This window comes from Poeciliopsis prolifica, unplaced genomic scaffold, assembly GCF_027474105.1.
Source record: "Poeciliopsis prolifica strain line A6 unplaced genomic scaffold, Auburn_PproV2 SCAFFOLD015, whole genome shotgun sequence".
Lineage (NCBI taxonomy): Eukaryota > Metazoa > Chordata > Actinopteri > Cyprinodontiformes > Poeciliidae > Poeciliopsis > Poeciliopsis prolifica.
This window is the reverse complement of record NW_026562390.1, coordinates 6,398,491-6,541,478: the sequence shown is the minus strand read 5'-3', so window position 1 is coordinate 6,541,478 and position 142,988 is coordinate 6,398,491. Positions and strand designations below refer to the sequence as shown.

Genomic DNA, 142,988 nt, shown 5'->3' with positions numbered 1-142,988 from the left:
AGACAAAAGTTGACCAGAACAGGGAATGTCTGACCTTGCTCCACCAGATGACCTATAGGTCTCTGTGTGTGTCAGGAGCTTTGTTTCTTTTCAGTAATAGTATTTCAAATCCTACATTTGCAGGCAGGCAGGCATTATAAACATTTTGACTCTTTTTTTTGAGCGTGCTGGTTTTGAGCAGACATCCAGCCTGGCTGAGTTGGCTCTCTGAAAATATCTTAACCTATATATCTGAGGGTGTGTATGTGTATATGAGCACAGAGGGGGGATGCAGTGAAGGTTGATATAATTGGTTCTGAATCCTTCATATTTCTTTTTTGACCCCGACCAATGATTGATGACCCTCAGCTGAAAGACCCGTCCCCCCTCTTGTTTGCACACACGCAACAAAACCCCTATAGCCAGAGGATCCCCCCAATTTTTTTTTCCCCATTTTGCCCATTACATCAGCAGATAGATGGAACCCTGCTCCTCTCCTTCCCCCTTGCACACATCTCACATGACGGTGGTAATCACATTAAAACAGAAAAGCGAAAAATGGAGTTGAATAAAGCATGTTCGCAAAAGAAAAGGCTTTAGTATTAAATAAACATCAAAATGGCGCCTTTTTGCTCCCCTCCCCTTCTACACAGCTGTATCCCAGGGTGCACTGGGATCTTGTGACGCATGTTCTCCTCTATCATATACGTCTCTTCTCCTCTACCTGCACTGCAAAGTGTATTTGAAATTGTTCAAAGCTGAAACTCTTGCTGTTATTTCATCTCACTTTGTGACCTGTTATTAAACCTATGTGACATTTTAGAGGCGTTGATATTTCTTTTACAAAAAAGCTAACCAGATTGCAGACACTTTGTTTTTATTGTGCAAATATAATATGGTTGTCTGTGTTTCCTTAAAGAAAATACAAAAAAATAGGGAAAGCGATAATGAGATAAGAGGGGGAGTGGAACTTTCATGTCCGGAGGGGTAGTGTGTGTGGGTGTGTGTCTGCGTGTGTGAGAGATAAAATGAAAAGGTAAATGGGAGAGAGTGAGTAAGAGGTAATGGTAGAGAGAAATCCTAAGAGTCAAAGGCAGAGGGCACAAAGAAGGAGTTATGATGGGTACAGTGATTGCTTCTGTTTTTAGCCACGTAGAAGTGCAGGTCAGTAACCACCCGTTACTGTGAGTGTGTGTATGTGTGTGAGAGAAAGTGTGAGTGCGCATTGGTTGCAAAACAGGACTCTTTTATTACATGGAAGTCATTATAAACTATCATGCAGTTCTGACCGGACAGACGGCACTTTAGTTAATCTGAGTCTTATTTAGAAACCCAAATAATCTGCCGTGTGTGTTGTCCTCAAAGCTGCAGAGACCAGACAGAGGTAGGTTTTTAGAGCAAAGATTTATTTCATATGTTCAATATTTTATTTTGAATAAACAAAAATATAGAAACACAAATCTCACTTAGTCCAGAGTAAAAAAATCTGCATTAGAATAACACAAATCTTTAAACATGGGATTTTTTTGTAGATTATGTATATGTATGTGACAGCTTCCCATATCCATCCCGTCATGTACACAGCATATAAATATATATATTTGAAGTTTGTTTAGCATTTTACTAAAATGATTTCATGAAAAAATGTCTAGATATGAAGTAATCTCTGCTTGTTCTCCATCTGCGCACTAACAGCTTCCTGCTGCAGCTTTAACCTGCTCCTCACACCTGAATCCCTATCCTCCTCCTCCTACCGCTGTATTCCTCTCCTCTCTTCATTTACGCTCCCTCTTTCCACGTTTGAACCCCTCGTCTCCTCTGTTCTTTTGTATGAAGCAGTCAAGTTCAGCGATTGAATTTAATTTAATCTGAGCGTGTGTGCAGCTACCTGCAACTGTAGACCTGCGGTCGAGCGATACTTGAGTTGCAGAGTAATACACAGTTATCAAGCAAAACCCATCTGAGAATTGTGGAAATTGTCATTGTTGTCTTTCCTTGCCTGAGTATCTGTCCTCCTTCTCTTATAAAATATCGCTGAATACTGCTACGCCACGTTAAATGTTAAAGGGAATGGTTGCTGTAAGCATTATGGATTCACAGTTGCTGTTTTAGTGGGGATTTGTCCTTTAAGCCCTGCTTCCATTGCTCAGTCTGAGCGAGGTTCAGCCTTTTGTTGAGACAAGGTCAGTCTGATTGTTGACGAGGTCAGACTAATAGAAAATGCAGGCGTGGCTTATAATTAAGCTAAATGGAGAAGCCTTGCATCTAATGTGCAGCAAAAATTCAGCAAAGAGAAAATGTTATTTTATTTTTTTAATTCAAACGAAAGAAGCATGAAATTATTTAAAAATAGTCAATTAAAATTTTTTTATATATGAATTTTAACCCATTAAATTCAATATTAAGCCCCTACGTATTTACATTCATCATTGGTTTGACTTCTACATTTAAAATAAATAATATTTGTGCTGCTGTTCACAGTTTATTCTAGACAACCTTCCCCCTTGCAACTAGCATCCCCTTCTCCCCCCTCTCCTCTACTTACACTTATAAATATACATACGTGGGCGCAGAAATTTGTGCACCCCCCACCCCACCTGGTGCCTCTGTCGCGTCACATCGACCAGGAGGCTGGAACCATGCACCTTGACCCCCAACCCCTGACCTGCGACCTGCGTTGTCTGCATGTGTTTGGGTTGCGTTTGTGTGTGTGTGTGTGTGACATAAATCTGTTTCCTGCAGCCACACTGCTGGGGTCTTCCTTTTGTTCTTATGGATAAAGGAAATGGTGAAGTTTTAGAAGATGACATCTAAAGGTAAATGTTTTGGAGGGAGTGTGATGGAAATGTGTGTCTGTGGTTTACAGGGGACATGAAGCAGCTGCTGGTTTGGATCCAGCGGAACCTGCTGAAGGAACGGCCTGAGCTCTTTGTCCAGGGAGACACAGTGTGAGTGCACTTGACATACACTTGATCTGCGGGTATTGGAAGCTTAAATACTCTCCACTGAAACAAAATTTCTGGAATCTTATGTTAAAATCACACATTTTGTTGCAGGAGCTTGTATTTGTGACAATTCCTTTTTTTTTTTTTTTTTTTGCGTGATTTGGTTTTGAGTTGGAGGCCTCAGTGACGTGATGACGCCACACTCATGTTTGTGCTGGTGTGTGTGGGGTTCTCTGCAGTCTTATAGGACTGGCTGACTTTTACAGCTGCCTTTGTTCGCTACTATTTATAGCACTGCCTAACCAATGAATGGAGAAAAAGCTGGCCTACCTACAAACCTCACCGATTAGATTAAAGCTGGACATGTTGGCCGCACACATTTTCCTTTTTTTACCCAAAACCCTATCATTTAGATCTATTTTAAGTCTTGTTGGACACTTGCAATGCTTGCTTTGTCCTTGATTGTTTTCCATGTTTTGTTTTTTATATGTGTGTGTGCGTGTGTGTTTGTTTTCGGCTTTCTCTTGCTTTGCCCTTTCTTGCTGACGTCAGAGACGATCTGTGTGGTGGGTAGGAACACTATGAGAGCCATCATCAGTGTATGCGTCCAGCATTATCCCAGCATGCACGACTAACTCTCTTAAAAACATCCGTTTGGAAGAGCTTTTTTTTTTTAGCTGTGTCAGAAAATATAGTCCTCTACAACTTATTTATATGAAACTACAAATTTCCAGTCACACTCTTATTTTTTCACAAAATTCTTAAAAAGCGTATTTGTATAATTTGCTCCTCTTCGATGTCAGAATCAGCCAGCTTTTTATGTCAGCCTGCTGGGTCAGTTATGCTGTATGAAAAATGATTTATATCTATTTACAGCTGAATTAAATATAAAGAACCCAGATAAATATAAAGGAAGATTTCCTGAAAACTCTGTGTCTACATCATACATTCTGTGTCTATTATTTAGTGATTTGTTATGTAAATTACACTATTTCGTGGGGGGATTTTTGTTGCACTCTTTATTGTTATTTTGATTCCACTGTTTTACATTTCATATGATATTAAGATAAGTCTGTTTATTGTTAAGCTAAATATTTTCTGTTGTAATAATGTTTTGCCTGCCTGTTTTGAACCTCTGCAAAGCACTTTGTATTGCATTTAACTGTATGGAAATCAACAAAATGATAGAGAAAAACAGAAGACTTCTTAAATATTCATTGAATTAATATCAGAAAAACAAACAAAAAAACTTCATGTTTCTTAATACAAACATCTCTAATGTGACCTTAAAAGAGTAAAGAATTCTACTGCACATATTTATTGCATTGCAGTTAAAAAATGGCTGAAAATGTTTTGTTTAGACATGATATTGTTTCAGGGGTATTCATTGGTTTTATTTTATTTCTAAGTGAAAATGGCGAGGCTTAAATTAAAAGGACTTAATGGTAAACATTTTTGACAGAAATCAATCTAGTTGAATATTTTTTCTAGTAGATTCTCAGCGTGACTTGCAGAAGCAATTTCCAGTGAGCTATTTTTGATGTGAGCTCCTGCTCAGGGCTTGGAGGCAGTTGTCTTGGGTAACTTTAGGTATTTTCTGCGTTTCTGTGCGTTACATTTGGGACAAGCATTTGACTTAAAGCGATGCATTTTCCCACAGGAGGCCTGGGATTCTGGTGCTTATCAATGATGCAGACTGGGAGCTAATGGTGAGTCCTTGGAGTCACGTTCACTGTCAGATGATGTGGGGTGGATTTAGGTGTGTGCACGCGTGTGTTTGTGTGTGGGGGGGATGCATGACATGTGTAACATATTGTCTGTTGATCATCAAATGATCTCAGATCATGTAAGTTAAACTGTTTGTTCAAAACAGAGGAAAATTATGACTTTTTAATTTGAGGCGGGGACAACCTGCATATTTGCTGATGCAGAGAATTGAGTTTGCTCGCTTTCTCCCAGTCAGTTATGGCTTCATAAAATGTGGAAGCAGCTTGTCCTTGGGGTCTCATAGCTGAACACATATTTAGATTCGCACGTGGCCTGAACGGCACAGTTTTAAGTGAATTGATCTGATTATAACACTCGGCTCAGGGTGTAAATAAATTGAGAAGTTTGTCATTGATTGAACCCCACTGGGAGCACTGGAGGAATAGATATATTCATATTAATAAGCACAGTTATTTCTCTCTCGTCTTGAGCCTGCAATAACTATTGAATATTTTGTGTGTTTAAACGTCAGGGGGAGCTGGACTATCAACTCCTAGACCAAGACAACATTGTTTTTATTTCTACGCTTCACGGAGGATAAATAACTAAAAGGACAGACATCACGATGATGTGTATAATACATATATAACAGTTCCAGACCTCTGCACCCTTCACTCCCCTTTCTGTTCTCACATGCAAACAACAACTCACCCTATTGGACGCTGACGACGCGTCAACGCCATCATGAAGCATACAGCTGATACTGTTCAGCAGGAATGAGGGGAATTTCAGAGTTGGCTTCTGAAAACCTGGAATTTTGCCTAGTTTGATCAAACTAGGCAGGTAAAAAGTCACCCCAGAGTTTCCAGTAACGACCAGCATTGAAAACAATATATCACTATAATCTTGGACACTGAAACTCTTAAATACGTGGGAATATAATCTCATTTTTAAACTATTGACAAGAAAAATTGAAGTTAAAGACAGGTTTGTTTGATATTTTAGTGAACTGTCTTTAGAGCTATACCTTATGTTATTCATCATGCAAATACCAACATTTTCTGAATTTTTTTTTCTTACTTCTATTGAAATTGATGTAATTTTTTTAACATTTAAATGTATGTATTATTTTCCAATAAACTGAAATGAAAAGACTGAATTTATGTGGCATTTTTCCAGTCACAAAACACTTCACACCAGAACCACAAATACACACACCTTCATAAACTGATACACAGATTGCTCTATGTGAGTTGAGGGTAGTGCCTTGCCCAGGGCACAGTGACAGGTGGCAGGAGACAAGATTCACACCCACAACTTTTGGATTGCAAGATGACTGTTACACTGACTGTATTATTATTATTATTATTATTATTATTATTATTATTATTATTTCAAGGCAGGAATATCTTACAATACAACAACAAAAAAAATAAGATTGAAAAAGCAATTCTAGTAGTGCTCTATTTATATTTTTATAGCTAAATAGATTATTTTATATTATTGTATATTTAAAAATAGAATTTCTTCAACCTATGATAAATTACAAAATGAAACAAACATTTTAATTGAATTTTAGCATACATATTTGTAATTTTTGGTATTAGTTTATTATACCATTATTGCTATTGATGTTTTTTTCTTACCTAAATTGCCATAAATTATTATGTAATGTATTTCAAAAATTTGTTTCAAAAGGGGTAATTTTGTCTCTATTCTCTGTATTAACAGTATTTTTTGAAAGTTGTTTTAAAACATTAACTGCTAGTTGATTTCAATTGATCAATTTTTTTTCTATAGATATCCTTTTATATTCTAAATTCATTAACACGCCGCTCACAGAAACCTCTCCAAATGTTTTTTTTTTTTTTTTTTTTTTTTTCCCTAATTGAGACCCAAAAGCACCTTTCCATATTTGATTGCTTATAAATCGATTAAAGCGCAGATCTGTGATCCCGCCGCACTTTTATGATGATTAGACTCAACTTGGGGCTGATTGTTACCTCGCTAAAGCCACACTCAGATGGACTATTCATGCGAAGAGGTGGAGGATGGACATACAGGGCGTGTGTGTGTGTGTGTGGGTGGGTGTGTGTGTGTGTGTGTGTGCGCGCGCGCGAGATGGTGTGAACTACAGGACCACTGCGGGAGGTCGAGGTCTCGCCTCCGGGCTGCCCTCTCTTGAACGCCCGAGGCGACCTAAAAATCCTTTTTCTCGGCGGTGGAGTCCGATTTGCAACGGGAAACCGGCCCATAATGGGCAGCAGAAAGGAAATGCTAATGAGGCTTGTGAAGGGGGTTCGAGAGGAGAAAGTGTTGCACTGTGTCAGCTGCTGCAGGATCTACCGAGGCTGCATGTCTGCGAGGGACACGCTTACAAAGTGGAGGGAAATGATCCCACGCATGTATCTGCAGCTGCATGCGCGCTGACGCTGTTTAAAATGAACGTTCAGTTTCATTAAAAAAAATAATAATAATTGCATAGCCTATATATTTAGACATTTTACATATTTTAATTTTCCGTGGTTAAATCAAGATTATTCTGTCAACTTTTTATCTATTTTTTTGTATGGGATTTGCAAATTCAGAAATAGTGGATAATTATTTAAGGTCACAGCTTGCGCACCGGCTGCTCAGCGGGAGAGATGATGCTCGACCTTCCTGCCCTCAGCATCATAAAGACATGGTCAGTTCACAGCAGCTCAGTCTGAGGTAAACAGACAGACTGTAAACAACGAGGACGAATTAAGTGTGAGGCTTTGCATTTAAAGATCAAGCTGGGGGGCGGGAGGAGAGTGATGAAAACCTTTAAGGAAAACCGTGAAACCTTTTTTCTGTTATAACATTGAAATCAAAATTGTTAGAAATGGAAAAATGTTAAATGTTTCATTCTTACTGGAGAAACTTTGAATGGCACTGTTTAAGAGAATCTCACCTGTCCACTTTTTCACCTGTTTTTCTTTTCTTTTTTTTTTTTACCTTAACCAAAATATTTCCTCTTAAGCAAACTATCGCGAGAATTTCTCATTTCCAGGCGCAAATGCCTTTGAAAGCTGGGTTTGGTGCACAGGCATTTAAAAACGAATTGAAAAAATACAGATCTACTGAATTGTGGTTTAAATGAAGTCATTAATTTACTTTTTAAAAAACGAATGAAATGAAAGTCTCCTTGTATCTTCGAAAGCTTCTTTATTTTGGACAAACGAGACTGAGTCCTTCACATATAGCCTACTGTCAAATTTGCGCTGCATTTTGCGAACTAGAGCAACCGATGTGCATTAATCCTGGTATTAAAAGAGGTTAGCGTTTAATGTCCTACTACAATACACACATTGCCTAGGCATTTGTCCGTGTGTGTGTGTGTGTGTGTGTGGGTGTGTGTGTGTGTGTGTGTGTGTGTGTGTGTGTGTGTGTGTGTGGGTGTGTGTGTGTAAGAGAGAGAGAGAGAGAGTGGACAGTTGGTGTGTGTCTGTGTATATTAATTAGTCTATAAGTAACAGCAAAAAAAATAAAAATGAAATTGAAAAAGGACATTTTATAATTCTATTCTGAAAGAAATTAGCAAACGTTTTATTTTTAACAACAACAACAATAAGTTCTCAAAATGTTAGCAGTATTTTTGACTATATGCAGTTTCACTTGCTTTTTCCTCCTCAAAATGAAGCATCTGTCACAAACCGGGTCAAAAAGAGCCCCACGTAAATTATCAACTATATTTAATATCATAAGACATCAGTTCAGGATTGTTTGTGTGTTTTCCTTATTTTTAACACAAAGTATCAAAGCCTCAAATACAAATATAAAGGTGCAATAGACGTGCAATCTGCCACAAACTGGGCCAAAAAGTGTCCCACGTGAATCATCAATTTTGTTTAACATCGTAAGACATCAATTCAGGATTGTTTATATGTTAGCCTTATTATTTCTTTTTTTTTTTTTTTTTTACAGAAAGTATTGCACTTTCACATTTAATAAGATGCGTCACATTTCATAGAAAATAGCTTTAGGGTCCCTGCTGCTAAATGCGATTTAAAGATCCGGAGTGTTTATTCGTGGCACAAAAATATGTTGGTACATCCACGTTTTTTTTTTTTGAAAATACCCAAAGGTATGTTATTATTATTATTTTTCGTAAAATGACACTTTTCAACAACTAAGTTAAATTTGCGTCACACGGTTTGCCACCGTTTCCCCTCAGTCTTTGCTCGTGTCCGATGATTGGCTCATGTCACCAACAGCGTGCGCCTCCGTGCAGCGTGCAGGCCTCACGGTGAGACTGCAACCATATTTGCCAAATCCAGTCGATACATCAATGCACCCGGTCGATATTTACCGTTTAAAACACACAGTCTTGATTAGACGTTCGACAAAGTGTAAATACTAATCGGGCAAACACGCCGAAAACACAGTCTGAGGCAGAAAGAGGTTTTCCGTCACTTTATTGGCCCAGACTGGCGTTCATGTCCTCGAAATAACATGCAGATTTAGATATGCGTCTTACCTGCGAACGCTACAGTTACAAATCAAACAGAGACTCGGGGGCCTTTCTGCTGACCGTCTCGGTGACGTTGGAGGCCTGGAAGGCAGCAGTTGATGAATGTGAGCCTGCAGCAACAGATGTCCATACACAATTCTTGGGGCGGAATGGGATTTTCACTCAAGAATTGCGTTTGGACAATCAGTCGCGAAAGACCCTGTATGCATATTCTCTATCCACCGGACAAAAGGCGTGGGGGTAAATGAAGTGATAATAATTAAAATAAATAAAGAAATACATAGGAACTCACACCGACAGTGCATGCGTGTGGGGCAGGTTTTGGGCCCCCTGGTTGCACCTGCTGCCGCTGCCCTCATGCTCTTTAACAGTGACGCAGAAAGCTGTTTTCCATTTCTAAAGTGTTGCTGTTGTTATAATTCTGCTCAGCTTTGCCTCTTAGATGTGCAATTTCTTGAGAAAAGCTCAGAATTTAGTCAGACATTTCCATCTGCGAGGTGTTGCAGCAGGATGCATGCAGCACTGGAACAACCTGTGGTACAACTTCCACTCTCTTTCTGAATACCATCAAACGTTTAAAACATCCAAAGAGAAATAAATCACTTTTAAAACACCGTACAGAGGTATGTCAGCCTTTTGACTGTTTCTAAGCGTCCTTTATCTGCTTCGGTTTAGTTTTAAAGTTATCTTTGCAGTCCTTTAAAATGGCTGAATGAACATTGCAGTTTTAACCAAAATGACATTTTTAAATGTTTTTTTGTTATAGTCTCGTAAGCAATTGCTTTAAAAAAGGAGTAAAAATATCTGTCCACCAAGAGAGCGGCAGGGAGAGAATCAACGCAATTCCTGCATCCGTGTGTGCAGAAAAGAGGAAAACTCCTCACTTCTGGTGCCTCAAGGTGCAACACAATGGTTTTCCACGGCTGTTAAATTACTGAAAAAAATCCCCCTCTTGTTTGAATAGAGGGACGTCGGGCGACTGTGGTCCTTTCCTCCGCTGTTGAAACCAAAAGGGGGCTAAAAAAAATAGAGATGGAAAGCGCTCTAGTTCCTGCTGGCGCGTCCTTGGTTCTGTTCCCACATCGTGCGTTCCCCCACGGATGTCTGTGCTCCGTCCAAACCCTCACCCCCTCTCGTCAGAAGCTGCGGAGCCAGCAGGCTTCATACTCTCCGGACAGACGCTCCTGCCTCCTCTCCACCCATCCTTTACGGGCTCTGACTGACTGACAAACTGTGCGGATGCGCGTCCCTCTGCACCTCCTGCTCCAACAATAAATGCTGCGGTTGCGATGCGAAGGCGGAGAGAGGACTGGAGAAGGTCTTCGCTTGGTACTGAATTTGAATAACACCACGGGGTGATAAATGTCCATTGTACTGCTTAAGTAATGAATCTCCGCTGTCCTCTGTGTCACACACACACACACACACAAACGCGCACGCACAGACGCACGCACACACGCCGGCAGCTGCGATGAGGGACCAGCAACCCCTCTTAAAGACACAACAGCCCCATTTTCCTTCCCTAAAAAGAGATTACAATCCGGACACTGTTTACTCTCTGGCCGCGCTGCATGACGTGTTGAATGTTTCTCTTTTGGCCCCCGCTCACTTGTGTGAGCAAACTAGTGCAACGCCGTAACCGGGCACTTGGAGATAAAGCGGTGCCTTCAGCGCCATGCGCAACCATTCTGCTCCTCAAAGGGCAGTTTACTGCAGGCCTCTGAGGAAAGTGACACAAAACGAGGGGGTTATAACATACTCATGTGACAAACGAGTGATAGGGCCACATTTATTCACTGATAAAACTAAACGTTCCACATTAGCCATAAAAATATTTATTTAGAACCTCCTAATATAAATATATAGATAGATAGATAGATAGATAGATAGATAGATAGATAGATAGATAGATAGATAGATAGATAGATAGATAGATAGATAGATAGATAGATAGATAGATAGATAGATAGATAGATAGATAGATAGATAGATAGATAGATAGATAGATAGATAGATAGATAGATAGATAGATAGATAGACGAATAAGTGAGAAGGAATTTTAATAAAGTTAATGTTAATAGTTTTAACATGTAATATACTTAAATAAATTAACAAAATCCCCACGACCTCTTAAGATGTCATTATCTTACTGATATCAAGGTGTGCAGATGTTTTTAAAAGTTATGATATGAGGACTTTGGGTCCATTCCCACTGTTTGAGGTCATTTTAATGACATGTCACAGTTGGTGCTGGAATGACCACATTGGAGCATAAAGTAATGCTGTGCTGTCTCTGCCCTGCCTGTGCTGCAGACTGCTGGTCAGCTGGCTGAAAGTGGGTTTGACCACAGTTTTACAGAATGTGTAACAAAGACCAATTTTTGTTTGGACCTTGTTTTCATCCACACAGCAGACTGTAAAGATAATAATGATACGGCATACTTTATTATCAATCAAATGTCTATAAAATGTATTTATTTTTCTTCAATATCTTGCAAGAAAATACCACATAAGATGTATTTAAATATATTTCTCAAATAATAAACGTGAGAAAGAACATATCCAAAGCTGTAGTTTTAAAAGAACAATTGGCAAACTTGAAGTACTTTGTATTCTATTTTCATTATTACAATTATTTTGCTACTGATGCACACAAATTTGACCTTAACCTCAATTTAACTGTTGCCAACATGTCACCTAAAAACTTCTTTAATAATCTTTTAGATCTAATCACATCCTCTTATTCCATTCATTCATGATTATTAATATTAATGTTTTTACCACCTCAACAGAAGCACATTATGCTGAAAATAAGTTTGGCTGAATGATTCTCATTATATGTGAAATTATCTTTTATATAAATAATATCATTTTACTGATTTTGAATGTGAGAAAGTTGACATTGTTGGTCTTTCTCTTTTTCTATTGAGAAGAATGTGATAAAAAAAAAAAAGAAAAGAAATCTGTTTTTATTACTGACTGTCCAAAGTTACGTATTTCCCGCCATTATCCAAAATACAAATTTTATTGGTTTATTAGCACGTCATGTTCACGATTTATTTCTGTCGTTTGCCTTTTTTTAATGTTCATCAAATTTTTATGTCAGCTAATCAGTAACATTTGAATGACCTAGTTGTTCCGAAAACAATGACGGTTTTGAGAACCTAAATACGCCACTTGACCAGAGTAAAGCATTTTTCTGGTTCTTTCCATACCACAAGATGGAGGCTAAACAACTTCTTTTTTTAATTTTATCCTCTCTGCTTTCTGCTTTCACAATCTTCTTTAAATCTTAAAGAGAAAACTCATGACACTTGTTTAATTTTTGACTTAAGCACTCATCTAATTGTTCAGATTTTTAGAATTAGCGCTAGTGCTTTTATTTTTGTGAGTTTTCTTATTTATTTAAGTGATTAGTTGACATTGATGTGATTCATAATGAAATTCTTTCTTGATTACAATAATTACCACATATATTTAACACATAACTCATTATTTTGCATTTTCTTAATTGGTCTGGTATATACAAAAAAAGTCATACTTTGCACCAAAGTTAAATTCTGATACAAAGAAAAACTAAATAGTTTATATTTTTAAAAACAGTGAAAATGAGATAATTATGAAGCAAAATCTAGAAAAAAAAGCTTCTTCTCACCATGTCTTCAACGTAAAATACAATAAGCTCATCTAAATTGTTTTAAATGGTAAACTTAAGGGTGTCCACCTCACTGGAAGCAGAAATTTGAACCACCAGACCCGTCCGCATGTCGTGCATATCAGCACTTTTTGAGTGCTGCGTCTGCGCTGCAGGTTTTTGATGCTTGCAAACGGCACCTTCCCCTCCTGCATCTCTCCTCTCTCTCTCCTTCTCTCCCTTCTGTCTAATAAATCATCCTGACTGATCCCGCCCCGCAGGCGCAGGGGGTCCTCCTCTTTAAAAAGCTCAATCCGTTTTCCCCCCCGCTCTCTTTTCATTCCCTCTTGAAGAAGCCGAGTTAACCTCTGAAGCTCCACGCAGCCAGGGCTCCTCTCAGCTCCAGCCCGCCTCTCATTCATCCAGCCAGTCACTCATTCATTGCTCTTTTTTTTCCCTTTTTGAGTCCTGAAAAGCAAACTCCTCCATCTCCAATCCCCCCCTCTTCTGCTTTTTTCTTGACTTCTTCAGAGGCGGGAAGAAGTCAAGAGGGTGAGCTTTCACTCTCACCTCTGGGTGCACAAACGCTTACACGTTTTCTGCGGACATTTGGAGAGATTAAACCCTCCGTGTTTTGCTACACTGTGACCTGCTCCATGGCTAGTATTTTTTTGGTTGTTAATTCGAATGTAAAATTGTGCTTTCTTTACCAATTAGATAGATTCTTAAGTAATTTGGTTACACTGGGGTCTGAGAGTAAGGGGACGGTTATGTAGTCCAGCCACAACATAATGGACTGGACAACATGATGATAAGGGGACTGGCATAAAAACTATTAATCCCAGACTGCACTGCTTTCAGTTGCTGGTGGAAGAGGGCTTTCAGTGCTTGAATTTGTGACTTAGCATGTCTGCATATTTATCTCAGACATGCAGGTAGCTGAGAATGAAACTATTTGGCTATTATTTACTGATGATGATGTGTTTATTATGAGAGATAAATTACGGTGGAACCCATTTAGTTGTCAGTTTGAGCTGAGTTTGTGGCTATCAGAGTAAAGAGGGCTGAAAATAGATCCTTCTCACCATCTCTAAGAAATTGCCAAACAGCTCTCTTATACTGAGATTATATTTTTATCAGCTTCATCCACTCAGTTATGGTCTACTTTGTGTCATTCAATCAAAAAATGTTCCAAAAATGCATTAAACTCTGTGATTTCATCGTGACCCAAAATCAAAAAGTTCAATACATTGTATTATTTTTGCTTTAGACAGGCAGGCAGACACACACAGTGACAGTTGCCTCAGTGCCTTTCATGCTGGATGTTTGTCTTGGTGGTGTATTGTCATGATGTGTGTGCGCACACCCACACACACAGAGACAGTAGGAGGCTGGTGCACTCTGTTGCTGCTGTGCTTCCCTTCCCATTCACAAATCAATGTTTAACCTGCTGGCTAAAAGGCCTTACTGGGGGAGAGGGAGGCACAGAGACTGAGGTGGGCTGTGAAGCAGTCCTGTTGAGAGATGAAGGAGGGAGAGAAAAGTCGGGAGCAAACAGGGGAATCCTTAAAATAAACCGCCTTTGGTGAAGGCATCTCCTCCCTGCTGCTTCCGAGGATGAAGGGGAGAGTTAGGCGACAGCGTGCCAGGCGGTGGCATTGAAATTTATAGTGGGACGGCTGTTTAGGCGAGCCAGCACACAGAGTCAAATCTACAAAGAAGTAAATTAGGAGAAGAGTCTCTGAAAGGGGTCAGTGGACAGACACAAACTCATGATCTATAAATCTACCTGGTGTGGTGTTGTTAAAGGATCATTATGAAGGAGAAACGAATTTCACCGCGCAACACAGACAGATTACTGAGCAAGGCATGCTCAGGGCCATGGGAATTCACCAGACATCCTTTTTATGAAGCATAATAACATCATAGGTAACGTGACACAGGAACAAAATTACCAAAATATGAAAATAAAACTTCCACTAACACATGCTACAAATGAACAAAAATATGGCATTAAGGAACTCTGAATGAAAACAAAATGACCACAAAATATGACATGTAATAAATGTGTTGTCTAGCGCTGCTGATATTTTTATTCAGCTCCAGTTCAGTTTGCCTGTCAGTATCACGGTCTTTTCCGGAGGAGTTGCATTAGTTTCATGCCACATGGAATGAGATTTACACTTTCCAGACAGTTCAGACATGTTTCATTCTGCTTGTTGTTGTCAAACAGGTTCTATTACGCTTCTTGATTCAACCGACCAGCCAGTATCCAAGAATGAAATTGAACTACAATTTTTCAACCAATTCAGGATTTAACAAGGAGCGGGATTCCTAATCAGATAGGCTGATTTGAATAGCCCTTTTTCACTATGTATGCTTTTATTAAATTTGTTTAATATTGGACAACAAACTGAGATTTGACTGGGAACTTCTGACTTTCACAGACCTCAGATTAATTTTAGTTGTAGTGACACAAAAATCGACTGAGAAACAACAACATATCTGTAGTGTCTAAAAACCTGAAATTGTGTCATTTTACTCTGTTCTCTTTTTCAACCCTAGATCTTCTCATTGCGACACCCATAAAGTTTAAAACAACTTCCAATGCTTTTTGACACTTCTCTCCATAAAACTTGATAAAAAAAAAACACTTTATCCCCAACCATAATCTTTTTTTTGTTTTAATAATCCTTTTTTTTCTGTCAACAGCTTGAATCCATCACGACCAGTGTAAATTATATTAGTTGTCATGTTGAAATTTGCTGGATGCTTGCTTTATTTAGTGCAGCAAACATTTAGAACAGATGGGTTAGAGGGATGAGAATACAACAGGCAGTGTTATGTGCTTTTCTCATAAATATTATTGTAAGTGCTTTTTTTTCCCTTTGGAAAGAATAAGCAAAAGGGCTCTGAATGCAGCAAATCCCAATAGTTCAGCTTCAGAGACAGGATATTGCTTGGCTACATTCAAATATATGCACAAAAATTTAATTGACCTTTATGGGTGTCGTTTTTAGAAAATACGTGAAAAGCTGACCAGATATAATACATAAAAGAAGAGCATTGTGTTGTACTCATGAAAGTCAGAATTATCTCAAAAATAAAAAATACATTTCCTGTTTTAAGACCAAAAATAAAACTGAAATGGATAACTCCTCATGGTTTCTCTCCGCTCAGGTGAACACACTCCTTTCACCCTTTTACTGCTTCACCATTATAAGCACACACTTACATGCCTAACACACGCACACACACACACACACAAACACACACATGCGCATGCAGAAGCACACACACATGCACCCGCTGCTGCACCCCACCCCCGAGCACATCGCTGCCCCAACATCCCCTGAATTCTTTGACAGCGGCTGCGCTGTTTCTTGGCAACGAGGAGATGAGCAGCGTCATACAGGAGGGCAACAGAGAAGGGGAGAGGAGAAGTCCTCAGTTATCTCACCATTACCATGCACAGATGAGGCCACAAAGGTGGTCAAAATATTCAACATTGTGCCTTTCTAAATTTAGTTTTGCAAGGTCAACATGAATGATGTTTTTATTTGTCCAGATTAATCTTGAAGGTAAATTTGCTCTCTTTTAAGTTCATCAAAACATAAAAAATTTATTATCCTCTTCAAACGTCAACATATTCTTTCAAAGCCTCAGTTTCAAAGTGCTGACAAGATTGTGTTGTGTATAGACCAGACTTAATGTACTTGGGTCATTTTGGACTGAAGCAATTCTTTTAAAGTGCTGGAGTCAAACAACAATATTGGCCACCTGGGAATTAAAGAAGAAGAGGAGGAAAAAGAAACACCCAACCCACTGACACGGCAAGTCAATTTATCTATACTGCTGCCAGCAGCACAGAACTTCCCCTTCAAACTGTCAATTAAAAACACAAACATGACATCTGTGAAGGAATGCAGGACTGATTTAAACATGACCGGATTTTAGCATGGGCTTACCGGGACTGCAGCCCGGGGCCCCGGCGTACTGGGGGCCCCGAAAGATGCTTTGTATTTTTGTGAATGAATAAGGTCAGAATGTCTTAATTTTATCACTTGCTATGAGGAGTTTGGCGGTGTTGTTGAAAAAATGTCTGATTTGTTCTGGCAAACGTCCATCATGAATGCTTGATTGTTATTGGTCCAAATTGGACGCTTCTTACGCTTTGGGGCGGAGCTTCATGGAGGGATTTCTCAAGATGGCGGACAAACAGAACGAATGACAGCGGAGCGCAAGAACAAAAGTAAAAGAAGTGCGCGACCGAGAGGTGACAACGCTTCTCAAGACGTTAGCTTTGCTAACAGCAGTTAACCTGGATCTCTGATTGAGATCCAGGTTCAGTATTTTGTATTTTTAACGATGCTAAAAGTCAGTGATGCTTTAAAACGGGTTTCCGTGAGTGGATGAAAGCAACAGAACAACTCAAAGAGAAAAATACGGCTAAAGTCACAGAAAGGTAATGCGACTGCTTTGCTCGCTCGCGCTCAATGTGAAGTTAAAAAAGCGGAACTAGCTTTAGCTTCCAGCTAGCAGCAGCGGGAGGAACTGACCTATTTCTACGGCGAAGGGCCGAGTGTACAAATTAACCCGGAGTGCGTCCTGCCCTGCCCTGACACGCAACCAATATCCAGTCATTACCGAATAAAAGTTTTGGCCAGGGGAAATAACCTGACTGTCTGAACTTGGTAATAAACCTATAATTAAACCTGATAATTAGATAGAAATGGAGAAGGATAAATAAATACTGTTCATTGAAGATGGATAGAGAACATTGTCAAACTTTTTTCTTCCTTAGGAAAGCTCTGCTGAATAGACATACTCAAGTATTTCTTTAATTACTATTTTGTTTGTAATAATAATCTTTACATTCATTAAAGGTACACTGGCAGCAATTTTCTGGCCGATCACAATCTGTTTTTGCTTGGGACTGTCCATCAGTCCTCTCAGGGTGGATAGTGGCTGATTATTGTGACCTTGTAGGTAGATAAGGTATGTAGATAGGATTGGTTCCACACGGCCAAGCGCAGACCTCCCATAGGGAAGAAAATTATTATATATGAGATACTGCGCAGGACCCTCAAGCTCCCAGGCCTCTGGTAGAGGACCTGAGCTCAGAGGATAAAGAACCAACCGCGGTGGGTGAGAAGGGAATTATTACATACAATATATTATTTAGCATTAAAGTATCCTCCCTTAACATGCAAGTCAGCTGTAGCATCTGTCCTTTAGCACCCACCTGTGATCATTTTTTTTGCTGATTAAAAACAACAACTTTCCCCTTCTTCTCAGTGACCATTAGTCAAACCACCAAAACCAAATGTTGATTTAATGGAGTAAGATTTGTCTGTTTTAATTCTGCATCTGTGTTATTGCACATTGCCTTGTGAAAAATGTTTAGAAAGTAAATATTACCACTACTTTGACATAATGTTGAAAAAAAAACGTGTTAAAAGTAAAAAAAAATAAAGCTCAGATGGGATTGTAAAAACGTGACCATCTTTGGTTGCACAACATCCAATGCCAGGGAAGGCTGGGAGCAGCAGGCTGCTGTAGTTGCTGAGTAAGAGGGTGTGAGCTTCCATTCATCCCGTGATTGGCAGGTATTGACCTGGCCAGCCAAAAGACGTCTCTTTGGGAGCGCTATTGATTATTGCCACTGCAATAAAGGTCCTGAAAGCTTGTGAGAATGTCACAACTCGTCTCTGGACATGAGACACAGGCCAAACGCAGCAATGCAATGACAGAAACACTCTTACTACATGACATCCTAACCTACTTGTTCTTTCATGCAGGCAAACAGGTTCTTAATGAGAAAAAAAATATGATGGAATCGGTGATGTATTAGCTAACAATAATCCCATCTGTTTTACTTCAATCAAGGCAAACATTTTAAAGATATCTAAAAAGATTTAAACCCACAATACAGTGGAAGCTCAGCAGTGGCATTCCTTTTGTGCGCATGGTAGAGTGTGATGGGGTTGGGAGTGTGCAACATATCAGAATCTAAGGGGAAGCATGGGGGAGTTGGTTGAGGCCACCAACACCAGCATGACTTTGTCATTGAGAAAAAGAAGCAGAACCAATGGTACTGGACCTATGCCAATGTTTGTGGCAGTAGCTGGTGTGCTGTGATCATGTGTGTAAATCAAGGAGAGCACAAAATGGGCTTCCTCCAGTATATGGGAAGCCTAAGCAGAAAAACAATTTTGAATGGATTCTTTATTTACTCTATGAACAATACTAAAGATAGCAAGGTTTTCTTCACTATCCATTCTTGATCTTCTGCTCAGACCCCACAGGGAAACCCTGGCATCCCTGTGCCCTGTCAACTCTCAAGGCATTCCCTGGTCAGGAGGGATATACTTAAAAACGCTCATGTGACTTTTGGATCAACCTCAGAATCCCCCTCTGAGTGTGACATTACTTCAAATACAGACTTCCAAGAGGGATCCAAACCTACACTACCTCTACTACATCATTCTCTGTGGAGAAGCAGTGACTCCATTCCAAGCTTCCTCTGGATGACAAAGATCTGTGCTTTATCTCTAAGCCTGAGTTCAGCCACTCTAAGTAGGAAGCTCATCTAAGCTGCAGGAAAGATTTGTTTCCAGATAGTTCTTGGCCAAATCCTAACTGTGTGTGTGTGTTAAGTGTCCTATGGTATTTGGGTTTCAGCATTCCTTTTGTTGGCCATGTCTTTGAGCACTAAGCACCTTGTACTTTAAATGATTGCAGGGAGGATGCAGTTCTATGCCGAAACTTCAGAATTATGAGTTCCTAGTTGCTTTATGTTTGATTTTCCGCTAAGCTTTTTGTACAAAATTGTAGTAATGTAACATAGTCAGTTTGAGAAGCTGCATTTTCTTTGTGACATGGTTTAAACGAGCTTTTGCAAACCAGACCCAATCCAAGAATGCAATTTATTTTCCTTGACACAATTTGGCTGTATGCACTAAAACAGAAATAAGGGCTTTGACTAATCAAAACACTTTGATATAGATTCTCGATTGCTTCAGACCTCAACTTCTAGAATTAAATAAATTCAGATGTTGGACATGTTTAAATGCATTAAAAAATGTATTTGAAACTGTATTAAAAGTAATATTGTCAAAATACACACTTACTGCAAGTACAATATTATCTCTTCAGCCCGTTATTGGTCTTCCCTGAATTTTTCAAATAGAAAACCCCAAATAGAGAAGGTCTACTCATTTAATGCCCGAACCACTTGCAGTGGCTCCTTTCGGTGTGATAAAGTGATGGCTTTATTTTCAAATTTCCCTTGGTTGATGGACCAGTACATGATGTGAGTTTTGCATTTACACTCAGCTCTTTCTTCCCTGTGCCCAGATGCAGCAGCAGCACCAAGCACTCTGTAAACGAGTCCCCAGTCTATCCATCTCCTCCATCCTATCACCAGAAATGCAAAAGACACATACTTTTGTTTTCCACTTGTGCACTTTGCTCCTCTTCTACACATTATCAGGAAAGAGAAATACCAAACGTAGGTATTTGTGTGTTTGGTATTTATCCCTAAGCCTGAGCTGCAGATGAAAGTTGAAAGTTAAAAACTTTCAAAAAAGTTAACTTTCTTTTTGACCAAACATGTTTTAAAAGATTACAAGACATAATTTGCTGCTTGGAAGCAAAAGAAATGAGAGCTTTGTTTTTAAGAATGCAGGACTATTAAAGATTAACTTGACAATATGTTTTTAAGTTGTTAAAAAAACAGATTTAAGTGAAACTCCTCTAAATAGTGGAGTTTGTGCCCTTTCCCCCTCACTGATTCTCTTTTGCAATCTGCTCAAGACAATGAAGATTTTCTTTTTGTCCTTCCCTGCCTATCCTTGCCCCTCTGTCGCTCGTTCACACACTCCCTCACACAAATGCCGTCTCCACCCTTGACCTCACAGTGAAAAGTTAGCGCACCCGAGGTTGAACTCTCCCAGATCAGCTGCAGCCACAAACGCTGGGAAAATTGCGCTGGACGCACACACTTGGGCTCCGTGTCAGTGCGTGCGTGGTTGTGTGTGAGCGTGGCAACACTTGGGGTGTCAATAGGGGAGATTTGACCCTCTACCCTTGTGACCTGTCCAAACAAACGAGCGCCTTTAACCCAAGTCCACCATTGTCACCACTGACTGCCTTCGTTTATTCACAGAACACTGGAAAAAAACCCCTCAAAATTCATTATGGACCACTTTGCTTATTATTGTCCAACAAGCCTTTTTCTTCTCCTTGGGTCTTTATTCTCCACTCTTTCCATCATTTATATTCCCAACACTTTCCTTTTTAAAAGCTTCCCCTCTGTCCACTTAGACTTATGATCCTAAATATTAACTTTTGTACAGATTGAGCATGAGCGCACACCTTGAGTGTTCCTCTTGTCTTTGACTTTCCTGACATACCTGTCATTTAATTTGCAATGGCCATAAACTCTCCACGTTTTATCAAATAAAACTTCCTACAAACTCAATGTTTTACATCTCTATTTGGAATAAACCTAAATCTAAACAAAAATGACTATAATTTATGCAATGGCCAAGTTGGTCATGTCAAAACCTCAAGTGTCTACAACTTGAACTTCATAATTACACCTTTAACACAAAGGGCCACGCGGCCGGTGAGTGTGGCGCACGCTCAACCTTTTTGCATAAAATTGCAGTTTTCACTTTGGGTAGAGCAGGACATTTGTTTAAAACATGTTTGTGCATGATTGTTGTTTTTCATAGTTATGCTATTGTAGGTTTATGGCTGGCTTTAAATGCTTTTCGCAGAACTAATTAACCACGCGGATGTAAAGAAGTAGAATAAAATGATATTAGAAAGCTATAACCTGGAGGTACAAGGCCTCTCTTTGACGTCTAACGTCACTGGGTGCTTCTTTTGGATCAAAGCCGCCCCCTGCTGGTGATTTTGTTAAATTGTTTCCGTCAGTCTGTTTTAATTATTAGGAAACATTTATATAAAGTACACATCGGTTATTCGGGCTACTTTAACTGACAACTACACTGCAGTTTGTTGCAAAAAATAAAATAAAATAAAAACATGATGTTAACTGATAAAAAGGAAAATAATTTTTTTAAGTTATACATTGAAATAGTTAAATTACAGAAAATAGAAAGCATATACCTCTTAATAAATGTATAAAAAAGTTTTTTTTTTTTTTGGGAGCAAGAAATTAGTCTGGCCAAACCGTGATGCCTTCACTGCACTGCTAGATTTTTGCTTAGAGCGGAAGTTGCGAGTCCTCTCCCAGTCTGAGCTTGCATGACTTCACCCAGCAATGGGAAGAAGTAGGTGGTTGATCGTTTGGGAAAGCCCTCTTTTTCTTGGAAAGGAAACCAGAAGCGAAGCGGCATTTTCCTCCTCTTCACCCCATTTCCACTATGTTACTTCATGTTTTAGTCTTAGCAGCCCTGACCTCCCGGGCCGAGAGTTACTTTATTGAAGAAAAGTTCCCGGAGGAGTCCGGGATGCAGCCTCCCACCGTGGTGATCGCGATCATAGCCAGGAACGCAGCGCATTCCCTGCCGTACTACCTCGGAGCTCTGGAGAGACTCAAGTACCCCAAAGACCGCATCTCTGTGTGGTGGGTGTCCTGCATGCTCTGCCCCCGACTCCTTGGTCAGGGATCGGCTTCTTATACCCCTTCAAAAGGTCAAAAGCATTTAGATGAGTTGAGGAAAGGAGCAGTCCTGTTCCCCCTCTGAGCCTTTCTCCCAGCACAGGGCTGCAGTCCTCCTGCTGTTTGGAGACAGTTTTAAATGCTCTACTCTGATTTGTTTCGGCGGGCTTAAAATAATAATTGGGCATGACTCAGTTGTTGTTTTTAAAATCTAAACCCACCATCTCTAACTAAACTTGGGTGTGGTTTATTTACAGAAAACGTATCTTTTTTTCATTCTGTAAAAATAGTAAGTAAAATGCTTGCAGAAGTTTTGTCACGTTACACCAACAAATGTTAGTGGGTTTTATTAGGACTTTGTGTTCACACCAACACAAAGTAGTGCGTGATTCTGAAATGGAAGAAATAGAAAGCATGTTTTTTCAAAAAAATTTACAGGAAGAAAAAAAAAAAGCATTTAGAAAGTGTTGCATGCATTTGTACTCAGTCCACTTTACTCTGACACTCTTAAATAAACAACTTCACCAAGCACTCCATGAGCTTCTAGGGAATAATGAGAAGACAGATCACATGCAAAAGTGCAATGGAAAACATAATATTGCATGTAACACATTTTTCACAATAGAACAAGTGTCAGCATCATGCTGTGTCAAGGCTTTAGGAACACGGAAGCTTATGAGATTTGATGGGATTACGCTAAAGTCCGGACAATCCTGGAAGAATGGTTTTTAAGAGGCTGCAAAGGACTTGAAACTTTCACTTTCCAGCAGGACAACAACCCTAAATACAAGGTCACCGCAACAATTGGATAATTTAGGATAGAACGATACATCTATGTTCGATTGGCCTATTCAAAGTTCAGACAGAAATCAAACCAACCAATCCATTCAAACAGTATACAAATGTAGAACATTATTTCATTTCTATTTAATTAAATAATTAAATTATTTAATTTCTTTTATTGAAAGAAGTAACAGTTTCTTTCTAGCTGCTGCTAAAATTATATGAAAAATTGATAATTTCAGTTATTATATGCATATATCTAATATTTTTATGCTTATCTTGTCTTTTACAGACAAGTATTAAAATATACTGTGTTTAGTTTTAGTTTTCATGTTCATATTTTGCATAATATAGATATAGGGGACACTGACATGCAAAGGATATTAGCCCTGTATTTTGAAATTCCATAAATATTTTCAAGCTAACTTTGTGAAAGCAAGGTAAAAAAAAAAAGATTCATAAATAAAATAAAGGCAATAAAACAAAGCATGAGAAATTCTAATTCTAAAGTGTCACACAAATGTTACTTCACAGCAGAGAAGCTCTCCAAATTCAATCAATTAGCTGAATCATTTATAGTGGTGGGTTTTTGCTATAAATTCATTTCCCTCATTAAGGGACACTGCTGAAAAAAGAACCTCGATATTAATGGTTTCTATCAGCTCCTTCGCCCAGAGGTGGTGGAGTGGAGTAAATAATTTTCATAGCTTATAACAGATGTGACTGCTGATCTGATCTTCACACAGTCTTAAAGTCCTGTCCAGATGCTTTCTGATTTCTCCTCGCTTCTCTCAGGGCGGCGACAGATCACAACTCGGACAACACCACAGCCATTCTGAGAGAGTGGCTCACTGTCATGCAGAGATTTTACCATTACGTTGAGTGGAGGCCAATGGACCAGCCGACGTAAGTCCACATTTATCGTTATGTTAAACTTCCTGTAGGGCTGTGGTCCACGACAGCTACAGCTCACGGTTTAGTGTGAGTATATATAAGAACAGGAGAGAACATTTGTTGTTTACATCTCAAAACTGCCTCTTAAGTTTCACTCTCACTGAGATTGAATTATATGTCACACTGTAATGTGAAATAAAAAATATATATCTTTTTACATGTTTCTGCTCATCTGCTGTTATGCAGATCACTATACTAAGAAGCAGCAACTTTTAATGTAGTAGGTTAGCTTCCAAGAAACCAAATGTTCTTCTGTTTTTTGTTTTGTCTTGGCTCCAGGAAAGTTTCACTCAGGCTTGTAAAAGATATTTTCAAAAATAGTTCTTTGATCTGTCTGCTTTTTATAATCATTTTCAACCCAGTTCTTGAAACAAATGTCCTCTGAATAATATTATAATATCTGTTCAGAATCACTTTAAAGCAGTATCCAGAAAGTCTGATTATTTGGAGGCAAACTGTAGGGAAATGAGTGACGACAAAACTTGCATTCAGTTACTCATTTTGACTAATCCCTACTGAGGGAGGATGGCTTATTCAGGGATAAAACTTCGAATGCTTGTCTTGATTTTTTTTCATTCTCAACACATAAGTTCCTCATCTGCTTTTCACCCTGTTGAAATTCCGTTCACACGCCAGCTTGCAGTTCAGAAGTTTACATACACTCATCCTGAATATGGATGTCATGGTAATTTTTTTCTCCGTTTTGTTTTTAAAGATTCATTTGCATTGTTCATTTAACAGGTGAAAATTATGTTGCTAAACAAAATTTTTGTTGTTTTTATTGTCTTGGCATCCATTCTTGGATAATGGAAAATATGCATTCAGTTACATGCTGTTTTGTGGAACAGCATGTAAATAATGAAACCTCTGTTCTAAATGGCACTTGTGTGTTGAGCTCAGTTGCTTAGGATTCACAGTATTCAACTGGGTGATGACTTAATATGTTGCTTCTACTGTGGCTCCACAATCACATGTTAATTTTTTGATATTTAAGGATGAATTTCCCATCTGGGGGTGCTCTTGTGTGTTGAGCTCATTAATAGCCAAATCAATCAGAAATAAGGCCATATCATCTTTTTTACTGTGTTGCATCATGAAGTGAATGAAACATGAGCTGAACTATTTCTGGATAATTGCTGCAATATTTGTACCAGAGTTCTTTGTCAGCCTACATTATTATTGAGGAGCACCAGCACCACCAGTGCCTGAGTTTTTCCTAAAATGTTCTTAGGTTCGAAAGCCTCACGTTGACTCCCATAAACATACAACTTCTCATTGTGACCAGTTTTGGCTCATGTTATCATCAAACTTTTCTCCAGAAGACGCACGGCTTGTGTGGACACCTTTAAGTGGAATTTGTGCTTGGAGGCTTCTTTCATAGTCAGCACCCATAGTTATAGTTATAAACTTTGTTTCACTTTGGATAGAGACATTGGTGTTCCAGTGTATAATTACCTGAAGAGTTGGGTTGTTCCTGAACATCCTGACCAATTTTCCTTCATCTGAAGGTGACAATTTGGGTCTGATGGTTAAAACGTCAGACACACTTGGAAGTTCCAACCGGATAAGGATTTTCAAAACACTCCAAAAGTGGTTTTGAGATGAAGGTTAAAGTTAAACTTTGGAATGAGCCTGAATGAAATGTTTTTGAACATTTATGGAATATACTTAAGATCCTGGCATTGACCAAAAGCAATCTGATCTTAAACAAATGATAAAATTTCTGCTTCAAAAAGTGGTCAAAAATCCACCCTGAATGGATTTTTGACATTCAGGATGTCAAAAGTCCATTCAGGATGATTTATTTAAAAAAAAAAAAAAAACTGTTTAAGAGATGCCAAATATAATTTGTAACCTGTGTAGAGAAAATTCTCAATGAAATACAATCTATGGACCTAATTCTTAAAAAAAAAAAAAACTAGTCATATGTTTCACAAAATACATCATATGAGCTTCTATTTCTTATGTTATTCAAACCCTTTTTGACTTCGTGTAAGATTCTTAGCAGAGCTATGAATATGAGGAAAATGTGACCTTCAGTTTTACTTCTTTTTTTTTCAGTTTAGAAATTGCAATAAAAAGTGGGTTAAAGTTTAATGTTTCATTTTACTTCTTGTAAGATTGGATTTGTACTGTAAATGCATGTAGCTATCAGGATGACTCGGTTTAACTCAGTTATAGACGAGAAGGGCTCTCAGAGAGCACATCGTCTTCTGAGACCCACATTTTTATTTTAAGAAGGAGGAACCAGTTCTGCTATAAAATGTAATGATTTCCAGCTTGTGGATCACTATGCTAACAGTTTCATAAAATTCCAAAATAGAAATATGTCCAGGGATGACATCTGTCTCTTTTTTAGGTCTTATGCGGGGGAGTTTGGTCCAAAGCACTGGCCCAACAGCAGATATGAGTATGTGATGAAACTGAAGCAGGCTGCCCTCAACTTTGCCAGGAAGCGCTGGGCTGACTACATATTGGTATTTTATTTAACCATATCTGTTTACAATATTGACTTCTCTTGTTTTGCTTTGCTGCATTTCTGTTTCTTTGCAGCTGATTCTTTACGCATTTAGAGTTGATTTAATTCACCACTGTCTTCTTTGTTTTCTGTGTTTCGTATTGGTCAGTATGCTGACACAGACAACATCCTCACCAACCCAGAAACCCTCAACCTGATGATCGCAGAGAACAAGTCAGTCATCGCTCCCATGTTAGACTCCCAGGGAGCGTATTCCAACTTTTGGTGCGGTATCACACCACAGGTGAGGAAACGCTAAGAAAAAATTAAGACATTAACTTAATGCATAACTTGAAAACAGTCATGATTGATGCTCATTTTCACTGTTGTTGTTTGTTTTTTTTAGGGTTATTATCGACGAACAGCGGAATACTTCCCGACACGTTACCGCCACAGACACGGCTGCTACCCCGTGCCAATGGTCCACAGCACCCTTCTGCTGGATCTGAGGAAGGAAGGCATGAAGAAACTGGCTTTCTACCCTCCTCATAAAGACTACTCATGGCCTTATGACGACATCATCGTTTTTGCCTTTTCCTGTCGTGCTGCAGGTTTGTCTCCTCAATACAGATTAAATGTTTGTCTTGGCTTCTTATATAGACAGTTATATTCTGCAAGTGATGAAAGCAGAGACTCCTCCAGATGTTTAGAAGTTCAGTTAAAGAATTGCAGCTTTTTGAACCAAGTTTCACAAACAAATTTAGTTGGAGAAGTTTTCCATGAGGTAAACTTTCCAGAATATGCTGCTGTTTATGTTTAAATGTTCAAAAGAAAAGGAAGCGGCAAATCTTAACCTTCCATGCTTATGTGAGGATCCGATGTTTCCATGACGAAAGATGAAATGATTGGATGAAGAGTAGGCTATTATTCTGGGATATTTCTGTAAAATGCCGCAACATCCCTGCACCTCCATGCTGTGGTTGAAACAAATTCCCAACAAACACCTGAAGAGGAAATCAGAAAAAAATACTTTCTATTTATATAAGTGACAGACTGCAGCTTTAAAGTGATCAGGAATCTAAAAGCTGAATGGAATGGAAAAGAATGGTCTTTTCCATTCTTATCCATTGATAAGAATGGAAAAACCATTCTTATCAAACAAGCTCCAATTGCTAGACACTTTTAACACATATAATGTAAATGCTCTTCCACAAAAGATGAAAGATAAGAATGGTTTTTCCATTCTTATGTCTAGCAATTGGAGCTTGTTTGATAAGAATGGTTTTCAAAAAAACTTTCTGAGTGTTTATGTTTTGCTTGTGTAGAGGTCCAGATGTACGTGTGTAACAAGGAGCGCTATGGCTACCTAAATGTTCCCGGCAAACCTCATTTCACACTGGAGGACGATCGTCTCAACTTTGTCCATGTCCAGCTGGAGTCACTGAGTAAGAAACCGAGCATCAGACTGTTATCTAACAAGGGCTTTACATTACTGAAACCTTTGTCTTATCAACCACATTTGCACGATTTCTGCTGTTTTCTTGCATTTCCTCTTCAAACTCAAATTTGGTCTCTGTTTGGAAGTTGATGGGCCTGCCATGTATCCTTCTCGATACGTTCACATGTTCCCGAAGCAGAGAGACCTGGTGGGGTTTGATGAGGTGAGATTTTTATGGTTTGAGGGTTTTTTTTGTTTGTTTTTTTGTTCAGAGAAAAACATTTGTAAACCTAATTTATTTGTGGCTTTTACTGCCAAAAGAAAAATAATGACACAATGATAAGAGCATGAAGGAAAGTGAATTCTAACCTAATTTAATCCTGCAGTTTCTGAGAAGATGTCTTTAGATGCACAAAGTTTGAAAGCTTTTAGTTATTCAGCAGTGTGTGTAAGCTTTGGTCTGTCTGCAGATCTATCTGATTAACCTGCGACGCCGGCCTGACCGCAGAGACAGGATGCTGTACTCCCTGAACGAGCTGGAGGTTGACGTCAAAGTGGTAGATGCTATAGATGGAAAGTAAGCACACATTCAAAGTCTCCAGACAGATATTCATCATTACAGTTCCTTAAATGTCCTTATCATCAAGTTAAAAAAATATTCTAAAGGCAAAAAGTAAGAATTGGAGAATGTCAGCGTTTGAATGATTGGTTAGTGAAACCACCCAGTTGCGGATTTTGGTGCTGCATTAATAGAAAATGTGGCAACGTTTGATAGATATGAATTTTTATGTTTGTTTTAAAGCCAATATGTGTTTGTTTCTCAGTGCACTGAACAGCAGCGACATTAAGTTCCTGGGGGTCGACTTGCTGCCGGGTTACTATGACCCGTTCTCTGGACGCACGCTGACCAAAGGAGAGGTGGGCTGCTTCCTCAGCCACTATTACATCTGGAAGGAGGTGAGAGAGCTCAGCTACACAGTCATTCCCAACCTGGAGGGGCGCTAGAGAGTTGACAGGAGAACCCACTAGTTAGGGATGCAGACACAAGAGACCCCTTCAAAACACCTAAAACCCTATTTTAATGGTTCACACAACAAATACACCTTAATACGCATTAATACACTCAGTGAAAACCATGTGGACAGTCTTCCTTTGTGCTCTTGGGGCTTCTGTCAATCATCTACCAAAGAAGATGAATGGTGCTGCATGATTGGCTGCTTTGCAAGCGCCAGTCAATAGTATGTCAGGTAGCATTGCACTGAGGTATTTCAGCTTCCAAAGCTGTATTTTTCAAGTTTTGTTGTGTGAACTACATTTTTAACTTGGAAAAAATGAAAAAAGAAAGCACAAATGCAAAAACAGACTTTGATTAAATTAATGTTTCACCTAGACATTTGAGCTTTAAGTAGTGACCTGTTATCTTGAGACGCAAATCATATTACCTTTCTTTTTGATGTTTCAGCAGATCTCTACCTATTCATGGTTCAGTATCCATGGATTTTTTTTTTTTTGTGGAAATTTGACCTATTTCCAGATATTTTCATGATGATATATTTTTTCTTTTTCTCTAGGTTGTGGACATGCAAATGGATAAAGCCCTGATCTTTGAGGATGACGTTCGCTTCGAGGCAAACTTCAAGCGACGAGTGCTCAGGCTAATGGAAGAGGTGCAGCAGGTGGAGCTGGACTGGGACTTAATGTGAGAAGTTTTTTTCTCCCTTGGTTTTGGTAAGGGATGGGAAGAGTTAAGGTAACACAACAAATTCAGTTGTCTAAATGTGTTAAAGAGTGGGAAAAGTGGATTAAAAAAAAAACTTCAGATAGCTATCTGACTACTCAAAGTAAGCTGAATGTTTTCAGTGTAAATTCCTTCTTGTGCTGGATTTTTTTTGTCTCATGTAATCCAAAATCAGCTTGTTTCAATTTAAATCATACCGAGTGTGTTGGACAAAACGTCAGACATGGAATCAAAGCACTTTGAAATCATCTGTTAGCAGGAGGAGGAACCATCACTAACTCTTTTGTGCATATTGTGTTGGTTAGACATGTGTAAAACATATGCAAGGAAAAAAAAATAAAAGGAACGAAGAAACTAAATCAAATGCATTTTAGAAAACACATTTTGACATTTTTTTTGTCAAAAATTTTTTCTTTCTAAATTCCTTCCCTTTTTTTCCACAGATATCTAGGCAGGAAACAAGTGAATCCTGGAAAGGAGGTGGCGGTGGAGAACGTTCGGAACCTGGTGGTGGCCGACTATTCGTACTGGACTCTGTCCTACGCCATCTCTCAGCAGGGAGCCCAGAAACTGCTCAATGCTGAGCCGCTCTCCAAGATGCTCCCTGTCGATGAATTCCTGCCAATCATGTATGACAAACATCCCAAGTAAGTGTTTAGCATCGTTTTATTTCTAGATGTCCTCTTAGGAGAAACTATTTTTAATACAGATGTTCTACAGAAACTTGAAAAAACAACAAAAAAAAAACAACTATCATTTCAACATGTTTGATTGGGATTTTATGTGACAGACCAACACAAAGTAGCACATAATTGGTATGTGAAGGGAAAATTCTGCATGGCTGTTTTACAAGTAAACAGTGTGGTGTTGATTTGTGTGATTTGTCTATAACCTAACAGCTATCTTCATAACTTTATCAGACTGTTAGTTTTGTCACCTGTCCATGGTGTTCCTGGGACTTCCTGATGCTGTTTATTCACTAATGTTCTCCAACAAACCTGAGACCTTTACAGAGAACTAAGTTTAAATTATACACTGAAAACCTATTAATTAATTTTCCAAAGGCACTAGAGTTGATTTAGCGGTATCATAGGGAAGAGGGTTGAATTCAAATACATGCCACACTTTTTAAACTTTTATTTACAGAAAAAATGACTCCAAGTATAATTTTTCCCCTAATTTTATAATAATGTTCTACAATTTGACGGTTTATTACATGAAATCCAGATGAAATAAATTGATGTTTGTGCTTGGAATGTGGTAAAATGAAAAGGAAAAAAAAATGTAACTGCACACACATTCATTGCCTTCAGCACATTCCAGTGTTGTATATTCTTTCTCTACCCAAGTCTTAAAAATCTAAAAACGGGCCTCATAATTGCCCAACACATTCTTTAATTTACATGCCTGAGTTTCATATTTAGCTTTATTTGGTGTGGACCTTCCAGATTAGAGAGCCAGAGCAAAGACTGTGGCTATCCGTCAGTGGGCTTTAGTTTAAAAATAATTGCAGTAATGTTTAACTTTAGACTTAAAGGACATTTTTCTTTTTACGTTGTCCATGTTTGTTGGCTGCACCCCAATATCAATCTTATTTTTACATTAGCACGTTAGCTTTTCTTATTGCTACCATTACAAAACTCAGAGCTCCAGATAAACCCACACCTGCACTGAAAAAAAAGCCCTACATCATCAGACTGCAGAAATAACATGTTTCATGCTGCAGAGTGTGTAAACCAGATGGGAGCTGGGAAGCATGCATGCACTCCATACTGTGTGGAAAGCTGGCAAACAGCCAGCCCACTTTCTCTGTTCTCCGTCTCTAACCTCTGAGAGGCTCATTTGATATGCTTGACTGCCCTGCTAAGATTACACAGCGTCTGCACCCCACGTTTGGTCCTTCTGTCCGACCTTCAGTGTGACTAAACGACATTTAAAATCAGAGTGAATCACAACATCTTTTATTTTCACTTTCTCTTTTTTTTTCTTTTTTTTGATTAATATGAGAGTAAATATTTGTGGTAAAAAATAAATGACTGAAATCACACACAAAAAAACTGTCTAAATATTTATGCTTCCTTTTCTATTTACAGTGAGGACTACAAGTCCCATTTCCCCAACAGAAACCTTCAAGCCTTCAGCACACGCCCCCTTCTGGTACAGCCATGTCACTACGCCGGCGATCCTCAGTGGGTGAGTGACACAGAGACCTCCACACTGTGGGATGATGACTCAGTAAGGACTGATTGGAGGGGCTCCCATAAAACTCTGAAGGGGGCTGCGCCACCGCCTGAGATGCTGTCGGCCTCCTACAGGGACGAACTTTAATGCCGGGACACTGGGAGGTCAGAAAGACGGACGCTGAGGGGACAACATGATGTCAGACTTAATTTCAGTCGCTTTGACGAGGCAGACATTCTCATTGTCCTAAGAGCTGGACATTTTTATTGTTGTAGACGGTGTGTGGTACTCCAGGGATGATCTTTGGGGTTATTTATTGACTCACTCTGCAGCAGCATGCTTTAAATGTTATGCAGAAACTTGCACAACAAATTTCCTCAATCAATTCAGAGTTTTTAAAGTTTTTATTGTTACTTCTTCTTTGGTGGGTGTGAGAGAAATTCTGTTTGATGTGTGCCTGTGGTGATTGTATACCCAGAAACGGATGTCAGAACGTTTGTCCCTAAGTCTGTCAAAAAGTAGAAGGACGCCATTTCCTTTTTAGTCTGAACAATGTGTATTGTAATTTTTTTGGTATTTTTTTTAGTTCCAGTAAAACTGTTGACAGACAGAACTTCACCTACTACCAAGCTCTACATGGTAAAAGTTTCTACAGCAGTAACAGTGTCAAAGCTTCGACATGTGATGGTTCAGAACTCTTATGAGTGATTCAAGATTGTATTCATCAAATATTGTGTTTTTACTCACACATACTGAATGCGACAGAGAGTTTTTAGGCATTGTTTCTTAAAAAAGTAAAGTATTGAATAGATTTATCTCCCTGTTGTTTTGTTATTTACAGAGTGAAATTGGCAATTTAAACTGAACAAATCATGGGTTACCATATTTTTAAATATTTTTCAAAAAATATGTATTTTATTCTTAAAATTTGTTCAATTTTATAATGATCTGGACTTATAGTGATTATTATTTTAGACTAAATAAAACATCAGAATAATGTGAGGCAGTCAAGATTTTCAAAATTTTTTTTTTTTTAATTGACAGGAAACAGATGTCTGCTGAGGTTAGAAGTGTTTATTTTTTTATGTTAAACAGACTTGATATGGGTTTAGGAACTACATAAAACATTTACATTAGCAGTTATGAGCCATTTGAATTACATAAATGAGGTTTGACATTTACATAAACATGTGTAGTGACCTATTTTTTGTTTCAGTTATTTCTGCTAATCAATAATTAGCAGAAATTATTAGTTTAATTTATTGAGTCGTTGATGATGTGTCTTACTGATGAATCAAGACTTATTCTGGTTGTTTTTTTTTTTCTTATTTGTGTTTTAATATGGGGTGTATGGAACATTTGTCATTTTAAAGTGACAAATCCAGTCAAATAAAAAAAATTATAAAAGTAGACTTAAAAAATAATGTAGTTCATGACGTTTTCATTCAGCTTCCCATGCTGTACAGGCCAGGGTTTACCACAAGAGGGCATCATTTCTCAAGTATCAGATGGTCGTAGCAGTGGGTGGAGTTCATGAGAAAGTACTTGGTTTGTGTTTCTTAAATTATTGCGACTACAGTCTGTCTGAGGCTTCTTTTTTTTTTTTTTTGAAGAAAATGCATGCGTTTGAAAAGAGTATTTTTTTTTCAATCAAGTCATAAATAATAAAATAATGTATTTTATAGTGATGATTTTATGAGGTAAAAAAAGTCCTATATGCATCATAATTTCCTCAACTTTGCTGCTCCAGTTGATTAACAAAATACTAGAAATGTCTTCAGTTTCTAGAACTACTTATGTTTACATGCACTGTGGTAAAACAAGTGTTAATAGGTATGTCTCACTGTAAATAATTTCAAGGGGTCCACAAAAATAAAATTCACAACAGACAACAGCAACAATTCAAGTAATCCACACATACAAAGAAAACAAAGCCAATTAGTCTTGGACACGCGTACAGAAGTGCATTAAATACTTTGTGGAAAACCCTTTTTAATAGAGAAAGCTTCATAATGTCTCCTGAATATCACATGCAATGCTCAGCTGGAATTTTGACCCATTCTTCTTCACAAGCCATTTTGAAACGCCAAAGATTGAGGGAGTCCTTTGTATGTTGCCATGAAAATTTGCTTAGGTGGAAGTCAGCTGACTGACTTTGCCATTTTCAGCACTTTTAAGTAAAACTTATATTTAAATCACTGATTTTTTTTAAGTGACATCATGTTAACATGAAAATCAACTATTTTACTTAAAAAGAAAAAAAAAACCCTCTGTTTTCTTAGGTTTAATTCGGCCCTAAAGATTTAATAGAGTCTTAGTAAACACATAATCTGATCAGATCTCTACACACGTTAAGCTTTCTGGTTCTTGTGACTTGATTTATCTCAAATCAGAATGAAAGAAGCCAACCTGAACAGTGGTTCACAGTGTTCAAACTTTACTCCTGGACTTGTTTACATGGCCATAGTACACAAGCTTATCTATCTGTAGCCTGTGTTTAAAAAGAAAAATATCATTCATGAGGAACCCAAATGTTGCTGAAGCTTCCTGCCTTCCTTAGATTAGGATTTAAAGCGGAGCTCACACGCCTATCGAGAAAATAAGGTTACAGGCAGCAGTAGTTTCTACACTCAGCTTCTGTCTTGTTCAAAGCTGTACAAACCAGACAGAACCTCCCGTCACAGGAGGGAATCTAAACTCAGCATCGTATTGGCTGCTGGTGAGGAGGTGTGCACTCAGCAGGCCAAAACAGGCAGAACGCAGCAACAGGGAGTCAGGTTTCATAACGTGAACATACTAAAATAACCACCATTTCTTGTCTTCCTAAATAATTTTCAGTGTTCATACGCATAAAAAAAACATGCAGAATTTGTTTTAAGTGCTTAATAGAAAAAAAAACTGTCAGTCCAGTCATTTCATATGCACGGCTTCATCTGTTTTACCTGTGATGGAAACATAGCTTTACTAATTAACCTCGAGTTCTCCTCAATTTCACTCAAGGAGGTTAGATTTCTGTGATTAAGACCGTAAACTGAAGAAAAACCCATATTTGTTATCATTTAATCATTTGGGTTGAACATTAACAGTGATTGTACTTTAATGTCAGAAATGGACAGAAAATGAGAGAAGTAATAAAGAGATCAGTATCTACAGACGTTTTCTATTTCGAAACAGGGATTGTAGAGTGAATGTATACCGGCGACTAAGACGATAACTTTGTGTCTTTGTGTGTGATGGGGGTTTACTGTAGTCTACTTCTGCTTCATTAGGTCTTTGTGCCTGAAGGGATTTGATAAACAGCTGCTCTCCCCCACATCTAACTAAAACACTTATACAGAAATTAAACAAGATGGAAAGCTAGAGGACACTTTTGTGTTTTAAATATTTGTATAGTCTGAATGGCCTTTAGCACATACTGTGTCAAAGTTCAAGAGGACAGCTTGGTTTTCAGAGATCTACCATTCTCTAATTTGATGATTTGCTCTGTAAGATGTTGACATCTGTGAATGTTGTTTTATAAGATAAACCTGCTAAAAACGTCACCACAAATCTATTCCTGAGCTGTCTGCTGTGTTCCTTGTGTTCTGTTTGTTCTCAGATGTTATCTGATGAACCTCTGGGGCCACAAAGAACAGCTGCATTTATAACAAGATTAAATTACAGATGTGTGCACCCTTATAAATAACCAGACTTCTGAGGGCAAATGGTTGCGGCAGATTTTCTGGGGTATCAGAGTAAAAGGGGCTTAATACCAAAACCAAACCTTTTCCATCCTGTTTTAAATTTATGCACTATTGTGTTAGTGTGTCACATAAAACGCAGAAACCAAACAGCTGGAAATGAATGTCCACTGAAGCAGTAACAAAACCATTAGTAGGGTTTTAAAAAGTGGCAATAAAAGTTTATGACTGCTTTTTTTTATCTTTCCTATAGAAATATTTTCATGTTTCTATAGGTGACAAAATTAGAATTTCCAAGATGAAATACTAATTTCAATTTTTTTATGTATGCAATGTATGAATTGCATACATTTCACTCGATGAAATGAGTCAATGATGTTAAAGTCTATGCAGTTCGCATGCATCCAGCCCAGTTCTCTCCCTACAGAACAGCTGAAGTCAGTTCAGCACAGTGGCCTGATCTCATCTAAGAGGGCGAAAGGAAGAAGGAGGGACTTCGAGCTGCTGACCCGCTGCAGATCGTGCTGTCTGACAGCGGTGCTCTCCAACCCACGCTGCACCACCTCTGTATCGCTTGCTTTTTTTTTTCTCTTTTTTTTGGGAACTATTCGGCCATTTTTACCCACCACCTCCCTCCCTCCTTTTTTTTTTTTTTTTTTTTGCACATTCTTTTTCTCGAGTTTTTTCCTCCTCGCATCGACTGCTTCTGTTGTGCCTCGGTCTCGACTGTAAGTTTTCCACGTTGAAACCCAGACTGCAGCAAAAAAGTTGAGAGCGCAGTGTATCTCGTTTGGACTCCGTGGCCCGTTTGCCACGTTTCTCCAATTACTGCCGTTTAGTAACACGCCGTTCCCGTTCCACAGCCTTCTTCACCTGTGTTGTTTCGTGCTTTGATCGCTTGCTTACATATTGACGTGTAAAGTAAAAAAATATACTTCTCAGCTTGCTGTGCCCTGAATGATGGTTGGCTGGGTGTTACACTGGAGCAGCCCAGTTCCAGGCACCTGGCCCTGCATTCATCTGAACTCTGCCAATGTCTGCCACCTCATGTTTATGTTGTATGATAATCACCGTGTGTTAGTGTGTTACTTTTTTAGTCATTTGGCTGTGATAATTTGACCACACTTTTAAGTTTCAATCTCTCTATACAGGAATTCAGCTCACACAGCAGCTTCAGGCTGTCAGTGTAAGATATTTGCTGACATGTATTGGGGTGTTGTAACACACCTGATAAGTTGGTCTTTCCTCAATGTTTTTTTTTTTTAACCAAACAAAATGCTATATGTAAGTTAGTCCACAATATTTTCCAATCACACGTGTTTTTAAACTTTTTATAATAACATGATTTAAGATGAGAAAAATATTAAATTGAGGCATATATAAAACTAGATCTAACTGTAGGAAGACCTTTCTCAATATTTTCCAGTCAGCATAGACCAGCATGAGAATCAAATGACAGCATTAGAATATAACATAACATTGTATATTATTTGTTCTAATAATGTTTTAACATGTACTGTTATTTTCTTAAACACTTGCTAAATTTTGATTTTTTATTTTTATGTTGCTACATTATTCTGCTGTCTTCTCTCTATAAAGAAACACAAAACTAACAGTCTAATATCAGCTAATTAATAATGCACGCAGACAATGCTATTTTCATTTGGGTATGTTTTTTTTTAAATCAAATATTTTTCCAAGAAGCCAAATGGGAGGGAATAGTGTTTACAACCATCTTTCAGCCAGCTGACTGCAGTCAACTGTATTCAGCACGGGAAAACTTTCTCTGGTATCTTATTAAAAGTGAGAACTTAAATCATAGGAACAACATAACAAACTGTTTTACCTTCATACCAGAAACCAACCCATGGTGAATTGATAGAACCAAAATTATTTGTAAAGTCTTATGGTCTTATTGGATTTGTCAACCTAGTCACAGAGGAGATGGCCTTCGTTGGGCGTGCAGTCCAGCGCCTCGTATCAGCAGTGCGTCCCTCTGGAGCCCCACTGTGCCGGACAAGCTCTCGGTCTTACAGCACTGAACACACCAGTGAAAAGAGTGTCCCCTATGAAAAGACACTCAAACAGGAGGAAGGAGCTTCCACAGGACCCACTAAGCCTTTACCAAGGTTAGCCTGAATGGACAGACAGAGTCTGACTTGTTAAGATGATGTTTCAGTCAGTAAATGTTGCAATTGAAAAGTTTGTTTCATGCTTATATCTAGCAGATTTTCATTAAGGTTGCTTCAGCTCTGGATATTCTGTCTTAATACAAATAAATATCAAGGCTGATTTTTCTTAGACTCAAACTGTAGATTTAGCATTGCTTCAACCCAGCTTTAAAAGTTGCTTCCTGTTCTGTCAGGTCAGCTGATGTGGTGGTGATTGGAGGAGGGAGTCTCGGCTGTCAGACCGTCTATCATCTGGCCAAAATGGGGATGACCAACGTAGTTCTGCTGGAGAGAGACAGACTGACTGCTGGCACCACCTGGCATACGGCCGGTAACTACCACAGAATTAACCAAAACAAGTTGATCTAAAGTCTTAGGTTAGGTTGTGCCTGAATTTACATTGCCTCGTTAGGCTAGATTAGGGTTTTGTCTAGAAGACAATTGTCCATGTTCAATCACAACTCACATCAGACTGTTGTCTCAGGCCTTCTGTGGCAACTCCGTCCCAGTGATGTGGAGGTGGAGCTCCTGGCCCACACTAGGAACGTGATCAGCAAAGACCTGGAAGAGGAAACGGGTCTCCACACTGGCTGGATCCAGAATGGAGGACTCTTTATTGCTTCCAACAAGCAAAGACTGGATGAATACAAGCGCCTCATGTCGGTAAGGACAGCGATTGCTTGGTTCTTGATTTCCTGTCATTTTAAAGTGCCATGCATTGCTGGATCCTTTTAATAAGTTTAATTAATATAAAGTATTACAAACATTCAGACAGAAATTTTCATCTACACTGTTTCCCAACAGCAGTACATATAGATTTCTTATAGAAACAGAATTTTTAGGCACATTGAAGTGACAGGCTTTAAGGTTTTCACCGTAATGGGCACAGTTCACTAGAAGCTAGGGGTGAGTAAATGTCTTTCTCAAGAACTTCAGATAAAAGATGCTGATAGACATGAGAATAGCAAGTTTATCTCATGTGGTCGTTAGAGATTCTTAGTAATTTGAAATAGCTTTTTAATCGTTTAATGCCCAATGCCCAAAACTATTTGTCTCAATAAGTGGTTTACTATTTGAATATATGATTTTTGATTTTAGAGGGCACAATCTATGTTTTTGTACTAAATTTCTAAAAGAGTTTAAATATAACCTAATATATACCCAGTCACACACCACATGTTGTAGCATGTTACCTATTTAATAGAGATCAAAACAAAAATGTCCAAAATTGTCAGGGTGTGACATATTTTTTTATTATTATGACTGATTGTTTATATATTTTTTATGATTACATAACTTCATCAAAACTGGTAATGGGCAAATTTAAATACAGAAACATTCCCAAGCTTTCCATTGGATTTTATTGACCAGAAAACTATCTTGGTAGTTGGAAAACACATTCAATGTGAATTCAAAATCATAGAAAATAAGTCAATCGCCATTTATGTTTCAGCTGGGTAAAGTTTATGGCATCGAGTCCTATGTTCTGTCACCTGCGGAGACTAAGGACCTTTATCCCCTCATGAATATTGATGATCTGTATGGAACGCTGTATGTTCCCAAAGATGGCACCATGGACCCTGCAGGCACCTGTACCACCCTGAGCAGAGCTGCCACAGCCAGGGGAGCCAAGGTAATTTGTGCTAATCTACTGACTCTGTTTTGCTGTTTTTTTAAAAAAGGGATTTTTTTTTTGTACAAAAATGTCAATTTACAAAATCATGCAAGCACTGCTGACTTTCAGTTGTTCAGCAGACAGATGCTGGTTCCTTTCACAAAGCCGCAGAAGATTACTACACTTCTTACAAAAGTTCTTGATTGAAGAACACTAATGGAAAGTTGAGTGGAAAGACAAAATGAAAATGACACACAAGAAACATGCTTCTTGTTTTATTATGTGATTCTGCTTCCTTAATAGAATTGTATAACAAAGCCCATTCAAGAGTTTGGTGGAAATTCACAAAATCTGGACTGCAGCTGAAGAAAGGGCTTCATGAATCACCACTCTCAAAAATCCTACAAACTAAATGAAGACAATGACTGACCAACTTTAAATAGTTCTGGATGTCATATGTCTACACTTTCCTGTCTGAATCAGGTGATCGAGAACTGCCCAGTGACCGGAATCCAAGTGCGAACGGACGACCTTGGGGTCAAGAAGGTTAAGGCGGTGGAGACATCTCATGGAACCATTGAAACACCGTGTGTGGTGAACTGTGCAGGTAAGACTCAGAGAAACTTGACCTATACTTTTGACAACGTAGCATGTTTTTATCTTGCTTAAAAAATGTCAACATATTTGGATGAGGTAAAAGAAAGCAACATTGGGGCATTTTGTAAATACTCACAAAAGTTTGTGGCAAAAGATTGTGGCAAAAGATTTACAAAAGATTGTGGCATTTCGGTAAACCTTGTTCCTTACAGGTGTGTGGGCCACCAAGCTTGGTGAAATGGCTGGAGTCAATGTTCCTCTTATTGCCATGCATCATGCTTATGTGGTGACAGAGAGGATAGAGGGCATACAGGTAAGATTTCTATTAATTATTATTTCCTTTAGTTCACCAGACATGTTAGATGTTACAAAACACCGGGCCAATGTGGCACTTGGTGTGGAAGCTTTCCCATGTATCAGGTTAATATGACCAGCAGGGGTCACTGTGACCAAGCAAATTACTGCTCCTAATTTTCCAGGCTGTTGTTGATGTGTTTGGAGGAGAGAAAAAAAAGAGGTTAATTTGTATCTATTATTATTTGTGCTTGCTTTGACTATGCTTGTTTACGCTATATAGCACCTATGAGACATGGAATGTAAAATGCTTCAATGTGTCAATGCAGTTTCTGTCCAGCTTCTGCTTGTTTAATGCAGTCTGTGTTCATATATCCTCTTCCCCGAGAGGCTGGTGGTTTTAGAGTGGGCTGTCAGCGCTTTCTTGTGTTATATAGTTTAAGAGAAGCTTAACAAGCATTACCTCTCCATCATGCACACAGACGTCAGCTCACCCACTAAACAGATGTCGTCAGGGAATCTGTGCCCAGTGTGTGCAACTTGTCAGGTCAAGCGCTTCATGCTGTCCGTGTGTCTGTATTTGTCATTGTGAGGCTGCTGTGGAGGTCTGTGTATATTTTTTATCTGTGTGAGTGATACAGTGTTCAGTATTGATCACATGGAGCTGCCACACTGAGCTGAGTGCAGAGGAGGAGGGAGAGGACAAAGGAGCAGTTTGGCTTTCGTTATTTGCAGCTTTTAAAATGTCAGCTGGCTTGCTGGTATTTTGGTTTTGTACCCAAAAAGTCGATGGAGTCTGGGAAGAATGAATACGGACCAGACGGTTTTGACGCGAAAAACGATTTTGCAGAAAGATCCTCTGGCACATGAGAGTTCAATACATCTGTCCAGTTTAAGAATGTGATGTCAGGAGCTTTGAGTCAAAATGTAAACCAATTTGAAGGTTGATTTGATATATGTTTCCAGTGTTGTACATGTTTAGCCTGTGCAAGAAATGGTTCTGAGATCAGCTCCCACAAAAACTAACTGAACTTGTTCATATTGATTGATTTCAACCTAAAACATCAGAGCCAAATTCAAAATCGGGCAAAGTTTGAGTTGAGAATTTGATCCTTACCCATTAGAGATAGTTTTATTTTCCCCCTCCTCTCTCTGCTCTTTGGTCCTGCTCTGCATCCATAAGGCCTCTTTTTTTAACTCCTCTTGAGCTTGGGGTCATAGTTCAAGTATTATTTGAGATTTTGAGATGTGAATCAGCTGCTTCCAGTTGTAAAAACAATATCTTGTTTTGCATCATAGCAAGTCATATAACACACTTTGAACAATCTTAGATGTGCAAAATCCTGTTGAAATGCTTGCAACTAGCAAGGCAACAAGACAACTGCACCAAGTATCAGGAGTTAGTTTTAATACTTTTACAAGTGTGTTATTTTGTTCATATTGGGTATATTACACATTTTCTGAGCTAGTTTTTTTATATTTGGTTGCATTTGGTAAAACTGTTCACTGCAAAAGGACTGCTGTTCAGACTTTAAGTCACTTGAAAATAAAGGAGGAAAATTAGATTTTTTGCTTCACTGTATATTTTCTGCATGGAATATTGATTGGTACAGTTTCCTTTATTAAGTTTAAACATTTTCAGTATTACCTACTAGAATGTGTTTTAATGACGAAATCTCAGAATAACTTAAAAGGCTAAACAATAAAGTGGGAATTATAAGTGAAAACTGTTTACTTCCGATGCCCTTGGCTTGCATCTGAGAGTTCTTCAGACTAATTTCAGCTCTAGTTACTGAATCCTTTAACTTGTCTTTTCACTTCTTGCAGAACATGCCAAATGTCAGGGACCATGACGCATCCGTGTACCTGCGCCTTCAAGGTGATGCTCTGTCTGTGGGTGGTTATGAACAAAATCCCATCTTCTGGGAGGAGGTAACCCTGAATATTATGTCTTGTTCTTAGATTCTGTCTGGAAAGATCTCACATCAAATAGTTCTGCACAAGTGGAAAAGCCTGCAGTATTGCAATAGTGATGGTGAATGTTGCAATAAATGAGATTTCCATTAAAGTAATATTTAAAAAAATTTTCATATCTTTATACTTTGGGTTTGCAGCCAATACAGACATAATGTGTGCTCTATTCAGCTCCTGGAGAAAAATGCATTATTTCTATTTCAGCAAGGTTTTATTGAAAATCTTGCTTTTGGCTGAAGTCTGCTTTTTTAAACTGTGAAACGACTTAGTTGTGGCTTCTTAATTAATAACTTGACAATATCCCAAAACTATTTCTGTTGCATCAAGTAGCAAGTGTAATCACATCATATTAGTCAGAGAGAGCTGCAACATGTGGCTACAAAATAATTGGCTAATTTGTGATGCAGTCTTGGAAGTTTATTGCGATTTGAGTATTACGTATAGGGATTGTTTAGCCATATTTTAAACTAATAGTGAATTATAGTATCTATATTTTGAAATGGTTAAAGAAACAAAAAAAAAATTAAAATTTTTATATGAACAACTGAAGCAAGTTCTAATTTTAGTTTATTTTTTTACCAAATAAGACAACAGTTTGCATAGCAACACAAACTAAAGCTATCTATAGGATCTTGTTTGTAAGTTTTTTACCATGGAACTGATTCTAATTAGTTTCCATTTTTGGTACTAACGTGACAAAATTTGATTTTCACAAGTGGAAAAGCCTTGATCAAAAATCAAATGTACAAGCGTGGACCTAAGAGGAGAAGCGAGCAGCACAGACGCTGGTGTGGCACTTGCTACGGCACAGGGAAAGCTTTACAGGGAAAGCTGAGTTAGCTTTCCCTGTAATAAAAGCTAACTCAGTGTGGGAAGTAAAATAGGACTTGGCTGTTGTCCACAAGAACTGTCTTTAACAAGAGCACAACATATTTTCCAAAGATCAATAAACTTGTGTGATTATAATGATTTTTTCTCTGATTCATCCAGAAAAGTTCACTCTCTTCGCCTTTTTGCATCAAAGTTGGCCCTCATTGGATTATTTATTTCAAAGTATTTCTTCTAAAAAATTTGATTTCAATAAAACATGTTGAGAAATCTAAAATCTGATTCGACAAGATGTAGAGGGGTTTAGCTTTTGTTTTACCTATGAACTAAGAAGTGTTTTTGCTTTATTGGATATGTTCTGTGACATCAGAGGGAACAAAGCGGTGTTAAAAGGGTTGTTGTGTGTCTTTTGTACATTTATGTTGGACTTAGCCCCTCTCTCCCTACAAATCTCTGGTTTTTCAAAGCAACTTAATCCTGTAACAGTAACATTCACAATTACATGAAAGACATTAGAAAGACATCTCTTTTTCAGGGCCTTGATGATATCTTCTTGCTTCTTGCTCGACCTCCTCAGTTTCTTCCATTTTTGCAGCCTGCCAGTCTGCATATTCCTCTGTGGTTTTATGTGAGAGAGGATTTCTTTGTGTGGTGGCAGCTTCTTTTGTTCTCGTTTGGTAGCTGAGGGTTCCTTTGATGTCTAAGATGGATGGGGAGGAAGAAAAGAGGCAATACAGAAAAGGAGAATTAGTGGGAAAACAGTGAGAATTGATGCAGAGCGTGATGATAAGCAGGACCAATGGGTTGGGAGGGACTTGGAAAGCTGTGCTGCTCCCCAGATGCTCCAATGGAGTCCAAGTATGTTTGAAAACTGCTGCACAGAAAAAAATGCAGGCTTACTAAATTCCTTCTAGATTATCTAAATTGACATAATCTATGTTGGATGTGAGGTGATTACTGCTTACAAAACAGGCATTAAAAGTTTAGTGCTGGTTATAGTGAGTGAGTTGGAGAGAAGCAAAAAGACAAAGCTCAACTGCTCTTTAGTGAGTAAGACAGGGATTCTAACACGCTAATCATTGCTGCTAATCAGTTGGACTTTCTTCTTGGGTAGCCAGGCTGTGGTTGATTTGTGGCATCTCGTTAAAAAGACTTTGAATTATAGGAACAGTGCAACATGGAATTTTAGACATTTTAAAACTGTGCTTTTGAAAACATGTTGCACCTTCACTTAGGTTATAGATCCCAGCCTTGGTTGAGGGAAATTTGAACTCTGCACCAAATTGAATCATTATTCATCTTGAGGAGAAACGTTTTTCACTGTGCTGTTTGGGTGGTGTCTCAGGCAGTAGAGAGAATCAAAAGTATTGTTTTGGGGATATAAAAATTGAGAGGTTTCACATTTCTTTGCTCGCTAAAATTTATTTGAGTTCGTATTTGGTACAAGAAAAAATACAAAATGGACCCCCCAAAAAAAAACAAATTTTCTGTTTCCATTTTTCATCTTTGACTTGCTTGCTGTTATGGAGTTTCCCAATGTTTCCTTATTTCCCAGGTGTCAGATAAGTTTGCCTTCAGCCTGTTTGACCTGGACTGGGACGTATTTATGCAACATATCGAGGGAGCTATAAATAGAGTTCCTGTTCTGGAGCAGACTGGGATCAAGTCCACTGTCTGTGGACCAGGTACAAACTCACACTCTCACACATAATGATTTATTATGGACTCATTATAGAGGCCATAATAAATTTGTCAAGGCAAGTAATAGAGTGTACCATTAGCAGCTGTTGGATTCTTTTCATTACAGATTAGGATCAATTGGTGTTAAGTTCCTAATTCATCCTTTTTAAGCTTCTAAGCAGAGGCCTGATAATTTGACCCAAAAAAAAGGAAAGTAGAAAACTTCACATCACAGTAGTAACATTAGAATAAAACAAAAGGCATGCACAAAATGATTTATTTAAAAAAGTGATTACCAGCACTAGTCCTGAAGGGCCGATGTGCTGCAGATTGTCAATGTGTACTTGATGAGATACACCTTATTAAAATGGCTGAATTACTTCTTCAGCATATCACCTTGGTCTGCAGAGTTCTGTTAATGAACCATTCTTATAACTTCGGTGTGTTGACTCAGGGAAACATCTAAAATATGCAGCACATGGGCCCTTACTCTGGTTTTGGATGGTTTAGAGGATTTTGTATTTTATTTTATGTGTGAACATTGCATCCATGCCTACTGTCCCATGTCTGTCTACACTTTAACTAACTGTCCATCAGTCCATCCATAATTGCATGATTTAAGCCATACTACTGGAGAAATATCTACTATGAATTCATAGTCCGCTTTTAAATTTATGCTTCATAAAACAGGCTACAATAGACAGAAAACTCTGGGTGTGAAGAAGCACAGAATTTTGACTATGTAAACAGACAGTATTTAATGTCAACTTTGTGATTTTTATCAGAATCTTTCACTGCTGACCATAAGCCACTGATGGGAGAAGCACCAGAAGTTCGAGGTTACTTCCTAGGCTGTGGCTTCAACAGTGCTGGTATGTGCTGCGTCAATTTAAAGAAACATAAAGAAAAGGCATTTTTCAAAGCTGTTTCAAAGTTAACTGTTGAAATACTTGATGCAGACCTTTACCTTGAGAAATCTGAAATGATGCATGAAAGGCTGAGTAAACTTTTTAGAGCGTAAGTGAGTAAGCAGGAAAAACAAGGTGAATTGTTTGGATGCTTTTAACAATCTTTGACCTGGACTTATATCTCTGTGTACATGGCTAAAGCACAAATAAATATTAGAGAGGACTTCATAGACTACATACACAGTCTTGTTCATGCACAAATCACTCCATTACTGCACTGAGCCTCTGACATTAGCCCTGGAAAAATATCAGTATCTAAGAAGTGTGTGACAGAGAGGAGGCGTAAAGGCTGAAGTAATCAGCAAGAGCTTTAATAGGCAATTGAAAGAAAGCTTTTTCTCTGCAGAGAGCTGCGGGGTCACGCACACGAGATGTTCTGACAAAAGATTGGGGGTTGGAATAAAGTTGATTTGTGAGTGGGCCCCAGTAAAGTGTTGTCAGATATTACATAATACTGTGACCTTTTAGCACATTATTGTCAGGTTCTGTCCATTAAGCTGAACCTTAAGTCTGGGTAAGGCTTTGTCAGTGTTCTCTTTAGGGAGAAAGAAAATCAGTTAATAGCTCTTGAAATTGTTTTGTTTAAAATCTAGAAATGGTTTGAAGTTGAGATTTATATGGACATATTTTCCCCTCTTTTAAATCTTTAGGTATTGCTGTAGCTGTAATCGGGTTTCCCTTATGAAAAAAACATGTAAAAGTCATCCACATGTAAAAAAAAAAATCTTAAAATAAATCTAACTCCACCAGTAAACTGAAACACAATATAGGGAAAATTGTGTCAAGTTACAAGGTCAGTCTTTTATGGGATTTATGAAGCCAAAAGCATTTTTTTTTATTTGCAAATGTAATATCACAAATTCTCACAGAAAGAGAAACAATTTTACACAGGTACCCTGGAAAGAAAAGGGAAGAAAAAAAAAGAGTTCTGGTGTGACAGGATGAGTGGAAGCAGAAGCACAAGAGCTTACAAGCAGACACTCACGCGTCAGTGTGGTTATCTCAGGTGACATTTATCTGTGACACCTCGCCTCCCTGGTTCTCACCACTTTGTTTGGGGTGAACTCCATCATTCTCCTCTCTCCCTCCTCCCTTTTATCTCTCAATCCATCCATCTATCCCTCCATCCAGCTGGCCTGCCAGCCGTTCAGATTTCCTCCCAGGCTCAGAGTTGACAGCTCCTGGCTGCAGATGAGTGAAGTGATGAGAGATGGAGGAAGAGAACATGCGGGGAAAAGATGGAGGGATGGAGGGACTCTGTTGTCAATGCTGCTGCGTGTTAATGTTGTGCATGCAGCACATTGTGCGGTGCTCGCAACGTATGCAAATTACAGGCAACACAGCACAAGCAGGGGGTTGCTAAAGGGACCCAGCTCATTAACCCAGCAGTTCTGGGACTCGGTGGATTACAGCGTTGGGCTGCCATCGTTTGTTTGGTGAGTGGCTGGAAACAAACAGAACACTGCAGCTGTTGGATAGATGATGAGGTCAGATTGCTCAGGGGCTGCTTTGAGCAGAGGTCAAGCGTTGGAATAAAGGTTAATGCAGTCCTCTGTGGCTCAGTTGTACGTCACACAGCAGCTGTGGCAAAGAAAAATATAGCTTTCTTTCTTTTTCAAATGAATGAGACTTTCTCTCTGTTTTTCTGACAAGTTGGACCATCAGGCAGGTGAAAAAGGGAACAGAGCTTCGGCTTCTTGTTAAGGTTTTCTCTTGTTTTGCCTTTGAGTTGTGGATGTACTTTAGAGCCAAACGTGTTGATGGCTTTTGCTGTTTTTCCCTCCCCCATTTCATTGACTACTCCAGTGCACTGTAAATCAAACATAGGTTTCAGTTCGAGTTTCACCTAAAGACTGTTAGGTTAGATCAAATAAGCAAAATTGAATAAATTTACATAAAATGTCAATGTTCCCAACATTTCCTCTTTATCTTTTTCTGTCAGGTATGATGCTGGGTGGTGGATGTGGCAGAGAGCTCGCTAAGTGGATCATACATGGCCGGCCAGAAAAGGACATGTATGGATATGACATCAGGTATATGGGCAAGCATTAAAAAGAATGGCATTTTATCAAATGGCACCAGGAGCCACAGCTTGTATTGAAGTCTGAGTGTCTTCTTTACCGAGCATTAAATTCCTCTTCCTCCTTTCTCAGACGTTTTCACAGTTCGCTGACAGACAACACACGCTGGATCAGGGAGAGGAGCCATGAGTCATATGCAAAAAACTATTCTGTAGTGTTTCCCTTTGATGAGCCACTGGCCAGCCGGAACATGAGGAAGGACCCTTTCCATGAGGTATTTATTCACCATGTTTCATTAGCATTTACCGACTGACAAATAACTTTAATGAGCAGTCTTACTCCTGTTAGGATGTCTTGCTTGGTTCAAAGTTATGCTGAGTTTTTGCTCCATATTATACTCTTTTATGAGAAAGAAAATGAAAAAGTTAACTACGAAGTTGCACATCTGGGTTGGATTTAAAGTAAGCATTGACAAGTGGTTTTGTAGGCTATTTCCTATGCTGCCAGTTTGCCTGAGACTGACAGTGATGAAAAGCTGGCTCAGCTTATCACCTCCCTGGTTTAGTGAAACTTCTTATCTGGAATGTCATATTGCAGTTAGCAATCATTTCACCCCTTCCAAGTCATTAGGGCATCTCCTGTCAAGTTCGATTACTTCCACTATTTTTATAGATTGCATAACTCTCTTTCTCTTTTTTTGTCTGTAATTTTGGCTTGTCAAGCACCGACACTGTCTCTGTCAGTGGGTTTGTCTCACATTTCTTCAGTCTTCTCTTTTCCTCCTCTTGATCTCGTGGCTGATTCAAAGTGATGCCATAAGCGGTGCAGCTTAGCTCTGCAGTGACTGCATTTGCTAATGCATGACTATAAATGATCCACTCAGCTTTGGTGGCTAAGCCGTGGATGTTTTTCAGCTTTGTTTCTCTCCTTGGCCGAGCACAAACTCTTAATGGACTTTACCGCCGTGCTTCACACACTAAAGAATCACTTAGAGACATACTTTTTTTTGGTGCAAGAGCCTATTTGATTTTCATTGTTGTACTATTACCCTTGTACTTGCATGCATGAATTTTCTAGAACAAGCTATGGTCCCATAAGTTTGATTTGTGCCCCAAGATTGATTTATTTAGCTTCCATAACACTTTAGAGGCGTACGTAAAGCTTTCTGCAGAGATTTGTTAAACAATTGTGCATAATGAAAACAAAAAATGAGGACTAAAGGAGTGATGGAGGAATTATTTAATTCAGTCTTTTGACTACATACAGAATTAAAACTGAGCTACGTAAAAAAAAAAAAAAATTGAAATTCTAACCCTTACATTCTATACTTGACAACTTAGATTTTTGAAGACGGCATAACGTGCCTTAATAGGAACACTTGTATCCAGTTTTCAAATCTGAAATGACACAATGTTGTAATGCGCTATAGCTTGAAGGTGTGCTTTCAGGTATGACCAGGCAGGCAAGCTGTCTCTGTGCAAATAATGAGACTTTCTACTTATAGGAGGCAATATGTGGCTATTTCAGACCTTCAGCAAGTCATCTCTGACACTGCTGCTCGCACGCTTTCTCCACCTCGGTAGCACAGATGGTAAATATAGCTTAGTGTGGGACGTTTTGGCAAAAGACAGACAGCTTGATGCCTGCTCGGGGGAGAGTATAGCACAACATACCTACCGACTGTGGGCGACTGTCAGTTTTAGCAAAGAGGATGGAGAGCCTCAAAATATCTTACCTGAACAGTGTTCAAGAATTAGGAAGTGTTTTTCTTCTGTTTCTGCAGCCACTTGACATAAACAAACATGGTGCAACATGTTTTTATCAATTCCTCCATTAGTGCAGAAACTTCATTATCTCTTCTAAATGCAACACATGTCAGCAACTGTCTGCAGTAATCATTATGTCTACATTTGTGTTGGATCAAGTGGATGAACTGGTCTTTTGTTTCATTAGCTTGTTGATGCAGACAGATCAATAGACTCAATGAATAACATGCTGTTGCAGCAGCTCTAACTCCCTAACATTGGTCCTGATCAGTTATCATACTATTGCAAGAGATATATTGATCAATTTTGTGCACATAATTTCCTTCAGAAGTCATATAAAAAGTAAATAGAGTGCAGTTAGTTGTTTTGTGAGGGCCTCTGAGGTTTACTAGAGAATAGAAGTGAGCATGAAGACCCAGGTGAATGTTGTGGAGAGGTTTGTAGCAGGGCTAGTGGCCCAGTCAAAGTCCTGATCTAAATATAATTGGAAATGTGTGTCAATAAAACTTGCTTTTCAACAACCCAGTCTGACGGAGTATTTAGTTGGATTGTACTTTGTGCAATTGATTAAAGAGGGTTTCATTTCACTTTGAAATTATTCTCTGCTTTGTGTTGACATGTCCCATAAAATTCACTATTTCAAAATAAACACTATTTAGTTTTTTTAACCATTGACTTGTATTTTCAGTAAATACTGACAAGCAGATTGACAATATTCTCAGCTTTGTGTGCCCTCTGCATGTTTTGCAGCGATTTGATTTGTTTTTGTATTGATTTCATCACTCCAGGTGCTGACAGAGCAAGGCTGCATGTTTCAAGAGAGGCATGGTTGGGAGAGACCTGGCTGGTTCAACAAAGATGGGCCGGCTCCTGTGAGGCTCCTGCAACAAACACACACGACCACAAACTTACTGCTTGTCGTTGCCAAACTTTAACACTGTGTCTGCATGTCTTGTTAAAAGCCTAAAAACTATGATTACTATGGAGCTTACAACATTAGGAACAATGAGAACTACAAATACAAAGAACTCCTCGGCAAAGAGTACACCTTCGACTTCCCTCCGCATCACGATGTGGTAAGCTACAGAGAGCAGAAGTGTTTGTGTAAAGTCAGACAAAGTTCAAGGGCTTGTTTCCTCTGTCAAAACACAAGTTAGTCTGATGAGTGTGAATGTTTACTTTTCAGTCTACAGAGTGGAAAAATTGAGAGTCTGAATGAATTTCTGTCATAAACAAGTAATGGTGTTGGGTATCAGCAGTGGGCTTAATGGTCCAGAAAGAGCCTTAACCCTCCAAGCTAATTTAGCAACTTGATAGCTTTTTGAGATTGAGAAATCTGGGAGTGAAATCTGTGATTTTTGCTTTTAACTTCACTCCCGTGACGAATTCTGCTCTTTTTGATGCAACAACGATCAAGCCTTCTTCCAAATAAGAAGATGGCAGCGTGTTTTTATTATTCTTCAGCGAGTGTGTTGGACATGTGTGCTGAGTTTTGCTGCTTTCAATGCAGATTAAGAGTGAGTGTCTCTCATGCCGACATGACGTCGCTGTGTTTAACATGTCCTACTTTGGGAAGTTCTATCTCACCGGACCAGATGCCAAGAAAGCAGCCGATTGGCTCTTCTCAGCTGATGTCAACAAGAAGCCAGGTTAGTCGGGCAACTGTCTGAAGAAGCACACATGTCTCCCTGCAAACACATGCACACCCACACTGCGTACCTGAATGAAATGAATGATTCATGACAAGGCCTCAGCAGAATTTGATGACATGCTTTGGGAGCGATTCAGCCCTTTCATTCAGGTGTGTTGGTTCTGGGACACAACTAAAACATGTAAGACACCGGACCTTTAAGGCTAGAGCTTGGATTATGCATCAACTGTTTGTATTTGTGCAAGTCTTGGTTTTTCTAACTTGAAATAAAGTTTGCACATAGATTAAGGATGCAAATTATGCAAAAAATTACAGTTTTTTTTTTCCAGCTTGGTTAGTTTGTACGTGGTTGCAGCAGTGTACAGGTTGCAGCAGTGTGGATCTGCATCTGTCTACGCAAGACAATCCTGCAAGTTCCCTTTAAATCCAATATTTCATACCTCTGATATTTTTATCTCGGAGGCAATTACACTACATCTCCCTCCAAACCTTGTTAAATAGTCCTTCTTGAACACATTTGTATTTGTTAACAACACTGACACAGATAATCACTCTTTAAAATAACAGCTGATGAAGGCATCAACACGTATTTAACCGTGTCTGCAAACATTAACTGTTTTGGCAAATGGATGACGCATCATAAATGTAATTAGTTACAGATTTATTTGATTTTGGAGGTTTTCTTGATGATGTCTTTATGACAAATGTCTTTGCAAAAAAATATGCCACCGATGCTTTGATACAGATTAGAGTCATCTGGCTGTTACTGAGCTTGTTTCCTGTCAAGTGGTGGGCTGTAAGAATAAAACAAAAATGTTTTGGTCATACATAGACTCTAGACTAGAGAGAACATCCCACTGAGGAGTTATTTATAGTGTGTTACTCTTAGAAGAGAAAATAAACCATGGATTTGGGGTGATTTTGAGGGGAAATAAATATTTCATAATTCTTCATACTCATCGAATGGTTTTCACATTTTGCCACAAATTTTGATGTATGATTTCTTGCAATAGCAATAGGGGAGGATTTTTTTTTTCTTCCAGGACTAACCTGGCTGACGAGGCTAAATGCAAACTGACACTACTCATTTTAGTCTTGTACTTAATAGTTATGCAATATTTTGTTTTGCTCTATCACTGTAAATCCCAATAAAATGCATTGAGGTTAATATTGACCAGGTGAGATTAATAGGCATGAATGCTGTTGCAAAGCACTGTAAATAAGTATTCACTGACAGGTGTTTGCATGTTTCAGGCTCCACTGTATATACGTGTATGTTGAATAAAAGAGGAGGGACGGAGGCCGACCTGACGGTGAGCAGGCTGGAGCCGGGCGCTGCCAAGCTGCCACTGGCACCGCAATCAGACGGTGAGAAACAAACTGCCATCCTCGTTTCAATGACCTTCACCTGAAAACCCAAAACAAAGAACTGAGTCGGAAACAAAACCTGGTGAAGAGATGTGAGGGAAGAGAGAACATGGGTAGAATTAATATTTATTGCAATCATAGGTGAATATCTTCACACAAATGCCTGTAGAATTATTTTCTAAGATACCTCCATTTATTCTAACAGCATGAAGATAAAGGAATGAAAAAAGTGAAGTTAAACAGTTTGATGTGATTACATCTGCATTCTTACATCATTTAAGATGTTATTTGTTATCCTGATACGGCATATGATGAGAAGTCATGTTAGATTTTTCTGCTGGGTAACTATGCCTAATTTTCTCAAATTACTGGCCTCTCTTGCTCCAGGTGATGCATACTACCTTGCCATTGGAGGCGGTGTCGCCGAACACAACTGGAACCACATTAGGACCGTTATTCAGGACCAAGGCTTCCACTGCCAGCTGACAGACCACTCCGAAGACATGGGGATGATCAGCATTCAGGGGCCTAAGAGGTGGGACAAGGAAAGAAGGTGGAATAGTCAGAATTTATTCCTACTTAAGAGAATGGGGAAATCATAATGTAGGTCAAATTTATGATTTGGTCATTGAACAGTAAAGATGGCTGAACATCACAGAGGCACAATTTTTTTATTAAGAGCTTGTCAGAGTAGGTGAGATGCAGAAAAGATGATTGGACCAGGATTTTACATTACAGATGGACAGTAATCTAAAACAACAAAACGTCTGTCGTGAGGCGAGAGTCAGTTGCTTGATCTCAATCTCAAAAAGCTACAGCACAGAAGGAAACGTTCAGCATTTAGTAATGGAGTGCAAAGGAGGAACTAATCCACTGCTCGACATGCCAGCAAAACATTCTGATCAGGGTAATTTTGTGAAACGACGGGATGGGAGGGTCTGACGCCCGACTCCAGGCAGGCTGCCAGTGCATCACGGGGCAAAAGCACCTCAGTTAAATTCATTTTCTATGAATTATTCAGAGTACCAATAACTCTGGCACCAGTTACTTTTGTAAAATAAATATATACAAAATTGCAGAGGATAATTTTTATAAATATTTAATTTAGAATTACGTAATTAAATTAAAGATTTAATAAAATATTAATGTATTTTAAAAAAAATGTTCTCATATTCACCATTCATCATGATGAATGTCCAGAAACTGATCACTTTTTATTTACTCGATGAAACCTTCCAAGTCCAGGACATGTCAGGCGTTCTTAAAGGCTTGTTTTCAGTTTTTTGTTACTCTCTTCCTTCTTTCTATTTTTGTTGGATTTTTCACTCATTGTGAGCATCTCCTCCATTGAAAATGTGTTTTCATCAGATAGAATAATGTTGCACGTGTAGAACTGTCTCTGAGGTTTTCCGAAGCCATAACCTTGGGTTGGTGACTCGCTCAGGTTGAAAAAAAAATAATGCTGTGAATAAACGGCAGCCCAGGTGTATGCTGATTTCTTTCTTCTTTTACTCACAGAGCAAGCCAGGCCAACTTTACTTCTTCTTCAGTCTATCTTTTCCTTCTCTCTCGCCTCTCCTCCCCACTTTTCTGCCCTCTGCCTTTCTTCTTCCTGCTCACGGAGCTGCAGGGTCCGTCCACCCCTGTTCTCTGTGTGGGATTTGTCGATATCTTTTCCTGGAGGCCTTTTTTTTGTCCATCTGTTCTCCTCAGTTCCTTTTTTTCTGCCTCTGCGGTGATCGAATAGATCTCCTCGTTTGTCTTCTCTCACTGTTCATTGCTTCCTGCTTGGTTGACCTATTGTGAGTCACCTTGCCCCTGATTTCATGGTTTTCCTCACTGATCTGCTTACGTCAAGCCAGGAATAATTATTTCAATCCCGACTGCAGTCTAGCAACAACACGTTGCTTCATTTGTTTGTGGATTTTTGTTTTTCACTGTGTCTACAGAATTGCAGTTTGATTTGTCTCTCTCTGCCTCTCCACAGTACCATATTTATGCCTTTCTTGTTTGAGGAATTTCAGAAAATTACTCTTCCTCTGTCATGTTTTTGCTCCCCGATGAAGCAAATTGATCCCAGTAAAACTTGAGGAGCAGGAAGATGTGTTAACAGTGTTTACAGAGATGTGTTGTGGTTTTCTCTCCCGATGACGTCTCACTTAAGTTCCCCAGTGAGAGGAGTCTCTGATTTTCTTTCTCTGAGGTTGGCACCATGTTTCAAAGTGTGAAACTAATACTCAGCCGCTTGTTTAGGTAATTATTAACAGTATATGCAATTGATAAAATTATGAAACATCCCGTATATGCACAGCTGAGAAGTCAATGTTAAATGGCAAAACAAAGAAATAAACCACTTTGCTTCTTGGCTCTTTAATTCTCTTGAGAAAGTTTGAGCAGACTCGAGCACAGTTTGAGGTAAACATCAGCCCATTTTAGCTCAAGAATAAAGCTTTATATTTGTCCATGCCCACATCTTTCTATATCTGTTACATCACCTGCTTTCTAGAAGAAGGGACCTGCACAAAGCTGCAGAAGCATAACCTCAGTCATTCCACAAATATCCACACGCCTGGCTTCCTGCCACACCACGGCGAAAAATATCCTCAAAAAGCTGCTTTCTCTGTTTTCCCACTCATAAGCAGATGAGGCGAAGAGTGCAAAATAAAAATATTTATCATTTTGTGTTGACTCATCATTATGTAATATTGATCGCAGTGTGGTTTTCAGGAGGAAAGATTGCGTATTTTCTCATAAGTCCAGTGTTTCCCGTTTGAGACATTTTATTGACCTACAAATCAAATGATAACTTTTTCTTTCATAATAAACTTGCAGCTTAGAATTTACAGCGTATTGCAATTTTTCTTTACAATTGTTTTGCACATCCTGTTTTTAATTTTACACCAACTTTATTACTCATGTAGCACAGAATATTTGCAGATATGAACCAATTTGCACCTATTGTTTTTTTTTTTTCTTATCAGTCACAAACAGTGAGGGGCAGAAGTGAATAACACAAAGAAGAGTGGAAGAAGAAAAATATTTCATAACATGGCTCCATTTTGACCTAAGAAGGTGCATGTGCCAAAACTAACTGAGTTCGAAAAGTTTAAGAATTTGAATGGTGTAACTCTGCTCTACTTTAGCGTTTCTGTTATTTGCTGAAAATATCACTGTCCTCTTTCTTGCAGCCTGAATGAACCACAGATGTGTTTTGAAAATGAGGATTCCTTTTAAATAGATTCTTATGTCATGTTTTTTCTCTTGCTTTTGTCTTTAAAAACTGAACTAAATGTGGAAATAACTAACTTCACCCATCAGCAACGATTGCGAAACGACGGTGCTTTGAAATTGTGTGTTAAACTATTAGAAACAGATTGGATTTTCTCATTTCTAGCTGACTAGTCACCAGTCAGGGAGGTGACCAAATGGTCACCAATTCATCTTACAAGCTGATTTCAATGTAATTCTCTTTTGTTTACTCAATCCAGCAGTTTTTTACATTGAGAATGAAAAAGACACACAAGCCATGGTTTGCATACACTTAGCACATCTAATTTGGTCAAAAATTGGTTGAATGACTAACATAGTTTGTGACTCTGTATTTTTTCTGCCTTAATAGTCGAGAAGTATTGCAAGATGTTTTGGATGCAGATCTCAGCAACGAAGCGTTTCCCTTCTCCACCCATAAGCTTGTGAACGCAGCAGGATATCAGGTGAAATGCAAAGAGTCACACTCAGTCATAGATACCAGTCACATAGTATTGAGTACAAGTTTATTACTTTTGAGATTTGCTAAGTAGACATTCTTTATTATTTGTGTTGCGGGAGAATAAATTATATTTCTTACTAACATGTCAAATCAGTACACATATGAACTGGAAACGCTTGTTTAATTAAATGGGACGTTTACAGTAGTTTATAATCAAATTGCTAAAGTTTTATCCCTGCACAAAGTTGTATACTAGACATTGGTAAGTTACTGCTAAGGCTTAATGTGTTTTAAAAATATGCTCTTATGATTTTGGTTAAGTCTGCATCAAAATAAAAAAGACAAAATATAGATAATGTAATGTATAGTAGTAATTCCTGTTGCACAATTTTAGCAGGGACGATTGCTGCTTTCTGTTTTAAATTAAACTGCTTCAGTTCAGTCTATTGCATACTTGTGTAATAATTCTGTAATGTATTTATGATTTAACCTGTGATTTCTGACCTCCTGATTAAAAGGAGAGAGCATTGCACTCATTACAGACTCATGCAGCGTCACATATGTTCACTCACCCTCAGTCTGTCTTACTTTCTCTTGCATAAATTATGCGAGGTCCTGGTGATTGCGATCTGCATCTTCGTACGTCGCTGCAGGAGTGTGTGGATGTGTGCCGAGCGAGGCGCTTGTGTTGTTTTCCAGCTGGTTGTTGGCCTTGTATCGGTGACAGTTTAATGGTTGCAGTGCTGTTTGTGTGAGCAGAGCTCTTCCTGCCCCTCTGCATCCCCTCACAGCTCATTAGACTCTCTCTCTCTGTCTGTTTCTGTTTTTCTAACTTGTCATCGGCAGCGGGTGCGCAAGCCTACACATTTATCCGTATAATTTCATGTCGTGCTTCTGTCTGTATGTTTGTTTTTTGCTGCTTGGTACATGAGTGCAGTGTGAGGCATGCATGCATCTGGTGTGCGTTAGGGTCATATGCTCAATGTACTAACCTTCGCTGAGCTTGGAGATGTGCATATGGAGCCTGCAGTGATCCCTGACTGGACAGATGGACTTTCTGTCATTGCACCAACTGCGAGAACTGTTGGAGAAGTTTCCTTTCCTCATTTTTTTTTTTTGTCCCCTTCCTCATTTCCTTTCCTGTTCATGTGGAGTGTGCCATCTTCTCCTGTCAGTATTTTTGCAAAAATTTTCCTACCCTCTTCCCCGACTCTCATTCATTTCTTTTTCTGTGTTTTTGCTTCTTTTTTTTATTTTTTCAACTAGATATGCAAATGAGCAGCTTGATTCTCCACACAAATACCTCCTCCTCCTCTGTAACCCTCTTTTCCATGCGGTCTGTCATCCAGGTGCGAGCAATGCGTCTGTCATTTGTCGGAGAGCTCGGCTGGGAGCTCCACATTCCCAAAGACTCATGTGTACCCGTCTACCAAGCTGTCATGGCCGCCGGTGCAAAGCATGGCATCATCAATTCAGGCTACAGAGCAATCGACTCTCTCAGCATAGAGAAGGGTAACGTAAACAATTTTAACCTATTGAAATTCAGCTGAAATAATGATTTTCTCTCACCATTTGTTTCGCTACAAAGTCGGTTTTAGGAGGCGAGGTGTTGATGCTCTTCAGTCCATGTTCACGGTTTCTTCAAATTTCTTCAGGGTACAGACACTGGCACGCTGACCTTCGGCCTGATGACACACCTTTGGAGGCGGGGCTTGCTTTCACCTGCAAACTGAAGAGCTCCATCCCGTTCCAGGGCCGGGAAACGCTAGAGAGACAGAAGGCAGAGGGACTGAGGAGGCGTATCGTCTGTTTCACCATCGATGAGTCAGTAGATCCTCTGTCTGAAGGCAGCAATTAAGCCTTCAGCAAAATAGGAAGAAAAGTTTAGTTTTTTGTTGTTGTTTTTTTAATACTTGCTTAAAATTTGTATGCAGACATGAAAGTGATGGGAAATTCATTCTACAGATTTCATTGTAGTATTTTATGTCGGGCATAAAAATTTATTTTTATCGCTCTACTTTATTTGATCATCCATCCGCAGTCAGAGCTTGCATCTGTAGAAATATCTTCCTTAGATTGATAATAATTTTTTTTGTGCCATTTTTTAAAAAAAAGAAAAGAAGCACAAAAATTGGTAAGTCTCAGTTAGAAAAGCATGAACCTAAAATGAAGTTATTACTCCTTTACACAGATTTTCAACTTTTCTTTAGTATCTTTGGTTGCACCAACACCATTGTTTTTTTTGTTTTTTTTTCTTTTATCTTTTACACCAGAAAAATACCAATGTTCGGTCTTGAGGCCATATTCCGTAACGGCGTCCCTGTTGGTCACCTCCGACGAGCCGACTACGGCTTTTTCATAGACAAAACTCTTGGTTATGGATACGTCCACAACCCTGATGGAGGACTGGTGAGTTTGTTACACATTGTGTTCCCCTTTTATTTAGGTCTGCTGGACTTATCCAGTCTTGGTTTCTGGGATTGCTCTTGCTTCCATAGTTTCATATTATTTCTTTTATCTCTCTTGGACAGAAAGCAGATTGTTCGAAAGAAAAACTTAAAATATGTGGGACAACAGTCAGTTCAACTGAACTAAATGAGAAGTGAATAAAGCTGAATATCTCAGCAAGGTTGTAATTATTGATAAACCATGAATGTGGAAACCTTGTAGAAATCCTTTTATCACTGTTTTATACAAGAATGTTTCTTGAAATCTAAATCGTTATATTAAATATTTATTATCCTAAGTATTTTCTTAAATAAATTTTGCTGGATAACAACATATCTGACCCAACTGACAAGTAAAAAATATTCTCCAAAGGGCTACAATGCATTTGCTACTCGTTAAATCTTTATGTTTCAATGAAGCGTTGGTATTTTCTTTGCTGCAGGCAAGTGATATTTAAGGTTTCTATATAAAAACCTGACGTTACTCAGAGGTTTCAAGCAATAGACAGCCAGCTGTGTTAGTTTCACTGTGTAAATGACTGAGAGACAGAGTGGAAGATCAGAAGGGAGGGCTGCCGAGAGGGAAATGTGAGCTGGTCAGTGAAAATGAGCTTTCTGTGTTTCTGGGGAACCGACAGCCGAGTCACAAAGGGTTTAATTGCTTTCTGCGTTCAGAACTTCCAAGCTGCTCGTTTCTGTTTGCTGCGAATCCTTTGAAATCCCTCTTTCATTTCTGCTTTCCTCAAGCCCTTTACATGTTTTTATTTTTATTTTCCGTCACTAGGTCAGTGCCGATTTCATTAAAAGCGGCGAGTTCACGCTCGAAAGGATGGGAGTGGCATACAAGGCCAAGGCACACCTCAAATCTCCGTTCGACCCTGAAAATAAACGGGTTAAAGGAATCTACGAATGACTCTGTGGTTAGAGAATAATATGCAACCTGCTGCTTTTCCACATTCAGTTGCCACTACAATTGTATACCTCAAATGTGAAGTGATAAAGTGACATTTAAGGAGATTGAATATTTGCTCATTCTTAAACGATTTAAATGTTCAAAATCAATCGTATAAGAGCACACCGTTCCTCGACGTGTGCTCTTATACAATTATTACCATAAAATTGCCACCAGTTCAAGACTTTATCACGACAAAATGTTTTCAGAACAAAATAAACTCCACTGTCCTTTGAGCAAGCAACCATAACTCACTCAGATACATTTTTTTCTTTTTTTTTCCCAAACTTGCAGTCCATTAGGGGAAATTATCAAGTGCAGATTTACTTTAAAGACTCCCGTTTTAACTTTGAAAGTCTTACTTCCTGCAGCAGCTCACTTTGCACTGAGTTGTTGAACAGAATTTATTATCAGGACCATTGACGTGTGTCTGTGTTGTAAATTTTTATGTGAAGCACTGAGAGTATCCTGAACCAAAGAAGTCCTAAAAGGGCTTGGAAAAGAGATTGTACGTGTGTGTTTTCACTCAAAGTAAATCAAATGCTGCAGCTTCCCAGGTAATTGAGTATTTAATGTAATTTGGCTTGAATTATTCATATTTTTTGGAAAAAAGAAAAACAGCTTTGTTGCTCTCAGCAACCAGAGATCAAGGCTTCGTCCTGAAGGGTAAAATATTCAGTAATCTAGCAAACTGACTGTGAGTGACTTCCTGCTTCTTGCTTCAAAGTTTTATAACTGTCCTTTGGGCGCTTCCTGCCCAAAGGACTGAAATACAGTTATGCTTTTTATGAGGTCAACTTTTTATCATGAATATTTTTTAATATTGATGCAACAGAGGTCACAATATTCCATGAAGGCTCTTTTTGCTCCATTCGGTTTTTAAAAAAGTACTTACAGGCTGTGAGCGCTGCTCTTTTTCTACAAGTAAAAAACTTGTAAAAAAAAAAAACAAACTTTAAAAAAATAAATAGTGCACTTTAAAAAAAACAAAAACTTTTTCAACCATTTCTAAACATCAAATCTCCTAAAATCACTGTGTCTTAAGTTGTATGTTTGCAGTAGGAATTTGTCCCTGGTAAGTCTGAGAATCAGACTTCTATATAGTCTCCGTCAAATCACAAACCAAATTTTACATAAGAAAATGGCTGCAATATGGAAGCTTTCAGTTTTTGAAGTTACTCTGATCCTTTGAAATGGAGCTTTGTGAAAGGACAGAAGAGAAAATATTTCAAGGTTTTAATCTATTTCTGTTATGGTTTTATGTTTCAAGACAGAAACAAAAACAACCATAACCCTTAAGGGATGTGCATCATTAAGAGATTTTAAACTTAAAAGAATGGAGGCTGCTGCTCTGAGCGCCGTCAGCTTAGGTTGTTAAACTAATCGCTATAATTTAGATGTTAATTCAATTTCAAAGAGCAAGATAATTGGAGACTAATATTCAATGCCAAGTTTTAATCGTGATTGAAGCTTCTCTGGTTGAGGGTTCAGGGTCATTGAATTCTAGGGTTGAAGTTTCAGGTTAGCATAATAAAAACACAACTTCCGTGACACTGAAGCAGCAAAAGTTTTGCAAGATCGCAGTGGGTCATTGCGATAACTCCATTTGGTTTCCGTTCCCAATTGTTGTCATTCATTCTAGCAACATCTGTCATCGTCACCTTCAATCTCAGTTCTTTTCTTGTTTATTCGCAGAGGCTTTCTTGATAATCCGTCTGTTTCCTTACCTTTATAAGGTCAATTCTTGGTTGGTCAGTGAAATTAGATCTATCATTTTCATTTCCTCATAATTAAGATTATTTTTGCCAGACAGGAATCTACAGGAAGTAGCAAATAGCCATATTGTTAACATGAGTATGGAGTAAAATTTTTAGTAGTAATGCTATTCATGTAATAAATTATTTACTCTGTAACTGAACCTTTGAAGCAAAAGGTGTTCTTTAGTCACCGGATGTGTTTATAAGTTGTTTGGCATCACTCTAGTATAACTCAGTGATGATTGCCGCTGCACATCAAGCACAAAATGTTCACTAATTAATTGTTATTTAAAGTCATTGCTGACCTTAAATAATGAATGAGACATGCAAAGAAGTTATTAATGTTGATCTAGACTTGTTACTTATGCTGAAGAGAATTTCTTTATTAATAAAATGTGATTTTACCTAAAGCGCTTTGTGTGTTTTTCTTTTCACATACAAAACCTACATAGGAACAAACAAATACGGCATAGACCGGAAGGTAATCCAACATTTTACTGTAATATAGAATATTTATTTAACCGCTTTACATTAAACTATACGGCAAATACCATTCTTTAACAGAATCGTGAGAAATGGAACAAACTTTTTCTGTTCATTTGTGGATAGCTTTTATGTTTTTTATTTTTATATTGACAGACTTGTGATGTAAAATATATCTGTCATTTTCATTAGATGTAACACATGAATAACACTGCTATTAGCTTAATTAGTATGCACTAATAATAAACACAGCTGGTGGGTGTTTGCACAGACATATAATTACAGTAAGCAGTGGATGCTATTTATCAGCTAATGTCGAGATGAAACAAAATTCAAACTAAGTCACATTTAATAATCCTCTTTAATCTCCTGTCAGTCCGCTGACCGCTCCCTGTCCTCAAACTACTCCAGATGTTTCTGCTCAGCTGTAGGACTCTGCACCGCCTTCACAGGGGTAGCGATGTTTCGGTAGGATGGAGGTCACGTCTGGAAGGGGCTGTTTTTCCCACTCGCCCTGGAAGAAAAATGAATATGTTACAAGCAATTGTTTTATTTTAAGGCATGTTCTTCTGTTTCTTTTCAAGAAATGTCCAGATTATCCATATGTCTTCGTTGATCTTTGTTAGGCTTCTTTCTATAATACACACAACTTTGCAGTCTTGATCACATTTTAGCACAAACATTTATAGTAAACATAATTGCTAAGTACAATAAATGTGTAAATGTCTTCGAAGGAAGACGTGATGGGAACAAAATTAAATGATCACAAAACAATACAATTCAGAAAATAGAATTTAGGCAAAACCAGTTAACATAAAACTACCTCTCCTGTTATGTCACTGTTAGTAAAACTTGATTTTCTTTTTCAGGTTATATAAATCAAGCACTTATTCATTAATATGCTTGAGACATTTTACTTGAGTCACTTCTAGTTTGACAACGGTTGTCTTTCTCTAAATTTAAAGTTTGCTTGATAATCTGAAAGGTTTTAAGTGAAAAATCTTAAGGATTCATGCCAACATGCTGAAGCAGCACATTGTTGTGTGCAAAGCTTTGAGCCATTCAGCCTCCGGTTGTTTGTTAGAATAATTCCAGCAACTTACAAAGCTTTCTTAGCATGAACAAACATATTGTATTAAAAAAAAAATCACTCAAGAACAGTGAGAATGACTGCAAGCATAAACACTGACTTAGAGTTTTTTTTTTCTTATACATTTTTATCTTGAGCTCTTTTGCCTTCCATTAGTTTATAAATATGTCAGTGTGAAAAAAGACCACAGGCTGGGCTCGACATTAAAGGTCTTTTAAAGTGATAAGGTCTGGCTTTAATGGATTTTCCACGAGGCATGGTGTTTTAGTTATTATATTTTACCTGATATATTCCCTTTGTTACCATTTCTCTTCCAACCACATATTTTAATAAAGCTCTCTTAGCTCCATGTCACTAAGCTGTAGAATGACATTAATTTTTTTTTTTTTTAATAAATTGGTTTTAAATTTGACTCCTGTTTGTAAAAGCCCAAATTCCTAACTCTATTGTTCTGAGGAAGTGACATTTCTGTCTAGAAATCATGATTAAGGTCATCATGACATTTGTAATCAATTTACTCACTCTCATCCCAACATCTTGGATGTTTGTGTGGGTTTATTTTACTAAAGCAGTCTGAGTCTGACTCTTCTGCAGAAATGATATCCACATTGATTTGGCTAAATTGGTAGCTTGCCAGTCCATTGTAGCTTGTAAATATGTGTGTATTTGATGAATGAGGGACTCACGGGAAAGAGGCGTGCAGTGGACTGATTGCAGTGCATGGAGATGGGGGCTGTGTTATAAAGAGAGTCCAGCACTTCTCCGGCAAAGTCATCCCAGTGCAGCTGAGCGTACTGATCTGTCACACCGAAATCGCCACACACACACTGGTCATTTCCATGGAACCTTGATGGGAAGAGTGGGAGAGATGGTAAAAAGTCCACAAAAGAAGGAGATGAGGTATTTTAAAACACTTAACTTTGCTTTTAGAGGATAACAGTGAATTGGGTTTGAAGGGGAATAAAATCCCCATTAGTTTCTCTAATTCTTCACAGATCTCAGGGACATTTTCTGCCATTGTGGTTTAAATTTGCCAGAATAGCTATCAGACCAACAAGGTCCATGTTTTAACCAATCTTAACAAGAACTACTGCAAAATTTTACATTTAATAATTATTTTTTTGCCTTGCTTTTGATTGTGTGTTTTGGTCCTTTGTGTGTGTGATGCATTTTAGATTTTTTGTTGTTGTTTTTTTTCAGATTCAAACAATGGAAAAATGCAGCTCCTGACCTTTTAAAGGTATATTTGACGCCGGGTCTCCTCGTTTTCATTATTACTGCTAATCATTGACCCATCTTAGTCAATTTAATATTTAATATTAATAATTAAGTACTCCTTGAAATCTATTGTCAAAATTATTGCAGTATTTTTATGTTTCTTACTAAAAACAGCAGAGCAGTACCTGTTGATGAAGCTAAAATATCTCTGCAGGTACTCTGGGTCAACGTGGCTCTTGCACAGCTCCAGTTGAGTCCGAGGGTAGTAATGAATATAATTGACGCACATTTCCTCCATGATGCCAAAACCTCCCTGTGCAGATAAGAGCAGAACAAAATAATGAGTGTGAGGGGCATCAGAGCGGGAACTAAGGGTTACGGTGCTAAAACAAGCTTTCGTTTTAAGACTGAAACTTCGCACCACTGTAGGCTTGCTCCTGTCCTCTGTGTTGTAAGTACACTTCGTAATAAGGACATCGCCCTGCAGGATAGGACAATAATTACACAAGAAATATCAGCAGCCAGTTTGGCGTAAAAAAAGAAATGCGTTTTGTGGATCAGAGATATTCTTTGGTCAGTTTTCTGGGAATTTCCCATCACATCTTAGATCTTACAGCCTCCTTTTATTTACATTCAATTGAAATGCTTCACACAGTGGTAGGAATATAATACACTGCTGTGCGAGCATAGGGGAAGAAAATATAAATAAACTTGAAACAGATGAGTTGTAAATTGCTATTCTTAAGAATGAAATAAATAAAAAAAAGCAGTTGAGTGCACAATAAATAGATAGATGATAGATTGTTTTTTTTTTTCACAAATCCACAAAATGTTATACTTACTGGTAAAATATTGACCATTTTCCTCAGAACTCGGATTGTCTACATGGAAGAAGAAAGCAAATTCAGCTGAACAAAAGGATGCATGTCTTAAATATCAATTGTGCTTCACATTAAACATCAGCTTGGATATGATCAGCAATGCTTTTATTGTTCTTCTGAGTTAACCATACATTTCAGTGTAGTATTTTTGCATCTTTCTGTACAAACACTTTAATTACAGAGAAGAGGAGTTTCTCTCCCCGTGACTTTTTATACTGACAAATTTTAGAAAATATGTTAACTTGATGAAGAATAGTGTGACAAAAGCCCTCATATGTCTAATGAGGCCTCAGGTTCTGAGTTAACGCCACTCAACAAACATTTAGATGAGTCTCACATTAAATCATATTGAGATTTTATCACATAACAGGTGAGATATGTAACATGCAAAAAGCAAGTTTCTGGGCTGTAGCTCAGCATATTAATGTCGCTGTTTCTCAGTTCAGAGCTGACAGATAAGGTTGTTGCATCTTTGCTGCAAGTGGGAGGATGTTGTAACTGTAGCGCCCCCTTTTGGTGGATGAAGAAATGGTCACATTAAACCCACCCAAAAAAGTAAAAATGTGGAAATACTAGCTGATACTCGAGTTAACGCTCAGAAATAGAAAAAAGTGCCACCTGTGTCTTATTGGTATTTATGTTTATAAACAAGATGTCATTAGCTTTGTAGCACAGCTGGCTGCAACAGGATGTTTGGCAGCATTTTCAAACTAGCTCAAGCTGTTGGTTGATAAATTTGTGGTTTTGTTCAAGAAAAAAAGCATTTTCTCATTGTTATTGTTATTCTGAATCAGGAATTTTAAAATAGCAGCTGTCTCCTCTGAAGCAGATTTTTGCACACAATCGCATTGGCACTCTAGCACAGCCAGCTGCCGCAGGAAGTTAGCACAGTAGCAGTTTGTAACATCCATAAATGATTGCTTAAAAATGTTTTTCAATGCAGGTATAGTAAAATATATATTGTATTAATTTTATGTGTTAAACTATTTTATTTATATTGTAATTTTTTTAATGAAACAAGTCATCATTACAATAGTTTATTAGAAAATGAGTGATAGACTCCATTCTGTTTTGTTTCAGTTCTCTGAGAGATGAAGCGGTTAAATGACGACATGATGAAGAAATCTTTAAGCTTTTCTTATTTGTTAGAATAATAATGTAGAAAAGCTGTGCTGTGGCACCTCGTTTGCCCACATAACACTTTCTGGTTGGAACTTGGACACTTCTCTCTTCTTAACTTCTGATACATTTTTACTGTTAATTTGTAAATTATAAATTATCATATTTATGAAACAAGATAAAAAGTTTTCACATAGAAAAAAGAGCTTGATTGTCCTCTTGAAATTTGCTTCTCAAGTATGATTTTTTAAAGTGTGATTTTTTTTAATTAATCTTCCAATCTTTTTGCATTAGAAAATAAATACAGTATATGTGTAACGTTATAGCATTAACGTGGATAGAGATGTCCTTTCTTTCACCTGGTAGTGTGTACTGAAGTGCTGGTCTTCCTGTACCACTTCCAGCTCTTTCCCTCCCCTCACTAAAACTGTTCTGACCCCACGGCCAGCCAGGTGGGTGTGCAGCTGGGAGGCAAAAACATAGATACCTCTTGGAGGCAAAGCCTACAGAAACAACCAGCAGACAAATAAAAAGAGTTTTTAGATTTCCAACAAATCTCAAAGTTGAGTTTCTCAGATTTTGAGGTACTAAGTGAGGCAACTTTTATGTACGTACAGTCCGAGTGCACTTAGATGTGCAATACCCAGTGAGATAGAAGGTATGCTGCTTTGGAGGGATCGCCATGACAGGAGTGTAAACGAGGCCCAGCTCCATGATCCCTGCGTCGTACCGCCTCAGGTTGCGAGTGTAATGCAGTCGTATCCCAGATGAGTCATGTCTGCCTGCATTAAAAATACAGATTCATTGATGTTTGATGTACGGTAACTGTGATACTTGAACAATATTCCACAGGTAGGGTATTTGTGCACCTTCCCAGTCTTTGAAAGATGTAAAAATGAATGTTTCTTTCTTTTTGTCTCCTGTAGCAGCCTTCTGCTATTTAAGTTGTCAGTGATCATTGACCGAAAGCGTCGAAAAGGTACTTTATCTGTTCTTTTCCTGAGATGTGTTTGGAAGCACTTATGGTTTGGACAAGACAAGGAAAACCCAATTGTTTATTTTCCAACAAAAATAGAAAAAGTAAAACAAAGGATGATCTTATTGTAAGTTAACATTTGTAACTTACTGTGAATTTTGCTAGTAATGAATTTTAATTGAGATGCACTGGAATTGCCTGTTCCACTTGACCTGTCAAGGTGGTCAGAAAGTCAGTATGTGATGGACGAAGATTGGAAGTTAGCTATTTTCAGTATCATAGTAAGGAGTTTTGAATTAATGAAAGCACAGAGAAGCTGTGAACACATCTCATATGCCTTCTCATGCTATGATTCTTAATTATAAACGAGAACCTGACAGGAAAATGTTGGGTTCTCATTGGCACACCTACAACCTGTAACATTGAATTTAGCCAGACCTCTTCTGGTTAAAACCTCTAGATTTCTCATAAAAGCAGAAAATGTTTTAAAATTATTCATATCAAGGAAGCGACACAAGAATGTTAATGTGAAATACACACATATTTTACATTCAGATACATATATGCAAAAATCAAATCATCTAATCTAAATAGAAGAGACTGAAGTTCAGTGTGACAGACAAAACAAAGCTCTGTCTGTTTTTATTATTTTTGAAACAATAAAAACAGAATGTATCTTCTATCAGCAGTACATCCTTCAGTTGAGTACTGGTGTGTGTACTGTGTGTACCAGATATAAGGAGAGGGTTGTGGTAATGGACTTCCAGACGAAGAAACCTTGAGGAATCAGGTCCACCTATGGCCAAGCCTGCATCAGGGGGATAGTAAAAAGCCTGCAGGCACACACATGCATGCACACATGAAATATAAGATTCATGAGAAAAACCAGAGCAGGAGTTTGTGTCGTGCAGTGGCTAATTGGACGACTTACAATTTATAGTTCATTTAATAATTGTGTTACAACTAGAATCATGTTTTATAGTAATCAAGATTTTCCCTTGAAAATAATATATATTTTAAAATGTTTTATATGCATAAATTAGTCTCTAGTATCTGAAAAGTAACAGAAATATTCAAATTTGTTTCTTTGCAAAGTAAAGTTGCACATCAAACAATTTTACTTTTGTTTTTGAATCTGTAAAACAATTTACAATTCTGTGCTGGCATGTAAAGTGTATTTTTCTAAAAAACATTAAGTTTTTGCTCCTCCGCCGTTTCAAAAGGACAGTTCTCCATAATTTATTTCTCCCTCTTTTTTTCAGCTGCTTTACAAGGCTTCAATACTCTTCTTTCAGTGCACTGCCTAGGAGAATAAAACAACACTATAAGAAGGTGATGAAAGAGGCCTGAATATTTCCAACCTAATCTTGTCTTCACAGCTCACAGAAGGCATCCTGCTTGTTTTTGTTTAGCTGGCAGATAATCCAATCGGAGAGGGGCCAGGCTTGCTTGTGATACAGTGGGAAGCGGTACAGAGAAATATGGTGACAGCCTCGCTGTTCCCTGTCCTTTTTGCTTTATGTGGAGACCAGGCTGCTTTACTTACTCAGCCGCTGCTTTGTTACCTTATGGCCTTGCACTCGACTTCTGAGGAGTCGAAAGTTTGTCATTTGGACAAAATCTGCGGTTAGTCCATATTTTTCCATCCTGAAGATGATTGATTTTAAGATGAATATTAAATCTGAGCAACATGTTTCCTCTGACAGGAAGTCATATTAACATTTTGGAGTTTCAATCTTATAGAGAGTTTGTGGAGGAAGTTAAACATTAGGCTGATGCCAAGGAAGCCTTTAAACCTGAAAGACTCGGAGCTCATCACCAAAACTAAGTAATTACAATTTCTGGATTATTGAGAAGGTTGTAAATAAACATTTTGCTTGTTTATTCAAGTTGTGCAAGACAAAGTTTACTCTGGCCAGGGCATCTTATCTGTCACAAGAAACTCAGGAATTATCTCCATATTTTTCACCACAGCCGTTGTAATTACTTACTAATCCCACAATAGATATCAAAAAAAACATGTGAGATGAAAACTATTGGGGCACATAAAAAAGAATGACGTTATTCATATTTAACACGGGTTCTGCAAGTTATAGCCTGCTATTTCTGCAATGAAGAGATTGCCAGTGGCACAAAAAACAGATTTAAGTCTAGTTGAAATAACATTGATCTAATTTTAAGGATCCATTATGATTTATTGTTTTTGTATTTCCTCTAAAACGTCTCAATAGATGCGTTCATAAAGGGTTTTCATTTGCTGTTTTTGTGGGTGTATTTTTCTCTTTTCATGTCTGCAAGTTTATAAATATTTGTGTGCTTCCCACATACAGACTGTCTCTTAATAGAAGTGATGTGTGTGGGAACATCTTTGCAGAATTTTAAAGCCTGCAGCTTCAGGCTTTAATATTACTAGCGTGGGAGCTTTTGTTTGGCTCTTAAATTAGGTGCAAGGTCTGGACTTAACCAAGTTCGTCTCAATGCTCTGTTTCAATTAGATGCCTTTATTTACATTAAACCAGGAAACTATTTACAGTTATTCTGCTCTCTATTTTGGTCTTTGCATATTTAATTTTTTTTTTTATAAACTAATGACATTTAACCTAATTGTCAGATCTTTAATTGACATTAGAGTATGGACTCTTGGATTATTTGTCATGGATGTTATTGTGGAAAAGTCCCATTCATATTATGGGTGTGACTTCCCATCGTACCTCTGCCCCCATTGCCCACGCAGCCAGCACATGGCGGCAGAAGTTGAGATTTTTGGGTTTCATCTTGTCGTCACAGGAGCCGCTGTATTGTGGTACCTCTCGCAGATCTGGTGCACACTCAAACACTTCGATATGATGCACAATGGCTTCGTTACCTGGAGTTATCACAGACTCATACTAGAGGAAATAGTAAAAAAAAACAAACAAACAGGCTGTTTATATGTATTCATTCAAGTATTGATAAAAAGACCAAATGCGAAAGTATTTATTATTTTAAATATACTTATACCATGACGATGTGGTTCTTGGGCATGTCATCAGGCAACTTCTGGATGAAGCACCAGTAGGTAGTTTCTTGGTTTGGTATGGTGACATTTGGAGCAAGAACATCCATCGTCTTCACATCTGGAGGCAGAGTGGGTGATGGCATGTCAGGGCGAAGCATCAACACTCTCTGCACCCCCATGTGGATTCTGGACAGGTTCAGATCTCCAAGTGAGGCAAGTGGTTGATCCAACAAGCCGTAGATGATGTGCACAGTTCCTTCCTGGTGAGTCAGAGGAGAAAGGTTTTAAACAACTGCAAAGGTAAATACGGGAGGCTGATGCACACAGACGCACACACACACACAGAAAATAAAAGAACAGCGCAGTAATAACGTCTTTTCTTACCTCTATGACATAATCCTTGGGATCACAGGTACTAAATGGCCTTTTGAAGAGCAAGTAAAATTCATCAGCTTTCTGCTTTGCCTCAATCAGCTCGTAGTCCTGATGGCTATCCAGTGATACATGGCCTTTGCTGTCACTCCATGCGTCCTGTAGGAGATGATGATGTGAAACAGGACCACCTGAAGACCTCCAGCTTTAATTACAGTACTTTGAGATAGCATCATTCACAGGAAGGAAAAAGGAAATACAAACAATACATTTTCAATGTAGTTTGGATTTGTATTCATCCTCCTATACTTTGCCACGTCTATAGTAAATTCAATCCAGTGCAACCAACTGTCTTTAGAAATCAGCTAATTAGTAAATGAAGTCCAACTGTGTGTATTTTCATCAGAGTTAAATACAGCTGTCCTGTGAAGGCCTGAGATGTCTGTTAAAGAACATCTGAGAACAAAGAGAATCTGTTATGGCAATTATTTTTCATAATTTTAATAAATGTAGTCTCTGCAGAAAGAAGAAAGCCATTGCAGAAAGAAATCCCTGACATGTCCTGTGTTCAGTTTGCTATAAAAATGTTAAAGACAGTGCTCTGGTAAGATGTTACCAAAACTGAACTTTTTGGGTTACGTGCAAAACTCTAATGGTTCAAATTTAACACCACAGGACATCCTGCCACTGGTGAAACGTGGCGGTGCCAGCATTATGCTGTTTAATGCTCTTCTTCAGCAGGACGTGGGAAACTGTCCAGAGTTATTGGGAAGATGCATGAAGCTAAGTACAGGCCAATGCTGGAAGAAAATCTTAGACGTTTTTGTAAAACAACATTCAAAACCAGGCATAGGTTTTCCGTTACCTCTTTAGTTAAGCACTATTTCATATTTGCCATTTGAAATACCAATAAAATATGTTGAAGATTGCAGCTGTAACTCGAAAAAAATTTGAAAGAAATTAATAGAGTTGGAATACTTTCTTAAAGGACTGAAAATCCTCCGTTCATTTCGCAAATGAACTGATGAACAGATGACCTGGTTAGTTGGTAAGGTCGCCTCTACAGCAGTTTGAAAAAAAAAAAAGCATTTTGAAGTGAAAAAGAAATTAACACTGTGACAATTAAGACAGCGACATGGTCCTGTTTGACAGTATATTTCAAGAAAGGGCAAAAGTAAGTAATAGTAGATTATTAAGACACAGATACTATTTCTGTAATCCCAATAAATAAAAGCGAAACTCAAAATTTGTTACTGGGTAATGATTGTGACAAATGGTAGCAGATGTAGTCAGTTGTTTGATGGAGAATTATGATGTAATTCATGAAAAGGACTAGTTAGAAAAAGAGTGGCATGTGGTGTTGTGAAGCCTTCCCCAGCCTGGCAAACAAGATGTTCTCCTTCTCTGCCAGAAGCCTTTGTACCCTCGTCTGAGTTTCTCACATTCCTACCTGTCCAAAATAACACCTAAGATCTCTCGTTTTCATCTCCTCACTGTTACTCTTATGTAACTGTCCCACACGAACTCCATGGATTTTGAAGACATCAGTTTAGAAAGTGTGCATTTCGTACAAACCTAACAAAGTACATCTTGTCCAGTGTGAGTTAGAAGTTTGTGGAGAAAAACTTGAGATATATCGGGTATATCTCCTTAGATATGAACCTTTAGACCTTACTCACTGTAGGATTCTACTGATAGTATCATGTCATAAAATTATTTACAAATTTAGATGTTGCTGCTGTCTTTATTCTTATATGTGACAAATATATATATTTTTTTCTCGTTAATCAGATGTCCGCACTGATTTATTTTTTCCTTTGCTTTGTTGATGTTTCCTTGCAGACACTGATTAGGTAGTGAGAGACTTAATCAGAGACAAAACAATACCAACAAGTTTCCAGTTGAAATTTCTTAAAAACTGTGTGAGGGGTAATGGGAGAAAAAAAAGGCATTTCGCACATCTTAATTAACATGTGATTGGGCTTTGATATGCAAATATCTGCTAATGATTCCCAGTAGAGCTGCAGCTATTAGTGCAGTTTGACTGATTTCCAATTAGGAAGGCTTGATAACATCTTTAGTGACTCTGTGATCATGCAGCAAAACTCTTCCCCGGGCTGCTTGTGCAAAAATGCCGTTCCCACTTCCCTACAACCATGGAGAGACAAAGAAATGTAGGAAATCCCTTTTCCTTAAGATTCTTTATAAAATCCCTGCAAAATAAATAAATAAATTCAAAACATAGACCATAAACCAGCATCAATTTTGCTTACCCCAAAGTAGCTCCTTGTTCCATTGTCCCACAGCACCACCAGGTCTGCGTTGGTGAGTTCACCGCGGTCCGACATCCCCAGGACCACCCCGTGTCTGAGCTCTGCAACCCTCAGCTGTATGTAGATCTCCTGGGTGGCGTAGCTGATGTTCCAGGCCAGCTGCAGGTTTCCAAGTGGGTCCAAAGGCATACGGAAAGGCATGGGGAGAGGTGGCAGAGAAGGGCTCGGCTTTAGGCTGGACACGTCGACGGCGTTGGAGGGCGCCTGATACGAAGCCACGAGGATGACCATCAGGGCAGCCAGGCCAGTAAAATACATGATGGTTACATCCTGAAGGCGAACGTCTTTGCTGAAGATCCTCATGCTGGTGGACAGATCCAGTCAAAAGGTTTTTCTTTTCCTTACCTCCCTTGCCAAAGATGAACTGAAGTTTAAGCTGAAAAACAAACTTTTTCTTCAGTCTTGCTGTAAAAATTCTTCAGACTAATAATTTGTCTTGCTTGATTTCAGGCCTCATATGACATAACAGACGCTCATATGACATAACAGACGCTATTTCTTCCAGTGTTACGTCCTCTTCGTCTGTAATGCTGGACAAAGTTTGACCCTCTGTGTAGCATCTGCACTTCTTCTTTTCTATTTATCTGGTGAGATCCTCTATTGGTGTCATCTTTCCTCTGAACAACCGCTACTTCTCTTCCTACCTCGTCCACCTCTTTGCTTTTTAAAAGACTCCTCCCTTGTGAGTTGCCTGTTTTTATCCAGCCTAATTGTATTACATTTGTTGAGGAAAATTGAATTGTGTTCTTTAAGCCCTGGGGGTCCGACATGATTCTGCACGTCTGCCAGACCCTAATTGACCCAAATCCAGCCATGGGCATTATCAATGACCATCATATTGGACTTACTTAAGTTTATTGTTCTTTCTGTTCTGCTTTGGTAAGCAAATCACCAAAATGACTTTTTTTCTACCTGTAAATGTTTTCTATATATTCTGCCTACACCAGAGGCTGTCACCCCATTGATTCAAATAACATTTCGGGGGCAGTGGGAGCTTGGATGATGTGTAAACAAGGCATTAAGGTATTATGTCCTCCTTAACCTGTACCTTAGGCTACAGAAGACCTAATCTAACTGTCAATACAGATTTTCAAAAGGAGAAGCGATGTGATCTAATAGGTCAGTAAAGTCACTGTGAAAAGGGTGTTGAGTGAAAAAAGTTTACTATAGTAGAAAAACATTACAGAAACTGCATGAATTAAAATAAGGAGTTATTTATTTACTTGCTTGGCTATTGTTTTTATTATTATTTTTTACATAATGTGTGGACTTCAGCAGAAAAATGTTTATTTCTCACTTAAAATGGCATTTGCAAATTGATATTTTACTTATTCATTATCTTTTCAACAATGAAACATGTAAGGATTTATAAATTTCAAACACATATTTTGATGAAAAAAAGGAGCATGATTTTTTTTAGAAACTGGATCTGTAAATCTTTGCAAATCTGAAGCATAACAGGGATCTGACTCGGTCATGCTTGATTTCTTAAAAGAAAATCATTGAGGTTTCCCAATTTTTGGTATTAATGTATTTATATTTTGTTGATATGCAAATGATTTTTTTCTGCAACAAGAATAGAATATGGGGTCATTATTTGTTGAACTAAACTTTTGAAAATTATCAATCAAATTTGTCAAACTTACAACCATCTCGTATTACATTTGGAAACAACACAAAATCAAAACTTTGGACACCATTGGCTTTCGGAGAAATGTGATGATTTGAAACAGAATCGTTTTTGTTCCCAAATGTGTTAAGTATGGACTCACCCTGCAGCAATAGCATAAGTGTTTACCACAAAACCATTTTTTATAAGTAAAAAATCCCAGTTTATTGCCACAAATCCCAGATTCAAACATTAAGTCAGAAAAGTATTGATTACCTGAATATTCATACTCCAGAAAGCAATAGAAAAACATAGTGATGACTTGAAACATCTCTTTTTCATTGCAGAGGACTCAACAGATCTCAAAACTCCTTCAATTGCAAGTAAAGCTCCGGAACAACTCTGCTGCAGAGTGACTGCCAACTGTGAATGAAATGGGGGGAAAAAAACTTATAGGATGTCAGACTAGTGAGTTTTTGCTTTTTATCCAGAACAGAATAATACAGGAAAAGCTTTGGATCAGAACAAAAAAAAAAAAAAAAACAGACAGGATAAGAGAAATCCAGCCAGTGTTGTGGTTAATGTAATAAAAACGTCAAGTCCCCTTGGGCACAAACAGAGCTCTGTATGTTCAGAGAACAGCTCTCATATGAGGCTCAGTGACCTTCTCTTTGTCTCTACATGCTTGGCAATAATGATTTCATTCTTCTCCTTCTTTCAGTCACACTTCTGATGCTTGGCCTGCTCTGCTTCTCTCCCATCACACGTTTCTCTGCTGGGGCGTCCTTCTTTCACTGTCTGCCTTCTCTTCTTCTCTTACAGCCACACTTGTCTTTCTGGTGCCACTACTGATGCGTCAGCAAACAGAGCTGAGACGCTGTAAAGTCAGCTGTGAATTGGGGAGACGAGGTGTGGGGGTGGGGGACACCGGATGAAATGAGTTATTACACTTAGGATTTGAATGATTCATCTGAGCCGTTCTTCTGTTTGAGTGGGCTTGTTGTTATAACTTCACTGAAGAATTGGATGCATAAAGATGAACATGTTGAACATTTTCTCTCATCCACACAGTCTAGATTTTAAATTAAATTAACATGATGGTGTAGGCTGGGGAGCAGGGCCACATCCCAACCACGGCTCCAATTATCCAATATTCTACTCACACCCAGTTCACCGATCAATCTCGGTTTATCATGTTCATTTGATCCCGCCCTCTTTTTCTCCCTGCGGGGCATCATTTCATCATCTCCTTCTAGTCCTCTTCTATCTCACTACGCTCAGCTATCTCCCTCTGCTTCCCTCCTTCATTCTTCACTACATTCACGTTCCTTCTTTATCTAAGCTCCATCTGGTCTTGAGTTGCCCACATGCTGACACTCCTCCTCTCAATCCTCCAACAGCTAGTATCCAAATGAGGATGTATCATCACATCCTATGTGACTCATCTAAAAATCTATATTTTAACTTTAATATGTACATGCACCCCCTCTCGTGTCTTGTTAAATGTTTGCTTAGGAAGTTGCGCCTTGACCGCATGCCTGTGCCCACGAGCCAACTTCTTGCATAATTCTGGCAGAACATTTAAAACGCCAAACAGAGAAAGTGAAGTTTAGCCGTATCTGAGCTTCAACGGACTGTGCTGATTTCAATTTAAGTTTCTATGCTGTTAGCTTTAGTAGCTTCACCTTAACTTGCGCCTCCGCCCATGCTTGTTTTGGCCATCAATCTCCTAAACACAATTAGAGTTTATCTAAATGATTTGCTTTCCTGAAACAGACTCAAAGACGGCCCCGCAGCATGATACTGCCACCACCATGCGTCAGCTCTTGGTTAGAAAGCTTCACTTCAACAGTACTTTTTGGCATTGTGGGGGAAGAAAACTCAGTTGAAAGATCACTTAAAATAAATATTTAAAATCCCTAAAATAATGTAAAAGTCATATTGATAATGAGCATATATAAAGTTTTGTCTGAACTACAGTATATGTGTATACTGAGTCCTAAAGAATAGATTGATCTTGTTGGTCCACTTTGTTGATGATGTTGTTGACAGAGGTTATATTAAGACTGCATGAAAGTCTCCAGTATGATGGAAGAGGACATGAGGAAATGGTTTGAAATGATCAGAGCTGTAGCCGACGTCCCTGACTCTCACTGCTGATGCCTCTCTGATGGCAGTGACCCATTTTTGCCACTCTGTGTCATGGTCCACTTTTGGTTTTATTATGTGATTTTTTTTTTTTTTTTACTAAAACTGGAAGCACCTTTTGCAGACAGGACAGTGTAAAACAACCCAAGCTCCTTTTTTTTCAACAAAAATGGCAATAAAGTGTGGTCTTTATAGTGATCAGGTCAATATGATGTGATCTGAACACTTTTAGCATTTGTGGAAGTCCATGAAAAGCATAAAACACATAAAAGCAGAATTCACTCTCCCCTCACACACCCCCCCCACACACACACACCCACCCACCCCACACACACACACACCCCACACACACACCACACACCCCCCCCCCACACACACACCCCATACACACATATATACACCCACGCTCACACACAGCCAGTCCAACCATCTCATTCTCTGCTAATATAAATATTTCAACGCTGCATACTCTCAAAGTGCTCTAATCTCCACTTCTTTCAGTCTGAATAATGAATGCAATAAAAACTCACACCACTGCCCTCAGCAGTGCCTCAAACTGCCCCGAGTCTGATCTGGATATGAGACCCAAGCAGTTGTAAGTTGGATTGGATAATTAGAAAAAAAGATGAGTAAAGAGGTTTTAGGAAAGAGTGGTTTTAAAAAAAGGGGAGTGGAACAGATTTCAGCAGTGAGATAACTGAAACCGGACCTCATAGTCAGGAGGCAAAGGGAGCAAAAGGACAAGCGACAGAAGAAGGTACACAGGGAGAAAAAGATCCTTCAAGGGACAATGTGTCCATCTTCCTAATGGAGCTTGATTAAGGTTTTGTTCCTGATGAAAAGGCCAGTTTGTCATTGTGACCTGACTGAACGCTCTGTGGTCAGGTGTAATTCTTTTAATTATTAATATGGATTTGGCTGTCCTAAAGTCATTGATTATGGTTACAAAGAAAAAATAACAGTCCTGTTTGGAGGACAAAAAGTTGGAGTTTTATGGCCCCCATTCAATAAGTGCAGGTATGCAATGGTGCACAAAAGTTTACATAAATTCAAAATCAGCATGACATTTCATGACGCTTTTCTCTGCGTCTATCAAGACGATTTTAAAGGATTCACAAAAATACACGTGACCTTTCATTTATCTCTATGAATAAACCAAAAAAAAATAAAAATAGACGTCAATTTCCTTTAATTTCCAGTTGGACTACCACATAAAATCGCTATAAAATACATTAAAGTGTCTGTTTGCAACAGTAAAAAAGAAGAAAAAAGAAAAAAAGAAGAAGTTCAAGAGGTATGGATGAATTTTTTGCCCACGTCACTGCAGCCTCAGCCCAGAAACCGTAAGCACTACTGGCTGCACTTACTACACTGACTTTCCGTTCAGGCACTGTGGCCAACCTCCCCTGGATTTAGAGCGCAGCTTTTTTTTTTTTTTTTTTCGTCTCTACGCAGAATCGGACGTCACTCTGCAAGAATCGGCAATTAATTGGCCAACGCGGAAATAACATCAGCCGTGCATAAACAGACGCCGTTATTCTCCGAGAACTATCCGGTTGCAGGCGTTTGCTTTTCCACAACAAAAGCTTTTTAAAAAGAATTAAAAAAAAAAAAAAAAAAGAAGAAGCCGGATAGCGAACATGCGGTAAGAGGATAAAACATTGAGGAGGAAGCCGGAGGAGATCCGGAGAAGAAGAAGAAAACAGAGAGAGCGGGATCTGAGCCGGGCTGGAGGCGCAACCTGGAGCGACGCTGCAACAAAAATCTGACCTCGACCTTCTGGGAGGCGGCTCGAAAGTGGTCGTTGGGGAAGAAATGGCGAAATCCCCCCCCTGCACCCATGCTGTTTCTCCAGCGCACATGTTGCCCAGGCTACTGGTGCTGCTGATCATGAGGATGTTTGCGTAGGAGTGTTATATTTTCCTGCAGATCAGTCTGCACTGTTTCAACAACTCCAGCCGGGCGGTTGATGGACTGGTGCGCTGCTGAGCACATCTGTCAGATAAAACGTCGTTATCACCGGAAACCGGTTCGCTTTTTTCTTTTCTTTTTTTTTTTTTTACGTTTGAAACCTTTTTGATTTTGCTTTAATATTTTCTTTTCTATACTCCTTTCTGGAATTGAGCTAAAGAAAAGAAAGAAATCATTTTCATCTCCAGAGAGTGTGAAGGAAGCTGGTCTACTGGAAAAGATTAAGGAAATAAGCCTGGACCTTTGCATCTTTTGTCTGGATTTTTTTTTCTTATTGATGAAGGACAGTCATAGAGGACTGGGCCCAGTTGGGGGTTATGTTTGCTTCCAGTTCAGAGTTGTGACTCTTTCAAAAGCAAAACAAAGATTTTGCATTCTCTCTCCATTCTTCCAATTGATACTTTTTCTTGGCCGTTGCTCAGATTTTTTTGTTTGAATAACTGAAGTCAACTAGGAGCGAAAAGTGCCCTGGATGTGACCCAAAGAATTCATCTTATCTCTGAAGGTAACCATGCATGCATAGATAGGTAGAGAGTTCAGCACCATGGATAGAGCCACTTACTTGCCTTTTTGAGAGTTTTCAAATGCTCTTATGAAACCATGAGCAATGTCAGTGAATACATAGGCCCAAACCAAAGATATAAACAGATGGGGGAGTGAGCATAAAGGCAAGGGACAGGTTTCTGCACTCTCCATGAAGCACTTGCTGCCTGGCCAGGGACGCCACACGCTGACAAAACCGCATGGCTTGTGAGCCAGAACTTCTGTCGCCAACTGTTAGGAACGGTTGCAATCCAAATTGTTCAGCTGAAGGTATTTTTAGTCAGGCAGGGTCAGAATACATCTCAAGAAGCATTGATGTCGCTCAAATAAAAAAAAAAAGGAAGAAAAGAGAGAGAGAGAGAGAAACAGTTGTGTAAATGTTGGTAAAATCACAGCTTAGGGTCAGAGGGAGGGGTTTGTGCAGGATGCAATCCATCACCTACTGAGTGTTTTGGAAACATTTTGATACAAAGAGCAATGACTGACCAGATGACATGTCAGTCAACAAGCAAATTTCTAAAGGCTGAGATGCAGTTTACACTTCAAGATATTTCTCAAATTCACACGAGTATTTTCTTGATGATGGTGGGACATAGCCACTCAATCTAAACTTCACACTTAAAAAGTAAAGCAGAAACAAACCTGCTTTTCATAATCTAAGCCAACAAAATCAACTGAAAGCAAAACAGAACCACTGAAATAAAATCCTTTGATGCTGTTTATAATTACACACAGGCTAGCATTTGTGTTGCAGTACAGCTACCTGTCAGAGGAAGTTACAAAAGTCAAATTATGAAACACCTATGCTTTAAAATTATAATGATGTAAAATAGGACACTTTTTTATCAATAACATTTGATGTTATGCAAAAATAAGCTGCTGCTGAGGTTCAGAAGGCTGTTCAGCTTCAACACCCGTCAGCAGAATGCACTGAAGTATGTGATGGCCTTCAACTGAAGTGATGCATAACGGCACTCCTAACATGTGTTCTTCTTATGCCTTATGTGATAGTTTATGATCCATGTGACAGCCATTAAAAAGATATTACAATCATTTGAAATATTAATTTTACTGAGGGCATTGATATAATCTGTGCCCTTAACAATATTTTCCAAAACTAATAATTTATGCTCCTCACATTTACATGCAAACAGAGTGCTTGGTGATATTAAACACAAAAAAACTAGTAAAAAGGAAAGAAATCCAGAGATTATAGTAAGATAGTAGCCTGGTTTGCTCAGACTCATGGTCACTTTCAGAGATAGAAACCACAACAATGATTCAGCTGTTTTTGTCTGTTTGTATACATGAGCTGCAGCTGTTTTGAGACAATCGTTTTAAAATATCTTTAAGCAGTGCTTTAGAAAGGCTCCATATCTTCATTATCTGAATTTTCAATCCAATTGAATGTATTTATAGCTCACCACTTTGAGCTCAAAATAAGTTAGTTATGTTCCAACAGCATTTGAGTTTAGATAATTATTTCCACTGGTGACAAGTTTTCTGTCTAAGGTAGCCCAGATGATTGCGTCAAATCACTGACTTTGGAGCAATCCCTCCCAGAACCAGCATGCAGTGGCAGGACAGTCAATCCCATTGGGTTTTGGCTTTGCAGCCGTCCGTCACTGAGCGTGCATGTAGCGCAAGTGGAGAGGAGAACTCTCCCTTCAGAGGAAGAAACCTCCGGCAGAGCTTGGCTCAGCATGAGCGGCTGTCTGCTGCAACCAGCTGGGGGTTTGACGAGAAACGTTCATGCGTTGATGTTAACGCCACCAATTACTGATGCAGCGTGAATATCACAGCATTTGTACTTGAACAAACAGTTGATTGAAGATGTATATCCATGGGGGAGCGTAATTATTGTTCATTTTGGCTCTGACTATGTGTTAGAACATTGTCAACTGTTTTAACTATTTCAGGTTTTTTAAGGTTATACTTGAAAGTGAAACCGACAACCATGTCACGATGGCAGGCTTACATTCAATGTAATAGATTTTTTTCATAGACTGAAAATGTATGAATGACATCCACACTGCTAAAAAGTTGTCATCTTGCATGCTTGCATGTTGTGACTAACCAACAAATAATAGAACAAAGCAGGGGCAAAATATATCCGTTGCCTCAGGGAAATCTACCTCTATTTATTTTTAACCTGTATTAGAGGCGTACGGTAGCCAGCCTTTACCCCACTGTCTGTTTTCAATTATTACTGACTGAGAAAATAATAACCATGAGTTAAGTTCTCAGAGCTCAAATCACTTTAGAAAAATACTTTCGATCCGTGGTAATGAAAGTGGTTGTCAAATGCAATGACTCACCACTACCTTGTTGATGTGCTTTTGGCTTTACAATCTTTAATTTGATGATGGATCATTTGAAGTTTTTTTTGTAGAATGAAAGATTGATGAATCATAACATGTTTTTCATTAATATTGGTGCAATTCTGCTGCTCTCCAATGTATCAGATGACCAAAGAACTATAAAAGGCAAGGAGGGCTTCGTGTTCCCATGCTGACTCTGTTGATGAGCTTCAGGTCACCCTAGGCCTCTTGGAAGATAAATCTCTCTCTCTTACATATTTCTGTTATAGACAGTCTTGATTTTTCCCTGGAGCCTGTCTTGAAGATGTGATGCATGTACCTGCTGTTCTACCAGCTTCCAGTCTGTTTATCGGGACAGAAACAATGAGACGAGGGAGAGAGGGAAGCTGTAGGACAAACAGAAGGAGGAAAAAGACATTTCCAAGGCAGATGGATGATGAGAAAACATCAGGACGGGATGTGAAGGAGAATAAGGAAGGTTTTGAAAGTGCTAAAAAAAATTTAATTAGTAAGCAACATATTCGTATTTTTGTAATTATTTCAACCTAACTGGGCTCAAAACGCACTCTTGGTACTCCTTGTTGGGAGAGTGGAGAGGATAGATTGAAACCGGGGGGGAAGGGAACATGCCTGCTCACTGATCATGTTAAACAGTCACCACCCACTCCTCCTCCTCTTCCTCTTTACCACCACCCATCTCTTCACTCCACCCCCTCAGCACCATGCTTTCCCCCCTCGCAGCTACACCCCGACGTGCTCACTCATCACTTGTGCACAGACGGATGTGCTCAGACCCCCAGAAGTGACCAGCACACGAACATGTCTGTGCAGAGAATCTATTGGTCGCCTGACCTCATCCCACTGAGTGATTGTTAAAAAAAAAAAAGAAGAAGAAAAAAATCTGATGTTTACTCCAAAGGGAGGTGGGGATGGAGAGGATTCGGTCAGAGGGCGTGGAAAAACTGGCTGTTTCTCTGCATCCCTCTTGAGTCTCTCCCATTGCATCTTTGCTGTGTTTGTCTGCTGTAATTTATTTAGTCATCTTAGTTCTTTGGTAAATTTGAGTAAAGATACAATTTTGATTTAAAAAGTCTTAATAATTCATCAAAATCTTTATTCTACACATTTCAACATTTGCAGCATGCAAAATTTAATGTAAAAAAAACAAACAAATATGGGTGCATCAATTTTGCAAAGGCTATTATATTATAAATTCATATTCCAATTTGTAACTGTATTACATTATGATGTGAAACTGAAATCGACTGAAACCAGAGCTTCTTTGTTTTGAAAACATCCCTTAAACCTCTGAAATCTGACAACAAATATTAACTGAAATCGTACGTGATTTATCCTAATGCTGTTTTTTGTGCACATATTTGCATATTACATAATAAATACTAAAATGAGATAATATATAACTCAGGCTAAGTTTACACTTTTAATTGAATTACACTGCATTCATTTTGAAAAAGCCCAGGGGTATTCCCATTATTAATTTCATGGTCCAAATCATTTTATCCAAGGCTTATCAACAGAGCCCACGGTTTAAAGCTTTAAATCCGAAACACAAAAGTTGCAAATGTCAGCATGGTCCCTTTTTGGAAGGAGATGTAATTAGAATAAAATACAGAACAAAATACCCAGATGCCCAGGTGGACTTTATTTAAAAACAAACAAAAAAACAAAAACAGTGATTCATAAACTTCTCAGTTTAGCGCATGATTCATTTTTGTCCCTCTACGCCGTTTGCATATGAATCTTTTTTTATTTATCAGCTTAGAGCAAGCTGGGGAAAGTTGGTGCAAATAAAACTACTTTAAAAGCATAAACCACCCACTCAAAAGCTGAAACTGTAATGGCAAAATGTCAGTCGGTAATAGAACTGTAGTCATAGAAACTGAAGATCAGCTCATACTGTTGCTCATGCCGTCTCTGGAGCGCTGACCATTAGTGGTAACAGCCGAGCAATCAGCAGATTTTGAAAACACTCCCAAAACGTTTCTATTTTAAAATTTTCTGCATGCATTTTTATCTTCTGATTCTATTTTTTCAACATGTTCCATATCCGTTCTGCTAATTTATCCATTTTTAGAGGTTTCTTACGTTTCTTTTTGTTGGTTTCATGTTTTGTAATATGAATAGTGGATCGGCCATTCTTAATCACAGACAAATATGCATCCTGTTTTATCTCAGGATTGGAGCTTGCAGCTTCATGCATGCACAGGCTAATAGGAAACTGTGTCTGCTTTGTGCATGCATAGACAATGTCAAATGCATATTGTGGCCAAGTCACAATCTGGCTTTATGTGAATTGTGGCTTTAATCATTAAACTAAAAGGCAAATCAACTCACTATGACTGAATGATGCCTTGAAACATTTTAAATTCAATTTAAATCTAACAAACTATGTAGAATTAAGTAAGTTTTAGAATCTGATTTTAAATTTTGTATACATTTTTCCACAAACAGAAAGATTGTACATGTGTCTAAATGTGAAATGTGTACTTTCTTTCCATTTCGTGGAAAGAAAGTATGTTCACGTTTCTGAAGTGCTGTTTTTGATATTCCCCTATTTTACATAGCATTTCCTTTTGTGTATATTTCCTTATGAACTAATATTAGTTCTATGAACGTCCCCAAGTGGCCAAATAATTATTTACTGAATTAATTAGAATGTATGTCAGTACTACTCAGGAACTGTTCTGACTTTTCAGCTCCCAGAATTGAGTTGAAACTTTATCAGTTCAGACAGAGCATCTGCATAGTGTAATCAGTGGGTGGCCGATTGAAACCCGTTGTTCCATTTGTCTCAGTTGTTGTGTTTTCACCCATCTTGCTTTCTGTTGTTGGTCAGAGGCCCTGGTGGCACAGGTGCATGGCAGCCTTGCTTTTGTCAGAGTGCACCAGGGCAGCTGGGGTTACAATCTAGCTGCAGTGTGTTGTGTGAAGAGCTTTGAAGGCCTTGGACTTAATAAAGTAATAAAGGCCATTTATCATTTTACCCTTTTTTATATTAATTAATTCTCCTAAATATTTGACAACTGGGGGCACTAAACTTTTAGAAATGTTCAAATAATAAATAATAAAAATTGACTTTGACACAAAATTACCTCACTTCGTCCTTACATAGTATCCTGTAGATTCCACATCTTTCATTCCAATATGCCTCCAATTTTGCACAGCTCCAAAAGATACACATGCTTATATGTGATATGACCAAATGTTTTACCAAGTGCTGCATAATTTCATGTTTCGAGACTCTTTTCTACACACTTTTTGAGAAGCAGGTGACGACATAAGAAATAGTTTGACAGCATCTTTACCTTTAGTCAGAATATCAAATGGGAGCTGGAGTTTTGTCGTGTTAGACCACAGAAAAGAAAAGCCAGCCCAAAACAACGCTCCAGAGGATTTGTGACGCAATCTGAGCTAAAATAAAAATAATAAAACTGATCATTTTTAATAGATATTTTCTACATTTTTTCTTTTTATTCACACTGTACATCTTCTCATCCACTGGAAGGGGATTTAATAGTTGTGTCTTGGCCTACAGTACACTTCTTCTAGTTTCACTGCATTTTTCTTGCAGATGTACAGGTGTGTTCATGCAGATTTCCCTTACATGCTGTCATTTTGGTACATACATTTAGATGAAATATCAAACAACACATCCTTTATGAGGGCGTTGTGATCAGGTTGCATGTCCTTGAGGTAAAGAGAACCAGTGTGTGAAACTGCAAAATCATCCTGCCTCATTTTCAGCCTTCTCCCCAATTAGAAACAACTAGCTAAGCAGATATGTTCCTCTTTTAATAAAAGATTGAAAATAATTTTTCTACTTAGTTGAAATTGTCATGAAAATGCCATTTGGGCAGTTCAGGAAACTTATTATTGGACTGCACTTATTATTTCAACTTCACATCAGCTCACAAGTCTAACAATGCTAGAAAAAAATACATTTTCATATCATAGTATTTGTTTCATCCACTCTCGCAATACAAAACCAACACTGACAGATGTGGGTGTACTCGTACTGTTCACTGCAAACGTTTGTTTGAAAAGTTGACGTCTTTTCACATGCATATTTTCATAGACCAAAGCAAACGGTTTACAGTTTGTGATCAAATTTGAAATGACCTGTGGGGCGTAAAATGCAAAAATTCTCTCCTGAAAAGAGCAAGTGCTTTGTTGACATAGTGACTCAAATTGAACTTAGCAGCGTGTTGCCTTACAAAAGAATAGTATTTAGTGGAAGGCAGTGATTAAATCTGAGCAGTGCAAGTGAAAGATGGTATCTATATTCAATTGTATGTAGATAGTCATTGTATATAAATAAATAGATATAGATAGTGATGTACTGATCTATTAGTAGATGTGAAAAACATGATTTGTTTGGTTAGTTTTCAACATTTTTGCACTTTGTTTCCATGTTGCAAATATAAGTGATGCATCTTGTAGTTCATTCTCTGAGTCTCTCATAAGGAGCAGATCTGTAAGACATCAGAGAACAGCACTGGCTATAATTTTTTCATTGGATTTTGTTTTAGAGCTCATACATTTTGTGTCCTACTATTTATTGATATTCAATCAAGATTTACATTGTTAACTGGAGAAATCTGTCTCCTTGATCTGCTTCAAAATGACATTTCCAGCTTGAATTTATCGCTAGCAGGATTGTCCTGCTCTTTGATCAAGAAAGGAAACTAAGTTATCCACACGGAGTGAGTTGTACAGGGCTGCACATGTGGGAGCACTTAGAATCGTAACATTGATCTGGAAGATGTAGATGCAAAACAACTGCTGTGACAATAACCAACACATTTCAGAGCAGTTTATTTTAAATGGATTAAATCAACTGGTAATAATCCTAATCCAAAGTATTTCCTGTTGTTTATGTCTTTTAGAAAATCATGGTCATGACACCCCCCCCCCCCAAAAAAATGAATGTAACATGTAACTGAGGCATCGCTTTACTCTTCATTGAGTCTCAAGTTATTCCATCATTGGATTTTCCTGGGTTTATTAATGATCTGACATCTGCCAATCTTTCAAATGGGAAAGACAAGAAAACATGAAATTGAAGTAAGTTTATTAATTCATTAGTTTAAAATAGCTAAAAGAATGTAAACTGGGAGATGTTGGCTTTTAGAAGAGAGAGAAACAAGGCTGATTAAGGATCCATTTAGCTAGCATAGACTATGAGGAGGATGTTAAGGGAGACAAAAACTCCAACAATTTTTCAGGCAACTTTTTTGAGCGTACCCCACCTCTGTCCTAATCACTGCTCCAGACCCAGCTTTACCTCAACCCTGCAAGGATAAGTGGGTTTAAACAATGGATGGATGGACTCTTGACTGAGAGACTTTGTTTTTTGTGCCATTTCCCTGAATAGGTTTAACGTCAGTCCCTTTGAGCTGGTGGGCAAAAAATCCTGTACTTTGTCTTCATGAATCAAAAGTACAAGCATGCTGTCAGTCAGCAGAGCAGCGACTACCCTCAATTCTCTGTGATACTGGAAGAACTGAAATATCTCAGACCCCACTGCAGCCCCTGGTGGTGCCAAGATTATAGCCTGTCGCCCTCAGACCAATGGTGTTATTTGCACAGCAGAGGGTAGAGCTTTGTGAAGCAGAGAGGAGGAACAGGAAGTGCAGCATCAAACTGACAAAATGTGATTACATGCAATTATTTTGAGATGATTTCAAAACTGAAAGCTTTTTTTTTTTGTCTTTCTTTAATTATTTGGAATAACAGAACATGACTGACAGTGAAAGTTTTTAAACTCAGTATGTTTGACATAAAATGTGAAAAGGAAACTGGGGATTTTTAAAAGTGTTTTGAGCCACATAGATGTCCTAAAATTGAGCAAATCTGCTTTAACTGTGCTAGATCTACACAGACATGGCAAGAGTTGAGTGACTCATAAAATATCCTAAATTTAAACCTTTTGTTTCAATGTCCTGTTAAATAGGGCAAAGTTGGCGTAGATATCAACAGTATTTGCTGAATATAGGAGATTTTTGCAGAGGATAGTGTACAGGGTCACTGTAAAGCTATTCATGCACCTTGAACATTTTCACATTTGATCATATAATCACAAAGTCTGTGTATTGTGGCTCATAATTGTAAAGTAGAAAGTAAGGGATGTATATTTTTCAAAGGTTTTTCATATTAAAATCTGAGACATGCATTTGTATTTAGCCCCAATTACTCTCGTGCCCCTAATTAAGATCCAGTCAATTTCCTTGAGACGTCAGCACAACAATAAATATACTTAATATATTATTTGCACTTCTGTAAAGGCATCAGAGGATTGTTAGAGAACATTAGTGAAAACAGGCGTTATGAAAAAAATCACCCGGCATTAGGTTCAGAAAACTGTCAGCTAACATTTCTGCAGACCCCACACATCCTGGATCAAACAATTTACAATGCTAAATGTACAGCCAGTGCAACAATGGAAGTTCAGTTCAAAATCAAGTGTGTCCCAGTCAAAGTCCAGACATACTGTTAAAATTTTAATGTGGATTGACTACATAAATCATAACACATCAAGTTTTTGTATGTAATATGTTTAAATGTAAATTTAAACACATTTTAATGAGGCTCTTTAAATCAATATTTTTTGTCAAGAAATTTGAAAAAAAAATTCTGAAATTTTATAGTTGATCCTAAAAACTTTAAAAATAAGTTATTTTGTTGTTTTTCTGGTGCGCTTTATGTGATATCCATACTTTGAGGTCCTGAAAGTAGATTGGGATTAAACTGAAAAGCCAGAAGAGGTATTTATCACATTATAAAGGATGTTTCGGACACCAAAAAGGCCAGTCATGGTTGGCTGCTTCAGTCCATGCACAGCACATTTGAGGTTAAAGCAGCAGACTGGACTTAAATCAGCCTGCAATTTGTAAAGAAGAGCAGTAAGGTCATTCAAATGGATGAGGGACATTTAGTGAGCTGTATAATTAAATGAAGAGACCCTCAGGTCTCCTTTCAGTGCTATATTCATGCAAGCCAAGAGCCATTTTTATGATATATCATTTGCAGAGGAGCACTAATTACAGAAATGTTTCCTGGGCAATAATGAGACACATGTGGAGGATAAAAACACATTTATAGCTACCACCTTGTTCTTCAGCCTCAACCCCAAATTATTCTCCTTTCGTCCGTTTCTCTCTTGTACCTGATTCAAGGTCAGCATGAGGAGTGAGTTAAGCTGGCTTTAGTAGAGGGATGGGCTAGAAGGGACTTACCCCCAGGCAGTCGTCATCTGAGTTGTCATTATTCTTGGAGATGGGTTCAGGGACATAGAAAGATGGTGGAATAATATGCAAGGACAGAGTGAGTCAGGAAGTGAGAGTCAAGTTATACAGTCATGGTTGGTGCAGCCAGACATAGTGATGTAGAGAAAAGCAATATGTGAAGGCTAAAGGATGACTTTTTCACCCTCTTAAATTAATCTTTACTTTAGTCTGTAAGAAAAGAAGATGAAATTTTGGAGCGCTTTAGCAGGTTTTTATTTTTTGAAATACTTAACCTAAATTCCATATAATTTCCAATAAGTTCTTCTTTTTCTTGAGTTACATGAGCAGATACTTCACTATGATGTGTTGTCTGATTAATCTCAGGCTTTTTCTTTCTATGATAAAGTAGAAAAAGGAGCTATTGCTTTTGGAAAAAAGATTCATATACTAATTTGCTTATCTAAGAAGATCAGTAAAACTCCCAAGTGTTTAAAGAGCAATAAAACTTGCTTTCCAGCATTTAAAATTTATTCTGAACTGCCGTTCAGAAGAAACATGTGAAACACATTCGCTTTGGGAAAATAAAAAAACTGTATACACACCAATGGCAGAAAAGAAATGGCAGCATCAGCGGCTTTGAGCTGACTTTCAGACCAACTTGTGTTTATCCTGATAGGATTTCCAGGACAAATTGTGACTCCCGTTAAGTCAGAGCAAGGATTGTGAAGAATCGGATGAAAGCTTTAATGTTCAGCAGCTTTATGGTCAGTAAGGAAGCAAAAGGTTCTAGTTTACAATTTCCAACTTCTTAAAACAACTCCAGTTTCAAAATGTCCTTGTCATTTTATAAACATATTCACTTTTGCTTTAAATAATTGTTGATATCGTAGGTGGTCATAGGTCATGTTCTGCTATTACTGTTGCATGTGAAATAACATATCTCATTCAAAGCAGAAAACACTAAATGTAATGTGATGAAAAACTGAACAATTCTTTAGGCAAATGCTACTTGATGGATTTTTACTCCTGGATTTCAACATAAAATCCAGGATGATGGTCAGAGAGATGTTTAAAGTGACAGAAGGCATTAAGCTGGAGGTTCTTTCCTTTGTTCATCTTTACTGTACCTGCAAACCCACAGGTGGTCTCAGTTGATTGAATTTTTTATTTATTTTTTGTTAAACACATTTGTAAGTCTGTATTCATCTATGGACCCTTGCTGAGAGGAAATTCACTAGCTAGAACATGTGATCATTTGTAGTTATGGTTGCTTTGTAGTGGGACTGACTGCACCTTTAATTAAAGGGAAAGGTGGCATCTGCGATAAGATCATTCAATTATTCAAACATCATTGCATTGATTCTCATATTGCCAGTGAAGATGAGCCAGGCTGAATAGTTAAAGTTAATGAAAAGAACTGTTAGAGAGCCTGAATTCCCTAAAGCGGACTCTATGGCTATGCACTGTGGCATTGTGTACTCTATTTAGTGTATCTGTGTTGTTCAAATTCACTCTTTGACATCCACCATTGCAACCGAGTTCTTCCCATTGTTCCAGAGACATGTTACTGTCTGTTGTGCGCGACTCAAATCCACCACCTACTGTGTACTTTTCTACCGCTGAACTGAAAGCCTGTCAACAGCCATTATTCCGAGCAAGACCTCTGCTGTGATCCCTGCCATGTTTCATCGAAGTGCGGAAATTTATTCTAACGCTCACTGTCTGAGCATGTTAGCTACCACTAAAATTACAGCATGTGGGTGTTTGTGGGTGTTTTGTGTGCGCGTCTACCCGCTGCTATCGCTCTACTGCTTCCAACTCTTGTCGTTCCTGTGGACGAATCCCTGCAAAAGCAGCTGAGTGGACGGGTTTCGAAGGCTCTATTTCACAGTGGAGTCTGAAGGACCTGTGTGTCAGGGTGTGTGTGGTCAAACAATTAGCACTGTTTGTCACCTTCTCACAACACATCCCTCACATGCTGATCTGATTAATGGAGTCCCAATGGATTGTCTGCCTCGCCTCAACAGTGACTAAAGTAATGTCTGTGTCTCTGTTTGCAAAGAATTGAAAAGTTGTTTACTTATTTTGTTGTTGTTGTTGGGGTTTTTTTTTTAACCTTTTTTGATACTATAGGTATATGGCCTGAATTAAATATTTAACCAAATTGTATATAGGATCATACCGTTTGTTCTTCCACTTTTCTGATTTAGACAATTCCAGTTGGCAGAGTTTACTCCAAAAACCTTTCTACATTTTGTCCCATTATGGGGTAATTTATTAGAAATTTAATTTCACTTAGTAGACCAACAGAAAGCAAAACATGATTGTGAAGTTGAGGAAAAAAGATACATAAAAACTGTGACTTGCATTTTTTTTATAAATCCCAATTCAATTCTGAAATGTTCAAAGAGTATGAATACTTGAAGACCATGAAAGGAGTGGAGCATGATTTTGATCAAAATGTTTGGCTTGGATAAGGGTAATGACTTCAACTCGGCAAAGAAAACTAAAAAAAAACTCAATAAAAGTGACGCTCTCAACACCCAGGAGTGTCATTTGTTCGTCTGGATTTCTGAACAAGTCCTCCCCACTCAGGATTTGCATTTGATTTTGCTTGATCCTAATCCTGACCAAATCTTCTAACGTGGAGCAGAAATACAAATTAGAAGTGCATCAATCTTTGTTACATTCAATTTCTAACACTAGGACGACGCTTTCATTTAATATTCTAGTTTTTTGAGGGATTTTTAACCTTTTAAGCCACACTTTGTGTCCCACTTCTTTTGTAATTTTAGTTTGGCTTAAGTGTATGTGTTTGAAATGATTGATGTATTTCACACAAATTGAAGAAAAAATATATCTGAATATATTTTATAAGAATGTCCTTCAACAAAGAAGTTTGCATCTGATGATAACTCATGTAGACATTTCTCAAAACATAACAAAACCATGAGAAATAAGTGGAAATTAAAATAAGCTCATTTGTTGATATATAGACATTTATTTCACAAATGATATGCTGAAAATTATCTTAGCCTCAAGTATCAATGGAAAGACATGGTTGGCATTATGGCAATCATAGAGATAACAAGATCTTTAACAAAAAAACATTTAGCCTTGCTGTCTGCATTTATGTTAATGTTTACCAGTATTGCACACTGCTGCTAATTATTTTTTATCACCTAAAAAGAAACATATGGCTCCTTATTTTTTTAATTGACCAGTTTCTCAACAGGAATGTTTTCGACTCCTGCCTGTGGCGCTCTTACTGACGCTTTACTTGCTCTAAAAATGAGATGAAACTTTCTCTTCTGCTTTCTTCCGCTGACACAAAGTTCTACACGTCTTTTAATTACAAACCTCTGAGGCAAAAAGACACTGCTCAAGCTGTTCCTTCTTGTTTGTTTGGCTGAGTGACCTGCCGACTGGATTAGAGTCCAGCTGTATCACAGCTTGAGAGAAGAGCAGCGGCGTTTTGTTTGTAGATGAGCAATGTGCTTTGTGTTCCTCTAAAACTTTACAGGCTGTCTTTGAGGAGACGCGCTGCAGAACGGTTTTAGAACTCAAGGAAGTTACAGACTGATGCATTTGATATAGCTTAGCATTGCTTCAAGGCTATTGAATAGTTCTCTAAATAGCAAATGCTTTTCACTTGAAGTCACTCCAACAAATTCAAGCTAGGATGTGTTTGGAGCAGCCGGAGGAAAGTTTTTTCCACGAATTTTTATTTATTTATTTTTTTTAAAGAATTCTCCCATTTTTATTTGTCTTGCTCATAGTGAAGTTTCGTCTTTTCATCATATGCCCACACTTCAGTGCTGTGTTCTCGCTTGCTCATAATGACTTTTGCTATTGAGTCATGACTTAGCAACAAGTCTGCCGGCCTATTTTTGGTTTCAGGCAATTATCCAGAATGGCATGTGTTGGTGTGGTCCTGTGACACTTTCAGATACAACAAAGAGAAAAGGTCTCTGCCCACATCTGTCAAGCTTCAGATCTAATAGCATGTTATTGAACTTGTAGACGGAATGACACATCTCATTATGTTGTGAAAACGACCCAAAGATAGAAACCAAATCAGTTTTTAGCTCCATTGGTTTGCATAATATTATCTGCTGCAGTTAGTTGAACATAAAACAAACAAACAAAAACGGAAAGTTTTACAGATAAATTAGTGAACTTTATTTTTCACAGATAAAAATCACAAACACTACAGTGAAACACAAACACAAATTCTAATGATAAAGAAAAATTATATTAAGAAATTAAATGCCAGCACTTTCCACATCTATACCCCCCTAAAGCTAATGTATGAATATTTTAAAATAACATCTACAAATAAAAAAATAAATAAAATCTAAGTTCATCCAAACTGGGAGTTTATTGAATAATTAGAATGTTAAATATCTAAAACTGTGACATTCAAGTTTGCAGAGGATCCAATTTTATCTTGCCATCACACACACTGAGGAAAATTATAATAGAGTTCAAAAATATGATATTATGCTCCTGCAATAAAAGGTAAATTTTATTTTTTGCAGATCATTTCCAGAGGTTAGAATATGCTGGGAGCACAGCATGTGAAAGAGAACTTGATGCCACAAATTTTAATTACTTCTCTGTGTGCAAAGAGTCTCCAATAAAGGTTCAATAAAGATTAAAAAAAAAATCCTTTGTGATAAAGTATACGGTTAATTAAAAAGTGGAATTTTCATCACCAAATCTATATTTAGTAGGTTCAATGGAAGCATATTTTTCATGCATATCTCCCATTTAAATATAATAAAAGCAACAGATTATGAAACATTTGCTTCAAAGAAGTGAAAGAGGACATCAGTCACATCTCTTCTTCAGGCTAATAATTGCATGCTGTTCAGTCCAAAACATTTTTGGGACGTGTGTCTTGGCTGATTCAGTGGACAGCTTGAAGTGAGAATGTCTAAACCCCAAACTCCATCCTCACAAACCCATTTACTAATTAAATCACAACCACTTAAGCCACTCTAAGACGCAACAAAACTATCTTCAACAGGTCTAGTGATGGCAAAATTACAAGAAAATGAGTTACCATAGCTACATTATTAATTAGATGCAACTCCAATGTTGACAGTGGCATTCTGCAGCAACATCCGCAGCATTCTGAACAGTACATTGTACTGATGAAGTGTGCTGTATCCACCTCTGTTTCTGCTTCCACTCCCTTCACCTGGTAGATGTGAAGTTAGAGAAATAAGAGCATGTTCAAACATTTTATTTTTAACCTCAGTGATATTTGAAAGTAATCAAACCTATAAACTAATTTTCTACTGTTGTGTTTTCCTCTGCCAAAGTGGAATTAGATGTGCAGGACAATAAACAGACCAGTCATTCAAAAAATTTACTTTGTGTTAGTGCAGCATTGGCACCTCATGAATATGTATGATGATAAATGATACAGAAATGTTCCCATTTCATAAGATTTAGTGATTTATCTACATGAACACATTTTGCCTCTATATTTTTATACTTTTGCGTCGCCACAGCATTTTACTGTCAGCCGTGAAACGCTCCTCTTTGTCAACCCCCCTCTTTTCTCCCACTCTCTCCCACCTACTCTTCTTCATTTTTATGCACCGTCTGCTTTTGTTCCATCTACCCCCGTTTATTTCCATCCATCCTTTACACCATTTACCTCTTTGCTCTGCTGTCATGCCTACGTCTCATTTTTAACAGCTGTCCTGGAGTTGATTGCTGATTTTCCCCTCCCTTGCAGACTGCGTTCCGCTCCGAGATCCTGTCTATATTATGAACCGCACTTTCAGGATGATTCCATTACATGCCTCCTAGCTGCTGGATAATTCAATAAGCACCACTGAGCTGACACACAGTTATAATCTACTTAATGAAGCTACTGTACTGATGAAGTGTTTGCTGTTTCCACCTCTGTTTCTGCTTCTACTCCCTTCACCATTCTTCCTCTTTGCTCTTTATTTCCCTCCTCCTTGCTCTTTGCAGGGTGTTGATGGAGAGCCATTCGAATGACAGCCGGGACAGTGGTCATCACTGGTGGAATTCTTGCTACGGTTATATTACTCCTTATCATCGCAGTATTGTGCTACTGTAGGCTACAGGTGAGGCTCCACTTACCAATTTGTTCATAAACACATGAAATGATCATGCCGAGTTGTAGTATTATAAAATGCATTCTGTTCTTCACTTTTCAGAACTTAGTAATTATTCTCCTTGAAGAAATTGAACTCTAAAAGAACCTGCAAACTATTTTACCCATATTTAGAGGTTATTTTTCAGAACTTAAAAGGTAGTTTGCTGGGACTTTGATGGAGCTTTCCAAATTGTTTTGAAACTTCCTGTATAGTACCGGATACTATGCTGAATACTTTTCTGGAAATGTCTTATGTTTTTCAATCAATTGTCTCAGAGGTATTTTTCAGTTTCTTTCTTCAAACTTATTCTATATACAGTCAACAAAACATTTCTTTGTAAGTTTCTCAGAATTTTCCAGTAACTTTTCTGAAACTTTCCTACAACTTATTGGTTATTTAGCTAGAATTTAAATGATGTACCAAAACAAAAAAGCCAGATGCTAGATTTCAGAAAAGTAATTGGGAAGGTCTAGAGTTTAACCTCCGAGGTCTGTGAAAGTAGCCTAAAAAAATGCTGACTGTATTACAGATCTACAATTTTTTTTTCCAAAGTGAAAAGCATAACAGGTCCAAAGCAAAACAATACTCCAGTCCAAATACATGTATCCTTGTCAACTTTAGTCTATCACATGGACCATTTTAACCAGGTGGCAACAAGTGTCATTTTTATTCTGAAATGTTTGAATTCTAAGAAATTTTATGATATTGCACATTTAGGACAAAGCATTAATTGACTCATGCTTCTGTTTTCTGTTTGACAAGAAACAAACAGGGTTTAAGAATGGCTTCACGCCTCAGTTTCTGACTAAACAGACTGATTAAAGCCTCTCATCCAAATATTCATCTTTTGTCAACAGTTGATGACTGTTATAATTTCAGCAAATTTCAATGACCAATAAACCTAATAGGCAACAGTAACATCTAAAAACAATATCCAAATCACATCTTAAAACTGGTTTTGGCCAGAAAATAAGAGAAATTCAAAAGATTTAGTTTTATAGTACAGGTACTGGCAGCAAAAATCTGACAAAGTGCAAATAACTTTTCTGTTTCAGGGTTTGTGACAAAGGAAGCAGCATTATTCAGATTAAACGTGAAGCTATAAAACAGAAACCCTTAAAAATAATTTAACTCTTTCAAAAATATTCAGATCCCCTGAACATCCTCACATTTTCTCTCATTTTTCCTTCTTTTCTTCTCTTCAACCTTCTTTTCTTCCCCCTCTCCAGTATTATTGCTGTAAGAAGGAAGAGTCAGAGTCGGAGGAGGAGGAGCCGGACTTTGCTGTCACGTCCCGCATCCCGCCGGTTCACTCGAACCACAACATTGTGGCGGCGACGGCTGCCGCCTCCTCCATGCCCAATGGCCCCGCCATTTTCTCCACCCCTCCTTTGGCTAGAAAACTGACACGTTCGCAGACCTTCTGTCCATCATGCACGCACTATGACTTGCCTTTCTACCTTCAGCCTCCTCCTCCGCCACAGCAGGTCCACCACCAACCAGAAGGCCTGAGGAATGGTGGAGAACGCGTCAGCTACCGCAGCGTCCAGCAGCAGGATCTGGACCTGCCAGTGCCTGTTAACATTTCAAACTATCGTAAGCCAAACCTGGCCCGCTCTGTCACCATGAGGGAAATGTTTACGCGCAGCTGTAGCATCAGCACTGATGTTTAGCTGAGCGAAGGTGGACGCTCGTTGCTGTGAGTCCACACCTGGACAGGACTTGAGTTTTGCCCTGTCGCCACCTGCAGATTGGACCACTCTGATGGCTCTCAGGACAGTTTTTTTTTCTCTCTCACCTTTACACTTTTCAGGCCCAGGAGCTTACTTTGCCCAGGCTAAGTATTAAAAAGTGTTCTAAAATGTCAATGGATGAAATAAGCTTTGTTTTATTTTGAGTGGTAAAGTTTGTGTTGCCCTACTTCCCTACTTTCTGACCTGAAACACTAGCAGATTACTGCGACACCAAAATGATGATGTGCTCAGGGGGGATTTTATCTTTTACACAGCTGCTACAAATGAAAAATGACCGGGAGAAATCTGGTGCCCTCCATTAAGAAAGGATGATCTGTTTGTTCCTCCATCAACAGATTATAGAGATTTTTAAATATTATCCACAAAGATTAGAGAGGAGGAGGAGAAGGAGGGTGTTTTCATGTTTTTAGCTACCACCCACAGATGTTTTTGATAGTTTTAACTTTGGACTTAACATTTTAAGACATTAAGGGCTCACAGAAGATTTTAATTCCCTCTCATTTTTCAAATCCTTTCATGTCTCAACTTTAATAGTCTCTCTGAGAGAGCACAGGGGGTTCATCCCGCTTGAAGACGAGAGGAGAACCTTCATGTTCTATCCGGGAGAAGTCGGCTGTGTTATTGCATTATATTCAGAAAGTAAATGTGAGTTTACGGGCATGCATTGTGGGTATAAGCGTGTATTGTGTTCTGTTGTTATGCCATAATTTTTCAATTCATTATAATCAAACACAAAGCTGTCACCCAAATGTTTAATGAACCAGGAGCAGAGGCGTGTTGCAATAATATTTCATCGTGAAAGTGGAAGAGAACGCCATGAGCCACAGAGAGACAGATTATAACAAACCCTAACAATATTGTTTGATTTACTGATAGAAAGTGTAAGACAGAAGTTAGACGAGCGGTATTTAACTTTCAGTGTAATCTCTGTTCTTTACTGAAGTTTTAGCTTGTGGACTTTTCAGCGTACATCTTGTATTGTATGTGACCACTGATATCCGGATGCTTTGGCTAAAGATTCACCCTTAAAGGCACATGCATAAATATTTAATAGGCCACACTTCAGTCTCTTTCCCCTCCCTCTCTCTCGAGTCAGTGGACTGAAGAAAATATGCTCTTGCTCTGAGGTACTGAGAGAGTTCCTGCTCTGGATTGTTTTTACTTTCTCCACAAGGCTGACCGGACTGGCTGAAGGGCTGATTTTTCAACTGGAAGAGCATTTTATGGTCCGAGGACATTCAGCTGAAAATTATTCATTGCTTGATTTCAAAAGAGTCGTCTGTGTGAGAAATTTGAAGCTGACTAGAGTGTCCTTCTTGGACCCCGACAGCCTTTTTCTATTAAATAGATGGTAGACACATGTGTACTTCTGGCCTTCCATTTTTGTCTCTGTAATATTTACCAACAATTATGGTTGTTTATTTACCTGGAAGTGAAACAGTGCATAATTTCATTTTTCCTTTTCTGACATGATCAAACAGTGCCTTGCAAAAGTATTATTATTACCCCATCAAGTTTCCACATTTTGTCATATTACTATCACAAAAATCTGAGTATTTTATAGGGATTTTATGGGATTTTACACAAACTAATGCATAATTGTGAAGTGGAAGGAAAACTGTATATGTGCTTCACAAACAAAAATCAAAAGTTTGTCCAGGAATTTGAACTCACCCTCCTTCATTCTGATACCGCTGGACAAAATCCAGTGCAATCAGATGCCTGCAGATGTCGACCTTCTTAGTAAATATAGATGATATGTAAGTACTTGGAACTCGACATAAATTTAGCTGCTTGAAATCATTGGTGTTTTTCAAACTTTTTTATGATGAGAAAAAATGTCATGAAGACCAAGGAACATACCAGACAAGTCAGAGATAAAATTGTTTATACGTTTAAAGCAGAATATATCACAGAACATAATTCAACATGTCAACATGAAGCTGGTAAGACAGGTTAGAGCTAAATATCAGTAAATATCCTGATTACCAAGCTTGAGATTTGAGGTTTACTTCTAAAGGGAAACAAACCAGAACAAATAGCCAAATAGTTTAGAATAAACTAGATTCAAGTTAAAATGGACCATTCAAAGTCCACACCTAATTTCAGTCACTAGATGTGGAAAACTACCCCTAAAAATCATAATACCTTTACTTGCACAGGGATTAGCAATAAAATAATCTCTTAACTTACTGCTAAGAGATAGCTTACTGCTATCACAGTAACAGAGATAGCTCCAGGGGAAAAGAATACAAGTACATACCACACTCTTCATATTTTATTCAGGGAAAAGGTTGAAATTTACAAATTAGTACAATGTTGTATAAAATTATATAAAATTCCTTTGAAATAATCTGAAATTTATTGTTGTGAGATAACAAATGGAACAAAGTTCAAGAAGCATGAATACTTTTGTAAGGCACTTTACAAAAAGTCATAAATCTAACTGTTCCAGGGCATAATGCAGCCATAACACACCCTCCTGTTCTACATTTTGATCATATGTGTCACAGCTGACCGCCGAGCCTACACATTTGAAATTTAATTTTTATCTTAAACCCTCTGATGACCCTTTAAAAGTATGAAACGTGGGAGCAGCGAAATACTACAGAGGCCCGACACCCTCCCTGGTCCTCACAGAGACAGCTATAGCTAAACATGTTCACACAGAACACATGCAGACTCACAAGTTCTCATTGTTTATATTGTTGAAGCTGAATTTTAACCAGATGCACAGCTAATGTAGTGCCATAAAGAAGTATGAGAGAAATACATAATTAAGAGGACTATTATTATGATTACTATTATTAGAGGTGTTTATTAAAATGAATTGTGATTTATGTTCAGGTATTTACATTAGTTGCATTATTTTTTGATCCAGCCGTTTTTTCAGACTGAGTACAGTGTTTCTAATATATAACTAACAGACACAATGTTGCTAATAAAATGGTGTTAAAATTACACTGTCTTCTTTTGTTTTGTTGCTGTGCTGTTCATTTTTAATCTGTTGATTTTATGTGCTGCAAAGATTAGGGCACATACTAATAACTGTGTTTTCGAGGAGTAGATTCATTTAACTCCCAGAATACCTTGGGTCCAAAATAATTGGTTCAGAAAAAAGCATTTTCAGTCATGATTAGCTCCCATAAAGTTTAGATTTTCCTAGGATGCAGGAGAACATTTTACACACTACAACTATTCTGCAATCAATTCAAGGTTTTAGAGGGAAAAATTAGTCTGAATGCCAGTACAACCACATGTCTTGCATGAATGAATGTGTAAAAATTAGATCAATATGATATGTACTGAGATCAATTCATATAGTGGTCCAAACATTATAAGTATTTGACTTGTTTTAATTCCCAGAATGTGTTGTCAGAATTCTAATATAGATATTTGCTTTTACTTTTGCTTCTACAGATACTAAATGAAAAGGAAATGCATGGAATAAATTGAGTAAGAGCAGAAAGGTCAGGAGAACTGTTTTCAGGTATATTATTTATTAATAATTGAATGGGTACATACAGATTAGATTCACTGATTGGAATTGTGAAAAAGAGCTTCCCATGAATCTCAAACAAAAAAAAAATTTTACTTTTTGTCACATAACACTTTATTTGATAAGTTTGCATCTCTTTGATTTTGTTGAAAAGACAGCTGACTAAGTTCAAAACTGACCAATAACATTCCTTTTTTAAGACCACTTCTTCCTTTTTTATTATCCGGTATATTTCAATAACTCAAAATACTTAACACTGTTACTACTGTATTTAATGACTGATTTTCAGTAGCAAGATATTTAGCATTTGTGAATTTGTATTCCCTGAACATCAGAATAATGCTGCCAAAATTCCACATGTTGGATACAGAAACAAAATCATAAAACGGTTTTATGATTTTCAATGTCTTATGCAAATATGTCTTATGCAAATATGTTCAAAAATATAAGTTGAAAAATTACATAATTTCACAGAGGTTTATGATTGTAACTTGACAAAAGGTCAAGAAGAAGGTGTGCAGGTTTTAGTGGAAAGCTTACACAATTTTCTCGTACAGATATTAAATGCATAAAGACTAAAGAAGGTTGTTGTCTTGTGGGCTTGTGAGAGAAAACAATAGTTTTGAACTGATTTTTATAGCTTTGTGAGAAAAAAATCTCCAAAGACAATAGAAGTTAATGTCATCATCTCTCTTCATGAAGCTAATAAAGTAACATCTGTTCACACTATCAACTCACAGTGAGAAAACTCCTGCTGTGTTCTCCAAAGGATGTTGGGTAAAGATTTATTGGAAGAAGACCAATGGAACATACTGGGCTGGTTCTTTAATTTCAGTTCGGCATAAATTATTGTCATGAGAAAACAGGAACACCTGCCAAGTTTTAAACTCCACAACAGCAACGAGTTCTGCATGCATACGCAGCCACCCTGGAGGCAACAAGAAGACAGTCATGACACTAAACATGTCTGAATGACAAGGATAAGAACCAAGAACTGGGGGGGCTTAAGAGTGATGATAAACAAATCTGTCAGAGGTGAGAAGATGATAGTCACTCAGAGAATGTGAGTGAAAAAATGCAAACAGGATGCTGTACTGTTGCAATAAACTAAATGAGTCAGAGAAGGAGGGAGAGTAATCATGCAATATAAAAAAAAGGGGAAACTATTTCAGAACGGAAATGGATGTAATTATTAGAAAGATGAGTCAGAGCTCATGAAGGAGAAATAGAACATAGCATTGAGCGCACAACAGATGGATGCTGAGAGCAGAGGAAATCCAACCAAGGCCAACTTGTCAGAGACATAATCAACCATTTTCTGGTGGCATTTATATGGCAGAGCAGAGGCAGTCATAGAAAAACATTCAGATTATGATAAATCCCCCTTAATGTAGATATTTTCAAGCTATTATTTACCTTTAACATCCCTCCTCAAACCTCTCCTTCAGGTTTTTGGCTCATTAACAGATTTTTTTTGCTGCCAGTTAGACATGGTTTAAAGATGTATTCATCTGTGTGCAAGCTCGAATGAGCAGTTTGACCATTTATTGTTTCTTGAGGGGGAGGGGGGATTGTCTGTTTTTATTTTGAGATATTTGCCTCGTCCAACTTGCATTTCATAAAAATTTTAAATTTTTAACTAATTTAGTGTGTGCCAGGTTTGAATATAGGATGAGGAACTTGGACCCTAACCACAAACCATTTTTGTTGCTATTCCCTTACAAATTACTCTTGTCCTTTCAAATGGCAATAGATTGATAACTGGGCACCGGATTGTGAAGATTCTTCAGGCTTCTTTAGGAGGCCTTCTTGTAATTTGGACAAGCAACTGGGCTTTTATTACAAAGAGAACATAGTGATTCTTGCTTTATTTGTAATTAAAAAAAATTGTGAAATACATGGTTACAAAGCAGATGTTCAATAAAAAACAAATAAATACTGTATATGTGTGCTGTCGTGTGAAATTATATTATAAGGTAACGTTCCTTATGTATTTTCTTGAATACTTTATGTGAAACATTTAGATCTGTCATAGTAACTGTGATGTTTTTTTCATGAGTGAAAATGCTTGTGTCGTATTTTTAAGCTTTTGAAATGCACAACATAATTGATGTTATCAGAAAATCTAAATTATTAAGTGAATAAACCTTAAAAACCCTCAAGTTGATGTATACTTAACCATCATACCATATTTTGCAGAGTTAAGCTGTTGATGACAACCCGAACTTGGCTCTATCCCAGAGACCTACATTTTCCCAAATCTGGCCCTCTGTTGGTGAGCACTTGATGATGGCCCTGGACTCAAGGAGTGAAGCTAATTAAGGTCAAAAGTGAAGCTGGATCAATATGTTGAGAGTGAAATCTAATTAGGTAAGTGGTTGTGGAGGTATTCATTTCATTATGACTGGTCTTGTCTAATCAAGGAGTCGATTCACAAACTGCAGTATACCAAAACCCATTTCAGCAACCGTCAGGCAATAAATAATTTCAGTATTTATCATGAGTCACAAAATGATGATAAAAATGTAAGAGGTAAAACCAACAATGCTTGTGGCCTGTCAGGAAGTACAAGGAGCCGCCATTGTTTAAAGGCCTGCAACCAGTTAAATATAACTGGCGCTTGTATTGAACATTTGTTTTCTTGAACAGTACAACAACAAAAAAAGCTGGACTATTAATTTTAGTTTTTATTGTCAAGTTTAGTCTCCATACATTAGTCTATATAATATAGATATAAATAAAGTAGGGGCGAGATGAAATGCTTACACAGTCAGGATGGACACCCTCGCAACACATCCTTCAAGATGTTAATCAATATGTCACGACACACGGGTTATCATCCTCTTCACCTCCATCTCAGAGGAACAGAGGAACCAGAAAACACTTCCAGGAGCTCAGTATTTGCAGCTGAATTCACCAACAGGTCGGTGGGTGAGATAGAAACAGAAATGACAGAGATAAATAGCAGGAGGACCCCAAATATTCATTGTGCCCCCTCACAAATGATGTTTTAAAAAACCTATTGAAACTGTCAAGAATCTTCTTTATTTAAAGTCTTTCATGTGTCATAAAGGCCAAGGTTCTTAGATATATTGAAAGAGAAAAATGCCTACCTCTTCATACTTACCAGTGGGTGTGAGCTGCTTGACTAGATATTTTAATCATCTGTTTCACATCACACTTTTTCCAGCTAGTATTTTCTGAACTACATAACTTATGTGATATAGATTTCTTGCACCATTGAAGGTTTGTACTCTCAATTTGAAATTGTTTGTAATTTTTCTCCAGAACTTTTCATATTTATTTTCAGTTTCTAATGACACACACTAAGGAGTCAATATTTTTTCCATTGTATTCATGTTTTCCGAAATTCAAATCCTTGGCAGCTCTGTGTTTGCTTTACAAAGGCAGGATATGGCAGACATTCTGGGTTTGTGATGTTATGACTTCATGCCTCTTACTGTGTCAGAGATGGGGGAGAAATAACTCACCTCCATAAATCTCCATGCCACACACACATACTCGAGCGCATGCGGGAGCCATTACCCTCCAGTGTCTGTAGTAGTGCATTTTCTAAAAGGAGGAGAAGCCATGCTTCTTGCCTGAATTTTTCATTCCTGGCACTCTCTGTTTCTGTATAACAACCAATAAATAAGCAATGAATTCAGAACATAACATAGAATGGACGGGATTTTATGCCTTCTGCACCAAGGCTGTTCCTCCTGATGTCTGGTCTTCTTCCTGCTCCAATCTTATTGTTGACTTTAATCTGTGCTTCTCTTTTTTTTAAGGGTTAAATCTTCTACAGCCTGCCTTGACCTTTTGCACTTGGGCAGTGAATAGAATCAAAATTACTTTGGCTCCGGTGTGTGGAGAAAGCAAACCGTCTTGTTTTTTTTTTTGTTTACTTAGTATGATATTTTTCTATGTTAATCCATAACCCCTTGTCGCTTTATAGTAATCTTAAATATTCTGAAATACAGTCTGTTCATATTAGCTCATAATGAATTTTGTAAACAATTTGACTTTGTTTACACTTTAATTTTAAGAAAAAAGTGTTCGGGTTGTCTCAAGGGTCAGAAAATTCAACACTGTGAAAGAAAGTTTAGTGAGGTCTTTGGCGCCATCTGATGGAAAGCAAGAAAATAAAAGTAAAAAACAGCTTAATATGGTCTCAAATGCAATAAATAAATCATAAATTACTGATCAAAAATTGCTTGGAGATTTAATCAACTAAAAAAAAGCAATCAACTCTTTATCACTCATTTCAGAAAAGAGCTCATAATAAATGTTACCTTGTATAAATCTTACATCATATATTAAATATTAGTATTTTATATGATATAGAAATGTATGGTCTACAGTTCAGGTTTTCATGGGTGTGAGGGAAAAAAAAGTCGTATTGTTACTTTTTTCTCAAAAAAGGTCAGAATTCTGACTTTGAAAGAAATTATGTCCAAACAACTGTTTGAGTTCTGTACTTCCGCTGTCCAAGTCCCGCCTCTACTCTCGTTATCCAATCAAATAACGCCATGGGTTCCGTTTAGCATTAGCCGCGAACTGCAAAGCTGTTATTCTTGCTAGTGTTTTTGTATGAAAGATTAGCGGTAATGAAATTGTTTCTCCTGAAGTTCAGAGAAAATGAGCACAGAGCAAGGAGTTGACAGTGCAAACAGTGTTTCAAAGGGGGAGGAAAATGACCTAAAGGAAGAAACACAAAAGAGGTAATTGACAGCTAGCTTAGCTCTGAAGGGAGCTAACGTTGCTAAGTGTTTTGTGCTTAATTGATTTTATCGTGATTTTTATTGTTAGAATGCGTTCCACAAGTAGCATTTTTATTCGTCTTAGGGTAGTTCAATGTTGTGAGCAGCAAAGCAAATAAAACACACCAAGAAGCACTCATTAAATAATAACAGTCGAATAACGATGTTTAAAAATATATGCTAAATTACACAAGTGAGGCAAAGTGTTCCTGTTTTGATGTGTTTAGCTGAAAACTAAGTAATTAAACCCAGAAAGGAATATTCTTAAAAGACTTTGTGTTGCAAATAAAAAGACTACCTTAAGATGCTAAAGTTGCGGAGGTTGCATTAGTTTAAAAAATATATTTTAATGATTTAATATTTGTGAAATTTCACCTTTTTTTTATTCATTTTCAATCTAGAACTCCATTCTCAAAGTTTAAGAAGGTCAACTCCCACTTTAAATCTCCAGTAAGTAGCATTTTATCTTTTAAACACTTGCTTCCTGTGTCACACATACATTCAGTTTTTATTTTTGGGGGGTTTGAACCTCAAAGCTTCAAGTACCAGACAGCCCTAAAGTGAGTCCTGAAGAAGAGGTTGCAGAACTACAGAAGAAGAAAGAGCAGCTGGATTCAGAGATCGCACAGCTGGAGGAAGAGTAAGTACAGCTGTGTTTTCTTTTCTATATTTTATAAAGGTCAGGTCAAACCTCAGTGGTACGTCTAAGACATATGATAATTGTTTGGTAAAATTTTGGTAGCACATGAAGTTAATAGATTTCCATTTAAACATTTAATCATTAAATACCTCAGTACAAGGTTGTGTTTTCTACTCTTGTAATAATTTAATATTCATTAGTATTGATCATCAGATAAAAATTTATTTGAGGCCAACATTAAATGTTTTTGCAGGGGATGTAGAGTTGAGGAGTTGGACCAGCATATAGATAAACTGCACGAATACAATGACATCAAAGATATTGGACAGTCGCTTCTGGGCCGCATCGGTAAGACATTTCCACATTTGTTTTTAAAACATTAAAAGTGTATAGAAGAGGGCAAGTCAAATGTCTGTAAAATATGTTTGCATTTATCAAACATACAGTATAATCCAGATGTTGCCTATGCTGTATGGAAAGATTCATTCGTTTCTTTTCTTCAAAATTCTTCAAAATTCAATGTCTGATATTTAATTTCAATTAACTTTTTCTGTTCTAGGTCATTTAGGTTTACTAAACAGATTTTTATCTGTTAAATTCTAGATTTGTAAGAGATAAATGTTTCTTATTTATTTCTTAAGTGTTTATAGGTTTTCTTTAGTATTTGGTAAAATTGCATATTAAGTAGATTTACTTGGGTCAAACATTTTTATGCACCCTTGATCAAACATATTAGTTTGATGGAATTAAGTGAATCAGGTTTGTAGACTGCATTGCTGCCACACACTGGTTCAGTTCATCTAAAAAAATGTCCTGTTATTTTCTTTATTCCATTTTGGAGCTCCCAGGCGGACAGATTTTTTGTATCCTGTGATATTGTTACTTTTAAAGCAAGCCATGAAGTACATGTCTGGAAAAAATGGGAGTATACACATGGAATCTTACAGGAAACTAAGTCGCAGAAAAAGTGCAAATCAGCATTTAATTTTGCCTACTCACGTGTGAATAGTATAGGACTGATTTTTGATGTTCTACACCCAACCATTAGAGGGCAGCAGAAATGCACATTTGTTTTCTTGTGGCAGGTGCTCCAAATGCTAAGTCGTTAAGTTTTGTCATGTGTTTATGCCTTTAGTCATTTATCATGTTATCAGTTAAAACAACCATTTATATTCATACTGTGTATAAGTGCCATGTAGTAGGGTCAAAACGGGTGAAGTTCACTCCTTTCACAATATTAGGAAGTTATGGTGAATCGTAGACATGTCAGCTTGACTCTTGCTTTATATGTTTATATATTTGTATTTCAGCCACCAGTATGAAAAAAACATTGTATTTCCTTTCATTCCCCTTTTATTAACTTCTTCTGCATTGATGACAAGTAGTAAAAGTCCAGTTATCTCTGTTTATGAGTTAAAAGCTTCCTATCTCTTTAAATTCCAAGTACAGTGAAGAGTTGAGATGATAATGACCTCTTAGTCAACGGAGGTGGTGTTTCCCCTCTGACACAATGACGGCCTTTCACATCACACATTGACAGACAAGTACTGTCTCTGTCTTTCCCCATAGATATATTCATACACTCACACATCCACATGCAGTACAAATACAGACACAAACTATCTTCTCTCACCCTACACCCCTTTTCTTGCTCTTTCTATCTGTCACTTTCACAAAGAGTCTACACTTAAACACTGAGTACTGTTGTACTGTATGTTCTTATACTGAGAGGGACGGGGCTTGAGAGCAGGGTGAAAAGTAAAAGATGCCCTTTTTAGCCTGTAAAGACAATTGTCCTTTTGTTACTAATGATTGGTTTCTTTTCATTAATAATTTAAACAAAAAACATTTTTAATTTATGCTTTTTCAATATGCTGACATTATCAGCATTTAGGGGTAATTTAATGGTAAAACTTTCTTTGACACATTTTTTTTTTTATTAGTTTGTATCAGCTACATTTGCACACATGAAGTTGGATCACAAAAAGAGAATAAGATACAAATTGTTGGAAAAAAGCAAACATGGTGTGCTTTGAATTTGGATCTGAATTCAAACTGACTATCAGAATTGGCATGAATGCAGCATGGTTGTTAGTGAAGGGTCCAAAGAAGAGAAATTGCCCAACATGTCATAATGACTAGCAGTTGTGTGGATGAAGTCAATCCAAGTAACTTTATTATCCCAAAGGGCAACCTGTTGCATAGACAGCAGAGAAGACATGTAAAAACAACAACAAAACACATAGAAATGCATACAAAAAAAAAGAGAAGTACATTTTAGTTCAAATGATTTGGACCTGGAATCAACAAGGCAATAGCTGCTGGATTAGTACATTTTTTCAGCATGTTTGTTTAACAATATCTTATTCTGTGTCTCCATCCAGAAGGTAAAGTGAAGAATTCTGGCCACAAAGGATAGCTAGGATCTGCCAAAATGAATCACATTTGAATATTTCTGTTTAGTTTTGTTTATTTGTGTGTTGTTGTTTTTTTTTTACTATTGAGTAATTTAAACAAATTTTTTTCAGTTTCTGATGTCCTTTTGATTTTTTTTTTTTTTTTTTACCTTATGGTTAATTATAAGCCAGCAATAACAGCAATCCTCCTCTACAATCCTTTTAGTGCACTCTATTAGGTCAGTGCACTTACTATCAAATGCTAAAGCTGAAGTTGTGTTAAAGTAATTTGCGAAAAAGCAAACAGCTGCATTCTTCTGAAAGGAATTAAAATAAGTACTTAAATGGTTAAGAATGGAAAGCTCGTGTCCTTGTGGTAACATTTTAACACACTTGTTTTGTCAAGCTGTTTGTTCAAAGTGGCTGTGGATTTCACATGCTGTGATCTTGGTCTGGTCAGTGTTTAGTGGATTGTTTGAAAAGTGAAGCGGAGCAAGTTGACCCTGTAACCTGTGTGTGGTGTGTGTGTGTGTTTTGCAGCTGCTCTGAGAGGGACCACCACGCGAGATCTCTATGCACACTTTGGTCTTGAACTGGATGACTGAAAAGGAAACTTTACAAAATTCCTTACATAAATGCTTCATGAAATCGATTAAGAATCTGTTTATTTAAAGGGGGCATTACTTGCAATTTTTGAATATCATTTTTATTCTTGTTTTTTGGGATGGGGCTTAAGTGAATTTAATAGATGTACAATAAGAGATCTGAGAATAGCATGGAGAAATTGGACAGAATGCAGAAAGCATGTTGTTGGAAACATGCTTGCTGTCATTTAGCTCACTGCAAGTCACTGCATAGTTGCAGACTTTTTTCCCAACTCTCAGCTGGTCGAAATGTGAGATTGTAAATTTATTTGTGATTTAACTTGAAGGATTTTTTGTTTCATGCTTTGAATTGCATAAAGTTTGGAGAACATGATTGCAGTGACGTCACTTGTTGATTTTGTAAAAAGTTTCAATTCTCAGTGTAATTTTCTTGGCGCAATCTCTAATGTGCAATAAAAAAAAAACAAAGCAACGTCATTTTGGGATTTTTATTATGCATTCTCACTTCAGATGAAGATTGAATAGATTTATTTTAGGTGCTTCAGTATTTATTTATTTTTTGTGACTCCAAATAACCAAAAGTTTCAACCCTGTTAGATTGCAACATGTTAAAACACCCATGTTGTAATCTAGTAAAATAAGTCTATTTTAAAAGTGCTGAATGAAAAGGCTTAATCTTATGGGAGTGGTTTCATCTGTCCATTGATAACTTGTCTAACGGTATCAGCAGAGGAGTTCCACAAACTTAATCTTCTCTTTTATTATGTCTTTTATGTCAGGCAGCATTTTATCCCTCAATTGTGTAATAAAAAATTCCTAACATTTGGAAGGTGAAACTTATATTATTTGTTTTCATATTCTTATGATTGCACCACTGTGTCATTTCTTTGCAGAGTAATACTGTTTGTTCCTCTGCTGAATGACGGGGATAAATGCAGGGTGATCTGCTCACTTTTATGGTTTAATGGTTAGATTTGTTGCCAAGTACAACCAGCCATTTGAAATGGGTAACGTAAAAGTAAAGATGGTGTACAGTACTGCCCTTTTTTTCCCTTATGGTTAAAGAGAGTAAAGTGTGGGAGTACAGATCCAGAGTTTTGTTGCAACAGATCTTCTGCAATCTTGCTAAATTAGGCAACGTGTTTGGAGACATGTCACATTCCTTTCATGTTAGGTAAAAACTGAATCTTCTTGTATTAAGCACTTGCCAATGTTGGGAAGTTGCAGAGAGCAATGAAACAAATGGTTAAAATGATCCACTATGTTGCTTTGCTCTGCAGCAAAGCTATAAGTCCCATGTTTTGATTTTTGTAGGTCTGCTTTGGCCAGACGTTTATTAAAAAAACAAATAAATAACTCGAGCTGAAGCTTGAAGTAGACCCCGACCATCACACCACCACCACCATTTTACCTGCAAGTCAAACAGGCAAAATGATGTTCTTTTCTGAAATGCTGCTAGTTGGACATTCAGATTCCACATTTTGATCTCCAGAGTACTTTCTAAAGGTCTTGGTGATCATGAGGATACGTATAAGATCCTATGAAGTGGGCCTCTATTCTTTTCAGATGATAGTTTTGGCTGTACGCTACTCTATTTGTGCAAAGTTTTTTTCTTGTTGAATCATCAACACCACTGTTGACTGACACAAGTGGGGGCTGATATACTTTAGATAATCTTTTTTTTACAATCCTCTAAATCATTTAAGTCTTGACGTAATGTCTTTTGAGACGTTTTTTTTTCCACCTACTTCATCAGTAGGATTATGAGTCTAGGACTTAAGATAAAGCCAGGTTTGGCATAGCACCATCAGCTCTAGCTCTAGTTTCAAACCAGGCTCAGGAAGTGCGACTTTAGCAAGACAGGCATTCAGGTGAATGTGCGTCCACAAATTTCTTCACCTGACCATAATCATCAGTTTCACTGATGCTACGTCGGTTAAATTGCATACGCCATACATCACATTAAAAAAAAACATGGTTTGATGGGGTATTATGAGGACTTGAACCATGTCATGCAAAGAAAACTGCTGTGAGATAATAGATTGATTGATTTATTGCTTAATTACCCGCAAAATCCTACATTTCCAGCCCGGATGTGTCATTTGCTCAAATAAACAACTTTAAACTTATAAGAGAACAGTCAATATTGAAACGTTAATTTGACAGTAGATTCGTTCATGCCTCTCTCTTTTTTTGTCTGCATATCTATATAAACAATACAACAGGCCGGGATTAAATAGAAGAACACTTTGCAGTATTTGGGAAATATGTGGATTAAATGTTGACTCGATGTGCTCATAACTTGTTCTAATAGAAGGTCCCCAGCTACTCGCCTTTAATTACCCTTTTCTATGACTAACTTCCTGTGATGCTTTTGTTTTGAAGGGGCAATTTATTCTTTAGCTGTTAGCGGACGCGCAGCTTAACGGAAACCAAAACACGGAAGATAAATTGTAACGGAGTTTTAAAATGTTTCTTCTTTGCAACTCCTTTGATGAAAACAAAAGGTATGTTTATGTTCGTGTTTAAAATATTGCGTAATTTCAACTGGCTATTTGTTTAATATATGCCAAAACTAAAGCAATTTTCTTATTTCTTATCAGATAATGATGTTAACTCGACCAAACTAAGTGATGTTTTATTGCAGGTTGATAGAAAAACCTTAACGCACAGATAAGGAAACGGAATCACGGTCAAAACTGGTTGGTTTCTGATCGGGGTGACCGCTGACAGAACAAATAAGGATTAACTAACCCTGGTCTGCAGCAGACCAGCTGCGCAGAATCAATCGCCATGGTAACTTGCGCTAATGGTTTTGTAAAATCGAATCGAGGAATCTGCAAAATCTCGGTTTAATCGGTTCCTACTTACATGAAACAACCCTTTGGACTACATGCGACTAATCACAGTTAATTCATAATTTAAAATAGTGTTACATGAATGTTTCTCTTTAATACAATTGTCACTTGATAGCTACTCCATATGTGTTACTTTTTGATGCTAAAATGTATTAGTGGTGCTATTAACTAAACCGTCAGTTATTTTTTATGACTGATTGGACAAAAAAAAGTGGCACATTCTGCAGATTTTTAGTTTAATCACGTAAGCCTGTTTTATACAATGTTGGAAATCCATTAATAAATCCAACTAAATCAATATTTTTTTTTAAAATAAGAAAACAAGAATTGTATTTCCAAAATGCATTTGGTATTTATTTAGTGTACTCTTGATAATTTTTATCAATCTGTTCATCTGCAGCTAAAAAAAAACATACTTCTGGCATTGACAGGTGAAAAGATTGACATGACATCTATTCTGATTTATTTTATTTTAAGTGGAAAATGTTTTTAGTTTTGTACAGTTTAGCTTAATTACTGCTCTCCAAATGTTTTTTTTTTTTCTCCAGAAAATAGCATAGTTTGGAGTCTCTCCAGTTAATTTGATTAGCTGACAATTATTTCAAAACCCAATTAGTCATGAAACAATTAATCCAGTTAGATTTTCAGCCCTAAAATGTATTTAATAACATTAAACATTTAAAGGTATTATAAAAGCAAAAACAAAGGAAATTTGTAAGTGGCCAAATACGCAAACAAAACCACCCGGTACCCTCAGTGTGTTTATTTAGGATGTTTTTCAAATTCCAACAATGTTTTCTGAGCAACTTCACATGCTACTTTCTCTGAAAATAATTTCTATAGCTATCATGAACCCTAACCTATACCGGTTTGCTCCATCGTTTATGCGGCTGCAGAACAGCCTATTCCAGTTAAACCAGAAGGAAGAAAAACATCCAATTGCTAGGCAGTCTGAAAGAGAGTAGTTGGGATAAGACCAAATGGTAAGACTTCAATCTGAATGGGAGTAAACTTCTTGTATTTATTTAACATGGCACAAGCAGAATTCACTGATTACTCGTTGGGCAAGTGGTAAACACAAAAAAATCTAGTAGCAAATTACACAAATCTGTACTATTTAAGAAGCTGAAGAAGATCATTGTCACAGTTTAGCTTGATCATCATTGCAGTAACAAGCATAGCTTGGCGGTCATCAGAGTTAAACTCTTTTTGCCCGTCACTTTAAAACTCATGTTAAAATTGTTCATATCTCTTGCTCATTCTGTTGACAAATGAGTTTGGATCTTGTCTATTGTGACGTAATTGACCCAAATGCACAATAAGTAGAATTAGTTGCATTTTTCATCAAAGCTCTTTTTTATCAACCTTTTATTTCGTGCAGTTCTGCAGTAAATATTGATACTTTATTACCCAGATGTGTTTAATTTAAAGAGTACATTTTATAATAAAAGTACAACAGTAGAGATAAGCTTCAAAAATAACTGTACTTTTCCAATAACCGTCTGAGATTGCAATCAGATCAGCATTTTGCCCGCTTGAAAATTTTCAGGTTAAAGGTCTTAAAAGGGTGAGAAACTGGTTCTTCTAATTAGAACATATCAACATCCTGCACTGACTCATTCCTTGCTAATCTGTTGGCCTCTTTTGTTGACATTGCAGTAGTAACTGAGTGGAGCAGAGCATGGTTAGGCAGGACTCATTTTACACTATAACGGACTTGTCATTACCGGGTGGAGATGGCTGCGTGGGCTGGCCTGTTTGGGTCCTCACCATTTGAAAGCCAGAGAATACAGCGGATGCACAGGGTGGACAGACGACGTACACCATGAGAAGTGAGCGTATGGGCGTATTCCAGATGGTCTCCAATGGCTTAACAACCAGTACACCTACTTTGACCTTACTTGCATAATAAAGGCTGACTTAACATTATTCTTTATTATGAATAATCCCTATGGATTTAACATGACTTTTGACTTATGAGTTTTGAAAGAATAGAAACTCCAAGAGTACGTTTTACATTAAAGAAAAAGTAAACACAGTATATATTGTTAGTAGTAGCAACCAGCTCTTTTAGTGGCTTTGTCCAGGATAAAGAAAAGGGTTAAGACAAATTGACAATTCATTATCAATAGAGAAAAAATCAGTGACTGCATTATCACTTACAGAATTGGCACACTTACTAGAACATTATGGATCAGGGTTCTTTTTTTTTCTTTTTTTTTTTGTATGGATAAAGAAATTTCTAGAAACAATAATGATAATATTTTAGAAAGGACAAATAGGCCTTCAAACATTATTATTTTCAAATATTTATTTACATGTAAAGAAGGCCTAAAAACATGGAAGCTTTAGTCTGTTGCAATTTGAATGTGTAAAAGCAGGTTTTATAGTGTCACCCGCCTCTGTTTTGCTATAAACGGTAGTGATGAGCTCCTCCCTGTCGCCGGCGAGCCAAAAAGGAGCGGACCCTGTTCTGCCGGGCCAACAAGCAGAGCCGCATTTCCTCTCCCACACCGCGGCAAACCCCACCTCTCCCGGACGAGACGTAATACCTTCTCTCTCTCTCTGTTGGTCCGCTCAAGCCGTCTGTCAGCGCTTATTCCTGATTCACTGATTTGACGCTGACTGAGGTGGGCGGGCTCCGCTTAGAAAATTATAAGGTCATTTGAATTACGCCTGCTTGTGAACTAACCGTTGACAATGAATCGAAGAATAATATAATTTGCTGCGATCCTGATGATGATCGTGGGGTCAAAGTCGACGCGCTTCGCTCGGACATTTTCTCAGCCGCAGCAGCGGGAGGTCGTTGCGGGGCTGACCACAGGAGGAGAGCCCAGTGCGAGCGTCTGCCTGGGTGCGTTTCTCTGAATCTCTATCTCGCCGGAGGGACCGACCAGGCTGGCCTGTAAGCCGATCAAGGTGGAATCTCCTACGAGTTTCACATTCGGATCGCTGAGCACCTACATGTTGTAGCAGTGAGAGGAAGGGGGGCAAGGTACGTTAAAAAAAAAAATCCTCATCCTTGTACCACAACTAAGGGCTTGGTGTGCGCCAACTACGCGGATTGGTGATCAGGTTTTTATTCCCTGGGAGAAAGGAAGATAGCCCTGACACTTTATCGGCATTTTGAGCGATTAACCCACTTATATGATCTGTAATTTCTGGCAGCTTTAGAGCCTTAAAAGGTAAATTATGCATATGGAGACGGCATGCCTGTTCATCATGAAAGATACAGCTGCTGCTGTCGTGCTGTCCATCCGCTTCCTTACGCCGAGGCGCACACGTTACGCAGCGCATCCTGCCAGTGTCGAAAAGCCCATCAGCACGATGAGCCTCATCATGTCTCAATACAACAAACACAAACCGAGCGGCTCAGAAAGGAAGGCCGTATCTGAAGCGCACATGGCATCTGGTTAGAGGGGTTACCAGCAGTGGGCTGAGCCTTCCTCTCCGAACCAGAGCCCCCACCGCAATATGATGCTCCGCGCCTTCAAATTTCCGGGTTCAGCCTCGGCGGATGATGAAGCTTTTGTCTCTGTCCGTCATGTGGCTGCTGCTGCTGCTGCCTTTCTCTCATTTGTGATTTTGAATCACTCTCAAATCCCGTCCGTTCTTAATAGCGAAGTGAAATTAGGCTACGACACGGAGCTTGTTTAGATTTTATATTTCGGCTTAGCGATGAAAATCACAATCGCAGCCACATGTTGGAAGCAGAGGAAAAGAACACAATCAAGATTTTAAAGCAAGAAAGCTAAATGTACGGTCTTTTTTTTAGCGCGGTTAAGAGGCGAGAGTAGGGCTGGTAAATTTCTTATAAGCAGGGATGTAACCATATTATTTACAGACTGAGATCTTCTTTCCTTGCCAGCAAGTAGCCGTAGCCACTAATATCAGTGACTTCAGATGCTTTGTGTTTAAGTAGGGTTTCCTCAAAGTCTTAAATGTTTCTCAGCTGCAAGAGAAAAGTAAATGACTGTTTCAGGAAGTTGTATATTTCGTTTAACAGTTTATTTTATCACTACATATAGGCAAATTTTATGAACCATTCATTATGATGTCTTGATAGAATTTATTATGTAAAATGTCGTGGATAAACCAACACTACACATAATACTGAACTCACCATCACCACTGTGAATGTTGTTGATGGTGGTGGCATAATAAAGTCTAAGGGAAGATGGATGTAGCTAAATTTAGGACAAATGTCCAATTTTTCTCTGATATGGCTAGAAGAAATCACAAGCAATTATTTACCTACAGAAGTCTTCTAATCAGTGAATAATGAGTTTAAGCTTAATCTGTTACTCATTATTAAGCTCATTATTAATATGGCGCTGAAGCTCTTAGATGTTTCTTAAGGACAATTGGTGAACAAACTTAGTAACTGTTAGTCCATTGTTTGTAAATAGAAAGTGTATGAGACCAAGCCATGGCCAGGACCTGAACAAACTGACCAGGCAATGGGATCATTAATGGGAGCAGCAAAGAGTTCAGTGACTGACAGCTCAAAAAGTCAGCTTGCAGTCATGCATTTCAAGAATCTGGGCTCTATGGAAGAACAAACGATAAAACAAAAACATATTTAAAGAAAAACTCTGTGTGCAGTTTGTGAAAAATCAAGGACTTGTGTACATGTCTTTGACAAGTACAAGTAAACATGTGAAATAAGGTTCTCTGGTCAGATGAGAGCAAAATTAAACCTTTTTATGTATCAGAAAACTAATGTTTCACATCATCCAAATGCACCATGCTGAAACATGGCAGTGGCAGCATTGTAATGTTTGGACGTTACAATGCAAAATAACACATTTTGCTGGACAATAGATTATCCCAGAAGTTATTGTGTTAAATGATAATTTTGTCATTTTGAGATCATTTTCAAATAATATAATGTTAATAGCATAATAATGCAAGAGCACACTCTCAGATATCAATAAACTTTAAATTCTAATGAACATTTAACACTGGAACTAGAAGAGATTTTAAATATTCAAATTAAACAAAACAGAAACAACAAATAAAATTAATTATAACATTTCTGAACAAAATAGTTCTTCAAGAAAGGGCTAATTGAACTCAAAGCACCAGACTGAAGACTTTTGCCATCCAGTTGTGTTAACCGTTTTAGAAACCTACTTGGGAGATGGTTCTAAAAGTACTGATCCAGAGTACAAATCCAATAATAACAGTATTGCATGCCACACTTTTCAGGATTTTTTTCTTTATTTATTTTTTGAGCAAAATGTTTAGGTCATGCATGGTTTTTCTTCTATTTAGCAGTAATGTGTTGCTCTGTATATATATCTAGATGTTTGTGAGAAATGTGAAAAAATTCGAGATACAAATCCTTTTGTAAAGGAGTGTGTGGACACCAAGCCTAAGTTAGTAGTTCAAACTTGGCACAGGATGTGTAAACAGAATCGCAGTCGATAACATTCTTTGGCTCTATGGCAGCACAAACTCAAAAAACCCTTCCTGTGTACATACTCTACTACCAGTATTTGTGTAAGTGGCCTAATGCAAGGCCTTGAAAGATTCTGATTTGTAGTTATATATGTGTGTGTGTGTGTGTGTGTGTGTGTGTGTTTCCCTTCAGGATGATGCGTCTGGCATGTTGCACAGTCATGCTGTTTGTGTTGAGGCTGCTGGTGGGCCTGCCTTGGTACCAGGTTCTTCCAGCCATCCTGATCTTCTACCTTGGAAGTGGAGGATGGAGCTTTCTGGATATTTTTCTCAAAACAATTGGCAGAGATCTACAGTAAGCATAAAACATATGTTCATATGTCAAATGCATTCTATCATACCGCGTTTTGATATTTTACAACACAGAATTGGAATTTCTGCTACCGACCTTTAACAGCCCCTGATAATAATTATTCACTGCAGCTTTAAAACATGTCAAAATAATAAAACAATAATTATTTTTAGGGCTTGCTTGTTTAAACCAGAGAAAAATTCTCTGACATAAAATGACAAGTAAAGATTTATAGATATCAAGATATCATTACTTATTCAGGTAACATAAACTTCTCATCTCTCTGTCAGGACATAAATGTCATTTTGATTATGGAGTCCTTCACAGGGCCTTCCAAGAGTATTCACAGTCCTTTATTTTATTTTGTTTTCTTATAAATTGTCACCTGGCAATTTCAGATTTCCCTCAACCCCCCTACCTAAATACTTTGTAGTGCCACCTTTTGGGGGGCACTTACAGCTGGAAGTGATTTGATGTACATTCTTCTTTGCAAAAATATCTCAACTTCTGCCAGATTGGATGAAAATCACTTGCAAACATCAGTTTGCACATCTTGCGATTGATTCTCAGCCACAAATGAACTTTGACCTAAACTATTACTCTGCATGCACTTCCAAACCTGCACTTCCAAACCTCTTCACATGACTGCTTTACTTGTTCCTGCTTAAAAAATGGACTGTTCACAGCGTGATGCTACCACATGGTTTTGGTCTTCTACATAAAATCAAAAGTTGTGTTTTCAAGTGACTGAAGCCCCATTTTCTTATTTAAAACATATTTTCAGGTCAGATTTCATTTGCAGAAATGACCGTTTCCAAGGTGCTATTTTGACGTATATTTCTGTGGAAAAAATGCCAAGAATGCAGCTAGACAGTGATTATTGAATGTGTGAACCTTGAGCTAATATTTACAGTTAAAGGTTACTATGGTAATATGCTGCGGTTAACTTCTTTTTCCCCCATCACTGGTAAAATGGGAAACTGTAAACAAAAACCTCTGAACAAACACACCACAGTGGTCCCACTAGTAATGGTGCATATTTCTGATTAGTATGTGTAAAATAAGGACTCCATCTTTGTGAGTTAGAGGTACATATCCTCTTCTTCATGTACACATACCTGCATCTACTTTTGATAAAACTAGTAAGCTTTTTAGTTTTACTCACAGTATTACCTTGAATATTAATATGAACCAAGGTTAATAATTCAACAGTTTCACCTTTGTTGTGGCTAACATTTCCTCTGTTACTCATTAGATGGTATTGTGTGATGTAGATTGACAAGCCATTGGCATTTTGTTCACATGTGCACTTGTGACAAATAGTGGTATACTACAGTGTATGACTAAGATGTATGTGGTGTCATTATGTGTTCCCCTAAACCTTGCATTAGTAGTAAAAAATTAGCATAAAAAGGCTACACTAAACAGCTTATTACTACTATTAGTTTTCTTCTTTTGCAATAGAGAGAATCCCAACAGTGATGTGAGTGAAAATTAGGTGTCTGAACTACAGCAAACTGCATTTATCTCGACAAGCATAAAACTAATCCTTTATGCAATGATAAGCATTTCCAACAAGATCACAGTACAACCATGAAATTGCTTGGCTTGTTGGTTTTTATGAGGTTTCGGTAATTATTTACCTCACTCAGCCATGGCTTCTGCTTGTACCTCTGTGTAATAAATACAGAGTACTGAGCGTTTCTATTTAGTCAGACTTTGCCCCCTGGATATGTTTATTACAATATTTTATTTCTCCTGCTATGAATTGCATGTGTGTCAACAATGGATCCAATTATATATGAACAATAACTAAAAGGTATATTTGTACCTTCTAAGTACACCTAATATAAATGCATGTTTTGTAACGCTCCCCAGCAAATAAGGCATGTTTCATAAAACTGCCAGCCATTATTAAAAAGTTGTCCTTAAAAAGATCAATTTTGATGATGTAATTTCCAGTTAAATATTATGTGTATATTAGGATTCTTTTGCAGAAGAAGGACTTTTATCTTTGTAGTATAACGAAATCAGTTCTAAACCTGTAACTCTAAGGTGTGTTGTATTTTTCTCCTGAAGTGCTGCCTACGTCCTACTGCGCGTGAAGCTGAACGTCAACCGACATGTCAGAGAGAAGAACACTCTTCCGAAGATCTTTGCGGAAACTGTGCAGCGCTATGGCGACAAAACTGCTCTCATCTTTGAGGGGACCGGAGAGAGGTGGACTTTCCGACAGTTGGATGAATACTCCAACCGAGTGGCTAACCTGCTGCTGGATCGTGGCTTTAAGGTAAAAAAAAAAAAAAAAAAAAAAGATTGAATTTGGAATAATTTGTAAAACTTGTCTTCTCATCTTTCATTTTTAAAAATGGATAATTTTTTGTGTCACATTATAACCACAAACCTCAATGCACAGTGTGTATTTCTGTTATTCTGACTGTCAACACAAAGTCTAACGTATTCATGAGGCAGAAGGAAAACGAGGCATGCTGTTTATAATTTTTGTCACAAAAAAGTTGAGAAGAATTGGCCGTGCTTCAAAAGAAAAGCATCCCCACAGCACCATACTGGCAACATCATTTTAGGGTGACATGTTAGGTCGGAAAGTTCTGTCCAGAGCATTTTAACGATCACAAAGGTCTGCCTGGATGCACTATTTATTTAGTTAGCTCTTCTGTTTTAGGTGCCCTGCATTTAAAATTAGCTTTCCAACAGTATAATTTCCCAATTGTTTGTACATTTTTATTCTGAACTGGGCAATAGTTCTGAAAGAGAGACAAGTGATGGAAAAAAAAAACTGTTTCATCGCAATTAATATCACAATTAAATTTTTAATTATAAGCTGACTCCATTTCCTCACAAGGCAACTTTTGTTTCACTGGAATTTAATTGGAAGCATCAAAGTGGAAGGAATGACAACAAGCGCATGCCACACTTCTCTGAACTGGTGGTGGCCGTATCATGCTGTGGGGCTGCTATTCTTCAGCAGGGAAAGGCTGGACTTTTCAGATTCTTACTTGTAGGAAAATTTTGAAAGCCATGTAGAATTTCTTTCTGTCTTAGGTGTGCTACTTTGTGGGGTATTTTTTTTTGTTTTTAGTACATATTTACATTGAAATTAATGGTTGTAACGTGATAAAATGTGAAAAACGAAAGTGGTGCGTATACCGTAGGTTGACAGCACGTGTGTTTTTTGTCATTCCCACTTTAAGGAAGGCGATGTGGTGGCCCTTTTTATGGAGAACAGATCCCAGTATGTGGGCCTCTGGCTGGGAATGGCTAAAATCGGAGTTGAAGCTGCTCTCATCAACTTCAACTTGAGACTAGATGCTCTGGTCCACTGTGTTACCATCTCCAATGCCAAGGCCGTGGTGTTTGGTTCAGAGCTTTCTGATGGTAAGATAAAGGGAAGAGCTCATGTTTAGACCCACCTTTAGCCTCCTGCTTGCACAGAACTGACTTATGCTGATGGGTGCTGTTCTTCTTCCTTTGTAACGAGAGAGGTGAGTGCAGGGAAAAAGCAGCTGAGGTCATAAAAGATACATGGTTATTTGAGTAGGTGTCTCCTCAGTATCAGTCAGTGGAGCTGTCTTTATAGCCAATGTGTGGCATTCAAGGTCTGACAAGAATACCACCTGATAAGTGATAATCAGCAACTGATGATGGTGACAGAAATGTGTAGAACAATGTTCAACTCTTACAGATTTTTACTAAAGGTTAGACTTATTCAACATTCCATTTTTGATGACTCATCTTTTTTTCAAAATCAGTTGTTTGTGTGCACATGCATATGTGCACACATGCAGCACATTATGTATTTCAATGTGACTTTTTCGACCAGTTCAAAACAGCAAAAGTCATTCAGCAGAAGCACTGCCTGACTCACTCGTTAGATGAGTTATTAAAAGGTCATGTGCGTGGAATTAAAATTGCATTAATTAGCTGCTATCTACTAATCAACAATGTCTTAATAGACTGGCCTTTTGCATATTACATGAACATGCAATGTAACATTCATTTGGGATCTGTTTTACTCCTGGATCTTTGCTCCATCAGGGGAAAAAACCTTGACCTCAACATCTATAGTGAGAGTGGAAGTGTACATTCAGAGATTGATGAAGCTCTCCCAGTATTGGTTCTGTAATGTGCTTGATGCCTTTAAGTAATTGGAACTGCAGCCTTTTTATGGTGCAGCCAAGCATCATGCTTACAGCATCAGCACTGAGCCACAAGGACATAAAGCTTCACTTACACAACACACTGTGTCTGTTTATACAGTATTAAAAAACCATTGAAACGTTTCAGTTTCACACTCATTGTCACGCAGTACTTTCTCCTGTTTTTTTGGGTTGAGTTGCTCTGGGCTTATTTTTTGACCTTCTTTGACCTCATATCATGTGTTCTCCCTGCATCACTGATTCAATTATGATAATTATCCCACAATACTTCAAGGCATTTTTGTCTCTCTCTTTCTTTTGCAGCGGTGTCAGAGGTCCACAGTTTGATGAGGAAGGCGGTTCTGATGTTTTGCTCTGGAGACTGGGACCCCAAACGAGTACCGCAGGGAACAGAGTGCCTGGAACCCCTGCTGGATGGCTCCTCGTCTCGCCTGCCTCCAAGGCCAGATCGCTGCTTCACAGGTGAACACGCAATATCAGGCGGATTTGACTTCACCTACGACAAAATTTATACAAACTGCCTTTTGCAACATTATTGGGAGTTGTTTCGACAATTCACTTTGTTCAGATGTATCTTATGTTTCTGTTTCCAAACATTTCAGCATGATAAGGTACAAGTCTATCAGACAAACTTTTAATTTTGGAAAACATTGCAACACTGTTGCTTGTATGCAAATGAGAGGTAGACAATACAGTGAACCTGCAAGTAGTTGGAGCCGTTGGATGTAAATGACTATTTCAGCAAACATACTTTTGGAGCCTGAGGTTAGCCAACCTGTGGCTGTCCAGAGTGGGACGTGGAAATATCACAAAATGCATGCACACATAGTATCACCCTCAGAGAGAAATGCAGTGTTAGATTTCTGGTACATGTAGCGTTCATCAAAAAGTAACATTTTGGTCCAGTATGACTAGAACAGAGTGAGAAAGTAAAAAAATATAAAAAAACTTTGGTGTACTTTTGTTTCCATCCCTCTGGCATTCTGAAACAAAAAATATTGAATGTAGTGAATCTAATTGCTTTCAAAAGCCAGTGAATAAATAAATAGTTCATTTATGTATAAATGTATCAATGCATTTATACATAAATAGTACAGATACTATTGCAAAGCATCAACATGACATTTAAATAGAAGCTGCTCTCTAGGTGCTTATTCTGGTTCTCACATAAAGTACCTGACACAAAGTATTTCTGTCTACCAAACAATTCAAGAGAGGATGCAACGTTTCCACCTGACCTTTACTCACACGGAGCCACAACAATTCTTCTCTCTGACTTTGTTTCAGATCTATAAAAGTCTTTTTGAAATTATTCTGCTTTGTTTTTGTTTGTTTTTATTTCAATTCTTGTAAGTTAAAGATTTCAGGTTTATAGGGCTCACCATGAAACTCTGCTCTGATCAAGACTGAGTAAGTGACTCCTTTTAGAAAAGGTTCAACACTAAGGTGTAACACCATACATGCATACATATTCAGAAGTTCAAATTGATCTAATGAAAAATTATTAGACATTTATCACATTTGCACAATATCAACCTGATATTATCTTCTGTATTTTCTGTTTTAGATCGGCTGTTTTACATCTACACATCAGGAACCACAGGAATGCCTAAAGCTGCCATTGTTGTGCACAGCAGGTAGGAAGCAGGCATTGAGCCAACAATGCAGCTGTTCTTTTTAGATCCATGTTGTGTACAGTTCAAATAATCTTAGCACAAAAGGAAACAGATAAATTAAAGTTTGCTGCATTTTCAAATTTGCACTGATGTGACTGATATCTAACGCCATTCTTGTTTTCAGATACTACCGTATGGCTGCTTTGGTATATTACGGCTTTAGGATGACACCAGACGATGTCCTCTATGACTGTCTCCCGCTCTATCACTCTGCAGGTACATTTGTTTAAAACCAATTTGGCTTTGCACTTCATCTGTGTGTGACTAAGTTTACTTCTTTTACTTCCCTTTTGGCTCAATTTCCTACTGTACAAGAACAATTTAAACAAACGGTGAAAACAAAAACATGTGTCGAGCCAGTCTCTCATGTTGAGGCTAATGGGAAGAAGGATTTACAAGTAGATTTTCACTCCGCCTCACATGCAAATCAAATTAAATGAGGGAGAGCTGCAGTCGTTGGCTGTGGGTTGGGTTACGGTTGTAGAAACGTCACACCCATGTTGGTTTAAGTTCTTGTACAAACAAAGCCAAATTAGTTTGACCCACCTACAGCACTTCCTCTGAAGAGCCTTGGCATCATGTTGTTTTCAACACAATGTTTGTTTCAAATGTCCAAGAAGGAAAACAGAATTAAACTAATTTTAATGTTAATTTAAGCTGCATGTACAATTACAGCTTTTCCATTTTTTGATGACCTCGTACAAAAAGTCAGATGGTGTGATTCTTTATATTCTTCTTACTCAGGGAACATTGTGGGAGTGGGACAGTGCCTAATACATGGAATGACGGTGGTCATCAGAAAGAAGTTCTCTGCATCCCGTTTCTGGGATGACTGTGTCAAATATAACTGCACTGTAAGTCTAGTTTCATTTACAACTCCCTACCATGAGTCACTGTTATTTTTTGAAAATATTCCTCAAAATATTTGAACAGCCTTTTGTGAACCTAATTGAATTGCTATCAATCATTGGAATTGTTTCTGTTTCCATTTCCATATTCAACGTGTAGATTGTGCAGTACATCGGAGAGATTTGTCGATATCTACTAAACCAACCAGTTCGAGACTCTGAACGTCAGCATCGGGTGCGCATGGCGCTGGGGAACGGCCTGCGCCAGTCCATATGGGAGGAATTCATGAAGCGCTACAATGTCCCACAAATTGCAGAGTTTTACGGAGCCACAGAGTGCAACTGCAGCTTGGGCAACTTTGGAAACAAGGTGGGAACACAACCTGCTGAGAAGCAGTGAGAATTCTTGAAAATAACGTAGAATAAAGACGACAAGGACTCTGAAATACAACGGGAATGAAATGTGCAAAACCAAAACTGATTTGTAAAATAGTGTGATTAAATAAAAGCAGCACATCAGTTGTTGCAGATCCTTTGTGTCTGAAGCATTGTCAGGCCACCTTTGCTCCAGGTTAAAGAACACCTTTTGACCTCTTTTGAACGTTGCTGAATCACAGTAAATTTGATAAACCTGACTTTACTGTGAAGGAAAAGATAAGGTTGCTACGCCCTTTGTAGTCATGTCTGGGTTCTAAACCCTGAAGGTTTTTATGAGTTATTCTGCGATTATTCTAGAATAGAAAAACATAGACTCTGTAAACTGCTGCCTGTTTTGTTTTGTCGCTCCTGGTTGTTCCTCCTCCTTTTAATGAAAAGAAGGAGGATTTCACCAAGCTATGTGAAATCCTGGCATCTCAACTGGAGCCTGAAAAACTCCCAACTCACTTTAGTCTCCCAGCACACAGCACTGCTGAGTCACAATGTGAAAATCTGGACACTACACTAAAGCTGGGAGTCATACTATAACTGGGTGCCAAGGCCTGAATGTGACTTTGTATTTGTCTGCATGATGGGCATGGATTATTAATTGCACCTGCTTAATAACAGTGTCACTACGATTAGTTTTAATTAAACAACGGTACAAAGACCCATAAACCTGAATGTATTTTTTTTCAAACAACGGGAATGAAAACCAAAATTGATTTGTAAAATAGTGTGATTAAATACTCCTCTAAGAAAGCAGCACATCAGATGCTTTGTGTCTGAAGCATTGTGAGGCCACCTTTGCACCAGGTTAAATACAGGACTCATGTAGGTAAACTGCCCCCTGTTTTGTTTCATGCAAATAGCGGCATGAGTCCTGTATGGGCGCTCTATCTTCAGATTCTCAGATGACTAAGCTCCACAGCTGCACTCAAGGTATTTCACATGAAGTGGAATCGTTGCTACCACTGCCGCCACATTCCTTCCTCCCAGATCTACATACACTGCAAAAATGAACCAGCCTGGCCGTTTTTAATTCCCGAAAATTAGCCTTTTAGTGTCAACCATCATACGTTAAACATTGCAACTTATGGTGTATGTTTCTTGGCCAGTCTGGAAGTATTATTAGGAATAACACCTTTGTTTGCCGTCTAGGTTGGCGCATGTGGCTTTAACAGCCAGATTCTGCCCTTCGTCTATCCCATCAGGCTGGTGAGGGTTGATGAAGAGACCATGGAGCTCATACGAGGACCTGATGGTGTCTGCATTCCTTGTAAACCTGGTGGGTTTTTACTTTTGCAAGTCATAAATGAAAAATTGCTGCTTTTTGTTGTTGTTTTAAGAAAATGTAGACAGAGATGTCAACTGTTTGTATATTCGCATACAAAATAGTTAGTAATGAAAACTGGATTATTAATGAAGATATGAACTGACCCAATAATGCATCTTAAATAATTAATGAGATGAGTCGCTTGTTAATATAACTGTCAACTAATTTAATGATTGATTTCATTGTTTAAATGGAAATCAATCATTAAATTGATTGATTTATACGAACTCCAAAAAAAGGTCATTTGCTGAAAGAATAACACACTCCGCAGGATTAAAAGGATTTGAATTATTTGTTTTGTACTTGTAAGTATTTCTACTATTTTATTAAGAGTTAAATCAAAAATTTGCAGAATATGCCTGTGTTTTTTTTTTCTATCTGATTAATTGTTAGCATAATCAATTTCCACAATAATTGTTAGTTGCATCCCTATCCATTACAATGTTTTGGAAGTTGTTTTTTCTTCACACATGAACAGTTTCCAACTGTAATGTATCAAAGCCCTGATCATGAACAAATATTTATCAAAAATGCCAGCGAATATGAAGTAATCTGGTTCTTCTCTTGTTCAAGGCGAGCCTGGCCAGCTGGTTGGGAAGATCATTCAGAACGATCCCCTTCGAAGGTTTGATGGCTATGTTAACGAAACGGCAACGAGCAAGAAGATCGCAAATAGTGTCTTCAAGAAGGGCGATAGCGCCTATCTTTCTGGTGAGAATCCTCCTCCAGCTCATGTTACATGTACTATAATGTTTGAAGGACCTTATTTGAATAAACGGTTATTAAATCCCCCAAACAGGTGATGTTCTGATCATGGATAAGTACGGCCATATGTACTTCAAGGACCGAACAGGGGACACTTTCCGGTGGAAAGGAGAGAACGTCTCAACGACCGAGGTGGAAGGAACCTTGAGCAGGCTGCTTGAGATGAAAGATGTGGTTGTTTATGGAGTAGAAATCCCAGGTAAACCTTTTCGCTTGGCTTTTCTTCATACTATATGTTTCCTGTTCAAGAAATACCATTGGCATTATATGGGAAGGTCTTAAGAAAATCTCTAACATGTCTAAATTTAGAGGCATGTTAGAGATTTCAGTACAAAGACCCATAAACCTGAATGTATTTTATTGAGATTGTTTGGTCTCGGTCTAAACAAATTAAGTAGAAGAATATAAACAAATGATGATTTTTTTGTATTATTATTTTATTTTTTGGGGGAAGAGGGTTTAAATATTTCTACAAATAACATTTGAAAAGTGTAGTTTGCACATTTTTTCAGCTTGCCACTCTGAATGCTTTTTAGATCCGCTTGTTACTACTAATAAAAGACTTTCGAGTCGTGTCACCACCAGCTTTTCAAATCTGGAAGTGAAATGTTCATCCATTCTTTGCAAAACGGATAAGTTATTTGAACAGGATATCAGTAGTATTAAACAGGAAGGTTAGCAAATGAACTATTACATTTTTCTGCATTGCCTTACATCAAGATTGTGCTCAGATGAGTATTGGATGAGCAGATTTGCAGAAGGAGGCTGAGCATGGCTGGTTCTTTCCTCTATTGTTTTAATGGGTTAATAGTGTTGCCTCCAGCTGTCCAGCTTCAACATAGACGATGCAGGTACAGAAAATGTCCAGATGGATGTAAAAATGGAGGTATATTCTCCACTAAGGTATGACCAAGAGATGATTAGTTTGGTACTGTTTGAAGCAAGGGTTTTGGTTGCTTCTGAAGCTAAATCTCTACAGTTGTCAGTAGCTAATCATTTTGTTTGTCTGTCTGATTCTGTGTGCACAGGAGCAGAAGGAAAAGCTGGAATGGCAGCCGTCGCTGATCCGTCCCAATCCACCGACCTGGAGAAGTTGTTTAAGGACATGGAGAAAGTTCTCCCTCCGTATGCCAGACCTGTGTTTCTTCGCTTTCTTCCAGAAGTTAACAAGACAGGTATTTATTTGCTCATTTTATTTTCTAAAGGATCCATGTTCTGTGTAGGTGAAGCGTACATTTTGGGCAGTAGAGTCATCGGTATCTTCATCTGTGTGTTATCTAAACCTGCTCAGTCCTCCTTTCGTTCATCGCTCCTGTAATTCTGAACTACTTTGGTTTCGGCAGGTTTTTTGTTTCATTTCAAACATTGATAGAAATATCTAACAAAACTCCACAAAATTCTGAACATTTTAGTCTTGAATTTGGGCTTGAATAACGTGCATAAACTATGAAAGAAAACAAAAATAATAATTTAAAAAAACAGCCCAGACTGATTTGAACAAAAAATAGCTAAATTTATATTTGAACAACCACACACTTTTCCTCTGTCTCTGTTTTCCAGGAACATTTAAATTCCAGAAGACAGAGTTGCGTCATGATGGTTTTAATCCCACTGCTGTGTCAGACAAACTGTTCTTCCTGGATTCCAGCAGAGGGCGCTATATACAGCTGGACGAAGAGCTTTACCGTTCCATAGTGTCGGGGAAGCACAAATTGTGACGGCCTGACAGACCACTACATCAACTTGACACTGACATGCAGACCTGTTTCAATAAAGAAAAAAGGACAACATTGCCTGCCCAGGTTAGCGGAAGATATACATTGATGCTAATGTAAGAGCCATACGCTTCCGAAGGCCAATGCACACACACATACGCTCAAACCTACTTTGCTCATTAAAGTTCTAAAAAAAGCAAAACAAAACAAAAAAAAAAAAGAGATATATGGACAGCACACTCGAAAGGATATGCTCTGCTCCATCCATCCCGGCTGAAATCTCCCCGGCAACCCCTCTCGCTACCTCAGCAGACAAAGAGAGAGGCACCAACCACAGAAACCAGGTTCTTTCTGGAACTTCAAACACCGACCTTGAAGACCCCTTACCAACATGCTTTCCCAGCAAGAAATGAGGCACACAGGCTGCCTGGAATCCAGAATGCAACAACTTTCAACTACAGATTTAACACAAACATAAAAGGGTACTGAAGAGAACTGTGAAACCAGTCCTGCATATAAAGTGTGCGGAACAACGAAGGGACCTTTGTGCACCTAAGTTATCTCTGTTCATGTTATCATGTTATGTTATAGTGAGATTATCTTGTGAAAGATGGCACCTCTGCTTTTGACTTAACCTGCACAACTGGCCAGAAAATGACGAACCATAATCTCCCAAACCATCTGAAGTTCAGGTTACCTGAAACATTGGTCATTCCGATCTTGTTGCTCTCCAAAGCATCCGTGCATTTCTACTAAAAGGGAACAATTTACGAGCAGCTGGAAACGACACACGTTCAATAAGACCAGTGGTTGCAGCTTTAACGTGCAATAATGTCCAGCATCTGCAGTGCAATAATCAGCTGCAAGCCATCAGAACTTTGTTTTTATTTATTTATTAAAATTTGTCAGCAACATACCAAATATTTTAAGTTGATGTTTACATATTTTAGATTATAGAACTTGTATTTTGTCCTTTTTTTATGCTGTATGTACTTCCAAATCCATCCTACATCAGCATGTGGAGTTCATCAAAGCAAAGCTGTTGAACCCATTTTATATTGGCTGCTGGAACACAAAGTAAAGCAACAGCATAAAGTCAACCCAGGGCTAAATATCGCTTTTTTTCTGGTTTGCATGTTGAACTCTCATGGTTATGTGGCCAAATTGTGCAGGTTTTGTCTGAATAGGTAGACTTTGCTCATCTTGGGATGGGTGTGTGTGTGTACGTTGGTTTGTTTTGTTTGTGTGCACCTGAAGCATATGAAAATGGACTTGACAGAAGGATTTCCTGATGAGTGCTTAAGAGGGAGATTCTGCAACGTCCAGGAGAGCTGACTGACCAAAAACAATTCAAAACCGAACAGGGAATAATTGAACAGGAAGTGAAATCGTAGAAGAGAAGTCAGAAGTTTACTTATGTTCACTATGTTTAATTTTGGGCTTTTTATTATTTATGTAAGCTACTCATTTTCCAGTTTGGATTGGTTATGCAACATAAAACTTGAATGAACAAGCATTGGGTGTGCAAATAGTTGACTTTATGACAAATTGTCTAATCAGCACAAAGTCAGAGGTATAGCTATACATACTCATGTAACTCCATTAATATTTAGTTACGTATCCCTTTGCAATTTTCAGCTTAATCACACACTTCCTGTAACAATCAACAAGATTCTGGCATTATTCAGACTGAATATTTAACCAAATTTTATTTAAATAGTTTGGCAACTGGAATGAACCCAGTTTTTCAGCTTTGTTTATACATTTTCTAGAAGGTTGAGGTTTGGAGTAGAGGATGGCATGGTGGTGGCAGAATCATGCTTGGAAAAAGAAAATGAAGATTTGGCTCTCAGATGATCATTATAGCTGTTTAAAAGTTGGACTCCATTCAGTATTCAAACTGCCAGATGTTTGTTGATGGCAGCGATAGGCATATATTTGAATCTGTGAAATTTTGAACTGGTGACATTTGAATCTAATTCTTGTTTCTAAAAATTATTGAACGGAACAGTTCAAATAAAAATGCATTGAAAAAATAATGTAATTTGATCCAATGATGATTGTACGTAAACTTCTGACCAGAACTGTTCTTTCTCGTTAGTGTTGATGAATGAGCATCATAGATCATGCGCAGAGCACTGCCTTACTGTGAGTTCACCTCCCAGACACACAGGCCCTGGCCCTCATCTTAATCTGACGTTTCAGCATTTCTTACTTATTTCAGCTTCGGTTTGTTCTCCATCATAACAACTTGACTACATAGGATCATAAGATTTTCTTAAGATCTGCAAAAACCAAGTGGGTAGGAGTAGGAAGAATTTATTTCCTAATACACTCCTTTAAGATTTTATTCCTACCTTGAACTTAGTGTGGGTTTGCCGTGTTCGTTTACCATCCGACCTTCTAATAGCCATGCCTTGTTTCCTGGTTTTTTTTGTCTACTCTGTCCCAGTTGAACTCGTGTTGTTTCAGACGTTGATTAAAAATCGTCCCAGATATGATTGGCTTGTTCATGATTTCTGGCGACATTAAGATTCACCTTTTGCTCATTTGAGTTCTCTGCTGTTGCTCTGTAACCCTTGACCTTACATTGCATCCTGCAGTCACATGCAGTACACCAAAGCAAGATATTATTGTTTTCAGGATGTTGATGCTGCATGCATTGAAGCATGTTTTCTTGGTTCATACTTTGCATTTGCTGGCATAGGAAATCTTCTGTCATTTTTTTTCACCCATTGTTTCTTTGTCGTTTGGGGGAGAAAAGTCCAACAGAGGCGTTCACGAGGTCCAGCTCCGTTCTAGCCTCCGTTGTCTCTCTCGCTACTGAATTTCTTTAATGATGAGTGTAAAATGTTCACATGAATGTGTTTGAGGGGAAAAAATGAACAAATGTTGTGAGGTGAATTATAATTTGTGTGTCTGTTTGGCTATTATGATGCTTCTGATTGGTGGTGGTTGCAGTTGTCAATTCATACCACCAGGGGGCGAGTGATTAAACAGCCCCAGAACACTGCACTCTGAAGAAGATGTCGTTTTCTTTTTTTATATATTTTAAAATTAGCTTAAATTATTTTATTTTTGGAAGCCTGTCAATTATTCTTTGTCTATTTTGGTGTGAAATCTTGACTCTGTGATTGTGGTCTAAAAAGGGGTTTATGCTTGGATGACAATCGACTGAGCGGTTTAAATTTTAACCCACCTCTGAGATGCTCAAGGAATGATAAGAAAATAATTACTCACAGTCTGTTTGATTTGTCATCTCCATGTTGGAAAAATACAGATGGAAATTAGAGATGTGGTGTTTTCTTAACACCACAATTAATTTAAATTTAATTTGTAAAAATGAATCTTACAAAATAAACTTCATTGTTCAAATTTTCCTAAAAGAGTTTTGGGCTTGACAACTACATTCAAACTTCTAAGATTACATTTTATTTTCCCAGTAGTTTAATGTTTTATACACCGCAAAAAGATGTAACTCTAAACTCTCAGTTAGGAACTTCAGTCAATTAAACCCTAACTTTGTAAGTTATAAAATGTTAGAAAGCCTCAAAAGAAATAATTTCCAATATAAACTAATTGATCAAGATTACTAGAGTCTCTGTGGATTCACTATTAAGTTGAATGCCATAAAGTTGAATTAAACTTTGCTGATGAAACATGTTTTTATGATGCATCTGTGTTCTCTGTGTCTCACCCTGCTTTTTTGCACATTTTTTCCCCCGTTCATTAAGGTGTTAGTAAATCTGCCTCTCAGTGTTTCTGTTGCTTTTATTTTACGGTGTTGTTGCCACTGCAGCAGTTCTCAGCCTGTGCAGAGTGTGTAGACAAGGTCTAAGAGGTGTGTAAAACACACACAGACAGTTTCTCTCCTTCCCACACAAGGCTAGTTGTGCACATACTGTATTAAAGGAAAGGGAGATAGACACAGTGCTGCAAATGGGAAAATAATTATTAATAAAACTATTTACATTGTTCACTTTGACTCTGGTTCTGTTTGGTTTTTATTTAGTCATTAATTAACTGTGGCCTCAATGACCTTTCTGACGAACATTTCCACAACCAGCAGTTAAAGTATTATTTTTTTAAATGCATTAATATAACTTCAGACTGTCAGCTGTGCTGAATTAAAATGAGGCTTTCAAAGCAAATAACCCTCTGACTTTTTCCAAGTGTTCTCTGGTGGGACTGGCTAACGTGGTAATTTATCTGCCATTAAAAAAATAAATAAATCAGACAGGAAAACAACCAATTTGGCCGAGAAGAGCAAAACGATCAGTCATTCAGAATCGTGCCTTGTGATGTGACACCAAATGATTACAACATTCACGTCATGACTGGTGGGTTTGTGTAAACCTTTAAAACCATACTGAACTTGTGGTTTGTTCTAAACAGGAACAACAAACCATTTGTTTTCAAACAGCACAAAAACATATATGGAAATCATATATATACATATATACATATGTATTTGAGGTCCAATTCAAAGACATATTTTCCTTTGTTTTCACAAAGCTAATGGAACCAATTAGACCTAATTAACCCAATCTTAAATATTATTTTCAGTTCTTTGTAAGATATAATATTTTTGTCCCTTTGTTATGATCGTGACCTTTCACTTCATGTCAGAGATTTCAGTTTGCTTCCTCTTTCTCTGTTTTTTAGAGATTTAATACCAATTTCTCCCCTTCTACACTAGATGTCATATTTACCTAAAATAATAATAATAATAAAAAAATCCTCTTTCTAATAAATTCACTACTAAAGAGAGGAGCATTCTCCTTCCATGGAGACACACAGGTCATGTGTTTTGTCTGAACTATTTGTCAGTCAGCCTAAAAGTAGAACTAAGTCAGCAATGTTTCAGGCGCAGATGCTTGTGGTTTGTTCCTCCTGGAACATCATCTGTAAATGTTGCGAAACGCCGTCCGTCCTGGACAGCACCTGAATCTCAGCTGACATAAACAAACCACATTCATGACTCTGTGTGTTTCTGAGAAGTCGGGGTTGTTAGGAAGCCACACATTTTCAACAGTCTTGTTTCTGTCCTCTGATCCTTTGCCTCCATTGGCTGACGACCAGGTGGGCGGATCAGGAGTCAAAGCAAATATCAACCCAGCCTTTGCCAGTCTCTGTCTGCCTGTTGACTTCTGCTGTAGGCTTCGACCTGATAAATTGTCCCAAACTTTTCATCTTGCAGCTTTGTGTCCAACCGCAGCCATGAAGACGACCATGCTCTCTGTCACCATGGTGTTGATGTGTGTGACGATGGCGCACTCAGTGAAGCCACAAAAGGATTTCAACTTGGAAAAGGTAAAACTCAGATCTGACTCGTACTTTAGGAGGTTGTGTTATCTACTGTAGTATGTGAGTGTTGTCAGATTTAAGAACAGCTACTGATGGGTGACACAAACAAACTGCTGTTATTAATGATAATAACAGGGTTAAGGTGCGACACAACAGGTGTGGAGCGATGCAGGATGATATTCCACGTAGCAGAAAGTGAAATTGTTTTTAAAGTGACAGTATTTTTGCCTTCATTAGTTTATTTCAGATCTGCATATGTCTTTAATAAGTTTCCCACAAGATTAAGTTACAATTAAAACAATTAAAATGATGTCTATGTTAACGAATGTGGGGATTCTGTCCATCTGTTCAGAAAACACAGCGATGAAAAGATGACGTGTATGACGAGCTCTGCTCAGAGACACCTTGTTACACTGAGAACGCGTCTCTTCAAGATGATAAACATTGCTCATCTACATTATTTTTAGTCAACCTATGCCGCCATCCTTCCTTAAATACTTAACAGTGCTCTAAGTGTCTACCCACTAAACACTCTCCACTCCCCTGAGGACAGAGAGCTACTTTGTGCCATTAAATAAACGGGTGGCGTAAGTCCTGAGAAAAATATTATCTTTAATTTTTATTTGCCTATTGTGATTTGCAGTAAAGGCCTCCATGCAGTGGAATACATCAGTTTAGTATGTTTAGTTCCAAACTGAATGTTTAGTCTTTTTATAAACTCTGGACTTCATTTGATCATTTCAAGTTGCAAAATGTTTCATGGACGTTTCACAGTGAAACCGTTTTATATTCCAATATTTAAATTGTTAAAATTGTGGAAACACAAGAAGTGGATTTTAAATAAAGTAAGATTGATTTGTTCTACACCAGCAATGTCCAAGCGAAAAGTGAAATAGAACCAAACGACAGAGTGAATGGTTAAAACTAATTGGTAAAGACAAAAAGTATTAATGAAAAGGTATTAAAATGGACTGAAATGTTTTATTAAGGTTTTCAGATTTTGTATGTATCTCTTGAAAAGCTCTCAACAGATAAAAGGGCAGCCATCTTGGCATTATATTTGGACAGAATGACCTACACATCACTTTAAGACCAAGATTTTCACAGTCACCTAATATAACCTAAGATTTTAGGTGAAATTTCTGAACTGAGATTTCACAATGCAAGAAAGTTGCAAATATTTTATATTAAATCATACGTTTATTCTAACACCTCTAGATTTTGTTTTCATACAAACTTTGAAGCAAACATTTTGTGAATTTAACTTACATATGCAAAAGATGTATTATTCCAGTGGAAAACCACTAATTCAAACCAGTTTTCCAGATCAAATAGATTAATATAGTTTGCTTTTTTGTCTCTCCCAGATCTTGTTTTTGTTTGGTTTTGCATGCACAGAAAATTTTCACGTTTTCATCTGCATTAAGTTTGCAGGTAAATGGTACCGAGTGGGGCTCGCCTATGACTCTCCAGGCTTTATCCCTTTAAGAGACAAAGTGAAGATCTCCATGGGCATCATCACAATAATGCCCAGTGGCAACGTCAACCTCACAATGTGGGAAGCTCTGTGAGTCCAAATATGTCCAATAATAAAGGGCAGATAAAATTAGCCACTGCAAGCAATTACAGATTATTATAAGAACTGATAGAAAACGTATATCACTGGTTAAGTGGATAAACAATTCAGTTCAACTCACGCCATTTTACTTATAGCGTGACTCACAACTTGCTTGAGATTCAGCTCAAACATCTCATTGTTTTTTTTTTTTTCTGTGCTTCAGATCTGTGGCCTGCATTCCTAAATCTTACCAGTATAACAAGACAAGCGTGCCTGGACAGTTCATCTACTTCAGCACCCGTAAGTGTCTTCTGATTTTATCCTGAGACAAATAAATTGAGGGACTGATGGAATCACAACAATCCAAATCATATTTTCTGGCCAAGAAGTTAATAGTTACATCAGCAAGAGATTTGCTTTCACTAACTGGTGCATGAGTCAAAAAAAATCTTTAATGTCATACGTGATGTAAATCTATGAGCTTATTGAGTAAACAATTCAGAGTCGTGTGTGGAAAGACTGAAATATGTTCAAAGTTTAGACAAACAAATTCCTAAAGTCCAGTGACCGGTGTGTGTTTTCGAACACTACAGGAGGTCATTCAAAGAAACATAACAATATGACTGAGAAACATTTTAGACTAAGACTCAGATTAACGAACATGAGCAAACACGCAATAAAAATCTACAAAGTTAAAAAAAAGAATGAATCGGTGTAATGTGGTATAATTTCAAAATTCAAATAGAAACACAATTTAAAAAATAAAGTCTGAATATTTACAAATACATAACTTAATTTGTCTACATTCTTCCTGCATTTCATTTGTTTTTTTAATCTTTTCTACCATATTTATGATAGTGCAAACATTCATATGATATTTTCACATTTAATAAGTCATACCGCCACATACAAAACAATTAACAAGGAATTTTTGGTTTAATTTTCAAGACATTTTTAAGAAATTCATTGTCGTTTTTCTGTTCAGGCCATAACATGATGAAGGACGTCACTGTTGTGGACACAAACTACACTGAGTATGCTGTGGTTCTCAAATACAAGAATTTTGACAGAGAATACACACAGGTGGCGCTTTACGGTGAGACCCAAAGAGACAATTAAATTTGTTCAGCTCCTGTGCTGAGTAAATGTAGCTCACCTACATCTGCTTGAACAGGTCGCTCACCGAGAACCAAAGTACAAATCCTGCAGAAGTTTAAGGCCTTTGCATTGTCCCGTGGTTTCCCCAGAGCATCTATTCTGACCCCTCCTCCAGCAGGTAATTATTGATAAAAAAATCCTCTAAATATCTGCAGTTTACATATAATAATATAAGCATGTATTCTTAAGTAATTTTTTTTTTTTTTTTTTTCTGTATTGTCTCATCTATAGAGAACTGTCCAGCATCAGGATCTGGATAATAGGTGAGATCTTTGTTTGTTTCCTAAAACAGAGAAAATATTTCGCATTTCTGTGCTAAATTCATTTTTGTTTCTCTTCTAGGTTTTAGCTCAGAGGAAGCTGAAAGAATTTATGCCAATGTTTTGCTTAATATCAACAATAGAGATGCAATCAATACATATAAGTCTGTGTTCTCAGTTTCTTTCATTTTTGTTGTCCAGTTTAAATAAAAAACAATAACATCTTCTTGGATTCCCCCCAAAACCCTTTTTTTCAATAAATGTTTGAAATTACTTGAAATTTGTTAAAAAACCTTCAAACGGTTTTAGGATTTGAATCCATCAGTTTCTACTTTTTATGCTATTCAACTCCAGGAGCAACTGCCTGAAAATCTGAGATGTGCAGAAACTTTACACCAGGAGTGAAAACATTGTTTACTGCAGCTTACCTACACAGGGCTGATTTTGCTTTACAATTTTTCTATGTTTACTGGAATTTTATTATTTTTACAGGTTTTTTTTATGTCATTCTGTCTAATGTTTTTAAGCTTTGATCTGCTTTTTTATGTTTTAGTTTGTTTTTTATCTGGGTTTCTTTAGCCCTTTGTGTTGCAGTGCTATGAAACCAACCCCCTACATATTATCTGAATTATTTGAAAGATTAATTGTTTAAGAAATATAAAAATCTAAGTATATTCTATAAATAAATAAAAAAAAGTTGTAAGGTGGGACGGAATACAAGATTTTCATGGAATGTACTGGAATTAGAAAACATTTGACTCTGATGCAATACAGTCAAATTGTCAAATGAAACTACTTCAAAATGAAAGTCAACATTATGTAATGCATGTTTTTACAGTCCTGCTGCAGTAATATGTCAAAAACGGGAAGTCTAAGGAGCATTTTTATCCACAAAGGTGTCGTTGAAGCATCTTGCATTTCATAAATATACTAGAATAATCAAGTCCATTTTGTAGCTCATCTCTAACATAATCAAGATCTTAATTACCAACACATCTCCCATCACCTACATATTTATTCAGTGGAAAATAATAAACACCAAAGTAATTTAAAGGGTTAAAATCCTTAAATCAACTGAAGTAGTTTTGAACAAATCCAAAGTTGACATTTAAGGGGGCGAGGGGAATAAAAGATGTATTTTTTTTTTATGTGTACTTACTTATGAAGGATAATTTGCATTTGTGGCTTAAATAAATAAATAAATTGAATGACAGTAAGTACTTAATTTCTAATTCCAGACACCCAGATATGTTGTCTTGTAACGTGATGTTGAAGCAGGACCAAAATTCCAGCCACTTGAGAAGTGCATGTCGAGGTTTAATTACTGTATCGTAATAATAACAAAGAAAATTTGCAGGTCATAAAGGTTAACAGGACCTGGAGCATGGACAGAGTGAAGGGTGAGGAATGGAAGAATCGAAAAACCAGAAACTTAAAAAATGAAGAAAATGACAAAGGCTGAACAGGACTCAAACACGATGGGGACGCCAGGAAGAATAGCTATTGTTCTGGCAACAGATAATAGGATCTCAATTAATAAATAAATAAACCAAAAGGGGAAAAGTGTGACAATAATCTAAGAGAAACAAATACAAATGTAAAAGGAAGAGAACACAAAAACCGAGAAACTCGACCTGAAGAGAGGGAGGAGAAATGCAGGCGCACCTTTGTAACAACAATGAATGGCAAAACCTAAAAAAAATCAATCTGTTGCTGTACTATCAGTCAAAACAGTAACAATTTTGGGAGGTCAAATAAATAATTTGTTCCTTGTAAGTATAATGCAACATAATTCACTAAGCTTGTCCATCCACCAATAGATTATTTTGTGTGTGGATCATTTGGGTTACAAACCGGAAGCAGATTTATTATTCCTCTTTTATTTTGTCACTGCTGTATCACAGAAGACTTTTGTACAAACTCTGTGAGGATGAACAAATTTGATTCAAATCTGCTCAAGCTTTGCTACCCAACACACAACCTGTAAGTGTCCTTTAGAGGCCCTCTCGGAGCAGACCAGCCTTTTCCCCACTAACCAGCAGTTAAAAGCTAACAGATATTGATTGGTTGCATGTTTACAGGTAGTTTCAAACTCTGAAGTCCAGGGATTTATTTCTGATTATTTTGAACAACAAACACTTGATTATACAGAACCTGAGAAGGAGATAAAGTGATGCTCGGACCTTCGCTCTCAATCTTTGCAAGCAAAGGGGTGGGAATCCAAAAAGCATAGCATGATGGTTAGCTTTGAAAAGGCCAGTTCTCACTTCAGGAACAGATTTTCAGGATGCAAAGAGTTGTGTTTCTGGTGCCTCTACTGGTTGTTGGATCGATATGGACCCACCAGATGGACCCTGTGGTGGAAAATAATCCAGCAACACCAATGGAGAACTTTGATTTTGAGCAGGTGCGTGTTGAAGACAACAGTTCGTCTTTCCGCCCATTTTAGCCATCAGATTATACAAAACTTAATTTTTTTTCTCACCAACTAAAACATTTAGAAGCTCCTCTGTGAAAATGTTTATGTTGATCTCATCAGTTCACCTGCAGATGGCTGGATGTAGACTGACTGTGTGTTTTCTCATCAGTTTGCAGGACGGTGGTATGAAATGGCTGTGCTGTCCACTTGTCCTCACTACATGCAGCGCAAGAAGACAAACCCTGTTATTGTGGCGCTGGACCTGACACATGTTCCTGCTCAGCGTAACTTTACAATGACTTCCTCCACCTTCAAGTCAGTTTCTCGTGTGTTGTAAACTGCAGAGGATGTACGTTTTTCTGTGATCTACAACATGTTTCTTCTTTCAGAAATGGCACGTGTACGGAGACTTTGACAGTTTATAGCTTGACCAGCACTCCAGGACGATTCTTTCACCACGTTGCAAGTATGTTTCTACCTTTTTCTACATCCTATCTGTGATATAAAGATGTTTTTACATAGCATACGACAGCATTCAGCAGCAGTAACTCTCTGTAGTTAGTTTTGTGAAGCTTTATAAGTTACATTGCTATGGAAGAATTTTGACTCAGTCTCCTATTTCCTAGGTTTGCTTCAATTTGTTATTGTTTGAAGTCTGTATGTAGCATTTCAGTCAGACTTGGGTCTGAACTTTGACTGGTACATTTCAAACATCTTCATTGTTTCCTTTGTCAGGCTTTTGCTACAGATTTGCTGCCGTGTCTCTGGTCTTTGTGTTGTTCGTGACTCAGTTTCGCCGCATTTGACTCTGGAACATTTTGGCATATTGATTAAATCTCGATCAACTTGACAGCTGCAAGATGTTTTTGGTCCTGTCTCTGCAAAACAGACCTGATTTATCTGGTCACTATCATTGTGTTTTGCAGTTTTTCTGACAAATCTGCAATGAGAGCATGACATTGGTCTTTATGGCCAAATCTTTCTTTTGGTATTACCTGCCTGTGGACATTGGTCTAGAAGTCTTATGGTTCATTCAGATCCAGCTTTGCAAACCTAGTTTGAATTGCTCTGTTCAGTTTAGAAAACAACTTGAGAACTGGGGTCTGTAGAGCATGCAACAGGGCCCAGATTGGGATTTTTGCATTTTCTTTGAGCAACGCATGGTCTGACCTTGGGGTAAACTTGCAGGGGTTTCCTCTCCTGAGAAGATGGACAGCTGTGTTAGAGTAATGGGCTACCTTTGCTGTCACTGTGTTAACACACAACTCATGCTCCAAAACAGCAAACCTCCAAAACTCTGTTTAACAGAGTAGTTACACCCACTTTCCCTTATAAATACACTGTAAACAGTGAGCATTAAGTTTTCACACACGGCTTTTTTTTTTTTAAATCTCATTTGTTTAATAAATAAGAACACTTTAGAATCTGTTTTGTGCTTTTGTCTGTTTATGATTTAAACAATTTTAGAATCTGGTAAAGACCTCAAGGTTTTGCTGTTGACATGAAAATTCCTCTCTGCAGGATTTGGAGCCAATGTTGATTCCTTTGTGATTCACACAAACTATGATGAGTACGCTCTGATGCTGCAGCTGAGCACAGAGCAACCATCGGGAAATAAAACCACCGTAGTTAAGCTTTATGGTAAGTCAACAGAGGTTTCTAATTCGACTCTGACTGAGTAACCAGGAGAAAGAAACCGTTAACTCAATAACCAAATCACAACAAACTTTTTGTTATATCGACATGTTTCTTTTAACTTGAAGTAAAATCAGTGTCACGACTTTGAATGTGTTTGGTTTGTGGTGTATTCAGTGTGATACCTACCTTTTCATCCCAATTTTATTTTTAAAAAATTAGCCAGAAAGGAACTAAATCCAAACATTTTTCTCTCATCTGATTCATCAGTAGGAGAGACAGCTAAACCGCAGCCATTTTGGGCTTAAAAAAGAAACAAAATGCAACATGAGAATTTGTCATTCAAATAATCTGCTCTGTAAGAGTAATATAATGATAAATGTCTCTTTCTCAGGTCGAACTATGAGTGTTAGTCCTCCTGTTCTTGATCAATTTAAAGCTCTCATTAGACATCATGAAATGAGTGAAGATGCTGCCATCATGAATCAACACAAAGGTACTTGGTTATTTTTAAACACTTTTTTGGTATGAAATTGTTTGTTGTTATTATTATTACTACTACTATTTTTTTTTCTAGTCATGTTAGCATAATTTATTAATTATTAAGCCATGTTTTTATATTTTGGCAATTTTAAGACATTTTCAGTATTGTCTCAGATTTGTTGAAGCACTTTCAAAAAGAAATATTCTGTGTACATTATTTTCTTTCTGCATTTGTTTTTCTCATAGAAAAATATTAATGTTTTCATTTAAAGAGATTTTGTTTTTTTTTTCTGTCTTTCCAGGTGACTGTTTTCCAGGTAAACAAATGATGGAGGAAACGCATGGTCTGACCTTGGCGTAATGGTATCTGCCGGCGTAATGGAACCAGCTCATGACTCTCTATTTGACATAAGAATAATCATAAATAATGGGTAATGTGTGTTGTGTTCAGCCTTTTGTTCCTCAGATCTCCAAACAGAATATTACTGCAGAGAAAAAGCAAAGTGATGTCTGACCAGGTAACAAATAACTCATTGTTAGAAAATGTATTTGGAGGTGCACATTTTTGTACTCTGGTTCTGAAACTTTCATTCAAACAACAAGCGGTCAACCCACACAGTACAAGCCTTGTCTTAGATTGGATTTCTGATGCAGCTCACAGTCTCTCCAACTTTATGTTTTTGCGTCTTTTAATATACATGTTCACTTTTGTTTACTTCAGATTTTCTCCCAATTTTAATTTAAAAAGAACCAAAGTGGTCAACATTACCACTGTGCTGAAGCAGCTCAATTATTTTGCAGTCCTTGTCTGTGACATGACACAATTACACAATGATTTAAAAAATATATATTGTATTTTATTTTGTTATTATTACTAATATTACATTTTTCTAGTATTTATAGTGTGCATAAATTATCGTAATGCATCAAAATTTCAACTTGTCAGAACTAAAGATGAAAAATAATAAAGAACTATTTGTTTGTGTGATATCTGTCTTTTTTATATTTGTAATATAACTCAATGCCACATTGTTCAACTTCAGCTTCTGAGTCTGAGCATGTTGGAGTATAGCTGGTGTAGTGCTGCTTTAAATGTACTTTAAATGTACAGATCGATAGTGTTAGCAGGGAGACACCATCGTGTAATTTAATGTCTGTTCAGTGAAGATCTTATGTTAAGGAACAAATAGCATCATGAAGACCAAGGAACGCAGCAGACAGAGAGAAGCTGGTTGGAAAACGATATTCCAGACTAGATGCAATGGAGCACACACTATATGGGAGCTGCAGAGATCTTAAGATCAGGTTGCAGAATCTATCAATAATCATGCGTTCTGAAAGCCTGTCTTCGGTGGAAGAGTGGTGAGAAAAAACCACTGATAAGAGGAAATGGTAAGAAGTGTTTACAAATTGACACCAACCATGTATTAAACATAGCAGAATTGAGGAAGAAGTAGTTCTGGTCACTTGTGGCCAAACTTGAGCTTTAGGGTCTTCATATTATTGCAGAAAATTAACTTTCACTTCACTCCACAATGACAGATGGTGGCAGCATGATGCTGTAGATATGTTTTTCTTCAGCAGGGACAAGGAAATGCATGCCACACTTTTCGGAATTTAACAAATGTGAAAACTCCTAATCCTCTTCATTCCCCTTCACACTTCTGTTCTACTTTGTGTTGATTAGCATGCAAAAAAATCCCAATAAACCAGTTTGGTGTTGCATGATAATAAAATGCAAAACGGTTTATGGGTTGTGATAAATTTGCTTTGGCAAAGTAAAGATTTCAAATGGCAGTGATTACAACTGACCTGATGTGACCAGTATGTCACTTACTGATCAGCAGGAGGTGCTGAGACAAATGGAAATGAACTTTTCTTGCCTTAGAAGATGAAGCCATAATGTGGAAATCCCAATATAATAAAGCTCAACAAGCCAACTCATGAATAAACTCCTGATCACTTTAAAACCAGTAAAAAAAAATCTGTAAAAGAAGTATTGTCATTAATTTAAAAATGTATCCGCATACTTTTGTCTGTTTGCAATTACGCTAAATGATTCAATGAAAGCCGGCGTAATGGTA

The 142,988-nt window shown here is 37.8% G+C and overlaps 8 protein-coding genes across 13 annotated transcripts in view; 7 read left to right on the top strand and 1 right to left on the bottom strand.

Moving 5' to 3' along the window:
• Positions 1–5,784, top strand: part of urm1 (ubiquitin related modifier 1) — an 8,655-nt gene extending 2,871 nt beyond the window's left edge. Inside the window, exons 3-5 of the mRNA XM_055040354.1 lie at positions 2,846–2,927; positions 4,585–4,633; positions 5,164–5,784. Of these exons, the coding sequence (XP_054896329.1) occupies positions 2,846–2,927; positions 4,585–4,633; positions 5,164–5,232 (200 nt within the window). The 3' untranslated portion in view covers positions 5,233–5,784. The remainder of the gene's footprint in view (positions 1–2,845; positions 2,928–4,584; positions 4,634–5,163) is intronic.
• An 11,380-nt stretch (positions 5,785–17,164) lies between these two features.
• On the top strand, positions 17,165–33,527 carry cercam (cerebral endothelial cell adhesion molecule). 2 transcript variants are annotated; one of them, XM_055040760.1, is made up of 12 exons: positions 17,165–17,225; positions 23,976–24,086; positions 26,494–26,611; positions 26,762–26,896; positions 26,999–27,203; positions 27,918–28,037; positions 28,177–28,253; positions 28,501–28,607; positions 28,855–28,987; positions 29,602–29,729; positions 30,212–30,415; positions 31,862–33,527. In XM_055040760.1, the coding sequence occupies exons 1-12, from the start codon at positions 17,173–17,175 to the stop codon at positions 32,094–32,096; spliced, it is 1,626 nt and encodes a 541-aa protein (XP_054896735.1). In that variant the 5' UTR covers positions 17,165–17,172; the 3' UTR covers positions 32,097–33,527. The 2 variants fall into 2 exon arrangements, with proteins under 2 accessions (XP_054896735.1, XP_054896734.1); XM_055040759.1 differs by lacking the exon at positions 17,165–17,225 and adding an exon at positions 22,127–22,361.
• A 2,613-nt stretch (positions 33,528–36,140) lies between these two features.
• Positions 36,141–61,837, top strand: sardh (sarcosine dehydrogenase). Of its 2 annotated transcripts, none has more exons than XM_055040290.1 (22): positions 36,141–36,357; positions 37,563–37,758; positions 37,995–38,131; positions 38,285–38,463; positions 39,254–39,433; positions 39,899–40,022; positions 40,225–40,325; positions 42,134–42,238; positions 44,664–44,793; positions 45,574–45,660; positions 47,699–47,789; positions 47,910–48,051; positions 50,332–50,415; positions 50,506–50,619; positions 51,054–51,192; positions 52,449–52,562; positions 52,950–53,097; positions 56,182–56,275; positions 57,621–57,783; positions 57,927–58,095; positions 58,545–58,680; positions 59,503–61,837. In XM_055040290.1, exons 2-22 carry the CDS (start codon positions 37,574–37,576, stop codon positions 59,629–59,631), a joined length of 2,751 nt encoding a protein of 916 aa, XP_054896265.1. In that variant the 5' UTR covers positions 36,141–36,357; positions 37,563–37,573; the 3' UTR covers positions 59,632–61,837. The 2 variants fall into 2 exon arrangements, with proteins under 2 accessions (XP_054896265.1, XP_054896264.1); XM_055040289.1 differs by lacking the exon at positions 36,141–36,357 and adding an exon at positions 37,331–37,432.
• A 66-nt stretch (positions 61,838–61,903) lies between these two features.
• dbh (dopamine beta-hydroxylase (dopamine beta-monooxygenase)) lies at positions 61,904–73,345 on the bottom strand. The gene is made up of 12 exons (XM_055040292.1): positions 72,838–73,345; positions 70,577–70,723; positions 70,195–70,452; positions 69,906–70,082; positions 67,925–68,027; positions 66,834–67,000; positions 66,578–66,721; positions 65,061–65,099; positions 64,640–64,699; positions 64,404–64,531; positions 63,687–63,846; positions 61,904–62,424 (listed from the first exon to the last, which is right to left on the bottom strand). The coding sequence occupies exons 1-12, from the start codon at positions 73,198–73,200 to the stop codon at positions 62,332–62,334; spliced, it is 1,839 nt and encodes a 612-aa protein (XP_054896267.1). The 5' UTR covers positions 73,201–73,345; the 3' UTR covers positions 61,904–62,331.
• Positions 73,346–78,086: 4,741 nt separating this feature from the next.
• fam163ba (family with sequence similarity 163 member B, genome duplicate a) lies at positions 78,087–99,594 on the top strand. Its single transcript, XM_055040703.1, has 3 exons — positions 78,087–79,130; positions 94,731–94,846; positions 96,109–99,594. Exons 2-3 carry the CDS (start codon positions 94,754–94,756, stop codon positions 96,550–96,552), a joined length of 537 nt encoding a protein of 178 aa, XP_054896678.1. The 5' UTR covers positions 78,087–79,130; positions 94,731–94,753; the 3' UTR covers positions 96,553–99,594.
• Positions 99,595–104,655: 5,061 nt separating this feature from the next.
• On the top strand, positions 104,656–132,069 carry slc27a4 (solute carrier family 27 member 4). 3 transcript variants are annotated; one of them, XM_055040702.1, is made up of 14 exons: positions 104,656–104,856; positions 116,991–117,152; positions 119,229–119,439; positions 120,362–120,545; positions 121,631–121,789; positions 122,895–122,964; positions 123,128–123,219; positions 123,748–123,857; positions 124,012–124,221; positions 125,430–125,556; positions 126,178–126,315; positions 126,404–126,568; positions 127,398–127,544; positions 127,930–132,069. In XM_055040702.1, the coding sequence occupies exons 1-14, from the start codon at positions 104,774–104,776 to the stop codon at positions 128,085–128,087; spliced, it is 2,016 nt and encodes a 671-aa protein (XP_054896677.1). In that variant the 5' UTR covers positions 104,656–104,773; the 3' UTR covers positions 128,088–132,069. The 3 variants fall into 3 exon arrangements, with proteins under 3 accessions (XP_054896677.1, XP_054896675.1, XP_054896676.1); XM_055040700.1 differs by lacking the exon at positions 104,656–104,856 and adding an exon at positions 110,953–111,043; XM_055040701.1 differs by lacking the exon at positions 104,656–104,856 and adding an exon at positions 114,025–114,389.
• Positions 132,070–133,206: 1,137 nt separating this feature from the next.
• ptgdsa (prostaglandin D2 synthase a) lies at positions 133,207–136,599 on the top strand. The gene is made up of 7 exons (XM_055040699.1): positions 133,207–133,397; positions 134,819–134,958; positions 135,173–135,249; positions 135,935–136,045; positions 136,124–136,225; positions 136,339–136,370; positions 136,450–136,599. The coding sequence occupies exons 1-6, from the start codon at positions 133,305–133,307 to the stop codon at positions 136,365–136,367; spliced, it is 552 nt and encodes a 183-aa protein (XP_054896674.1). The 5' UTR covers positions 133,207–133,304; the 3' UTR covers positions 136,368–136,370; positions 136,450–136,599.
• Positions 136,600–136,703: 104 nt separating this feature from the next.
• On the top strand, positions 136,704–141,892 carry LOC129366707 (protein AMBP-like). 2 transcript variants are annotated; one of them, XM_055040698.1, is made up of 7 exons: positions 136,704–138,774; positions 138,956–139,101; positions 139,176–139,252; positions 140,308–140,427; positions 140,816–140,917; positions 141,207–141,267; positions 141,356–141,892. In XM_055040698.1, exons 1-6 carry the CDS (start codon positions 138,655–138,657, stop codon positions 141,263–141,265), a joined length of 624 nt encoding a protein of 207 aa, XP_054896673.1. In that variant the 5' UTR covers positions 136,704–138,654; the 3' UTR covers positions 141,266–141,267; positions 141,356–141,892. The 2 variants fall into 2 exon arrangements, with proteins under 2 accessions (XP_054896673.1, XP_054896672.1); XM_055040697.1 differs by having other exon boundaries at positions 141,207–141,892.
• Positions 141,893–142,988: the final 1,096 nt, after the last annotated feature.

What these genes read in the sequence shown, in the direction of transcription:
- cercam (XM_055040759.1), top strand. Translation starts at nt 22,159, where the DNA reads ATGTTACTTCATGTTTTAGTCTTAGCAGCCCTGACCTCCCGGGCCGAG. An exon ending in AAAGACCGCATCTCTGTGTG is followed by an intron (nt 22,362 to 23,975) that starts GTGGGTGTCCTG and finishes CGCTTCTCTCAG; the next exon opens with GGCGGCGACAGATCACAACT. An exon ending in GAGCTGGACTGGGACTTAAT is followed by an intron (nt 29,730 to 30,211) that starts GTGAGAAGTTTT and finishes TTTTTTCCACAG; the next exon opens with ATATCTAGGCAGGAAACAAG.
- sardh (XM_055040290.1), top strand. Translation starts at nt 37,574, where the DNA reads ATGGCCTTCGTTGGGCGTGCAGTCCAGCGCCTCGTATCAGCAGTGCGT. An exon ending in ACTGGCACCGCAATCAGACG is followed by an intron (nt 52,563 to 52,949) that starts GTGAGAAACAAA and finishes CTCTTGCTCCAG; the next exon opens with GTGATGCATACTACCTTGCC. An exon ending in AGCATTCAGGGGCCTAAGAG is followed by an intron (nt 53,098 to 56,181) that starts GTGGGACAAGGA and finishes CTGCCTTAATAG; the next exon opens with TCGAGAAGTATTGCAAGATG.
- dbh (XM_055040292.1), bottom strand. Translation starts at nt 73,200, where the DNA reads ATGAGGATCTTCAGCAAAGACGTTCGCCTTCAGGATGTAACCATCATG. An exon ending in CGTGGGCAATGGGGGCAGAG is followed by an intron (nt 68,028 to 69,905) that starts GTACGATGGGAA and finishes GTGTGCCTGCAG; the next exon opens with GCTTTTTACTATCCCCCTGA. An exon ending in CCACTGCACGCCTCTTTCCC is followed by an intron (nt 62,425 to 63,686) that starts GTGAGTCCCTCA and finishes TTTTTCTTCCAG; the next exon opens with GGCGAGTGGGAAAAACAGCC.
- fam163ba (XM_055040703.1), top strand. Translation starts at nt 94,754, where the DNA reads ATGACAGCCGGGACAGTGGTCATCACTGGTGGAATTCTTGCTACGGTT. An exon ending in TGTGCTACTGTAGGCTACAG is followed by an intron (nt 94,847 to 96,108) that starts GTGAGGCTCCAC and finishes CCCCCTCTCCAG; the next exon opens with TATTATTGCTGTAAGAAGGA.
- slc27a4 (XM_055040702.1), top strand. Translation starts at nt 104,774, where the DNA reads ATGAGCACAGAGCAAGGAGTTGACAGTGCAAACAGTGTTTCAAAGGGG. An exon ending in GTGTCAAATATAACTGCACT is followed by an intron (nt 123,858 to 124,011) that starts GTAAGTCTAGTT and finishes TTCAACGTGTAG; the next exon opens with ATTGTGCAGTACATCGGAGA. An exon ending in TGGGCAACTTTGGAAACAAG is followed by an intron (nt 124,222 to 125,429) that starts GTGGGAACACAA and finishes TTTGCCGTCTAG; the next exon opens with GTTGGCGCATGTGGCTTTAA.
- ptgdsa (XM_055040699.1), top strand. Translation starts at nt 133,305, where the DNA reads ATGAAGACGACCATGCTCTCTGTCACCATGGTGTTGATGTGTGTGACG. An exon ending in AGGATTTCAACTTGGAAAAG is followed by an intron (nt 133,398 to 134,818) that starts GTAAAACTCAGA and finishes ATCTGCATTAAG; the next exon opens with TTTGCAGGTAAATGGTACCG. An exon ending in GTTCATCTACTTCAGCACCC is followed by an intron (nt 135,250 to 135,934) that starts GTAAGTGTCTTC and finishes TTTTCTGTTCAG; the next exon opens with GCCATAACATGATGAAGGAC.
- LOC129366707 (XM_055040698.1), top strand. Translation starts at nt 138,655, where the DNA reads ATGCAAAGAGTTGTGTTTCTGGTGCCTCTACTGGTTGTTGGATCGATA. An exon ending in AGAACTTTGATTTTGAGCAG is followed by an intron (nt 138,775 to 138,955) that starts GTGCGTGTTGAA and finishes TTTTCTCATCAG; the next exon opens with TTTGCAGGACGGTGGTATGA. An exon ending in CATCATGAATCAACACAAAG is followed by an intron (nt 140,918 to 141,206) that starts GTACTTGGTTAT and finishes CTGTCTTTCCAG; the next exon opens with GTGACTGTTTTCCAGGTAAA.